The sequence below is a fragment of the Semicossyphus pulcher genome, unplaced genomic scaffold, assembly GCF_022749685.1.
Source record: "Semicossyphus pulcher isolate SPU_LCO1_2020_fin unplaced genomic scaffold, fSemPul1.0.p SCAF_17, whole genome shotgun sequence".
Taxonomy (NCBI): domain Eukaryota; kingdom Metazoa; phylum Chordata; class Actinopteri; order Labriformes; family Labridae; genus Semicossyphus; species Semicossyphus pulcher.
In genome coordinates this window covers 26,841,371-26,969,175 of record NW_027211681.1, presented here as the reverse complement: position 1 = coordinate 26,969,175, position 127,805 = coordinate 26,841,371, and the positions used below count along the sequence as shown (strand labels likewise).

Sequence of the window (127,805 nt, the reverse complement as noted above, 5' to 3'; positions counted from 1 at the left end):
TCCTCCTTCTTCTCTTCTTCCTCCCTCTTTCCTTCCCTGCACACACACACTCCCTACATTTTGGTATTTCTGGTTGTGGGAAGAATTTGATGCTTTGAATCGACTCAAAAGACTAAAGAAAACATTCCTTGGCAGAGCCGTGTGTGGTGAGGTAAACGAGTCGAGGGGCTGGACTCCTGCTTTTCCATTTCGGTCTCCCCTTCTTCTTCTCATTCTTCGAGCTGAGATTAAAAAAAGGAGAGAGAGAAAAAACGCGTGTGTGCATGTGTATAGATGTGAGTGTGTAAGGGGGGCGCGCGCGCACCGGAGTCGCTCGCGTGGCCAACATGAGGGGGAACTTTTGTTATTGTGTGTGTGGTGGAGGAATAAGTTTGCTCTCTCTCTCTCCTCTCCCCCCTCCTCAGCTGTATGGTAATTCGGCCAGCACCTGCTCTCCCCTCAATAACAGCGTGCGCGCGCTTCTCTTGGCTGAGCGCGCGCCCACACGTCCCATACACAATACTCTCTCCCCTCCCTCCACACACACTTTTCACTTCACATCAAACAAACATAACCGGACAAATATCGACTTTTTCTTTAAATAATGAAAAACAAGTCCTGCGCACGCGCTGGAAACACTTTGTTTTGTTGTGTCTCTGTGTGAAGGTGTTTTGTGCGCGTGCGCGCGCATAAGAACAAGGAGCACGAGGTGGGGGTTGTTTCTTAATTAGGTCGTTCATTAGAAGTGTGATTTTTCTGCTGTATAATGGGGGCCAGTAGCAAGCTGCACGCGCGGGCTACCGTAGTGAACCGCGCACGTGCATTGCCTCACTGTGCTCAGATATGCACATCATGGCTGCAGCGTTTTCTGACGTCTCTCCGGTGTCAGTTACCTGCTGCAGACAGAGGCTGAAGTCCTCCCCTCCTGCTCCCCCCGCCATGCTTTCCCTTTCTCTTCCAAATTACCTTCACTTTTACCGTCACGTGACATGGTAAATGTGTCCTTAGTTACTTATTACCTCTAATCAATAGCAGCAACAACCAAAGTCCTCCTCCATTAATAAACCTGTCCATCTCTCCTTTCTTTATCTCTCTATTTTTCACACCAAACGCCAGCTGAACTGTGACCGTCACAATTAACCTCCAATAGAGACAAACAATCAATTATAGTTTCTCTTGCAGGGAAAGTAGATCTTCACTGTTTGCTCTGAGATGTTTTACAGCTTCCATAAAGGCAGCGTGAGCTCGAGCAGCTCTAAACCTTTGAAACAACTGGACTTTTAGTTAAATGATCTCATGCCACATGAATGTATCCCTGCACGTCCTTCTACAGAAGTAACCTGCTTTATCTGGGAATGTATATATTTTAGTTTTAGCATCTTATTAACCATATTCACATGGCGGCCATTTTCCTCGTTGTTACTCCAAGTTTGCAGATTGTAAAGGGAATCTAAAAAGTCACGACAGTTTTATTCCTCTCATTGATCAGCAGCTGAAAACACAACTTGTGCCGTAAACAATGAACCATTCATGCTAAAATCAACAGATCTGAACCATTAGCATCTGTAAGATGACGCTCAGTAACATCAGGATAAGAATGTTGTAAGCTAGCTTATTTTGACGTTAGCTTGCTAACAGCCGAGGTGTCTAGGTTTGAAGCTGTCTTGATATCATGAATGTGGCGTGCAGTGATGTAAAAGCATTCTGAAACTGTAGCACGATAAAGTACAGATGTTTGTGTTGGAAACTACTCAAGGAAAGAAGTACAGATACCTGAGAACTTAAGTACAGTCACAATACTTCTGATTGTTGGCTAACAGCTATGTTAGCTCTTGGTTGGTTAGGACTTGGTTGGATGCTAACGTTAGCTTTGTGACGGAGCTCTAATAAATGATGTGTAATCACCTTTTTGTCGCTGATTTAGCAGAGAAATTATAACAATTAGTGATCTGACCTGGTTGTGTTGTTATGTTTATAAGATTAGCATGGATTAGAGCAGTACTACATTATAACAACAGAGTTTCATGTCAAAGGAAAATGGCCGCCATATGATTATGGTAAATTCATTTTACACTCATTTATCCATTTATATAGAATCTTTATAGATACATTTATGACTTGTTACCATGCAGAATGGTGATGATTGCCGTGTACAGTAGTAGATCATTGTTTATTTATTTGGTCTTTTGCATGTGGGGAATGTGATTGGTCTGAGGGAGAGCATGTTGTCTCGAAACGTCACTTTGTGCTGAATAAAACCCTTCACGGGAGCTTCCTGGTGTGAGCATCTTTAAATATTTTTTTGATATACTTGATTTTTTTGGGTCCAGCACCCACTGGAGGATGTACGTGTCTGTATTTGATTTTTTTTTCCATTTCACTGTCACAAACCATCTAACCTGACGGTTGAGCACCGAAAGGTTGCAAAGAATATATTTGAATGCAGCTTAGACACTGCTCAGGAAACTTTAATACCCAGAAAGTGATACATATTCTCGCTCTCCATGCTGCCACTTGTGACATCATTAAAGAGCGCGAGTGTATGCAGATGACTCTCAACTGTGCATTACAGTTAAAGCAAGTGATGCTGTAGTTAAATGAGTATAAAACGGAAATCTTAGTCCTTAAAAAACAAAAGAGAAATGCTTGAAAATTTTAGATTCAGATCTTCTTCTTTTCCACCTCAGAAATAAAGCATACGACTATTAAGTCAAGACAACATTTGATTAGTTACTTCATCTTCATCTGAAAACTCTTCTGAACCTTCTCTCCCCAAAAAAGACAACACTGAGACTTCTGCTCATTCAGAACTGCAGCTCTGCTTTAAACCAGAACCAAGAGGAGAGAGCGCATTAGTCCTGTGATACGTTCTTTGCACCGGCTTCCTGTTAGATTTAGAATTGATTTCAAGGTCCTGCCCAGTCTGAACAGAGTTGTTCCCCACAGAATATTTTCTGTCCTTTCATCCCCCCCTGGCCAAGATGCTGCTGGCTGAGCTCTGCCTGTTTAACTAAAGTGCTACTGTAGGGGGCTGCTGTAGTTTAACTCCTGCCCACCAGTAGCTGCGCCAAACAAAAAAGGGTGACTCGGGGTCTGACTATTCATCCATTCTGTGCGCTTTAATTTCCATTGATTGTGAATGCAGGAGGGAGGGAGGAAGGGGGTCTTCAGTGAAGGACCACGACACGCCTTCAGACGCGGACAGACCCTTACAAGCCATCTGCCACTAACTACCCCCCCTCTACATCCAGAAAACGACGTTTATTTCCCTGCTTCCCTCCCTCCCTCCTTCCCTCCTCCGGCCTGAAGCGCACGTCTCTATGCGCCTCTGTCCACCGGCTCCGTCTACTCTCAACTGGAAGCATGTTAAAGGACCTGTAACGGTATGGGCCCTCCGGGGCCATATGGCGAGGGGGAAGCCAGGAGGGTTTTTTTCTCCTTTTCTTGGTCCCAGAAGAGGAGACACCACATGGTCACTCGTGGGAACGTAAACACGGCACGCATCACACGATATCGATCATATGAAGCGGCGATTGGGGAAGAGGAGGGGGGGAGGAGGGAGGGGGGCTGCTGTGTGATCATCAATTGATTTTTGCACGCTGATACCTCATCATTGCAGCAAATATTGACGCATCTTCACCCGCAGTGAAAGCTTCCACTCCCGGGTGAGAGCGCAGTGAGAGGAGCCAGCGTGATGATGCCAGAGTTGTTGGTTCCAAACCATGAATGATGCGCAGGAGGGGCAAGGCACCAGACCAACAAAAGTGCAAGGGCTGGATGGAGAGGAGGAGGAGGAGGAGGAGGAGGGAGGGGGTCTCAGAGAGGGCACTCGTGCTAAAATGTAGGCTAGAACTGAAAGCCTCAAGAAAGGGGCAGGTTTTGAATCAGCACTTTCTCAGAACATGTTTTTACGCACGCCTTTTCCCCGAGTCATTCATGATGTTTACGCACAAAAAACGCCACCAACGTGATGAAAAATTACTGTAATAATCACACAGGATATTAAAACTATTACAAGCGACCCAGCAGTGAGTTTATGGCTGTTTTATTGTACTCTTTTAAAAGGTTAGTTTTGCGTCCTGAAGTTCTTTTATTGAAATCCATCATTTGGGACCAGATCAGGGCTCTGTTTCTCCGCCTGCTCCGCCTGTTTTACCTGCTGAAACGCAGAGATCAACAGGCTCCTTTGTATCCAGATCAGATTACTGTGGCCAGCTGCTGGAAGTGGGGGCCACAGAGGCCAGATCCGCGGATCCCCAGGGCTCCTCAGGGCTCCGCGAGGCTCCCCACGGCTTCCCACGGCTCTTCGAGGCTCCCGGTCCGGGCTGCTGCCTCATTTGCATACGTAGCTGTTACTGGAGACGTGCTGAGCTTAAGTTTATGGGAAGAGTGCCGCAGTAATTACGTGGGGGGCCCAGAGACGCGCCTGCAAGTGTGTGTGTGTGCATTATAAGTGTGTGTGAGAAGGGAGGGGTTTGGTGTGTGTGTGTGTGTGCGCGCAGAGACACTGGGGACCTTAGGGGGAGGTAAAGAGGGAGCTGTACGTGGCCAGTCGCGTGCCAATGTTTGTGAAAACACATCTGCCGCGCACCCCGGGGTGACGCACCACAACATATGCGGGTCCCTATGAATAAAATCGATATTTCAACAACTGATACTGTGCTCGACACGTTCACCCACAACAAATACTCGAGTTAGAGCTGCCGACAGATTAACAGGTTATAATGACGCGAGCTAAAGAGTTAAACAAACACGAGAAACAACTAGAAGTTTGATTACAGGAAGCTTATCTGATAGGAATAGAGAGGCAGCTTCTCACATGCCTTAAGACTGTGTTAACGATATCCTCTCAAATTATTATGTGAGTGAGATACACAAGAGCTCCTGTGAGAACAAAAGAAACACACTGAATAATTGTTCAAATGTTCAGAAAGCCCGTTTAAAAAGTTAAATATAACTATATCAGAGAAAAGAGAGAGAGAGAGAGCCAACGAGAAAGAGACTTTGTCATTCTGTTTGATGGTTATAAGATTCATTTACAGCCTCTTAAAGGCCAGGATAGAGAGAGAGAGAGAAAGAGAGAGAGAGCAGCAAAGGTCAGTGAATGTTGTTTACAGTACAGCTGTCAAACTTTGTCCATCATTGGTGAAACTCAGATTAGATAAACTTTATTAATCCGGAAGGAAATTCTCGTACAGCTCCTCAGTGACAAAGTACAAAATGAGAGAAACACAAAATAACTCAAATATAAAATCTGACGTTCGTATCTGCCCAGAAAATAAAAGGTAAATAAGATGAAGCCTGTAGAGACACTCTCATATGTCGTTGCACCACCTTTAGCTTTGGTTACGGCACTCATTCGCCGTGGCAACGTTTTGAGAAGCTTCTGCAACGTCACAACGTTCACTTCCGTCCAGAGTTGCATTCGTTTTTCAGAAAGATCTCGTATCGATGATGGGAGAGTCGGGCCGCTGCGGAAAGTCTTCCCCAGCACATCCCACAGACGCTCACTGGGGTGAAGGTCTGGACTCTGTGGTGCCTCGTGCTCCCTGAACAACTCGTTCACAATCGTGGCGTTGTCATCTTGGTATGTGCCCGTGCCATCAGGGAAGAAAAAATCCACTGATGGAAAAACCGGGTCATTAGTCAGCTGACCAACATTGCTGAACCTCAACGTGACCAACTGAAGCAACTCCAGATCATAACACTGCCCCCGGGCGTGGACGGCACTGTGACGGGTGTAACAACGAATTGATTTCACCAGTTTTCCGACCACATTTCTTCCTGGAAGATGGTTTGCCTCATCCTTCCAGGTTTTAATGATTTGTGGAGTTCTTAACGCAGTTTGAGTCGTTTCAGCATCTCTTTGGTTGTTCTCTCGCCTGATGCTGGCCAACACTTTCACCCGTCTGAAACAGAGTCACATCCTGTCCACGACCACAGGATACGTCTTCTGACATGGTTGTTTAAGAAATGACCAGCGACTCACTGCATCAGGGTTAAATAACTTAACAATAATAATATTAATAATGAAAAGAAACAGCTCCTCCATACTGAGTTTGAGTTGCTCCCGTTAACAGGACGCTACAAACAGAAAGATTTACCAGCGATCTTCTGTTTACTGTGTAATAAAGTCCTTAAACAAACTGCGTTTGCACAGAACAGGCTGAACACGGTGTGTCGGCTGCAGTAGCAGTTGTTGTGATGTGCTAAGATTTGTAAATGTAGTGCGATGTTTTTCTTGCATCAGGTGAAAACAAAGTTCTCCAGCCTTGGCTTTACAATGAAGTTCTCTTTTATGCGACATCTTTACGATGTTTTGATGCTCATTGTTGCCTTTGTTAGCGGACAGCTGAAAGACGATGAAGGGAAGAGAGAGGGGATGACAAAAAGCGAAGGACTGAAGCTGGAATCGAATCAAGTCGCAGTACGGACTCGGCCTCTGAACATCGGACCACTCTCGACCAGGTGAGCTACCAGATCGCTGCTTTTCTATTCCTCACAGTCCCCAGACGGTGAATCTCTCCAACTTTAGCAAACCGCTAACTTCCCTGGAGCCCCAACATGCAAGCAACTGTGGATGGATAGCATCACTGTGTCCCTCCACTGGATCAATAAGTGTGATCCCCTGGCCTGTCATGGAGTGCAAACATCATTGATTTAACACTTCAGTTTGTGCACATTTACCTGCAAACTAACCACGTTCCCATCACCCTCAGCTGCACCTTGCATTAACATTAAGATGTTAGCATGCTAACACACTAAACGTAGCATTTAGCTTGAAGCCTCTCAGAGTCTGTAAGGTGTGTAAGAACTCTCGTTCTTGGTTTCCTTCCCTTTGTCCGCTCTCTGATGTGATTTACAGGAAATGTTCACGAGTGGCTGCAGGTTGAAAATAATTATATGACCAAGATAACAATCGTTATGTCATCACGAATGTGAAAATAACAGTAGAGGAGACGGTGAGCACGCTAAGCTGTTTTAAAGTGATTTTATTGGACCGCAATGCAATAGAATCATATTACGATAAAATCCCTTATCTTGTCTTCTCCCGAGGCCAAAACAAGCAGGTAATTAAGACCCGCAGTGTCACCTGTTTCATAAACTGCACGTGGCCAAAGTATATGACACCAATAGGTAATTATTGAACACCTCATTTGACTTTAATCTGCTTTGATCACATCTGTCTTCTGGGTTCTGGTTTCCACCAGACGTTTGCAACGTAACCGGAAGAGGACAAACTGAATCACCTGAGACCAAACTGGACGCTCACTATCGTCAAAAATATTGTTCCGAATGTTCTAAATACATTCCTTTAGAGCCACCAAATATTACATGTAGTTGGCCCCCGTGGATACCAAGTTTTATCCACATATTGCAAGCTCCGGCCGCCACACCAGAGGCCCAAAAACAGCCCGACTGCATGCGTTAGCGTTCGCAAATCTGGCTCTTGAAGGGCTCCAGCAGTGAAGGAGCTTGATCAGGTGTAGCAGACAGGAACTGCACACAACTTCCTCGCTCTGTTTAGTTTGCTTTTCACCTTTAAGAAGTGAGGAAGTAAAATATTCTTTACAGTGCCATTGATGAGCTCCTGTGAGCGCTACAGCTGATTCATAGCAGCTTAATCTCCAGTACGGATGGTTGGGAAAGAAAACAGGTCGTCCAGCACCTTTAACCTCCAACAGCCCAACGTGACACTTTTTAAACTGCTTTTGTTTTACCAAAAGTCATAAAGCCAAACATTTCAATCCTTCGCACTCGTGAAGGCTGAGTCTCTTGAAGTGCTTCAGCAGCAGAAGAGCGTTCGCATTTGTAGCAGGCTTAATCACCAGTTTGACTGATGAGCGAGTAAATGGAGGTAGTCCACCTCCCCTTCCCCTCCCTCCCTCTCCCTCTAACTCTCCCTCTCTATCTCTACCACCATGAGCATCTGCCCAGAAATGAACAGATGTAGGCACCTGCGTTGTGGGCCCACATATGCGCACATGTCCCCCTCCCCAAACACCCCTTTCAACCTTCCCTGGGACCCGGAGCCGACCACAATGGGGAGAGATCAGGGATGCAGTAACCAAATACTGCCTATCCCCCCAGGACACTCGCTCTGTTAGAGGCATTGTCACCAGTTATATCAAGTGGCTGCACCAAACAATCTGCTGTATGACTGCTCATTTCAGACATAACATAATTCAGAGGGACAGAGGAGGGAGGAGCGGGGGAGGGGGGGTGCACAGAGGTGGCTGCCTGGATGATTTCTATGGCTCTGATATGAAGTGGTGGGCGTTTTAAACAAGTGGGCTCAGGTTTTCTTGCAGTTGGAGTTGGATTGAATTGAAGCCAGTCTTGGGATAAGTGGCCGTTGGGCGCGTTTGGAGGTTTGGAGGGCCCGGGGGTGGCAGGTGCTAGCTGGGGTAGGAGGATGAAAGAGGGGCTTGTCGGAGCAGGGTGGGTACAAGACCAGGTTACACATAAAAAGCCTTGTTTTTGTTCCAGAGAAGAGGGCCAACAGCCCACCGGTAGAGAAGTGGAGGATAATGGCGCCATAATAGCCCCCCGTCCCTATCTCTCAGCTGCCGCTGGACGACAGAGGATCCACACGCACCTGTTGTTGTCCCCCTATTGTGTCCAGCTAGCGTTAGCGTGCTACACCTCAGGAATGCTCCCCGTGCAGAGGCCTGGCTGCTCGTCCCAGGAGGGAGCTTAGCCACGGTGGGATGAGGGGAGGGTGTCAGGAGTGTGCAGGGGAGGGGGCACGGGAACCAGCAGGGAAGCTTTAGAGGACAAGACAAGGAGAAGGAGGGGAGGTGGAGGTGGGAGGGTGCGTTCCTCCAAAGCCAGTGTCCTCTCTCCTCCTCTCCAGGGGCCTGTCCAGAGAGCCCTGTCCTAAATCACTGGCCCCAGGGGGAAGGCTCTCCATTGTGAAGAGATGGCCCCTGCAAGCTGGGCCGCCAGCTGCCACTGCTGCAGCGTCATGCCCCCCCCTCCCCTCCTCCTCCTCCACACACACACACACACACACACCTCCTCCCCGTATCCCCTCCACCTTCAGCACCGTGACAATGCTCCCTGCGGCCGGGGCCACAGGCCAGCAGAGCATTAAAAAGGACTTGGAGGAGACTCTTGAGAAAGGCCGCAGCGGAGCAACATGTTTTTAGGCTGAACATTAATGATGACGGACTCGGAGCAGGGTGACGGTGCACGACACGCTAACCTGCACGCATCTGAATCACAGCTCTGAATGAGAGAAAGAGAGGTCATAATCTGAGTGTGATGGTGCCAAACTTACCGAGACTCAAAAGAAGAACTGGAGAGCAGATGCCGGACTCGGAGGTTCACTGTGGTCCCTTTTGTTTACGCCAAAGATGCACAATCCCCAGCTGCAGGTTTCCTCCTGATTCTTCAGTCAGAGGAGGCTTTAATCGTTCTCTTTCACTTTGACCGAACACTGTGAGCGCTCAGGAACGGGTTGCGTCGTATAAACTCAAATCCAGACTTCAACCTTCAGACTCGAACCATAAAAGTAGCAAAGTTCACCTCTCACTCTGCCGACACTGATCTTATCTCATCACATTGATTTCTTGCATCAGCAGTTAATCAGATTATTTTTAATGGCATTTATTTGGCAAATTCCCAGAATGACCAAAATAAAACCTAATCTCAGCGATTAGAGGAATAATCCAGATAACACACTGGAGCTCTACTAAGTCATGGAAACGTTTTGCTACATTCCTGATATGTGACAGTTTCTGTATTTACATTTTCAGAACATAAAACAGCGTTCAAAGCTGAATCCAAAGGCAGCTGGACTCGGTTGAAGTTCTTGAAGACGTTTCACGTCTCATCCGAAAGGCTTCTTCAGTTCTAAGTGACTGCTGGATGGAGCGACATCTGTCTTCTGGTTTCCACCAGAGGTTCGCAACGTAGGAAGAGGACAACTGAATCACCTGAGACCAAACTGGACGCTCACTATCGTCAGAAATATTGTTCCAAATCTTCTAAATACATTCCTTTAGAGCCACCAAATATTACATGTAGTTGGCCCCTGTGGATACCAAGTTTTATCCCCATATTGCAAGCTCCGGCTGCCACACCAGAGGCCCAAAAACAGTCCGACTGCATGCGTTAGCGTTAGCAAATCTGGCTCTTGAAGGGCTCCAGCAGTGAAGGAGCTTGATCAGGTGTAGCAGACGCACATGTACAGGAACTGCACACAACTTCCTCGCTTGGTGAGGAAGTAAAATATTCTTTTAAGTAGAGACATATAAGCCTCTGTAGGTCATTAGTATGCGAATAGAATTAGAATAACCATGACCTGGATCATGACTGAGAACCTTTACAGACATAAAACAGTGTTCGCACTTAACATCCAACTTGCATTTTTAACTTGGAATCCTTCACAGGAGCTCAGATGCATCCAATTTAAGCCGGAGATATAGTTGCTTTCAACTATGCATGCTCATGATGGCTGCCCCGCGTTCCCTGCGTCTGTTTGGAGCGTCGGCTGTGCACGTCCTCAAAAATTAAACGCTACACAAACGCGAGATGCAGTCTGCACATGAGCAGTAGGGGCAGTGTGGAGGCAGAGGGGATGTGACGGGGTCAACACAGCAGCAGGGACGGTGCAGACGGTTTGTTCAGCCACCAGGCCACTGAGAATTCAGCATGAACATAACACCTCCTCGAGTGTCTCCATGTCTGTTGTTTACAACCCACACATACGGTAGCTGCATTCGGCCTGAGCTCTCTGGTGCACCCTCTAGAGGTATCCTTTAGTAACACATGTAGTGCAGAGACAAGTATAAATTCCTGTGAACGCCCACTCAAGTTTGGACAATAATGCATAAACTTTTGGAGAAAGTTTGGGTTGATAGTAAGAATGTATTGATTCACAAAATGCATGAACAGTTTTTGCTGCTCGTTTAGTTTGAAATATTGTAAATGTTAGCTGCTGTCCGTGTAGAGTGGCTTCTTAGTGCCTCCATGAGGTTTCCACATGTTGGCTTTAAGCTCTTGAACACGTCAACGTCTGTAGAACACCTCCCCAACTTGGGAGGAGTCAGAAGTTGTTAGAAGAGGACGTAAAATACAAACATCTCTGCTCTCTGCATTTGAGTCGTGAGGGATGTCCCAGGGGCCACTAAACGCCTACATGCCTACAATGGCCAGAGTCTCATTTTTTTGGTGACAAACAGAAATCCCAGTTTTAAGCAACCTATCCTCACGTAAGTTTAAACTGTAAAGGTCAGGAGGTAATCTGTGGAACAGAAAGAAGAGGATTCTCTGACTTCTTAAAGCCCAAAAGCAACCAAACCCCAGGTGAATTAGACCCTTGATTCAGTTAATAAAAAGTCGGCCCAGTCAAAGAGAAACGTCTCAGGAGGAGCGACAGGAGATGGTTCCCACAGACTGACACCTGCTTTTTGAGCGCAGACTTGTGTTCACAGTGACAATCATGGTAAAATGCAGATCTCTATGAGAACCCTGGTGGTGAACAACTCGGAACAAGAGTGACCTAATGACCTTTTCGTCTCTTGTACTTTTCCTGGTAAGTCCATCCTAAGCACTCTAAGTTCAGTGAAGTATCCGGATTGAGACGCGGCAGCTGCTCCAGGAGTTTGTAGGTTTCCTGGCAGCATTTCCGCGGCTGCTTTTGTGTTTTAATTGATGCTGAAATCTTTCCGTTGCAGCGGCTGAGCCGTGCCTCCTCACCAGACGACACTGTTGCAGATTCACTAAATAGACACGTTCGCTCAGACTGTTTTTGTGCTCTTTTTTTAATTCATCCGCCGCAGCTCTGTAGGAGGATTTTCCCATCCATAGCTAAGGGAGGCGTGCTCCATTGTGCAGCGTCTAATGATGATTGTAATGATGGCTTGTCCATCTTTGATAAGAAACAGCACGCCCCTCATTAAAGGGCCCGGGGCCCCGGTTCTCATGGCCGCCGGTCCGTCCCCGCAGTCGGACAGCAGGCGAGGGAGGCGAGACGACACCCGCGGCACACGCCTGTTGACCGAGCCACAAAGCAAAAGCGTGTGACACTCGCCCCACCCCCGCCGCTCCCATTGTCCTCCCCGTGGGTCCCACAGACAAGACCAATCCTGTTACCTCCCCCCCAACCTCCCTTCCTCCCTCCCTCCCTCCCTCCCTCACCCACCCCCCCCCCTCCTCCTCACAAACCACAAAAACCACAACACACACTCGTACCGCTTCTCAACACACACACACTCCCTTTCTTCCTTTCCCTCTCTCTCTCCTTCACAATCAATTTTACCAATCAGCTGATCTCTCTCTTTCTCACACGTCCACCAGGGGTTGCCCCTCCTCCCCCCCACCTCCTCCATCACCTCCCCCCCGGCTCCATCAGCTGCTACGTAAGGTGGAAATCCATCATTGTGTGTAAAGAAGGTGCTTGTGCATGCTGCGTGGCCATTACCATACACACACACACACACACACACATGGTGGGGTAGGGGGGGTGATTGGTCCAGGTTTTTTTGGGGTGGGGGGGCTTTAATTCACTGATTCACATGCAGACAGTATTTCTTGGAGGAGGGTGTGGCAGGTGGGTGGGGTCTGGCTTTTTTATTTTAGGGATGCTGGATGGTGGCGGTGATGGTCGTGGGACGGAGGAGAGAAGAGGAGGGGGGAGGCACGGGGTGATGGGGAAGGGGGAGGAGGGGGGAGGGGGGCGCCACGGCTGCCGGGGTCAGGCCTGTGTGTCCTGGGAAAGTTGGGTTCTCCATTTAAATCTGCACATGTTGCGGCCTTCTGGTGGCTGCGTGAATGCGCACGGTGACAGATGGCCCCAGCCCATAACTATAGAGTCCGAGCACCCCGGTCCCCTGAGGGAGAGAGAGAGAGAGAGAGAGGGAGAGGGAGAGAGAGAGAGAGAGGGTGCAGGGGGAAGGAGGAAGAGGAGAATGTCAGCTGATCCCATCAAAAAGAGAGATGAGAGAAGGAGGAAAGGCAGAAGAAGAAGAGGAGGAGGAGGAGGGTTGATGATGTGTGTTTGTGTGTTTTTGTCTGCGTGTGTGTGTGTGTGTGTAATAAAGGGGGGAGGGGCGGGGGTCTTAATCCCAAACCTTAAATTGAGTTAATGTATTTGCCTGGTCTGCAAACTCCAATAGGAGGCCCGGGGTCCCCAAAGATTCTGATTAGGTGTCTAGTTTATCAGATGTTGGAGGAGGAGGAGGAGGGAGACTGTTTGTACATGAGGAGAATAGCAGCTTTGTATGTTCTGAGTGTGTGTGTGTGTGTGTGTGTGTGTGTGTGTGTGTGTGTGTGTGTGTGTGTATGAACAGGGTTTATGGGTTCCTGGGTTTTGTGCCAGCTCTCTGCCTCATGTCTCCATTGACAGAGCGGGAAGAAGTCTGTTGTTTTTCTCTGACTCTTCATTAATCCTGTTAGGCAGCGACGTCCGCTCTCTCTATGGAGAGTGAGGACGCTTCTTTAAACGGTGTTGTGAGTCGTTTACTTAAAGGAGCAGTTCACCCCTGGAAAAAGCCTCTGTCAGTCAAAGCTGGTGTTCTCTGGATAGAAGCAATAATATTTTAAACTGGAAAAAGTCGTGGTTTTGCCCATTCTACATTCCTACAACACCCAGTGTGCATTGCGCCCCTCCCTCTTAAAGGAACGGCCCAGCAAGAGACGCTAGAGTGAAATACTACCGCGTCGCTGCAGGTGATGGCTCAGAGCGGGACAGAATCTGAAATACAACGAGGATGGATCGTCTAAAAACTCTTCAGGTCTGCAGTCTACATTTCAAACCTGACGATTCTGAACGAGACACGACATCGGAGGCGGAGTAGTTTAGCGAGGTTTTCCAGGACTCATTGGAGAAGCGGATAGCGTCCTCCAAAGGCACAGAGCAAAACTGCATCCTATTTCCTACCATAATGGCATCAGCTCCCCATAACAGCATGATAGGACTGAGGTTGGAAATTGGCGAACTGGCCCTTTAACTTATCTGCTGCACTTCTGTTAGTCTCCTTCGATTTCCATAGAAGTCACTGAGAGCAGCACTCTTACCTGTAGTATCCGGTCTTTATAAAGAGAAAACACAAGGTGTGAGCAGCCCGTCTAATAATGATATTATTGGCCAGTTTATATAACCTGTTCAAAAAGTATGACAGTGAATTGTATCTGTGTTATCTTGGCACAGACGCAGTCATGATGATGGTCTGCTCTGAGACCGTGTTGAGGAGTAACGAGTACGACTGGTGAGGCTTCTCTTTGGGGGCTTTGATGTTGCGTGTTGCCATAGCGAGGAGTTTGACTGACAGTCAGTCATCCAATCATGAGAAATCACATACCGGGGAGCTTTTTGAGTCGTCCAATCATGACTCCCAGTTTGTGCTGTGTACGTACCTGATAGTTAGACAGAAACTTTTAACTATATCATTTCATATTTAACAGCTAACATTTACACTTATGCATCATGCCTCAAGTCGAGTCTCAAGTCATTTATTTTTTGTCAAGTCATCAAAACAGTGACTCCAGTCGACTCCAGTCCAAGTCTCAGGTCCACATCTCTGCTGACTGGCAGCTTAAAGAGTGAGGATGGACAAAACTGGACAATACTACTCGGACTACTTAGGGAAACCAGAACCGATCCAACACCAAAAATCCATCGATCAGTGACGGTACAAAGATAGAGTAATTCTTTTAGGGCCAAGTTTGTGTGCGATGGTTAAAATAATGCAGGACCTTCACCTATGAGACTAGGGATGAAATCCTGTGTGGAAAAACGCTGCCCAACGATGTATCACATTCCCATTTTCGTACACTGGGCGTGTATGTGCTCGTTAAAAAACAAGCACACAAAACAGCAGTGCTTCATGAAGGGCCGATAACAATGCCAGACAGGAGAATCGATTAAATATACAGCCTCCGTCCTGCACGTGTAATCAGAGGCAGCATTATAGAAAGAAGAATTTAACAGCAGCTAGCATAGCTAACAAAGTTAGCAATGCCTCATATTAGCTTTTTATGTTACCGATGCAAGTCGAGACATTTGTTTACCTCAGAAAATGATCATGTGATAGGTGTGTGACGAGTCAGGGGAGGAAGCGTGGTGACTGATGTTTGTGTCTGCGTCCTCGTCTCTTAAAGTCTCTGTTTCTGTCTGCACACACTAAATCTTCACTACAGTGTAGGAACCAAATATGTGTATTCAACAAGCATTAAAGTGTTATTTTCCTGTATGTACTGATGGTTATGCCGTGCCACTGCAGTTCAGGTATAAAGGTCGGAAGTTCGCTGTCTTGGTCAGGTGTTTTGATCCCTGAAGACCCTGGCTGAGGGTGGTGTGTTTTTGTTTGTTGTACGCTGAATATCTTCACATGCCTGCCCTGACGAAAAGTGTTTAAGCACAACTGAGTCTGGCTGCGAGGATGAAACGTAACAAAGGCTATCGATTTAAAAATCAAAAGCATTTCACGCTCTGCTGTCTGTCTGTTTGATGACTTTGTTTTGTCGATGCTGCAGCTCCTGCTGTGACTGACATCACCACAAATTATTCAAATTATTGTTTATTATGTTTGTTTATGAGGGCGAGACAAAAGGCAGAGAGGTTCATGGGAAGTGTGAAATCACAGAGACTCTCTCTGCACTGGAACAGGTGGAGAAGACTTCAGGTAGGCCTCGCTGTCCAATTCTGATCCACTGACAGTGGAGCTGCGGGGTGTGTGTGTGTGTGTGTGTGTGTGTGTGTGTGCGTGTGTGTGTGCGCACGCGTGTGTGAAGAGATGTCTTGTTCTTTGCTGGTGCGTATGCTCTCACTCCCACTCACTGGTGTTTTTTTGTGCCGTTCAATGCATGGCAACACATTCTGCCTCCCACACACTCACACACGCACGCACACACACGCACTCGATGTCGCTCTGTAGCTTCTTGGTGAAGTGAAAACACATGAAGATTCTGGCTGGTTTCTTGTCGTAGAGTCATGAATTATCTTGAGTGATTGCACCTGAGCAGGTGCCTGAGGACAGGCTGTGGCTCAGTAAACCTGGAGGATGTTTCTGAACCACATTTTAATTCTGTTCTTTGATTTTAGTGCTTTAGGATGCTGGTACTTTGGAATAACACGTCTGGTTTTGTGTCCCTTTTATGTCTCTGTCTCAGCCTCTCTCTCTCTCCGTCTCTCTCTCTCTGTCAGTCTGTTTCTGTCACTACCTCTGTCTGTCTCTCTGTCTGTCTGTCTCTCTTTCTCTCTCTCTCTCTCTCTCTCTGTCAGTCTGTTTCTGTCACTATCTCTGTCTATCTCACTGTTTCTCTCTCTCTCCCTCCCTCCCTCCCTCCCCCCTCTTTCTTTCTCTGTCTCTCCAACTCTGTGTCTCTGTCTCTCTCTCTGTCTCGCTGGTGACAGAGATGTGAGGCGATGATTCATCCTGCACCTCTCCTCCTTTACTCCCCACAGATGACGAGATCCTGCCACAAGGGGGCGTCAGTCCTTTACATCTCCACACAGTCTTTTCCTCTTTACTACTGAGGTGATTCCAAATGTTCTCATGTAAAGAACCCCTGAACTGAACCATGAGAGTGTTCAGAACCCAGGACCAGAACTGTCACACGTTCTGTCATTGTGTTCCTTTGAGATGGAAGAAATACTGAGAACCCGCTGGAGACTTTTCAGGGACCCCTGGGGGAGACCCCGGACCACACCTTGAGAAACACTGTACTATGGAATCATGTGTAAAAGAATAAGAAAGTAAATGTGGAAATATAAGGGAAATAAATGAAGGAATAAATAATAAATATTTCTGGGAATATAAAGAGAAATAAAATAATTTAGAAGGTAAATAAGAAACGGAGTAAATATAATGAGAAATAAATAGAATCATAACTAAACGTGGAAATATAAAGTGTTTTGTTATTTTTTCTATGTCTTTACTTTCTTGCTTCTTTTCCATATTGTTCTTTTTTTTTTCAAGTTTAACAGCCGTGTGGAGGTGAATGCTGTGATGTGATAAGACACCAAATAACCAAAAAAATAACAAAGAAAAATGTTAATTTGTGACGTATTGTCTTTTATTCACTCGTTCCATTCATCATTATTGTAATGTATTCTGCAGAGAGAGCAGGTTGTGTCCACAGGAGCTCCAATGGGAAGATCTTTATAGTAAGATATTAAAGCAGTGTTATCACACAGCTGCCATGTGTCATCTCTTTTTATGTATTTTTGGAATATTATTTAAAAAATGATCCTATTTATTTAATGTTTGGCTGCAGAAAGATACTCCGCAATAAAATATCAATCCGCTTTTAATATGAAAGGTTTCCATCTTTTAATAGGCTAAAGATGGAGACATACTGTACGTCTGACTGGACGGGATCAAGGCTTCCTGTAAGCTCAGTTGATTTCACTTGGAAAGCTGCGGAGCTTCATATGGTGCTCTGCGCGGTAAGCCTCTTAGGAATCACGACCACAGCAGATGTAGAGAGAATGCCAATCAGGAGCTCCTGCTGAGCGGAGAAACTGGACGGCTGCGCCACTGCGCGACTCAAATCTCTGCCACGGCTCATCAGAAACACAACTCAATATTGTTTGGCGCTTTTTGTTCGCTGTTCACAAATCTGAACCTTTCGGCAGATACACGTGAGCTGTCAGGAAGATGACGCAGCGCGCAGGGAGTCTCCAAACAATCTAAACCGGCTGACAACCAAAACAAATCCTTGTAAACGCGAAGCCATGCTGCCGCAGGATGTCGGGAAGCAGAAGCCCCGCCGTGTGTCAGAGCCTCTGTGCGGGGTAGACGGCCCCCCGGCCCCGTCTCGACTGTTAAAGAATCGGGACTTCCCCCTGTACGTGAAGCGCAGGCGGTCCGGCTCCGCACCTGAGCGCAAGGTGAACTGCGTCCTGGTTGGAGACGGAGCTGTGGGCAAAACGAGCCTGATCGTGAGCTACACCACCAACGGATACCCGACAGAATATGTCCCAACAGCGTTTGACAACTTCACCGGTAATCTTTGGCAACAATGGAGCGGATTTTTAGCGTTACGCACAAGTTTTACGCACACCTGTGTCTTTTATTCGCTTACATGCCATATTTTCCGTTTTAAAGATTGTGTGTTCCTCCGCTTCTCGAACCTTATAGAACATGACAGAACGTGTTACCTTTAAATCCTTTAACACACACTGTCGGTGCTTTCCTTCTCTTCTCAGTGATGGTTGTGGTTGACGGAAAACCGGTGAGACTGCAGCTCTGTGACATGGCGGGACAGGTGAGCTGCTTCTCTTTTCTCAAAGCTCAAATAGGATTCAATCTAACATTTAACACACCTGGACAGGTGGCAGCTGTATGATAAGTGCATGCATTTTAATTGTAAAACTCAGCTGTACTTCTTTCTGCTGTTTCACGGTAGAAATGGGGTCTTGTTGACGGATCAATCAATGTAAGTCATCAGCGATCAATCAGTAATAGTCAGTAATTGTTGTAACTCTTACATGTGTTTGTGTTTGTTGCCCCCTGCTGCTTGCTTTTAGTCCTCAGCTGAAATCCTTTAAGACCCCTTAAGATGAAGTTCCCCCCTCATGTAACTCTACAGTTCACAGCGCCCCCTGCAGGAACGAACGGAGCTTATGATTCATAAGTTCAGAAGCCCCCCTCTGTTACCCTGTGCTCCATCGCCCACTTCTGGTTGAGTGTTAAAATGTCTTCACCATATTTCAACCTGAAGCTGCTCCTCCTTTAAAAATAAGACACTGACTGAGATTTAGTTTAACTTTAATCATAAATCCACAACTTGTCTCGCTTTTGTATAATTTATTCATTTTTCTCTCATTTACTTAACATCTCGTCCCTGTTAGAAATAGCACTGTGAGAAGTTTTGATGCAGCCTGTTTCTTCAGAAGGAAGTAGTTTTACCAAAGACTTAGTATCCAGAAATCTCAGAATCCTTCACAGGTTTATAAATATCCTAAATTCTCTCTGAAATAAGTTAAAATGTCAGAAATTTTTGTCATTATTTTGCTTTATTCCAAGTCTGGCTCCTAATGAGACCTGCTCCACATCAAACCTCGACTAACTCTGCTAATAATCCAATCCAACTTTATTTGTAAAAAACTTTAAAACAACCACAGAGGACCAAAGTGCTGTACAGAAGAATAAAAGACATACAATACAGAGCTCACACAACTCACGCATAAGATACAAATAAATAAATAGAAATAGATCAAAATTAAAATAAAATAAAATAGACGTAAAATACAAATACAGTCAACATGTGCAGAGGAGCCGCAACAGCAGAGGCACGGCCCCCTCTGAGCTCACGCTCAGTTTTCATCTCAGAAGCAGCTGATCGGCTGACCCGAGAGCACGGGCGGGCGTGTAGGGGTGTAGCAGCTCAGAGAGGTAGGGCGGGGCAACACCACTGACGGATTTAAAAGCAAATAAAAGAATAATGTCAAAACTCTACTTAGGACTCTTTTCAGGTTTACTGAGAACCAAAGTGGGTTGCGTTGTTTTGTATTTTTCTAATTTGTACTGTATTTTTAGAGCTATCTGGCACTATAATTTCCCTCAGTATTAAAAAAGTTCCATCTTATCTTATCTCAAAGACATGGGGAAGTCAGAAGAGACACTATTCTAACCTGGCCTCTTTGTTTCTGGTTTCCTGAAGGACGAGCTGGAGCGCCTCCGCCCGCTCTGCTACAAGAACGCCGACGTCTTCCTCCTCTGCTACAGCGTGGTCCGCCCCTGCTCTTTCCGCAACCTGATCGACAGGTGGGTTCCTGAGATCCAGCAGCACTGTCCCGGAGTTCCCCTGGTCCTCGTGGGCACCCAGCTGGACCTGAGGGAGGACGTCCAGGTGCTGATCCACCTGGCACAGAACCAGGAGCGGCCGGTGAGCACCGAGGAAGGCCTGCAGCTAGCTCAGGAGCTCGGGGCGGTGAGCTTCGCAGAGTGCTCGGCGCTGACCCAGAAGAACCTGAAGGACACGTTTGATTCGGCCATCTTGGCCAGCATCGAGCAGACGGACACTTGCAGCGCCCAGCAGCAGAGGATGACTCTGAGGAAGAAGACGCCCGATAAGATCAAGAGCCTCTCGGAGACCTGGTGGAGGAAGATCAACTGTCTGATGGGAGAGCAGAGCTGTGACTTCAAGTGAACAGCTGCATAACGTCAAACCTGGGTCTGATCATGTGTGTGTAAAAAAATACTTTGAGTAGATTTGGTTTGTTTTGGCCTGTTGACAGAAAGTTCCAGATGGGTGGGGATTATTACCCCATGGGACAACAAAGAGCTCACCGGTGACGCACAAGTTTGCAGTTGAGTGTTCCAGTGTGGAGCCTCTGATTCACACTGCAAGATCAGTTTACTTGTAAAGAAGAGAATGACACAGTCTGCAGAAACAATGGTTTAATACGTTATGGGGTGCAGGTAGAAGCTTTTGAAAGACTGACAGCTGTGCACTTTTTTTAGGACTTTTGGGCCCTTCTCAAAAACCAAACTCACTAAAAGTCTCTCTCAAGTCTCCCAAGTTAACAGAAGTACATATAACAGCTGGTGTTGGCATGGCTGTTGATTTTTGTGCAAGAAAAAGGACAATTAATTCTGAAGAATCGCCTCTAAAATGAAGCCAAGATGGTTTGATATTTATCCAGGCAGGGTGCAAACGTCTGCTTTTAAAGTTAAACCTAGCAACGCACTTTCTACGTCATCGGGCGATAGGGAAGCCTGATCTTATGGCTACGTTCCTCTCCGACAGCTAGCTAATTGTCCTTTTTGGTTCTTTGTGGGAGTTAACATAAAGCTAAAGGGGTTCACACTGTCCTTCTGTAAATGTAAGCAAAGGGGAGTCGATTGCTTCTTGTGTTAACTGGGACACCAGCTTAGAGGTGAAACTGGCACAGCCAGTGAAAACAACAGCTCTCCGGCACAACTCAGTTTGACTTACTTGGACCAAAGAGCTGTTGGGAAGAATCTCATCCTTTGCAAACAAGAACTCTTGCTCTTTCTGTATTTGTCTCCATGTGGATGACCCCACCCATCTAAGGCTTGTAGGCGGTTAAAACAAACCCACAACATGTTCTCAGACCCAGGTCTGCTTTGGTTTGCTGAAAGGAATCTGACTGTCCAACAGGCTAACGGAGATTTAAATGTTTTTGACTCGATGTGTTTGTCACTTTACACCCCAACATTTCTGGTACTTTGTTTGACTGTTAGTCTGTATGTTATTTATTTATTTATTTAGACTTATTTTTATTGCCATTACTGATCATGGATCATGCTCAAAAGCCTTGATTAAAGTTTATAACAACTGAATACTGTACAAGCTTGTTTCTTTCAAGTGAAGAACACTGAAGGGAGATTTAAGGAACAAGCGATTTGTAAGAAATGTTCAAACACTTCAGTAGTGTTTGTTTCTTCAACAACTTCTGCTCCTGATCCGTCACTAGATTAAAAAAGGACATGTTGACAGGTTAATCGGGATCAAGTGTCGTTGATTGCCTCATCAGCTTCTTGATCCTCCTGACCCAGACCAGTTACACACAGACAAACTCGCGTGTGCACAAAAAAGCATCCTTTACTCTGATATAATTCAGGAGTTGGCATTCAGAGGCACAGCATGTCCTGGGTTATTTCCCTGTGATATAGAGGTGGGAAAAATACCACCACTTTGCTCAGCATTCCTATCTGATTCAGAGCCGGCCTGCTGGAGGCACGTCAGGTCGCAACCTCTTCTAATGGGAGCAGACAGGACCACCTGGGCTGGATTAGACCAGCATATGGAGCCTGATTTTCTCCCCACGGAGGCATTACACCTTGAGCAGACAGGAGGGGCAGATTCCCCCACATTAAGGGTTTATATAGTTCAATGGGTAACCTTTAAGTCAGGAAAAAAAGGTTATAGCAGCCTGTTGCAATTCAGGGGATGCACTAACTTACCTTACTTTCATGCCCTAGAGAATTACCCTAACCTTAACCATAACCACTTCATGTTTAACCCTAAATCCTACCCTGAATGTCACCTTTAACCAATTCTTAAGATCAAAATGTAATGATTAAATGTTAGGACCCCCAAGAGGGGACTGGTTTCTATATTGTGACTGTGTAAACAGAGTTCCCACGTGGACTGTTAAAAAATTTAGGGGATGCACTATCTTACTTTTTTTCCATGGAGACTTATGCCAGCTTCAACCGTAACCACTTCATGTCTTACCCAAAATCCTACCCTGAACTTACCCTTAAACCAATTCTTGACATTAGGATTTGATGATAAATTGTTTGGACCCCCAAAAAGAGACAAGTCCCCATAAGGTGTCTCTGTAAACAGAGTCCCCACATGGACTGTCAAACAAGTTCACCAAAAAAACCAAAGGAAAACTAATTAAGGTTACAAGTGTCTTTTCATACACAAATTAAGGGGGTGCACTCACTTACTTTCATTTCCTGCAGAGTTACACCAACCGTAACCATAACCACTGCCTGTCTAACCCCAAATCCTACCATTAATTAACCCATGAGTCCCCACATGGCTTGTTAAACAAGTTCACAAAAAAGAAAACAAAATAAGGTTACAAATGTATTTTTATACACAAATTCAGGGGATGCATTCATTTACTTTCATGCCCTAGAGACTTACCCCAACATTAAACATAATCGTTACCTGTCAAACCCCAATTTACCCCTTACCAAGTCGTAACTTCAAAATTGAATGATTTAATGTTCGGACCAAAAAGGGCACTGGTCCCTGTGATGTGACTGTGTGAACAGAGTCTCCACATGGATTGTTTACAAAAAAAATAAGATGAAAAACTTAATGAACCATCCATAAATAAATAAACTAGACTGTGGAATCTGATTGATTGGTCTAAAAATGATGTGTATACACATGTAACTTATAGGACATCTCATACAAAGTACTGTAGTTCCAAAATATTCATAAAAGGTGGTATGGACCTAAATCAACTGTTAAAATGACAAACAAAAAGCAACTGTAATATTGTATGTTACATAAGGCACAAGGCATATTGCTGCAATATCAGTGTGTCTAGAGCAGATGAATGACTCACCCACTACAATCAGGTCCACTTGAATTAATTGATAAAATCAATTTACTAAGCATGGAGAATACTACAGTGCAGGACACAACAGGTTAAGTTTAACAGGTGTCCTCACTTAACCTGACCCGGATTCCCTGAGAACCAAACAGCTCGGCAGATTTTACAGACAGGTGTGGTTGCCTCTCAGGCTAATGAGGCTGATCATCTCACGACTTCTGGTCACGGAAGGTTCATTGATATTTTACACAGAGGATCCCTTTGACTGCACAAACTGTCACAAACCTAACCAGCATAATATATACTGAACAGTGATATTACACTAGTTACTTCTCGATGCGCTCACGCTTCTATTTAAGAAAATAGCCAGGGAAGAGAGTTTGAGTGTTTTTTGAGGTAGAACAGGGAGACAGTCCTCGATATGTGAGGAAATGTTCTCCAAAGTTTATCCAAAGCTGGAATTACGCTTTCTGGGTTAGACAAATAAAGTTAATATCTACACGTCTTAATATTTTTTGGGGAAGTAAATTTGGGAGTGATTAAATATCAAATAATACAATCCCTAGTAAAACTGAAAGAAGGCGGTTAGTGTGTTGGCTTTCTTACTAGTCAATAACCCAGAGTACTATTAAATAATAAAAATAATAAATAATAATAAAAGTTGAATATACTGTCATACACTACCATGCTGACCCTGGATAAACATAAATCCGTCTACGATCAACATAGCGGTGATGCCATTAGGATTTATGGAAACCAACATTATTCTTGGTTTAAGAAGTTTTACTTTACTCAGTAGATTTTGAGAGTATTAGCCTACTTTGATATTAGTCCTGCCGTACTTTAAATATATTGGGACTTTGGACACATTTCTACCAACTCCTCTCAAGTACATATGAGAAGCAGACTGGACAATAAAGGGAAAAATACATTTAGAAATGTGTAAAGAAAAAAGAAAAAAGAAAAAAAGAAAAGCTAAAAATACTGCGATATTATGTCATTTTGCACGTTTTGCTGTTACATCTTTTTGTTGTATACTAGACTCCTTTTTCTGCATACAGATGTTGTTTTCCTCTTGACACAGCTAGTGAATTCAAACCGACCAATCACAGTGAGGGACATGCAAATCTCAGCCGGAAAGTCACGCCCACGTTCGACAAACTACCAATGGCTGATGAGGTGGGCGGAGCCTAAGGGGTAACAGCGGAGGATTCAAACTGAACATGGCTGCGGGTAAAAATGTCGATGAAAACACTGAAAATACAAGGTAAGAACGAATTTTGACTGAATTTAATAAGTTGTCTATGATATTATGATAAAAACAGAGTTAGTTCCACTCATGGCTTAGGCTAAACTCGACAGATTTTAAACTGATAAAAGTACGTTAACGAGACTGACAAGGACTGTCACTGACGCTTCAAGCCAAGTCCTCCATCTACCAAACGTTAGCTACCGTTAGCCTCGTAACGTTACCGTAACAAAGCTGGAAATTGTGTTATGGTTAGTTAGAAAGCTGCAACTTGGTTGCCCGACATATTTGTGACAATTAAAGTGTCTATTCGCCGCTATGTGAAGCAACCTTAGTGGGAATTCTCAGTTTTAAGCAGCTAACCGTTGCACTGTTAGCGGAGGGATCTTGATTCGCTGTATTTACTTATTAGCTTAATTGCTTATCTTAGCTAACGTAAATTTAGTTGTGCAGTAGGCTACTGTGAATTAAACGATAATGTTACTTTATCTCTTTTGTGGCTCTGAGAGAATAACCCCTGAAGAAGTCATCATCAGATCAATTTATTTAATGATGAAAAGCCTCATTGAGAATAAAAATCTCTTTTACAAGAGTGTCCTGGCCAAGACAACAGCAGCACACTTTATCAAAGCTTCAGACATACAACATGTAGCCTAACAATTACAAAAAAACAGGTCAGCATAATTTTCACATAGCGGAAAGTCAATGAAGTATCTTCAACTTGATGCATCTTCCTCCAACATCTTCAACATACTTTAAAAAGATATAATGAGATAAGCTCCCGCAGACCTGAACCCCCCTTTCCCCTTTTCAAGACGCACTTTGGGAAATCAAGCCTTGTGAGTGGGTCACAGAGCGAAGACTGTAGCTTCCAGCATTTTTCAGATTAATAAAATTACATAAAACGGAAGCAAGTTAAGAATTGCCTTTATAAATAAGGACATGCCAGTGATTTAGTCTACGGTTGGACAATGCAGGGCAGCCAACTCGAGCATAGCGGGAGCAACGATGAGCGAGGGCCTTAAGATTTGTAATAAATCTCGATGCTTCGTGGTATACAGTGTCCAGAGACCTACAAGTCTACTTTTTGCAAAGAAAAACACGATTTATTGAGATGAACAGGTTGGGCTTCTCAGCTTCTTCTTAGGGCATAGTATGTATATTTAATGTACCCTCTTGGCCTTCACTATATGGGTAAAATCTGCAGTTTGTGCTTACATTGCTCAATATATTGTGATGATGATGTGACGTGTGATAAATATACAAATAATGAAGCATGCATATTAGCTCCAATGTTTAATTTCCCATGTCTTTCTGAGCTCAAGATGTCTGACAAACTTCTTGTGTTTGTAATGATGTCTAGTCTGAGTTCAAAATATATCTAACTAGGGATGCACAGTATTGATGCCGATATTTCCAACCCTTTTTGCAGATTGCCGATTTCAATACCGATATATTAGTCACATGTTTTGCAGAGAAAACATTGCAGAGAACATCAAGTCTCCCCTGTAGTGGAATTGAAATCATGCCTACTCTTATTGTAGTGGCCAAAAATGTCGTATCGTTGCATCAGGCTTTTTTAGGGAATCATAGAGCATTTAGGCAGAATTAAAGCTTTTTTATCGGCGGAAAATATCGGCAGAAAAATGACATATCTGCCGATGCTGATGTCATTGTCAAGCCATAATCTGCCGATGCCGATAACGTGCCGATAATATCCTGCATCCCTACTTTCTGGAGTTCGAAATGTCTGACAAACTTCTTATGTTTGTCATGATGTCCCTCCTGAACTCAAAATATATCAAAATAACTGACAAAGTGTGGTTCTTTTTCACCACAAGGTGTTCCTCAACCGCATTTCCCTCCATCTTCTCTCCTTTCTTCCTCACTGTTTCCACCAAGTTCACCTTATAGGTCAAATCTTTGCATAATGAGTTTGAATGCAAGGCTAGTTTTTTCTTCTTCATAGAGCTTCAGGTCTTTTTTGATGTTTTTATTGCACAGGGTCAGATCATGATGACGACAGCCTTAGAGCCCGGTGTTTATTTTCAGCAGATCCAAACCAGCCAGAAAACAGTTGATTCAGTCTTCATGTGTCTCCCCCCGCAGAGGAACAGTGAGCAGTATGGTGACCAATCTTGAGGAATCACCTGGGGGCTCTCGTGCTGGCCGATCACCAGTCATCTTCAACCAGGACTTCTTTGTGGAGAAACTCCGCCATGAGAACCCCGACGTCTTCCTGGAGCTGGTGCTCAGTAACATCACTCGCCTCATCGACCTCCCTGGAACAGAGTTTGCACAGCTCCTTGGTGAGGAGAGCCCGAAGACGCCAACAGGTGGAAACGGAGGCTTCTTTCGCTCGTTCAACTTCCTCAAACGCAAAGGTCAGAGGTCATGTCTAACAATCATGATTTAGACAGACCAGGGAACCATAGCAGAGTAGCTGACTGATCCAGCTTCAGGGACACGTTGCAGAAAGGAAAGAGCTGTTTCTCTGATGGGTCTTTCACTAACTCTTTGATTATCATCACCTACGTTTGTCTGTCTTAATACATCCACAGATAAAGGCGTTGTGTTTGGAACCCTGCTGACGGAGAGCTGCATCGCCCAGATCTACCAGCTCATAGAGTACCTCAGCAAAAGTGAGTCATGTAAATGAAATCCAGTGTTCCTTTATAACAGGTGTTTTTAGTGTGGATGGCATTAGTTTGCTCTGATTAGCCATCTGCTGATGCCCGTCTGCTCCTCCGCTCTCAGATCTGCACGTGGAGGGTTTGTTCCGGGTGCCGGGGAACAGCGTTCGGCAGCAGGCCCTGAAGGAGCTCCTCAACAGCGGGACTGATGTCGACCTGGATTCTGGAGACTTTCACCCCAACGACGTGGCCACGCTGCTCAAGACTTTCCTGGGAGAGCTGCCCGAGCCCCTGCTCACACACAGACACTTCCACGCACACCTAAAGATAGCAGGTGAGAATACGCAAACACACAGTCCGAGCTGTATTGTCCAGTCGCGTGTGCAGGAAAATCAGTCATAAGGAGAGCAAAGGCTTTCTGCTTCTGTTGCCTCTATAGGCTTGTCGTCTGTAGCTAAGCAGAGGGGAAAAGGCGTTAGATATTTTGAAACGATTCTTCTAAATCTGTTCATGACTTTCTTCCCCTAATCTGTGTCCCCCGTCCAGATATGACTCTGTTTGACGAACACGGCAACAAGACTGCCATCCCCAACAAGGAGCGTCAGATAGAGGCCCTGCAGCTGCTCTTCCTGCTGCTACCTCAGGCCAACCGCTCTCTGCTCAAACTGCTGCTGGACCTGCTCTACCACACCGCCAAGCAGCAGGACAAGAACAAGATGTCCGCCTTCAACCTGGCGCTCATGTTTGCCCCGCACGTCCTCTGGCCCAGACACGTAAGAGTTGAAGTTTTTCCTTCATATTAAAGGTTCAACCAGCAGACAGAGGATGATCAAACACGTCATAAACCAGATGATCATTTGGTTCTTTAAAGCATAAACAGCAATTTGAATTTCATTTGAGGTTTAAGTCAGATCGTTTCTGTCTCATAGTGATAAAAAAGTTTCTGACTAACCTTTCAGAACTTTTCTGACCTCTGCTTTGACCTCTCCAGATGACAGCCGGTGACCTCAAAGACAATCTGAAGAAGCTGAACAACAGCATGGCCTTCCTCATCAAACACTCGCAGAAACTCTTCAGGGTGATTATCGACCACACACAAACTGAGCGATAACACACTCTCAGAATTGCAACAAACATAATATGTGACTTGTGTAATAGATCAGGATGAATGCCGTGTGTGTGCTGTGTTGTTCAGGCTCCAGGCTACCTGCGGGATTACGCCAAAGTTCACTTCACTGGGACCAAGGCTCTGCAGACCAAGGTTAGTGGAGGGTTTGATTTGATAAAGAACGTCAACAGAAACCTGAAACACCTGATGTTACAGGTAGAAAACGCCCTGACTCATTCATGACTTATTGACCTGATCAGTTATCATCAGCTCGTTATGTAGAAACACTTTAATCAAATAATCAATAACCTGACAGACTACAGCCTGGTAAACACACAGGGAGGATTTAAGTCCTCTTCATCGTGAGGAAGCGGTGATGAAGATGATGTTCGGTTGGTTAAACTGTGTTGATGAACAAACTCATTGTGCCTGTTCAAATCATTCAAATCACAGCCTGACTCTCTCTCTCTCTCTCTCTCTCTCTCTCTCTGTCTGTCTCTCTCTCTCTCTCTCTCTCTCTCTCTGTCTCTCTCTCTCTCTCTCTCTCTCTGTCTCTCTCTCTCTCTCTCTCTCTCTCTCTCTGTCTGTCTGTCTCTCTCTCTCTCTCTCTCTCTCTCTCTCTCTCTCTCTCTCTCTCTCTCTCTCTCTCTCTCCTCTCTCAGGATGATCTGGAGCTGCTGGCGGCGAGCAGCTCTCCGGCTCAGCGGAGAGTGTTGCCCCTGAAGAGGACGGCTGTTCTGCGCCCGGGCTCTCAGGAGCAGTGCCAATCACCGGCTCAACAGTACACGGAGGAGGCTCTGAAGGAGCTCTTCAGACACGTCAACCACAACATGCCCGACTCGGCCAAGAAGAAGAAGCTCGTCAGACAGGTTAATATCAGTCTTCAGCTGATGTAGAAACTGAGATTGAACTTTCTGAATATGAAATTAGAGTATTTCTCTTTTGCTCTTTTGCTATGAGCAGTTAGTCAAACAGACGACCTCAGGGACGCCCACGAAGGACCAACAGCAGGGCCCCCCAGCGGCCAGCAAGAAACATCCACGTTCCCGCTCCTTTGGCGGCCTCATCAAGGTACTGAACCATCCTGGAAAGTCAAGACGAGAAGTAGAACCAGATTTAAGTTGAAGAAAAGACCCTCATAGTTTCCGCCCTTCAGTTGCACAGACATGAAGAACAAGAAAGCTGTCAATTTTGTGTTCCTAAAGTCATTTCTCATACTTGGTCAGGATTGTGACAGAGTTTTCTTAAGCGACGTAGTAAAGCGGCCTCTCCCGATGTCCTTCTTATTGCATCATTAAACACTGACCAAGTATAAAGTTCTGAAGGGACTTTGTGGAAGTTGATAGACTGTTGGGAACGTGATTGTCGTAGCAACATTTATTTTTGGCTTCTAATTAGTCCCAAATTCCAGGATGTCAAAGCAGAATCAAACATGATTATATTTCAGTCAGACGACTCACGTTTGTGATGGTGTGAAATGTTTATCGCAGCAGCAGGTCGTGTTTGGCGTCTCCGCTCCGACCTCAGCACTCCTCACAGATTTATTTTACATGCAGACATTTAAGGAGTGATGAGATAATATCTTAAACCCCCCTAGCCGGAGCCTGGGGGTGGATGCTGGGGCTGATAGTATGAGCGCAGAGCTGGTGCAGGGCAGCGGTGGCAATGACAGAGCAGAGAGAGAGAGCGGAGATCTAGCAGCTTAAATAGACGCCACATTGGGAGGAAGTGTTTGTCAGGTGATTCGAGTGTTTCATAGTGATGATCTCTGTGTGTTTCAATCAGCTCGCTCTGATGCCTTATCTGTAAACTCTTCCAGTGCACGCTCTTTTCCACAAACCTGCTCAACCTGTGATGTCCGTTAAAGCTGAAATAATGTGTTCACTGAGCTAAAGCAGCCATTCATAACATTCCCACCTGATGCCTTTCAAACAGCGCAAAGCTCGCGGTGATCAGCTGACGGGAGACAGGCGCGTCAGACACATCTCGCCTGACGCCATCACAAGGACGGGCAGGAAACATGGCAAAGAGAACGTCATCCTGCAAGCGGTGAGCCTTTATTTCTCCTCCAATATCTGATGTTATAATTGAATGCACTTTATGTTGTTTATGTTCTTTGTGTTTCTCTTGATTACACACGTTTGTTCCCTTTTTATACGTTGGGTTTAAACACTGTGACCTGGGCGCTGGGTTAGCTCAGTGGGTAGAGCAGGATGCAGTCCGCGATGCAGCGGCTGCATGCTCTTTGCTGCATGACATTCCCCTCTCTCTTCTCCCCATACTTCCTGTCTCTCTTCAACTGTCCTTTCTAATAAAAATAAAATGGCCATAAAAATAATCCAGAAAAACAAATCAAAGCCGAACAATAAAAGATGACCTCTCTTCTATCCCGCTATCAAAAATAACTTGTTGTGCATGTGTGTACAGGTGAACAGTCCGCTCAGTGGCCCTGTGATGGGGAAGGCGGGGCTGGTAGTGAAGAACCCAGACTTTACCTTCCACAAACACAAAGCTCTGAAGATTTCCAAGGTATGAGGTACTTCTCTTCTGTTCTTCTTTTTTATGTAACTCCAGAAAAGTCAGTGAGCAGAAATACTCGTTATAGGGAAACGTTTATTTTTTACCAACTGTTGTGTAAACGTGCCTGTTGCCTTGCAGTATCTTCGATCTGTAAACAAGAATCCACAGTGACACACTGTCTGCTTTTTATTTATTTAAGAGCTCTAGAAATTGTGTTTTGATTAAATTCACGTAAAGAAAACAAATAAAACCTATCAAGACTTAAACACTGTGTTTAAATGCCACACACTTGTCATAAACTTATTTTGGGAAAACCTTGTGTTTTTATTCAAGTTTCTTTCGGCACATTTTTGGAAATAGACATTTTGCTCCGTTTTTTTCTTAACAAAAAACAAACAAAAACAAAAATGTATTTATTGTACTTGATTGTACATTTTTCCTTCAGTTTTTCCCAACATTTATGTTTGAATATCTTGTTAAACTTTTATTTATAAGCCCCTCCCCCTGTCCATCCACCCTTCCACCCCTCTTCCCTCCCTCCACCCGTCTCTCAGCAGGACTCGCCCCCCGTCACCAGGACGTGTTTCTCTCCGGTTTAAGAGAGTAAAACCCGACACCTCCTCCTCGCCTCGGGCAGGACTTGGGCAGTATTAATATTATTATTCCTCCTGTTCGTCATCGTAGTGAGTCTGTTTTTAACTGTGACTAATATTCAGCAGCTTCAGTGTCGGCCAGAGCAGCCAAACCAAAGCCAGGAGCTCTTCTTCTCTTCTTTTAACTGCTGGACATGATGGTTTCATTAAGTCCCACATTCCCAATATATAAAATGGTGTATGGAAATTCTTTTAGCCTGATTCTGTTAGTAAACAACATATAAAAAGATTATTGATCAGCCCCATTTGGCCCTGTTTTAACTGAACAGGGCCATAAGACATTTATGTTATGTTTCTAAGTCCCAGCCGCAGCTGTGAGGAATCTGAATCAGATCTTCTGATAACCTTTTAATATTGTTTTAATAGTTTTTATACCACGTTAAAGTCGGGGGTTAAAAGTATTTTAAAATCTTTTTTTCTGTTTTCATTCTTCGTTTTGTTTTTTGTGAATGAATGTGAGAGGACTTGACTTCTCCGGCTTCCTCCCGCAGGCCAAACACCTGCTCGTTAGGTTCACTGGTGACTCTAAATAGGTGTGAGCATGAAAGGTTGTCTGTCTCTGTGTGTCAGCACAGGATGAGCGGTATAGATAATGGATGGATATTTATCAGGGCGGATAAACAATTGGCTCATGTCAGCCTCACAGTTATATTAACGTAAATCTGTTGTGGCTTACATGATGTCCAAAAGGCACTTAAATGATTTTACAAACAGAAGAAAATGCGTATTTAAATATGAAACGTCACCTGTAGATAATTTCTCCTGCAGAGGGCGCTCTGACTTCATTGTTCACAGCACTGTGAGAAGAGAGATGGTGTATCAGGGCCATTGGAAGTCGAACATTTGGCAGAAAAAAAACACAACCTTTGTACTCGTTTTGTTCCTCGCACGTTTGTGACTTTATAATCTCATAAATGTGCCTTTTTTTCTGGCAAATTTACAACTTTAATCTCGGAATTTATTTCTCTTTTTTTTTTTGTTACAATGGCCCGAATACACCGTCATAAATAAATATGGAATTAGCTTAAAAATGTTTTTTACAGTAACAGGAAGACATTTTAAATTTGCATTACCTGTTCTGTAAGGTTCCCAGAGCTATGACAAGTTAAATCATCCATCTTTGATCACTACATCTTAGGTAACTTATTTTCAGCTTAAGAAACGTAAAGGTGTGGGTGACCTTTGTCTCACTGTGAATAATATACTCTGGTTCTTGGCTCTGGTTTGTCTCCGCTGCCCTCAGACCTGCTTGTGCCAGTAATCACTTTAAATGTGTGTTTTTTTTTAGCTACTGTAACAGAATCTATGACCACTAGCGAGCTGAGCTTACAGGCTGCCGTAGGATTTGTATACATGTTGTACAGTATGTGTGTCTGAGTTTATAGACGTGTTGGGAGCTGTGGTGTTTGGTACGATAACTGTTTTTATTTCCTGTGTGTACAGAAGCAGCGAGCAGGCCACTTTATTTTTTCATGTTTCGTCCTGTTTGAAAACAGGATTTAATGATTAATCTCTTTTTCTGCTTGTGAAACTTTGTCTGGGATCCCTGTTTGTGAATCTATCTAATGCGAAATGTTACATTCTCAGACTTTCTGATCAAACTTGGGGCATTTTTTTTTTAACCGTTTTATTTGTTTGATTTGTTTTAAGGTGGATGGTGAAAGGTCATTTGTTCGTTATGTGGATGGTTTAAGTTAAGTTTGGTTTAAGGTTGAATTTAGCAGAACTCTGTTACAGTCAGGTCCTCCTTCTTCTTGATATAGGGCGAATGTTTTCTAGTGTCTGAGGGGGAACAGATTAAAGTCTGAGTAAAGCGAGAGAGGAAACATGAGCCTGCTACACTTATTATTGTGGAATCTTTAGTGGACATTTACAGGATGAAGTAACAACTTTGACAGGTTCTTACAGAGTGCCAAAATAAAAGCAGAGTAAAGAGACAATATTTACTTTGATCTGAGCTCATTATAAACATTTCTCTTTACTAAACACTTTAAAGAAGCAGATATCACAAATGCAGAAATGTTTTTAGTGCATCAAGAATCTTTGCTTAACACAAGCAGCTGTGCAATCTGTTTCAAATACAGTTTTACTTTATAACATTGTGATTCAAATCATTAAAGATCTTACACTAAGGATGAGCCGCTTTAGTACTTGAAAGTGTTGTGTATTTGCAGGTACGTAAACATTTACATGTGCTCAGTCAGGTCACAGATAACTTGTAGGTTTTATGTTTTCAGGAAGTGAAAATGTGGCTAAATATTTGTGCAGCTTTACTCTTCATGGCTTGACTTAACTAAGTTCTGCTCAATTTGTTGTATAGCGAGAACGGATGCACCAGCACCAACTCCAAAGCACAGAGAACACAGAGAATCCCAGAAAAGGTCAGAGGTCAGACGCAGAGCTGGTTTTGATCTGATGCTTTGCAACATGAGCCAGGACCCAAACTGGCGAAGTGAATACGAATGAATGACGGAGAAATCTTCACGTTTTTCATTAATTAAACTTCTCGCTCTCATGTTAGGAGTCGGCTTCTGGTGCATCCGGACTTTGTGTCGAAGGTGCTGTGGATGTTGTAACGAGGGGATTTATGCAGGTGATGATGTTGACTGAAATCTCAGCTGGAGGGAGACATTGAAACCTCACCTCATTTTGTGGTTTTTAAGTTTTATTTTTAAATGAATCCGACTGAATGAATCTCAGGAGACGAACACGCTTTAAAAACTAAACTGGGATCTTTTCAAGTCGTCTTTTCCTCCTTCACAAAGTCTTCTCAGCTCCTCCTTGATGGAGAGAATATTTCTGTTGATGGGAAACAAATCTGTCTTTCATGCGGGTGGAGTTTACGAGCCACACATAAGGTACTTTATATTTTTTCCCCAGACGACAGCAGTGTTTCTGTTTGTTGTGAATCTTTATATTTAAACACAAAACGCTCCTCGTAGCCGTGTTGTTTACGTCTGTCAGTGTTTCATGTACGTTTTTTTTCCTCTTTACATAAATGTGAAACATTTTGTTACTGATATCGTCTTAACACCGTCACTGATGAGTTCTTCTGACCACTGAGAGATCAGCAGGTTAACAGATGAAAGTGGGAGGAGTTTGCACCTTTTGATGTCGTCAGTGACGCCTGGAGAAACAAGACTTTTACACTGAATTTGCATTAATTCAAAGGGGATGAACTTCTATCCTCTCATTTTTAAGCACAGCTGCTTCAGAGTCGAGATGAACTCATCTGTGAATGTTGTAGCACCTGGTTTTAAACTGTGGTAACCTGTTTGTTTTTGTATTTTAGTGTAAAATAAGTTAACCCTGTACAGGTGATTCATTCCTCGGCGAAACGTCCGCTTTGGATTAAAACTTTTTTATGTTTCCTACTGAACGTCTGTCGTCAAGTCTGGATTTCTTTCTTTTTATTCACTTTTTTAAAGTGTTTGCATTTAGGGAAGAGTTTTCAGGACAGGCATAAGAGACAGAAGAGAGGAGGTGGATTTTTGGGGTTATTTTTTGGATTTCTTGAAGTTGAAAAGTCAAAAGATGTTAAGAAAAAGGCAAACTTTTAGTATTAGTACCTTTTGTAAGACAAAATAGATTAAAGGAAGTTGACTAAAAGAAGATACAATAAAACATCCTCTTTTAAAGTATTTTTTCTTATATTTGGCCTCCGTACAGTTTGACTTAATTCTCCTCATTTCAGCCTTATTCTGAAAAAGAAAAAGAAAAAATCCTCCTTTAATCCTTTTTTCTATATATGTTTGGCCCTGACAGTCTTCCATATACACAACAGAAAATAGTATGTGGAATAAATAGCCTTTAAGATCCACCTAAAACAAGGTCGGCCACCAATGCAGTGCTTCTGTTGCCCACTAGAGGGCGGCAGAGCACAGCATTTGTTCAGAATTTACTTGTACTGTTATTGTTAAATCAGGACTTACATAGTGATATCATATTATGTTGATACTTATTGAGTAACTCTCTCCCTCCCCCCCTTTAGGAAGGTCAGAGAGGTTCAGCCAGTGAGGTGTCTCAGGAGCGGGTAGGGATTCAGCAGTGCAGGCAGTGATTCCTCTGGTATAGACAGGTTTTCTTCTCCACTTTATTGACAGGTAGCCTTAAAGCCCTTTCCCTTTTAGACTGGAGGACAGCTAATGTTAGACGTAGATATAACTGAGAGGTCAGTTTAATAGACGTGCAAATAAAGTGAATTTGCACAAACCTACTTCCTCATGTAACAAATTAAAATTGTCTATATATTTGATCAGGTGGAGATGCAACGTTTAACCTACCTTTATCTTACTATTACAATATCTATACACTTTAAAGGATATCTTATTTGTCATGTTGACATTTCAGGCTTCTCTTCAGGGCATGTGTATTGCCTAATAAATCATATCAATGAATGATTAGAGATTAACTTATCGGTGAAGCTTGTTTCATGGTATAATGCACAGCCATGGGAACATGCTGTTTATTCTGGAAGAACCGAGACTTTGATGTACAGCAGTTATTAACTTGAAGCACACTGAGGGACATGTTGATGTCATGTTAACTTTGCACAACATCTTTTTTTTGTTTTGCCTTTTATTTATAAGTTTAAGCAGGCAGGACTCTAAACATGGCACCACAATATGATGGAGGAGCGTGTTTGAAAAGAGCGTCGACCATTAATTTAATTAAGGAAAAGTTTGGGTGCAACTTAAAAATCAAAGGTTTCCACCTTAATTAGGAAAGAAACGACCTCATCTTAACTTTTTTGTTGTTATTGGTCAAAAGATTTTGAAGTGTGGAAGTGCAGAATCGATCTTTGTGAGACATGAGACATATTTTTCCTTTACAAGTGGTGATTAAACAGTTAGTGGTGCATCTTATCGGACTTTTGCAAACGGCTGATTTTCTTCACCGATACAGATGCAGATAAATGCATCTTTCCTTCCACCGCTTGCAGACCAACACGTCTCTCATGTAGTAAAATAAATACATTGTTATTCATACGCTTACTAAAACAGCCCAAAATCAGATGCAGACTAACTTTTTAAACTTAAAACAGGTTAGGTCAGGTGTAAAACATGCCCTACTTTCTTTATGTAACATTTTAATAGATGTGCTCTGTCACCTTCTGTCACTGAGCGTGTAATGAATGGAATGAGATCGTCTGAAAAGTCAGTGATGCTTTAGCAAAATAAAGCTCCATCTTAAAACGTCGGTTGAACGTGCCGATGACGACATTCACGTTTAAGCCTTAATTAGCCGTTAGCGATAATATGACTTTATTATCCTGCATCCGTCATAATTATCAAAATGATAAATGTCCTGTGCAAAGACAAATCGATAACAGCTGAATGCATTAGGCTTACAAGCCGGAACACAAAGCAGTGTCTTCTCTCGCACCTGCACTCAACAGTTTGATGTGCAAATATTCATGTATACTGATCATAGACTGTATAAAAAATGGCCGACATGACAGCTCCCTAAAACTGAAGCCAAACCCTCTCTGTCGCCCCCTGCTGACTGGCTGCAGTATAGGTCATAAAGCCCGCCTCCTCCATGTTAACAGATGGGACATGAGTCAAACTATAAAATCAAAATACACGTCAAATAAGCGTGAATAAGAAGCTGTTCTGCTGGTGAACACGGTGACATGAGGGATCCTTGCTGTTTTTTTCGGTGAGATAAGTGTGTGTTTTTGTTAGCGGAAGTGGCTACAGCGGCTCCACCCTCCGATCTCTACTGCTCAGTCTCATGATGCAGCGCATGATGTTATTTCGGCTTCAAATAAGTACAATGAGAGTAGGTGGAGACGAGTCGGCCATCTTTTTATACAGTATATGGTGCTAATATTGTATCTTAAAAATGACAGTTGGCCCTCATCTAATCGGGTGGTTTAATTGATCAAATTGATCAAAGTATATTTATCCGCTAATTGTCTCAACCGTCGTCTCGTGTCAGATATTTACATGACATCAAACGCAGGGACTTTTTTCCAACCCTGACTGTCTTGTGAATTGAAGCGTTTGGGACAAAAGCATCTGCTGTGTCCTCCCAGAAATCAATTCAGACGCGTCTCCCCGCCTCCCCTCCCTCCCCCTGCCTCAGAAAGCTATTATGGCCCCCAGAAATAAGGGGTCCAACCCCCCCCCCCGGAGATGTCAACATCTCGTCCCTCCCTTTGTTGCAGATTATCGCCCGAATGAGTCATTCAATTGAGCCGCAGACGGGCTCTGCCTGTGGCCAATTTGTTTTCCATCACTTGTGAAGAGCGGCTGGTTAAATTAACCCGTCATCTGCAGGGAGGAGACAAAGTGAGGCCACGAGCAATAATCACTCATGTATGGTGGTAAATAAAAAGCCGGGTAAACTGTGCCCTCCAGCTGCTGGTGCTCACACTGCAAACAAACGTTACATCAAACCTGAAACTCTAATTATTCTCTACAAACCCTGTGATATCGTGTACAGAACATGTATGTGGTGGTGACTTTCCTTCTAGCAAAGAACGCCTCCTATGACAGATCCTATTGAAGGAACTTGATCCATCTCGGGCTCAAACGTACCATTTTGTCATTACTATTAAATTCCTGATTATTTTCACGATTTTCACGATTAATCTTTTAGTCTATAAAATGTCAAAAATAGTTTAAAATAAAAAAGCTTGTCACAATTCCAGAGAGCTCAAAGTGACGTCTTCAAATAACTTCCAAAATCCCCGAGAAACATTTCATCTGCTGTCATAAAAAAGCAGAAAATCTTCACATTAAAGAACCTGGAACAAGCAAATGTTTGACATTTCTGCTTGAAAAAATTGTTAAATGATTAATTAATGTTTATTTCTGTGTGGGTATGTGTTTGATTGCTCTTTTAAAGAGCAGCTCCAGTCATGTTTTGAGACATAAAATGTTCAGCTTGAAATAATAAATTCTGTCTGATATGTTTTTTCTGCGAAATACGGTTAATTAAGGCGTCTTCTCCTCCTCCCTCATTACAAATTCCTGAATCTGCATAGGCCACGCCCACTAAGCACATTTCCAAACACCCCTCTGTCGCAAAAACAAACACGTCTCTGCCATCGTTCAGTGGCAACTTGTTGAAACTTAGCTAGCTTGAAATGTAGTAGCATTAATAGTCAGTAGTGAGTTTGCAGAAATGACGATGACGGTTACAGCTGGCTCGCGCATCGCCGAAGTGCTTGCCATAGGTTGCACATAATGATCTGCATTAGGGATGCACAATATTATCGCCATTTTTTTTGGCAGATAATGGCTTGAAAATTACATCATCATCGGCAGATATGTCATTTTTCTGCTGATATTTTCCGCTGATAAAACAATGCTTTAATTCTGCCTAAATGGTCAATGATTCCCTAAAAAAGCTTGACATAATGCTACGACATTAACTCGGCGTAAGTGTGCACGCACACTGCCTGCGCAGTCCTCAACAATATACAAATACAGACTTAAATAGTCACAGAAACTCCAGCCAATGAAAAGATTAGCTAACAGTTTACCGGATCATACACGTCGAAAAATACACTCACGGCCAAAGCCGACGCTAACAGAGAGTAACATAAACATCAGTGCAAAACTAACTCACATATTCATGGACGCACACTCGATAAAAAGAGTCCGTCTGCGATCACTGATGTCTCCGTAGTAGCTGCAGTAAACAAGTCCGGGCATGTCTCCCTCACTGCCGTGCTTCGGAGGATGCTGCATTCAGGTGCGCTCAGAAATGTGAGTGACCTTTTGTACAACGCCTCTTCCATCAAGCGTAAAGAAGGGTGCAAGATGTCTGCGGTGTGGCAGCTTTTGGCCACGACAATAAGAGCAGGCATGATATCAACTCCACTACAGGGGAGACCTGATGTTCTCTGCAGTTAGGTGGAAAAAAACATGTGACGAATATACCGGTATTGAAATCAGCAATCGGCAAAGAGGGTTGGAAAATATCGGCAAAAGAAACAGTATCGTGCATCCCTCATATGCATAGCATCACCACGTCCATTAACGGGGTTGGCTCAAACCTGCCGATCTGAAAGCGTGTTGTTCAGCCTGTCCTTGGTACACTGCAGTTTAAAAGCAGACAGGCCCAGCCATGGAGATGATGCTGATGTTGTCCCTGATATGTCCTGTAGCACATGAAGAACACCACATGGAGATGTTTACACTTGATGTTCACTGGAGGGGGTCTTTAATGTCTTTGTTTGTGTAATCTCGTGTGTTACTTATTTATTATTTCACTAACCAGCTCCGGGATTACGGGCTGAAAATCTCTCTAGATCTATCGAGGTTAGTCGGTGACTTAAAAGTATAAAAACAAAACAGTACAAAAGCAAATATATCAAGAGCCTTTGCAGCATCTCTATGTTTAGCTTTTTGGAGGAATCACTTTGTGGTCGAACATTTCATTACTTTCTAAAATGTTTTTCTTGCTCGTCTGCAATTTTTAGTTTTTATCCCCAAAAAGCAGATTTGGTGGTGAGTGGTCGGTTGCTTTCTCCTCCACCACATCCCCGATGATTCACACTTTCTTCCTCGGTAATATGGCAATCACAAAAGCCGAAACCGGCGTTTCAGCGGAGATTAAAAAACTCAGCCGGGCTCCATTTGAATTTCAGAGCTTTGCCAGTGAATTCATAAAAGACTTCTGAGTAAGCTCTCTGGCAGCTTATGGCATTCCAGTTATGCCAGTCTCACAAGGGCCCCCCTCCCCTTCCTCCCCTCCTTAACCAAACCAAGTTCCTGCAGCCCCGGTGTGCTGTCTTGGCACTGATCCGTGCCAAAATAATATTATCATATTTCACACACAGCCGAACTCCCTCAAAGCTTCTTTTCTTCCACATTTCTCCACAAATCTTCCTCCCTTTCTGGCCTCACATTTTTCGCCGGAGCTTCCCGGTCGGATGCTTCAGCGTGATCACGATTTCCTCTCCTTCCTCCCCCCCTCTGTCTCTCTCTCTTTTCTTTTTCTCATCATGTCCATGCAGCCTCGGGCTCTTTTCTCCCCCCCAAGGGAGGAGAGGAGAGCGCATGTGGGCGAGAGAGATAGACAGAAACAGGGAGAGGGGGAAGAGAGGGAGAAAAAGGCTGCCGTCACTTGAGGTGGCGGCTCCCGCTTCTGCTGTCACTGAATAGATGTGAGTTCACTCCGGGTGCTGCTGCTGCTACTGTGTGTGTGTGTGTGTGTGTGTGTGTGTGTGTGTGTGTGTGTGTGTACATGTGTGTGTGTAACTGGGGGGTGTGGGGGTGTGGGAGGAGTCTCTGTGCTGTTATTTGTAAAGGCTTTTGATGGATGATTGCTCAGTGTGTGTGTGAGATAGAGGCAGTGAGGGAGTCCCCCCCTTTCTTTTTTTTTCTAGTGGCTCACTGTTCAGTGCACAATGACTCAATGAAAAGTGGAGGGGAGAGGCAAACACACTGTACGGCTGCAGGAGAGAGAGAGGGAGACACACACACAGGAGAGTAGAAGAAGAGAAGGCAATTGGAGGGAGCACTGGAGCCGGGGACCAGAAGAAGAGGAGGATATACTTGTCTTTTTTGCTCCTCTCTCTCTCTGAAAGGCCGCTTTGGGATCAAGTGGCAGCCGTTCAGTCCGGAGTGAACTTCACCTGGCTGTGCTGCTGTCTCTCTCAGCCTTATAAACATTTTACTCGTTACACTTGAAGCATTTGGAGCACTTTTTGAAGAGGTTGTAGTGGTGGTGTTGGCGGTCAGCGATTCCAGGGAGGAGGAAGTTGATAGGATCTGTCAGCTGGGTTCTGCAGTGCCGCAGGAGAGCAGGATGCCCGCTGGGAGACGCAGGGATGGAGCCGGGTCAGGAGGCTGCAGGATGGCGGCGCCCCCAGGTCGGGCTTCTCGCTCTGGGCCGCGGATGCTGCTGGCGTGGGGCGTCCTGGTGCTGGTGGCAGCGCGGGGAGGCGTGGAGGCGTGCCCCTCTCCCTGCAGCTGCCTGGGGAACACGGTGGACTGTCACGGCCTGGGGATCCACGCCGTACCCAAAAACATCCCCAGAGGGACCGAGAGGCTGTGAGTAATTATACACTCACCACGTGTGTGATCATATTCTCCTACACTTGTGAGGACCATAGAATGAGAGCAGATAGATGAGGGGAATCCTTGAGAGTGACGGCACACTGCTGCTTCTCACTTAAAGGAGAAGGGAGTTATTTAAATCTGGGTTTATGCATCAAGTGCAGCTTTTAGGTCCTCACAAGTGTATCATAACATGCATATATCTGTGTCTGTCTGCATGCACTGGATGTGTGTCAAAGTTAAGAGGAAGCACGAGGGGTTCATGTCTGTTTGGACGTGAAAACTGCTCCGTAGTGCTCCATTTGATTATTCGTGACTCGTGATTTCATTCTGTAGCATCTCTGTGCGTGTGCGTGTGCGTGTGCGTGTGTGTGTGTGTGTGTGTGTGTGTGTGTGTGTGTGTGTGTGCACGCTTATGTTTAACTCCTGGTTTGTTGCAGTGTTTCTTCTCTGCGACTCCTTCCAGTTCTCGTCTGTTTTACTTCACATCACACACACTTTAACTGTCCTCTTGACTCCTAGCAGTCAGAGTGCTCGCCTGCGGCAGCGCTGCAAATCTTTCCTCATGATTTGAGCTCTTTTATGATGCTTTTATCCGTATCTTGTTTCGGCGTATACAAAATAACACAAGGTTCAATAAGATGTCACATAATCACATTTTATGTGTTTTTTCCTCCTAAGTTGCTTTTTTACCAAATGAAGAAAGACACGTGAGACCGAGGCCATCACGTCCAAATTCAGACGGCTGATTTGTCTTTACACTGTTGTCTAACACTTAAAAAGTTGTCTGATGGCATCACTTAAAAGTCAAACTATAAAAGCTTACAATTAAAAAACTGTATCGTCAGACATTATAAATCATTCGCAGTGAGTCGCTGTAACTCATCGTACACTTTTCGAGCTTTGAAAGACTGTCGTCGCTGCCCTACTGATCTACTTTTGACGAAACTTCCCGGAATCCTCCGTCGTGTCCCTGACAGGCAGAACCGATCACATTAGCACATGTACCAGCTCTTGTTTCCAACCTACTTCGTCTATTTTTGGTTTCGTTGGTGGTTTCCAACGGTGCCTTTACGGGCGCCAAAAGAATCAGCATACATTTTCCAGAAAAGAAGAGAAAAAGCCGATGGTCGTTCCTCTCCCTCAAAAAGGCTAATGTACTGATGCTGCACGGCGTCCTGGTGTGGTGCACTGCACTCCTGAAGATGTCCCCACATTGGGTCGCATGTGTGACAAAAAAACGGCTGACTTTTTCCTGTCAGCCTCGTAGTAAAATGTCAGTTAGTTGGTGTGAGCCGATGTGTGAACGCAGCAGGTAATAGACAGGAACATTCATTGTGAGCGAGTGGGCAGGGTGAGGATGTTTGGATCACGCGAGCAGTGTGAAACCAGAAGAGCGACACACAACAGGACGATTAAAAACATGCGAGGTTTAAGAAGAAGGATCGTTTACAAGACGACAGCATCAAAGATGTCTGCAGACTGGAGAGAGGAAGAGATTCAGGAGCTTCTGGCTGTGAGGGCGGACACCGATACTGTTCGCACTTTGACCTCTAGATGGCCTGTTTCACTTGTTGCAGAGAATCTTTCCTTGCGTGATTTTTCTAACTGCTGTGACACACTAACACTGACTGTGACACTGCTGAGAGGGTTGTAAACATAGACTGTATAAAAAGATGGCCGACATGACAGCTCCCTAAAAGTGAGTCCAAACCCTCTCTGTCGCCCCCTGCTGACTGGCTGCAGTATAGGTCATAATGCCCGCCTCCTCCATGTTAACAGATGGGACATGAGTCAAACAATAAAATCAAAATACACGTCAAATACTTTTTTCTCAAACATGGTTTCTGTCAAGTTTATTTTTAATTAGTTATTTGATGCTGTCAAAATGATGATTGACAGCTCTGTTGACGAATCCGGCTCCTGCAGCCGATCAGTTCCGGATTCGCAGAGCGGAGGACGAACGGCGAGAGGAGACGTAACTAAAACAATCACTACAGTCATTGAAGTTTCCGTACCTGTGAACATTAACCTCAGACCAACACAAGAAGCTGTTCTGCTATTAAACACGCAGACGTGCGGGATCCTTGCTGTGTTTTCATTAAGTTAAGTGTGTGGTTGGGGTTAGCGGAAGTGGCTACAGCCGCTCCACCCACTGATCTCTACTGCGCAGACTCTGGCTCCAAAAGACGTCACCATCACAAGATGGCAGCGCCTATCACGGGGCTGTTTTGGCATCAGTTTCGTACAATGGGAGCAGATGGAGACGCGTCATCGGTTGTAAACTCTGAAGCAGACAGAATGATTTGCTGATGATGTGTTTTTAAATCATTCCAAGTATTGTTTTCTGCTTTAAATAGTTTGACACAAAGTTGTCATATTGCCATGTTGAAAGACAAACAAATACAGGGCGGCTGTGGCTCAGTGGTAGAGTGGTAGAGTCGTTGTTTCTCAATCGGAAGGTTGGGGGTTCGATCCCTGACTGCTACAGTCACATGTCGAAGTGTCCTTGGGCAAGACACTGAACCCCAAATTGCTCCCGGTAGGCTTAGCCATCGGGTGTGAATGCATAGATCACTAACTCTCAGACGTATGTCGCTTTGGACAAAAGCCTCTTAGTAACATTGTAACATTGTGAAGCGATACAGGTATATCTGTGACAGACCGATATCTTCCAACTAATATATCAGCTCTAAACTACTGCAGCTACTGTCGCTTCTATTTTCCACCAAATGCAGCATTTGATCCCATAAATAAAAGTGAAATATCTTTTAAACTCTGACCTGAAGAAGAACACCTACAGCACGTTTCAGTGTGGACTGTGTGGTATAAGGAAACTCTTTATCTGCTCCGTCCTGTCTAAGCGTATATATTTTGTACTGTTTGTAGTGTATGCGGCTCTCACTGCAGGGTGAACATGTATGTGTTTGTACATTGTAAGTGTGTGTGTGTGTTTATTTCAGGTTCTAGAGTGCCTGCGTGTGAATAATTGATGATTGTCAGGGGTGCCAGCAGAGATACATTACCCCTCCTGCTCTCTGGTTTACTGTAGCGTGGACGATGCTTTTTCTCCCTCCGAGCCTGATAGCTTTATGATCGGGGACGAGGGCTCGGGCCCCCCGGTCAAAGAGAAATGGCCTGGAAAAAACAGTGAGCCTGCAGACCCACTTGCTCGTTTGTCTTTTTAGATCGCAGAGATGGTAGCTGTTCCTCTGCTATGGATTTTCTTGCTGTACAAAGTAATAATAACTGACAGAGAGGGAGAACTGAAGAGTAATTGAGCATCTATCGTGTCACCTGCAGAGCCTGTGGGAACAGTTTCATTTAGTGACACAGAAAGGCGTCTGACACTTAATGAGACGATCTGTCTGCATCAGGGCTGCACGATGGTGGAAAAAACATTCTGCGATTTTAAAAAATACAGGAAATTATATCAGATAAATGCAGCGTGTTTTCATGTGCGCTGCGGATGTAGGCGCTACAGTTAAACACTTCACGGTTTCTCCGCTCACGGTCCGATTATGTCGCCATGACGTTAATGACGGTCCACTGACAGTGGGAATGCACACACTTATAGCCACCGCGCGTAACTGAGCCTCTGCGTTGATCGACAAGTTCAGTGATGGCAGCAGCTTTGCACACGTTTACAGGCAGATAATACACCGACTGTGCTGCACAGCGGTCAGTTCACTTGTTCTGTAGATGAGTCGTTAAAACCAGAAAATGCCAAGTTTCATTTTGTACCAGCCAACAATCAGCCTGACGTGTTTTAGTTAATTTGCCTGACTGTCACACGTCCTGTGATGTGACTGTTGCACGCCATGTATCCTGGTCACTACTTCTTCTTTACTTTTTACTCGGGCCGTCAATCGGTGAAAATATTTAATCGTGATTAGTCGCAAACTAATGGCACATTTTTCACCTGTTGTAAATGTACCTTAAAGAGATATTTAAGTCTTTAATCCTCTTATCAACATGGGAATGGACAAATATGCTTCCTTTATGCAAATGTATGTTTATTATTACTGCAACATTCTAAAACAATGACGAAAACTGTCCAGAATATTCTGCAGAATAACCTCAAAGGTACTGCACGCTCAGAAGATCTGCTGAAAGCATCACATGGCAAACTGAAGCCCAACAGGCAACAACAGACGGCACATTGACCTGAATGTTACATTCCTGAGTGACAAGTCAGTGAGTCTGCAGCAGGAGATAAAATAACATCATGTTAGTCAAAGTTTAATCACTTAAAGACATTTGTCACAACCTGGGGCTCTCTGCATCAGCTGTGTGCTCGGCTAGCAGGTGGTCTTTAAGGCCGGACGTACTCCGGTGGTAACTCCGCTCACATCGACAGTAAAAACAAATCACTTTTGTCTTGTCCAGAGAACCAGAGAATTTAAAAGACCCTTTTCTTTTTCCATTTCTGCAGTTTGTTTCTGCTTTGTACCCACAAAACTATCGCTGCATCGCTTCCTGATTTCCCAAACTACGGGGCGGGCGGAGGGTCATAATAATAGAACGTGTGTGCGTTAATCGCGCGTCCAAATAATCCGTGGCGTTAAAGAGAATGTGCATTAACTCGTTATCGCGTTAACTTTGACAGCCCGACTTCTTACCTTTCCTCAAACAGTTCTCCACATTCATCTTAAACTTAACCACAACGTGAAGCACATTTTCCCCTCCGTTCATAAACTACATTTCGTTATTGATCACTGGTACCACAATAGAATTCTTTTTCTTCTGTCGTATTTGGATAATGACAGATATTGTATTGTCACCTATCTTGGTGAATATATTTTGTGATAAGTGTAAATGAGCCTTTAAAACCTACAAACCCGACTCCAGAGACCAGCGACGGGTAACTGTGCACATGTAAACATAGCCGGTGTGACCTTTTGACCTCTGGATTGTTTCCTCCTCTCAGAGCCGCAGCAGCGAGCCGTCCTGCAGACTCAGACCGCCTCTGCCCTGTGGTGGAGAGGGAGAACTCATTAAACAGCTATTTGTTAAAGGGCTTGTCGCCCAATTAGCATGTAAAGTGATCTGAGTGTGTGTGTGTGTGTGTGTGTGTGTGTGTCAGCTGGACAGCTAGCCACTGGGGGAGAGCGAGTCAATGTGTGTGTGTGTACAGTATTCCCTGGGAGACAGGCGGCAATAAGAGGGTCATTTATCAAGGTGACTCCACCAGTCAGACCAAGCACCCCCTCCTCTGTTGGATTGTCATGGTAACGCTGAAAAATGGATGCCCCTCTGGGCCCTGATGAGCCTGGTTATCTGAGCCGAGGAGAGAGGAGCGTGTGTGAGAAAGAGGGAGAGGAAGTCTGAGAGGATTCCTTCATGAGAGCATGCACCATGTGTCAGACATAAAGCTGGACGCATCTCCATCCTGAGTGTAAACCTTGTACGTAGTTAGGGATACTCTCTTACTGTATGTAGTCATCAGCAGACAATTACTACGTTTACAAGACTGCAGGGATTTCAAAAACTACCAAGACCAAATCTACAGAAAGGCAGCGACATCTACAGTTCAGAAATGTTCCCATCGAGCACCGTTCAAAGTTTCTGATGTGTGAGCGTTCCCCAGGTTTTGACTCTCATTGCCTGACCCTAAAAGAACCCAGTGACCTCTGTCAACGCGTCTGTACGTTCAGGAGGGCATGTCAGACGGTTCATGATGCTTTACCTTTAAGTATCTGATGTAGAGAGCGAGACCTTCTGTGCTTGTGTGTGTGTGTGTGTAGTGTGGCATCAGCGCTTCCTGGATACCCACAACACAAACACAAACAGCTGAACCGGCGAGACGACACACAGCAGTCAGCTGATTGAAAAAACACACTCTCAGACTGCCTGTCTGTTTGTTTCTGTTCCTGGATGCATCATTATATAAATTGGGCATGATTCATTGAGAAAAATATTCATCCAGCTATGCATGCATGGGTGTGTTCCAAAGAGTGTGTGTGTGTGTGTGTGTGTGTGTGTGTGTGTGTGTGTGTGTGTGCCAGTATGTGTAGCTGCCAGTGAGGCAGCTAATTGAGTGTGAGGGGGATTAGCGTTAGCGCAGACACAGCGGGCAGAGAGCGGGAAACTGACGTGCCACACGAGCTTTTGGACGGCAAATATGCACACACAGCAAACTTGTTTTAGCCACTTATGAGGACATTGGTTTACCAGTAGTAACAAACCCCCTGAAACAGTGTTACTCAGGATGAGATGAAGCTGTGAAGCTCTTTCTTTGGAAACACTACAGCCTTTTTCTGACGACGATTTGGCCTCTGATGGACGATATGTGAATAACAGACGTCCAGGCCGAGACGTCCTTTTTCCAGGTTCTGAATGTGTATGGTTCGACGAGCCACTTGAGATGTGAGAAGTAAAGTACAGTTAATCTCTACAAACAGATATCTGCAGGTTGATGCGAATGAAGAGGGTAATGAAAAGCAGCATCGTCTTTAGAGAACAGCCGATTGGTTTGTGGTTTGTATTCCGCTGATGCTCCTTTGCTCTCCACCCGGACGGTTCTCCTGCATACAATCAAAGCCTGGTCAAACATGTCTGGTCAATAACACTCTGACTGCAAACAAAAAGCCTTCCAACACCAACACTTTCTTCCTCGCCTGCACATTCTGCATTCATATGAAGGTTACCTACAAGCTTGTTGTTCTCCTCTGAAGTGCAGGTTTGTTTCTGTGTGTGCACACGAGCGGAGTAAAAGTCAAATTCCTTGTATGTGTGCACACACCTGTTGTTTGAAATGTTATAGTGCTTAGAGCAACAAAACTAACACCTCATTCACATCCACGTGTAGAGACTGTCGCTGTATCTTAAAAAAATGAAGCAAAACTTTTAGGTACGTGTAAAAACAGCATTTCAGTTAATTAGCAGAAGTATTTTTCATATGAGAAACATGAGTAACTTTTGTCTTCTGTTTCATCGGGCTGCACAATTAATCGAAGATTAATCCCGGTCATGATTTTGTCTTCCCACGATTATACAAACATGATTGATGCCAATATTGACGTTTCAAATGCGTGCTTCACCTGTGGAAAACTCTGCTGCATATCAAATCATGTGCTTCCTTGAGGTTTGGGCTTCACTTTTGGGGGAGCTGGCGTGTCATGTGATGAGCGCCGACCTCGCAGCGGCAGTTTAGAGTGGAAGAGTAAACAACAGAGACGATCGGAGAAACTAAAGTCAAACGTCTGAAACAGAAGATGAAGAGCTGGTCCCCTGAAGCGGCTCGTCAGCGCTTGTTTGGAGGTGTTTCAGGTTTAAGTGATGTTCAGAAGAAACAATGATCAGCAAAGAGGTCATGAAACCTGCGTCTGCGCCGCAAAGCAACACGACTAACTTGAAGCAGCTGAAAGAACAAAGTGCAGCATGATGAGTGTGTGAAGGCCGAGAGGAAGAACGAGCTGCTCCCCGTCCTCCAGCGTCACATCAGACATCCAGAACAGAGACGCTGCACAGAGACACCCTATCCACCCAGCTCCCAAAGACACACTGAAATTACCCATGATGCACCATTTTGGCCATTATCGTGCAGCCCTACTGTTTCATTTTCACTCCTCAGTCCTTCCCGCCCTCCTTGTCTCTCTGTCTCACCCACACACACACACACAGACACACACACACACACACACACACACACACACACAGACACACACAGACACACACACACACAGACACACACACACACACACACACACACACACACACACACACACACACACACACACACAGACACACACAGACACACACACACCTTGTCTCTCAGTTTCATTGCCAATGACCATCTCAGCTTTCTCTCTCTCTCTCTCTCTCTCTGTCCATCTCTTATAATCATCTTACCATTTCCCCCGCAGCCCCTCGTTGGGAATGATTCTAATGAATTGCTAATGAGGTATCATTAGTCCCAAATCTGTGTGTGTGTGTGTGTGTGTGGTCGCTAATAGAAGTCACATCCACTGTGCTGCATCTTGGGAGGTGATGGGATGAGGAGAGGGAGCAGGAGGAAGGAGGAGGAGGAAGAAAAGGGGGAGAGATGTTTAAGATTTTCAGGGACGGAGGAGAACTGGTGACAGCAAAGATTTTAAGCCAGATTTAATTCATCAATAAAGCTCCTTGGAAACGGTCGTTGTCTCTCTCGGTCTGGAAACGACTGCATCGTGCAGCAGAATATTTGCTGCCACGTTTTGGTTCGTTGACCAAAAGTCTGGGTGGGAATCTGGTCATGGACAGGTCCTGGTCTCTAGAAGCATTCCAGAGGCTGTTGGAAAGAGAAACCTCCAGCTCAGTAACATCTTGTTCTGATTGCTCTGTTCCCCTATAACCAAACAAAGAGAGAAACCTCCCCTGGGTTGCACAGAATTGCTTTGTAAAGGCATTAAAAGGGGTTTCCTTGGTGTGTGTTTGGAGTGGTTACCATGGTAATTGTAGATGCCTTTCCCTCTGTTTGTTTGACTTGGTGAAAAATAACTCTCGTTTTAGTGCTGTTTTCACTAAATATTGACACCAGGATCCTGGCAATGTGATTAGAAACATGTATCACTGTGGTTTTTCTGGCCTGACAATAAACCACACAGGGTTTTTAATGTGATGCATTACAAAGGACTTGGTTCAGCCCACAAGCTCACTCAGTCACTTTAAGCAAGCTGCAGTCTTCTGTCATCGTCAGATCAGCGCTTCACCTGCCAAATGCACAACCTAGAGCAAGGCAAGCAGCAGTGTAGGCCTGCAGATGTAGACATGTAAGCCAATGAGCAATGTTGTGCAAAGAGGTAGCTCAAAGTTCAGTTCACACAGATTAAAACGAACGAGTTAAAGTTCATTTATTCGTTGTTTTTTAGCCCGCAAGCTTTGTTGATGATTTGTTGTTGTCATCATTTACTTGAGCTATTTCCCAAAAGCAGCTGGACGCCTCAGCATGAAGTGTTGTTTCAAATTTGTTGCTCCTATGATGTCGGAGCTGTTTTTTCAGACCCTGCGGGCATATATTTGCATAAGAATGAGATTTTGTCAGTTGGAATTTTAAGTGATTTGTTCATAAAACTCCTTCAAATGTTAATAAAAAACTGCCGTTAGCAGCAACGGTAGCTGCGTTGTCTGAATTGCTAGCAGTATTTGCCATGCCGGGTGCCATAAACACAGTGCCCGGCAACTCTCAGTACCTCTTGGAACATGAGCGGTTGTTCACCGTCTCCAGAGTGAACACACTAAATAATCTGAGCATGTTTGCATTCAGACACAACACTGCCAATTGGCAATGATTGGCTGTAGGCCACCTTCAGACCCTAAATGAACCACGATGACTTCTCAGTCATAAAATGCACCTGTGAATATTTCAACCCACTGTGGAGGGTTTTGGTATCTGATAAGGCTTTATCCCATCAATGTGCTTCTCCACTGGTACCATTAACAATGAAATCCCACTCACGCAGCTCCCTGGGTTGTTTCATCACAGGGCTAGTTACAGTGTGAATCCTCCCAAACAGCTTCAATGTCTTTTTTTTGTTTAAAAAACTCTAGTTTGTTTTATGCACTTGTACTTGATCCCCAGACAGTAAGAATAACTGTTAATATACGGACATGCTGAATAGTTAAATCCCAACTTAAAGTGTCGTAGTAAGGTTCAGGGCCTACACGTGCCACCACAACAGCTTTCTTTGCTCTTTGGCTGTGATTGTGAAGTCTCTGAACTCTTCTAAAGGGGCGACCACCATTCTCCCAAAACATGTAGCCTCGTTTGGTGTTGTGACTATTTAAGCGCTGTCTAACATGTCAGTCATGAAATCCCCCATTGGTGTCTGCGGCCAAAGGATATGACTTGCATTGTTTTTGTCCTCATAAAACCCAGTGAACCCTCGTGCTCCTTTGGATGGGAGCATTGACTTCCTGGAGACATCGCTGCCATCTGGATAGAAATGTTTCAAAGGATGATCGCTCTGAGAACTCATTTTCCCTGACCCTTCCTTCTAAGAGGAACCAGTGGATCCAAACTGTGCTGGTAAAATGCCCTCCACAGCATCCCTGTTAGAATCAAGCTTCAGGTTTTCCATTGAGAATGGCAGCAGGTCATTATAAAATAAAAGAGGTGTTGTTGGTGTGTAGCTCTGTATTTACATTATTCTAGCTGAGCTGCCTCAGTCAGGATTGTTATTGACATCTGGTACCCTGTGGTTAAAATTTGATGCCAACAGAAAGTCCATCATGTGGATTTACAACCAAACTCGCTCCAGTGAACAAGACGGTTCCTTTGTTGAGGTTCTTGCGCTGGAACCGGGCTGCTTGGACTCCAACTAATCAAACAAACTATTTCACAGAATGGGATGAAAGTTTCAGACAGAACTTGATTGCAGTGTAGTAAATAGATGATGGAGCAGAGGCGTGTTGGGTTTCTTTGTTATTGATTCAGACCAGTTGGGACTCTATCATTGCTCTGTTTTTCTCTGTCTGTGTGGTTCTATGAGCAGGAGGCTTCTGTTGCTTTGTGTATGTATCCTGATACTTGCTGGTCCCTGCATCCTGCACAGATGCTCCATTGATCTGCAGATTAAAATACTTTTTCATTGATTGGATCTTTGTGTCCTCAGATGTATCCTCCTGCACCGTGTTTATGTTTGAATGTTTCAAACGACTTTTAAAGGCAGCTGTGGATGAATTATTGTGCTGATATTTGTGTATATATCCATATCTGTTACTGTCCTTTAATAGAGTGGACAGGGTTTAGATTTAGTTGACCTATTGATTGATTGGATTTTTAAAATAAATGTGGAACCCATGATATTACCTAGATGACTTAATCTGTTTGAATGTTTGCACATGTGGAGACAAGTGCTGATATTAAATGGCGAAACAATGTCTCATAAAACATCAAAACATGTATTTCAACTATGTGATAAACTGCCAACACCAAGGCATTTTCACAGTACGCCCACCCGAACCCTAAGCTAAACCGCTGCCCTGCAACTGTTCTAAACATATTCTTTATATCATTTCAACCATCCACCACAAGAACCAAGAAGACCTGCCTGGCACATCCCAAATATTTGCCAAAACCATCATCAGTTATTTTCAGCGTGTAGGTTGCTAGCTTGAAGGCTGACATTCCTGGTTGGACACAGGTCCTCAGGAGGGACTGCTAGCTGAGCTGCCGCTAACTTAGAGCTAACTCAGCTTGTTCCTGGTTCGAGAGGTCATGACAGAAAGAACATTGAATAAAACAGTTTCATGTTAAAAATCAGCGTCTCTCAGAAGTTCAGAGTCTGTGAGCCAAGCTGCAGCTAACTTTAGCTTCGATTTCTTCTTACATAACTGAAGATACAGAAGTTGAATTTAACAACATCAAAAGTTGACCAAAGCGTTGTACAATCAAACAAAACTCATAACAAGACGAGGTCAGAACCTAGTATGTGGCTAACCGCATCAGGTCAAGGACTGTCCTTATGACGCCGATGACAACGTGTTTGAAAGCAGGTGCACGCTGCGGACGCAGGTGAGGACAGCGGAGGAGCAGCGGAGGAGCAGCCATGCCTACTCCCCAAACAAAGTATCCAGAGCCGTATAGACGGAGAGTCGCATCAGTGGAGGTCCAATATGCTCCGTTAGCCGCCATTGCGATGTCGCAACTCTCTCTCTCTACGGCTCTGAAAGTACCGTCACTCAGTCAGTCAGTCACATACAGACCCGTGTGTAGGGCTGTCCCCGGCGGTCAGCCAAATACAACACAATAAAACACTAAGACCGACGTCGATGAGACTCACGAAGGCTGATAGGAGATGAGGTTGAATTGTCTCATCTTCGTATTGAACAGCCAAATCCACTTTCAAAGTTCTGGTTCGGGTACAGCCTTAAACACGTACCCAGTCATTAGTGTTGGCTCACAAGTAAACAAGGATGGGATTTGACCCACTGGCATTTTCTGTTGGTACTCAATAGTGTCGAGGTTTGACACTGGATCAGGATCATGCCTCTTCTTCTTCACTGTACGTCTTGTACTTCTTCTTCTTTCACCCACACCACGTATATCTCATCATCTCCCCCGTCTCCCCCGCTCCTGCTCTCCCTGCATGTCAGATCTAACAGTGGAGAGCCGAGCTGAGCGGATCAACTGCCTCACTGCCCACTGAGGCTGCGATTGTGTGTGTGTGTGTGTGTGTGTGTGTGTGTGTGTGTGTGTGTGTGTGTGTGTGTGTGTGTGTGTGTGTGTGTGTGTGTGTGTGTGTGTGTGTGTGTGTGTGTGTGTGTGTGTGTGAGACGCGTTCTGCTTTAATGAGCTATTGTTTGGCAGAGTCGCCACTCAAGGGGAGTCTGTCGCTCCGCTGACCCCTGACCCCGCCATGCGGCACAAAACTCAATTAAGCACGCCTCATCAGGGCTGTATCTGCGCTCCCTCGTGCCTCTCTCCTCCTCCTCACACAACAAAGACAAATCTGTGGAGTGTTTTGCAATTAGCTACTGATTTTTTCAGACTGTGTGTGTGTGTGTGTGTGTGTGTGTGTGTGTGTGTGTGTGTGTGTGTGTGTATGTGTGTTTTAGCATCCGTACTTGCTACTATAGCAGTGGTCATTGCTCAATATACACCTCTCTCCCTGCTGATGCTTGTTTAGCCCGTGCAGTCTAACTGTCAGGGTGATTTCACACACATCCAGGGAGTGATTCTGGACCCCCCGCCACGACCCGTCTCCATCCGCCCTCCATCCCTCCCTCCATCCCAGCCAATCCCCTGCTTCTGTTCTTCCCCCAGTCCATCACAACTACCTCCTCCTCCGTCTTCAGACTGTAAGACCTCCAAAAGTCTTCAATCCTTCAATTATTGTTTCACCATCAAACATTTTCCCCAAAGACAAGCCAGACAATGGCTTAATGCATCAATGTGGCCTTCTTGACGAGCTGCCAAAGCAACACAAGCTAACATGATATACCACCAGGTATTTTGACCAGTTGACGTTACGCTAATTAAAAACTTTTGCTTACCAGATAAGATGGCCTCTATTATGTGCATCCATTGACAATCCTATTCTTAATACTCTGCTATCCTGATGGATCCTCTGTAAGACGGAGAAAACTAATGTGGGTGTAGATCTTCAAACAATACTTGAATAGTCAGTGAGTATTGAAATGCTCTTCCTAAGTTGGGTACCGCTAATCAGGATCGTTCAACAGCAGTCCTCTCTAACTGTGCGTTCACACGAGTGCGAGTTTGACCGCCGGATCGAAATTCGCATTTAAATAACAGGCGAATATTCGCCCTTCGCTTCCGGAATGGAGGAGAGGAAGCAGGGCTTATCTCCATGGTTACCAACGGCGTCAGGAGAATCTCGATGTTGACAGGCTTTTGCTACACCACGTGACGTGAATTCGCCGAGGATTTTTTTCAACTCAAGCGAATTCGCGTTGGATCATTCGCGTCATTTGTGCCGCCCGACGCAAATTTGTGTCTACTCGCTTCGTTGCATTGACTTTGTAAGTTATCTCACAGCAGATTCACTTCTATTCGCGTTTGGTGTGAACGCACACTAATACTTAGCCTGCTGTTGCCTTTCCAGCTTCAGTCCTCTGAACCATTGTTGGGAGACCTGTGGTTTCTTCAGCCTGAGCTTTAGCCTGGCTCGTAGCTGATAACTATCTATATAAATGACCACTAGAATAGAAATGATGCTTGTAATGTTGCATAAATCAGGCGCTTTGCTCTCTGAATGTTACCGAGTTACCAACAGAGCATAGCATCACGCCGGACAGGGGGCGGAGATTAGCGTGTCGACACAGGTTTGTGTTCCCAACAATGCCAATCGGAGCCGAGACGATAATTACCCGGTTCTATTTGACCCGGGTCTGAATGCCGATTGTAACCTTTCCCATTAAGCAAAAAAGCCGGGTGTCAGCTGGTTTTTGACCAGTGGGAAAGCGGCTATACTCCACAGTACATCGTCATACCCTGTGATCACTAACACACAGGAGAGACTAACTTCCCATGACAAACCCTAAGTCACACTAACACAGGACCACCTTCCTTTGAGGGGGAGGCTTTGACAGCAACACTCGGATGGGTGTTATAGACTCAACGTTGGAGTAAGAGGGACAAACGACCAATGACAACTTGGTCGACTGAGACGTTTTACACGTTAGGAAGGGGAATGTTTTCGTGGCCACAATAAGGAAAGCAAACATAAACTCTGTCATGGTACATAAGGGTGCACAGGTGTGTATCAGAATAGAAGTAGAAGAAGGGAACAGCCTTGAGTTTATCGCCTCTGTCAGGTCTCATTTTCCGTCATAGACGTGTATTTCTGTCTCTTTCTTCTTTGCCAGGTGTTCTCTTTGCATTTCTATGAGCGAGGTGTAGACCCAGTTCACTCACCCAAACCACAACATCCACGCTCTCTCTCTCTTTGCCTTTCTCTCTCTCTTTCTTTCCCTCTGTTGCACAGGACAGGACAAGGTCACTCTCTGCTCCACCCTTTACAGTAGTCCAGGAACATGACACTCCACACACACACACACACACAGGTATGCACACAGGGTTCAGCTTACCTCTCCTTCCACAAAGCCTCGTGGGAAGAGTGACATCATCCCCTCTCTTTCTTCGCAGCTGTCCATCAAGGTAGACAATGAGGTCATAGGGTTAAACCCCTCCCGACTGTGCCGGATAGATCGCCTGCCCGAGTATCACGTAACACACACTAACTAAATGCACGGACAGAAGAGTGAACACATACGGGGAGCATTTATATAAACGTAAGGAAAACGAAACATGACGCTTGTGTCAAAGAGAATCGGTTTCATCTCAGCAGGACTCTCGTTCTGAACGTCTGACCAAACGTCGCAGAGAAACCGTTTACATGTTGTTGTTTTTTTTGCACCTTAAGCACACGATCACAGATTTACAGTAAAGGAAAAACAGATTGTCCTCAGAGTGACCTCCCACTGAAAAGACTTTCACAGTGGGAAATGTGGGAAAATAACCCCAGAGAGAGGAACAAAGTGCCGTATTGTTCGGAGACATTTCTCCAGTGAAGTCATGTAAAGTGTCCTCGAGGAAAGAGCGAACCTTCTGTGCAGTAAAACAGGACGAGCTTGACTTTAAAGAGAGCTCTAGAGGAGAGTCACTATTATTGTTTAATTTTGTACTATTGTACTCTGAAGTGTTTTTTACCCACATATAGACACATTTTCAAACAACCTGAAAACGTCTGCTGTCATAAACCACTTATTAGCGCACGCTCAGTTCCCCTTCACGGACAAGCTGAATGTCTGCATCCTGATTACATCCTGTCGTCTTCTGCTTAACTCCTGCTGCTGAGCTTTTTAAAGCTGGTCATGTCGGCTTGTTTACCGACCTTGCGACAGACTAACCTTACAGCCTGATACCTCAAAGTTGCTGTTTCTGAACACAATGGACATGCTGGGCTCCCAGCATGGGTCAGATAATATTTTTATAACTTAAAAACATCAGACTGAACTTGAAGTGTTGGCTTGCAAACAAAGGGTGAAATTGTCGGGCTTTTGAAATCGTGGCAGTTTAAGATGTAACGTGTTGCAAACGAGCGGTTGGTCTCCCCCGTGCTTTGACGCTCTTTACAGACCACACGCATGACATGTAAGAACAATACTACAGATTAAAAGATACATGCAGACTTCCCTGACAGTATTATCTGTTCAGCAAACACAGAACAAAACACAAATATGAACTTTACCTGTTAGCAGCCACTATTCCCACCACAAAGGACAAAATGTACAGTAATACGTTTGATGTACTGATGCTGACCGCTGTCCTCAGTTCTCTAATCTGCTGTCGTCTCTTTTTGTTTTTCAGCGATCTGAACGGAAACAACCTGACTGTGATCAGCAAGACGAACTTCTCTGGTCTCAAACACCTCAGAGTCCTGTAAGTAACACACCTTTGTTCCTGCTCTCGCAGCAGGCTATGAAATAGTCCCCAAAATAATAAAGATGGAAAACTTGAAGACTTATTCCCCTTTTTTCTTTTGTCTTGGACAGCATGAATAAAAATAATGTATTTAAAACAGAAGCATGTTATATGCCAGCAATACTAAAGCCTTCAGGAAGGCTGGTTACCTGGTGTATAAAGGGAGAAGGTTGGGAGAGATGGAGGGGTCCAACAAACACGGGACTTACTCTAACATAGACAGTTTGAGTCACCTGTGACACCAAAACTGACACAAGGTAATTAAAGGGCCAGTTCGCTGATTTTCAGCCTCAGTCCTATCATGCTATTATGGTGAGCTGATGCCATTATGGTAGGAAAAAATGCAATTTGGCTCTGTGCCTGTGGAGGACGCTTTCCGCTTCTCCAATGGGCCCTGGGAAACCTCCGCTAGACTACGTAAAACGCGCCAGCTGGCGGAGACCAGGGAGCTCGCTAAACTACACTTCCTTAATCCAGGACGCCCGCCTCTCCTCCTTTTAATGTATGTAATGTGTGTAGTTTATAGTTTCCTTTATGCCCTGTATTTTAGGAGAACCAGAATCAATTTAAACCAAGTAGTGTCTAAATCTACGGCCAGAGTATACTTGCTTTTTAACCTTAGGTTCACATACACAACTGGCTGTCTCGTGAACGTAATAGTTCACATACTTGTCTCTGGACTACGCGTGTTACTGGAGGACATCTCTAGAGGGCGCACCAGAGAGCTCAGGCTGTTACAGCTACCTTATGTGTGGGATGTAAACAACAAACATGGAGACCCTCGAGGATGTTACTGTTATTACTGCCTGGTGACAGAACACACCGTCTGCACCGTCCCCGCTCCGTCTCTCCAACATGTTCCTCCGTGCACGGACGTAACACTCCCGGACTTGTTTCCATTTAGTTTTGCAGGTTTCCACGTCGACTTCTAAAACAGAACTTATCTGTCTGCAGCTGTTTGAAAGGCATGTTTGTCTCTGTGCAGTGGCAACGACATATCGTACAGATGTGGATAATTGTGGACTTGGTCTATCAGCTCGTCTTCAGAACTTTCTGTTGTCCCTGCTGCTGTGTCGACCCTGTCACATCCCCTCTGCCTCTACACTGCCCCTACTGCTCATGTGCAGACTGCAGCTTGCATTAATTTTTGCGGATGTGCACAGCCGATGTGGCAGCCATCATGCACATGAACGAGTAGCTAAAAGCAAGAATATCTCCGGCTTTACTGCGATCATTATTTTTAGTGGGGGTTTTTTTGTTTGGACATCTTAATGTCGGTCAGGTTAAGGCACCAAAGCTGCTTCATAAGTTTAGGAAAAGAAGTACTTTAACAGTGACTTCTGGTTAATAACAGGACACAAACAACTGTCTCCTGGGTGACAGTGTGGTCATTCTGACTGACACAAAAAAAGGAAATATGAGTCCTTGTGCACGAATCTCATGACTGCCAGGAGCCTGTTTTTCAGCTACATGTACCTCTTGGCAAAGTTTTATTCTACAAGCCACTAAAATCGAGAACAACTTAGAATGAGTGCGATGTTTTAATGAACTCATTTACAGGTTTATGTGTTGTTGTTGTTTTTTAGTTAAGACTATAAACAGGAGCATTTCGGGTAGTAGAGAGCCCACAACATGTCCTACAGCTGTCAGGCTCTTTGTTTACAGGACAACAGCTTGTTGTGTGTTCACATTCTCTCCCACATTTTATAACTGGTTTCCAGTCTGGTAGGAATGTGGGAATCATTCCTGTGGTGCCACCAAAAGCCAGAGGGAACAGACGGATGCTTTAGCTCAGCAGCGACACATGAGCCACCCAGAGGTGCTCGTTGGGTGTCAGTGTCAGTCACATTTACAACAGGGAGGGGGTTTATGTGTGACCTTTTGACCTGGAAACACAGTGCCCGGTGGGAGAGGCTCACTGATGGTGGTTTCCTGTGTTAACCTGAGGTCCGGGACTGTGTGAGAGTCACTGATGGGACATGAGGTGTGAAAAGGATGACGTGCCAGGAGACTAATGACATCTCCGGAGGCCCGCTGAAAACAGATTAGCAGCCTGCTGGGAGCCCGGGGCTCGTTTCTGTCAGGAGGGGATTGAGTGTTACACCAGTGGTTTACGACGGGGAAGTCTGCAGAGAGTATTAATCAAACAGCAGCAGTGACTGTGTGAGCGGAGGCTTTGTTTTTCCAAAGTGATTAATGACAGGCTGAAAGATGTTGTCTGTTGTTTTGGTCTGTGCAGCGCCTCACTCTAATTATTTTGGGTGCAGAGGGTCGAAGTTCGTGCAAATTGCCTCAAATGTCTCCACAAAAAATAATGAAGTGCTCTCGCTCGTAGTTTTCTAATTATCTAAATTACACATTCAAGCCACCCTCAATTACTTTGATTCACTCAATGCACTGATGTTTGTTGCTGATAAATCCTGATGTCTATCGAGAGATAAACAGTGCATGCTTAAGTAATGTTTTTTGAGCAGGTCTAACGGACAAATATTTACTAAACAGACTTTTAATTCAAGGACAATAAAGCTATTAGGACATATTTATAACTGTGTGTTTACTACAAAGCCTACAGTGAGTCAGGATATTAAAACATTTCCTGACTACAACTTTTTCAGTGTTTCAAATCACATAACCGTCGATGTACTAGCTCTGCTCCAGGGCATCAGTTTGCACGGCTCACTGACAGCATGTAAGATAACTATAAATATGTTGTTTTAAAAATCCATCTAACGCATGAGCCTCTGCCAACACAAGTCACGCAGAAGCTGGGTGGTGCTAGTTTGGAAAGAGTTGCTGTGATGGGCTAGTTACAAGCAAGCCCACCCTGACTGGTCGTTTTATTCAGCCCGGATGAGAAAAAAACTAAATTCAAATCGGTGGCTGGCTGCTCTCAGACAGATCATTTCGATTTAGTATCGTTAGTCACACAAATTGATCATAATTTGTTATTTTAACCAAATTCTAAAAACATAATGCTGCCTACTGTAGCATTAAGCTATCAGAGAAACAAGCCAAGCTAAAGTACGCAGCAGCTCGGCTCGTAGCTGCAAGTGCCCTGCCAGAGAGCTTTGAAAAAACACTGATTTTTAACGTGAAACTGTTTTTTTCAGTGTTTTATTGGTTTTAATTTCCAAGTCTGTCTGTTTTGGGGAGGAGGAGACCATTAGAGATAATCCGGCTCCTGGTAAAAACCTCATGAACAATGAACACATACAGAATCCTAAACGGGAAACAAGCTGAGCACGGAGAAAAAGCTACCTTGTGAAGGTTCAGCTGCAGCCTCTCCTGAGGTCATGTGTCATAAAAAACATCAGAGAAACACTGATTTCTAATCTGTGTCTTTACTTGTAATAACTGGGTCAGCATGTTATAGAGAGGAGGATGATTTCTACCTCTAATTTTCTTATTTATTTCTTTTGCAGCCATCTGATGGAGAACCAGATCAGCATCGTTGAGAGAGGAGCCTTTGATGAGCTGAAGGAGCTGGAGAGACTGTGAGAGCGCACACAGACACATTCTCATGAGTAATCACCAACATCTTCACGTGAGGTTTTTTAATGCAGCGTGTTCTTGTTTCTGTGCCTCCAGTCGCCTCAACAAGAACCGGCTCAGCCAACTTCCAGAGCTGCTGTTTCAGAAGAACGAGGCCCTGTCTCGGCTGTGAGTACATTTCCTACTTTCACTCTCTCTTCGTACCCTGTCCTCCTCACGCCTCTCCGTCTGTCGTACCTGCAGTGTTTATTAAAGTGCAGACACACCGATGATTGTTGGACCAGCTACACGGATATTTGGGCGTCAACAGTCCAAAATCTGGGTCAGCTGCGTTGATAGCGGACACGTAAAATCCTGCACTGTGTGGTATTTAGGGATGCTGATTATTTCCCTCCTGATCAGGTCGCTGCATGCTGGTGTCATTAAAATAATTAAAATGCTTTTACACCTTAAATAAGGACCAAAAATAATAATGATTAGAAATCAGCGTGTTGTGACAAAGACTGTTATAACTCATGTTTCAGTGGAGAACCACAGCTCAGCTGAAGTTCATGCAGAGTTCACGTGTCGTTCCTTTCCAACATTTTACCAACACTTCGTGTGTTTTTGAGCTTTTTTCTGGGCAAACTGCAGCATCAAATTCTAACTATTGGATTTATAAGTTCTGTATGAAGACCCTCGAATCTTTAACTGGACTGGACTTTAACTGGTTCTCTCTTTGTGATGAATTATAAGTGTGTGGCTGTAGTTTGTGTTGAGGACAGGTTGCATACAAATGCACAGATGTTGTAGGCAGACGCCACTGCAGTTATGGCAGCTTGTCAACTTCTGGTAATCTCACAGATTCGTGTGGATCTCATGGTCCCAACAAATGTTCACAGATCTGTTTAACCCAATAATTAAAAATTAAATGCACATATAACTGATTGTTTTTGCCAGAGATATGAACGACCTGAGAATCAACCTTCAGTGCAGCAAACCTGGAATTCAAACTGCTACACAAGATGCAGCTGTACAGCTTACGGATGCTATTCTATAATGATTCTATACATACTTTAAATTACTAGTATTTTAGTGTAAAGAAGTAAACCATCTGTTATGCAGAGGAACAGCAGAGAGAACTTTTCCTGCTGCTTCGGGCTGAGTGGCTGCTAGACTTCGGATCAAAAATTGACCCATTTTTCTCACCTAGAAAACACTGCAAATAGTCTCCCTTTGGACAGCAGGAGCTCCACCAATCACTTTCAGAGTCCCAGCGGAGCCGTGGGCACAGCCGAGCTTTAATTTGACACACACACACACGCACACACACACACACACACACAGCTTTTTTTCTTGTTTAATAACTGAAACTTGGATGCAGTCTGTTACTATGCGGCTAAATGTGTCAAACACACACACACACACACACACACACACGCGGCTCTGAAGTCTTTGTTATCGATGTGTGTTTGCAGTGTAGGATAGGGGAAGGTATCTGCTACTGCCTGGAGACGCCTGGATACACACACACAAACACTGCTGCAGCGGGAGAAAGCAAAGCAAACACATCGGAGCTCTTTAATTAACTCTTCCCACTGATGGATTTATGACGTTAATGACATAAATGTGTTTCTGTACGTGTGTGAGAGCGTTTACGTGTGTGAGAGAGACACTCTTACTTTTCCTCTGAGCACAGAGGGCGATGAAAAATACAGCTTATTACAGAGAGTGTGTGTGTGTGTGTGTGTGTCTGTGAATGTGTGTGTGTGTGTGTGTGTGTGTGCGAAGGGATACACAGAAAGTATGAGAGGGGATACAGAGTGAAAGAAAGTGTGTGTGTGTCGGTCACATTGTGGATGTTTGTGTGTCTGTCCTGATTATTTGCTGTTTGCCTTTTTGGCAATTTCACACTCTGGCTCCCATCAGGGAATGCCGAGATGGACTTGGCGTGTTCGATCAATCAGCGCGCACACACACACACACACACACACACACACACACACAGTGCAAAGCCATTAGCACTTCCTCCAGCAGGAGTGATTTCTTTTCCTCCCGCTGTGTTGATGGACTCTCTAAAGCCCGATATTCCTCGAGAACACACACACACACACACACACACACACACACACACACACACACACACACACTGGGCTGCTTTTTGTTTGTGTGAATTTTCCTTTCTTTGGCCAAATTACCTTCCACACATCAGTCACCTTTTGTCGACCTGTCTTTCTCCACACGTCCGTCTCTCCTCCTCCACTTCTTTCTTTTGTTCCTCTTCGGTGTTCGAGGCTCGTGGTTTTGGACATTTACAGTGTTTTTAACATCCTTTCATCTTCTACTGCTTTAAGTAGGGTGTACTCAGGCCATCCCAAACCTGAGGAGAAAATCATACACTGTGTAAGTAATATACGTAGCTACCATGGCGTCACCCATTGGTTTCCTTGACGGCTTAAATGAAGCCAAAATATGGCGGCCGCCATGTTAGTTTACTGGAGCCTGTAGGGACCGACTTTGGGTGAGAGGGTGGAGCTGCAGAGGAGCGAGTGGTTGGCAACACCAAGTTATCAAAGCTAAACAGTCTGTGTCTGTGGTTGATGCATTAGCTGGTGAATGAGCTAGTTTAACTCTGTGTTTCCCTCAGAGGAGATTCTGTCTGTGCTGGTGACTGACTGCAGGTGTTCTCGCTCGCCCGGTGAGAGAGCGGCAGGTGAACGACACGTACTGGGAAATGTAAAATGTCACTTCTGTCTTGAGCGCATTCGCCGTGGTGGTTCTGCTTAGCGGAGGACATTGTTGAAACAAAGTCCAAAACGAAGTGTGCCGAACTGATAAATGAAGAAAAAAAGAGAGTCACATTGTGTCCAAAAAAGTTGCTAGGAGACTGTTTATAAGTTAAATTTGTCACATAACGACAGAGCGTCGGAGAAGCACGTCTCACATGCTTGGAGTCCGGCTCCGCCCCTCTGGGAAATGTAAAATAACCGATCTCATCACTACGGTCCGCTGTAATCTCTCGAACCAGGAAAAGCCAACAACTCCTGACTCCTATTTACTGGCCGACGATTAAATAAATGTTTGATAAACACAGAGCGTAACAAGCAGCAATAGCTCGCTATTCACAGTATTCCTGCTACTTAGTGTTAAAAATATATCAATACAATAACACTAGCAACTCACTGAAAAGCTGGAGCTCAGACTTGCTGCAAGACCAGATGGTTCCATAAGTCACACAGAGACAGGTTGTGCCCCCCCAGTTATCTTTAACAGTAAAATTAGCTATTGATAACAAAACCATTTTTTGTACCGGGCTGTAAACATGTTTATTTCTGCATTTTCCCATCTGCTGTAATGTTATTTCTTGGTGTCTGGAGCCTCAAGTGGACAATCAAAGAATTGCAGTTGTTTGCCGCTTGGAGAATCTCTTCAGAGTGTTCTTATTCGACTGGCTGTCCACATCCAGGAAGGTCCATGTTGACTGTACATGGCTGTCTACTGGAGCAATTTTGAACGCATTCGTTTTTTACACCTTAAATTTAGTTAAAAAAAAACCGAGCCCAGTTTTAAAATACTGGAATTCCTCTGAAACAACAAAGATGCAAACATCAACTTAAATAAACTCAAGACTGAACAGAGCGTGGATGAAATGCAGCCTGAAGAGATTTAGGTCGAGTAAAACATCATGCTTGTCTTGTTTATTTAGAGACCATTCGGAGCTAATGCATCTGTTACCTGATCCACGTCTCCAAACCTCTGATTGAAACATATTGATTATGAACTCGCACATTCAACACACAGTCCACGTCAGCGCTGAAGGAGTCTGTTTGCTGCATTGCTTTTACCCTGACCTGCAGAGTGTGGTCATATTTTAAAGCTACAGCATTACAAAGCTTCGTGTTGTTGTCTGTTTTCAAACCGTTTTGGATTAAAATGATTCAGCTCCCTGACTGCTTAACTTCCATTCATAACTCAGGTGTTGTTACACTTCCCTGCAGGTTGTCGTATGAACACCTGCTCGATGTTAGGAAGCCTCCTGCTGTTGTGTCTGTCAGGATAATCAACATGATCGCAGCTTTCTCTTCTGTCTTTGCTCGTCTTCCTCTCTTATGCGCTCTCCTTCCTCTCTTCCTCCGTCTTGTTGTCCTCTTCCTGATTTTCTCCTCTCTCTCTCGCTCCCCCGTCTTTTGTTGGCTGTGAGCGGTTGTGAGAAGAGTTCGCTCCACACCCAGTAACAGTGCTTTGTGTGTTTTGATGATACCCAGAGGCTGCCGGAATGTGTGTGTGTGTGTGTGTGTGTGTGTGTGTGTGTGTGTGTGTGTGTGTGTGTGTGTGTGTGTCAGGGTGCCCCCTCCTTGCACCTCCCTTTAGCCCAGGGGAACCCAAGAATTATGGGAGTGTAGTCTGTCTCTCTCACACACACATACTCACCTTGACCTGGAGGTGAACTGTGTGGTTAGCCAGTGGAAACGGAGCTTCAGCAGGTGCACCGCAGATTTATGGGATTCACACCTTCAGGACTATAGTGCTACTTCCTGTCAACTCTGGGCGTCAATTGGAGTACAACTGTGTACGACCTTTTGCAACTGAATTAGGTCTGAAAAGTGACAGCAAGCAACGGGATTTTTATTCCTCAGTGAACATTTTCTAATGAGTTTATGGTTTCAGTCTCTAGTTTAAAGTCTTCTTTAATACAGCACGATGTTCATGTAGTAAAAGATGCTCCCATTTAGGGTAAAAAAGACGATAAAGCAGGGTAGTATTGACCAATCACATATCAGCAGGCTGCGCTGTATGCAGGAAAAACACGGAGAACAAAAGCAGGCGGAGCTTAATCGGAAACAACATCCCGGCTCCCATCAGCCTCATCTGACGATGATCTAGCTTCTTGTTAATCTCTATGAACAGACATCTGCAGCAAGTTCAGCTAACAGTCTGTTCTAGATCAAAAATTCAACTTAACATAAATTCGCTTGTCACAAAAGCCGTACAGCGTTTAGATTTCCCGTCTTCCTCGAATGCATCATAAATGATGGCTCCGCCCTCCGTCTCATGTTAAAGTCGTTTCCTTCTCCTCTTGAGGACAGACCTGACAAAGCTTCATGTTGTTCCTAATCTGCATCATGATGTTGTTCTTTCAGCAAACTGAAGAGCCGTTAATTAAAGTCGATCACAAGAGAATCTGTTTCTGTTTGGGCTTCATCCCGCTGCAGTAAGCCAGAGTGCAGCCTCTGTGTAACTTCCTGTTTACAGTGAGACTGAGACTCAGCACAGACAGATGAACGGGCGCTCCTCCGGGGGATGGGACGAACCGAGAGATGACAGCGTTTATTTAGCAGACACATCTGGAGGTTTGATCTGAACACACGGTCACTCCTCAAGCTGCTGACCGGACTGTAAACAATGCAGCGCACGGAGGAGGAAGGCTGGGCTGGAAGTCTTTTATCGCTAAACGCAGAGAAGTTAGTCATCGTTCCCAGAGACAAACATCACAGTTATCATGAATTTTCATTCATGCATTATTGTCTGAAAATAATCACGTTTACCCTCATTTTTAAACGACATCGTTTCTCCTGACAGCCGGCTTTTCACCCTGCTCTCCAGGGTTTGTAACAGGTATAAACACTTCTGATTGCAGTCGTGGTCAAACAACACCTTCTACCACCTATGATAGAGCCAGCTAGTTATGATAGAGTGTCCCCTGCCTCTTACAGGGCATTAAAAAGATGTTCGCCCCTATGTGTGTGCGTGCCCTTCAGTTACAGTAACTTTCCCCTCACACACTCGGAGAGTTCCTCTCATTAGGCAGAATGTCAGAGCCGTCCTCATTAGCACTCTTGATTGACATTTGAGCGTGGCTAATTAGCGGTGTGAGGCTAGCAGAGGTGGTGATGGCAGCCGTGTAGAAGCTAACCGGAATGTGACCCCGCCGTTTAGCCGACTAATTTACTGAGAGAGAGGAAGAGCGCTCCGGAGTGATACGTCTGAGTGTGTGATAATTGCTTGTATTTGCATTTGTACTGTATAATTGTCTGCGTGTGTCTGTGTGTGTGTCTGTGTGCAAGCACTCATACATGTGCTAATTACACAGATTTGCATGCAACAGCAAGCGTGTGTGTGTGTGTTGTGTTTTTGCATGACATTATTATTTATTGGTGTGTTCAGCATGACAGACACTGAGAGAGAGAGTGTGTAGGTGTGTGTACATGTATTAACTAATGTTCTATTGTGTGTAAATGATGCAGTTTTTATGCGTCTGCTGTCTCGTGAGAGAGCTGCATGTTTGTGGATCTTCTCTCCCTCCTGTGGTTAAACCTGATGATGTTTAAATTCCTTTATGTGATTAAAATTAAATACAAAAATGTAGTTTTGATGGACTCGTAGTATAAAGATACGTCCAAACTTAATGTCCAAAATTCAACGTACTAAGAGCATTGGGCTCCCTCTCAAACCCGTCCATCCAACCTCCACCCTTTCAAAGTCTGTTTCCTGGGTGTAGGATGAGAATGCTGACGAGCTTTGCATTACAAATACTGCAATTGAAATGTCTGCATCAAGGTGCAGTGGTTAGCGCTGTCGCCTCACAGCTAGAAGGTTCCTGGTTCGAATCCCGGTTCAGACGTAGTGGGCCTTTCTGTGTGGAGTCTTCATGTTCTCCCCGTGCATGCGTGGGTTCCCTCCGGCTTCCTCCCACAGTCCAAAGACATGCTCTTTGGGTTCGTTGGTGACTCTAAATTGCCCGTAGGTGTGAGCCTGAAAGGATGTCTGTCTGTCACAGCTTCAGACTCACCAGCTTGTGGTCTGCCACGTAGACACAATGGGCCTCATTTACGAACAGTGCGTACGCACGAATCTGTGCTTGAACTGTGCATACGCACGTTTGACGCACAAATCTGGGATTCATCAATTTGTTCTTACCTAAATTTCTCCGTACTCTGCGAACAAATTTAGAACTCCCTCAGACCATGCGTACGCACAAATGATGAAAGAAATGTCCTAGGAAATGTTAACACATCCTTTTAACTAAATGCACACTATATTAAAACTTCATTTATTGAAAAAGAAAAAGGCTTTAATAGACAACAATAATTGAATTTACTAATGTATGGACCAAACGTAACCTCATAACTTATTGTCATATAATTAAAATCTTCAATTATAGCAGTTGAGTTAGTTTATTAAGTTTACATTAGAGTAGACCATATGAAAATGTTCATATTGAAATGTAACACTTTTGTCACAATTGTTTCTATTTCTGCTGATGTGAAATTTTTCTCTTTACCTTTTGAGGCCATCTCTCACGTTCTTTCAGCTTCTCCGTAACACCGCTCTCTTCATGCGGCACCAAACAGATGTCCTTATATAGAGAAATAGAGGCGTGGCAGTATGCTGATTGCAGATCGCGGACACGCGCCTGTCAATTTACAATGGTTCTGATTTACTAACATACGCACGGTGGTGAGAACAAAATTGGCCGGTACGCACGTGTCATAAATCTGACGGTGATTTTGCGCAAGTACTTATTTTTTGCGGAGAGTAAGAACATTTCTGCGTAGATATTAGTGAATGAGGCCCATTGTGTAAACCCTTTGACGGTTGCGCTAGCTTTCAGAACACCAGATCTGCCATGTTGGCCGTGATTATACAATTTGTTTTGATGACAGAGTAAATTCCATTAGCGCAGCTTTCCTGGTCCTCGCTGTTACGTCCTAAGCTTTGCACCAGTGCATTTAAATGGAGAGGTATCACTGCGACTCCGACTCGAACAAGCTGCAGCAGAGACAGACCTGGCATCCATTGTTTGGTACCTTTAAGAGTTTTGAGTTTGGTACATAAGCCGAGTAGTATAAATATATTTTCATCACTTCCTAAAAGCTCAAACCTAACATTCGAAACACACTCGTACAAGCAGCTTTGGGTTTAAAGAGTCCAGCCGACAGCAGATATGCCTGCATGTGTTCACTCCATTTGCACATGCATACATTTCTATATTTACATTATCTGCAGGGCTCAAATCCGTCATCGCAGAACACACAGGAGCAGGATTTTCCCAGAATTTAAGTTTCCTCAAAGCTGGGACGCGGAGACGCTCCCTGCTGTGTGTGGTAACAGCTTCTCTCTGGAAAACAGGATCTGTGGTAGAAGACGGACAACATCACTCCCTCTATGAAAACCTCCTCAGCTGTTATTCTTCAGCACAGTGTGTGTGTGTGTGTGTGTGTGTGTGTGTGTGTGTGTTTGCAGAAACTGTGTGTGTGTCTGCATACAGCGTGTGTTTGTGGGAGGTCAGGTCAGGAGCATGTCTGTCATGTCTGTCCAAAGTAAAGACAACGCAGTGAGGGCAGACAGAAAAGCATGATGGGAAAAACAACACACGACTGTTCAAACAGGCCATCGCTGAACTTAGTTTGGCTCTGAGACAAATATCAGTGAGAGACGGCCACATTCAACTCTCACATCTCTGTGTCCATGGTTACAGTTTCATCGTCTCTCTCTCCCACTTTCTTTCCCTTCTTTACTCCTCCTACTCGTTGTTTCCTTTCATTCATCACCTGCTCTTTTTTTATATGAAGTCCTCTGCTCCCCTGCGAATGGATGCAGTGAGGAAGAGAAAAAAAGCACATTGGAAAGAGGCAAGATGTGAAGGAAGGCAAAGATGGTGCGAGGAGAGATATGGGAAGGGAGGGAAGAAGAAGAGGGAGAGGTGAAGGGAAGGAATGAACACACTCATACTGCAGTTTGTGGTGTTTTAGTTGCGTTGCTTTGCGGCGCAGACACAGGCTTCATGACCTCTTAACGTGTTATTTTTCACTCACCCAAAATCTGAAATACCTCCAAACAACTGATGACGAGCCGCTTCAGGGGGCCGGTGTTTCGGTTTAACGAGTGGTTCGTTCTCTTCCTGTTGAAGCAGAACAACGAGCAGTGTTCACTATGCGACTGAGCGTCAGTAACCTTTGCACAAACAACACCTCAAAGACGCGACAGAGGAGTATTTTGAGATCGTAGCCATTCAGGAGGACAGCTACATATTCTCTTCCGACAGCTGCTGTAACCACGACAACCACAAATTCAGCTGAAAGTCTCCAGTTAACATGGTCGCTCGTGAAACTGAAACCTCTCCGTCGCCCCCTGGAGGAGCGGCTGTTAGTTTAGGGAGCGCTTCATTTGATATGCAGCGGGCGGAGCATTTAAAATGTCACAGTCAGTCATGTTTATTTAATCGTGGGAAGAAAAATATCATGATCAGGATTAATATTCCATTCATTGTGCAGCCCTAATTTGACTCATGTCCCATCTGTTAACATGGAGGAGGCAGGCTTTATGAGCTATACTGCAGCCAGTCAGCAGGGGGCGACAGAGAGGGTTTGGCTTCACTTTTAGGGAGCTGTCACGTCGTCCAGCCTTTTATACAGTGTGGATGAAACTGGTAGTGTTCAGGGTCATTTTTCATTCTTTCTCAGGTTGAAAAAAAAGACAAAAAAAAGAATGAACATGAATTGAGCGCTTTAAAGGATTTTAATGCATCCTCAGAACATAGTTTTTCTCTGCGTTTTGTTCTTTTGTCCACACAAACGCTGCTTTCGGTCACTGAAAACGGATCTTTTGTAAAACTCCGGCCAGGGTGAAGACTTTTAGAAACTCTGTTTCCGCGGAGACGTGTAGACGGAGTGCACTGCGTGACGTCAGGCTGTGAGCCATTATCTCCTTTGTGAGGCGTCACAAATGAGGCGACATTCCTTGCAAAATGAAGGACGTGACATAAACAGTGATGCTTAACAGGAGTTTTTCCATGTTTACACATACATGTACAGTTACGCGTCCACTATATTGAGGAACAGAGGCGTCGGGAAAGATTTTTTCAGACTTTTACTGGCCGTGTTTCTTCTTCTTCTTCTTGTTACGGCCGCCACCGCTCACCTCCCCGTGTGTGTGTGAGTAGTTATGTTGGAGTGTGTTGGATTGTGTGTGTTGCTGCCTGGGGAGTCGTATCCTAAGGTTGATCTTCTTCACCTGCGCTGATGGCTGGAGGATAACGGACTGGTGTGTCGGCCCAGAGAGACGGCCAATCAGAGGAGAGCAGAACTGAGAACTGGCTCCACCTACGAGCTGGGTCGTAACATTCTGCTCTGCATGACCGGGTTATATCGCCGCCTGTTGGTGTGGTGTTCTCATGACAGCGTGTCTGTTGTGTTTTTGTCTTTTCATTTGGACAGATTTTTTATAACCGTGCTTGTGTGGACGGGGTTTTTGTAAATGAAGGAGGCAAAAACTCAGTTTTCAGTAAAACCTGTGTACAGGTAGACATGGCCTTAGAATCACGTTATCTGAGATAAAGCAAGAATGAAAGTTAGGCAAGAGAGGTCATGAACCTGTTGAGCTCAGTGTGTGCGTGGGTCATCCAATAATAGGAACATGTAAGTTTGTCACGCATCCGTTACAGTGTGTGTGTTTGTTGTAGCGTGTTTGTGGTGTAACATGCTCGGGTTGTGATGAATTACGGGGGCAGCCATGTTCCCTCTGCGTGTTGTGTGTGAGGCTAATACTTAGCATGTGTGTGTGGTGTGTTTGCGTGTCGGTTCGGAGAGTGTGAGTGTGTGTTTTTGTCCCTCCATGCCGTGTTGTGTGTGTGTGAGCTCTCTGCCTGCAGCTCTGCGGTTTCAGAAGTAAAAACGATTTTCTCTCACTCCATCCGTCTTTTTTTGTGCCGAAATATTTGTTTTTTATCTGAGTTTAAAAGTTAATTAAAAGTACGTTGAAGGAGAAATGTTTAAAGAACAGCAGACGTATTTGTTCTCGTGTGTAATCTTGTGGATCCGTCTGATTTCTTGTCTGACATATTTTGAAATCTGGGTTCATTTCTCATTATTTGTGTGCAAACGTGTGTGTTCGTAAGAGTGTGTGTGTGTGTGTGTGTGTGTGTGTGTGTGTGTGGCAGGTCTTTCTCGGGTCATCCTCTCTAACTGTGGTTTCCTGGTTGACCACAGCTGTCTGCTCTCTGAGGCTGCATCTGTTTTGTTCTTCACATCTGCTTCTACCTTCAGCTCCTCTCCTCTCTCTCTTATTACCTCTCTTTCCTCCTCTGGCGGCCTCGTCGTGCAGGTGATGACTTATTTAACTTGTTTGTTCTGGGTGTGTGTTTGTGTGTGTGAGGCTGAGGAGGGGGCCAGACTATAACAATGAAATATTAACCGTGTTGTTCCTCAGAATCTGTCTGCTGACCCGCCTGGAGGAGGGGTCAAACATGACAGTGTGTGTGTTTGTTTTGAGTGTGTGTGTAATCTCATTAGATGCAGTGGAGTCTCCTCAGTGGACCCATGTTTATAATGTTCATAAGTCCTTTAAAAAACTACTGCAGTAACTTCGTCTACTTTCTTCATGTGTTAGATTTTAGTGCTCTTGTATCCATATTTAAATCCACATTCAGTCATATTGTGTGCTTCTCTGTGAGCATTACATCACAAACTGACTGTCTTGTTATCTTCCTGTGGGTTGTGCAGAAATCAGCAATGGCTCTGATCTGGTCCTGAAAATGTTGTTAAAGCACCCGATGCTGTTTGGTTCTGCACACGCTGCTTGGAGAGTTGTAACTTTAATGACTCTCTGATACTCTGCTGAGAGTCTGATCTGTTACAGGGGCTCATTTCCCCCTCACACTTGAAATCTGTAAGCCACACTTTGTGGAACATGATGAATGAATGCTCGTCATGTTGCATTTGGAACTTGTTTTGACTGAATGAATGAGACTGCGGGCTGCACGGTGGTGCAGTGGTTAGCGCTGTCGCCTCACAGCTAGAAGGTTCAGAGTTCGAGTCCAGAAATGTAAATGTAGTTGTGAAAGATATGTCCAAACTTAATGTGCAAACTTAACGTTATTTACTGCGAGCATTGGGCTCCCTCTCAAACCCGTCCATCCAACCTCCACCCTGTCAAAGTCTGTTTCCAGGTTGTAGCACGAGAATGCTGACGAGCTTTGCATTACAGATACTGCAGTTGAATTGTCTGCATCAAGGTGCAGTAGTTAGCGCTGTCGCTAGAAGGTTCCTGGTTCGATTCCCTGTTCAGACGTAGTGGGCCTTTCTGTATAGAGTTTGCATGTTCTCCCTGTGCATGCGAGGAAGCGTTCCAGCATCCTCCCACTGTCCACAGACATGCTCGCTAAATTGCTCGTAGGTGTGGCTAAAGGGCTAAAGGTGTAAATGGTAAATGGACTGTACTTATATAGCGCTTTTCTAGTCTTTGCGACCACTCAAAGCTGCTTGTACACTACATGTCACATTCACACGTCACATTCACACACATTCATACACTGATGGCAGAGGCTGCTACCTAAAGTCAATCAGTCATCACATTCATATCCGTTGCAATTTGGGGTTCAGTGTCTTGTCCAAAGACACTTGGACATGTAGCCTGAGGGAGCTGGGGATCGAACCTCCAACCTTACGACTGAAAGACGACCGATTCTACCACTGAGCCACGGCCCTGTGATTGACAGGTGATCAGTCCAGGTGTAACCCCGCCTCTCGCCCGATGACAGCTGGGATAAGCTCCAGCAGGATAGATAATGGATGAATGGATGGACGTGCGCTCCACTCACTCATTCATTCACTCATTCGCCCTCTACGACCCAAAACAAGATCTCATTCTGACAGACAGATAATGGATGGGCTGTGACTGATGCTTTGATATCTCGAGATAACGAGATAAACGCATGTCCGCTTAGGGCTTCTGTAATAAAATGATCTATTATTCTAAAGGTGGTTTGTGGAAGAAGCCGCAGCATATTTCTAAACTTTTTTTGCCTCATAGATTTGAATATAAAAGCCAGCGAAGTGTGCAGACTTACAATCTGTCCAGTTAAAAATATAATCACGATATTTTCCAAACTGATCGACAGTGAAAATGTATTTTTTGCACTTATTTTGTTGCTTGTTGAATAAAAACATATTTGGAAATACTTCGTCTTAGTTTCGTTGGCCTCTCTTAAGTGAGTGAATGTTTGCTTTAGAATAAAGTTTAGTAACAAGTGCTAAAAATAAACTTATTTAAGAACAAAACAGAATTGAAATTAGAAATAGAGACAGACGTTTAAACCAGCAGTCACATATTTACACAGAAACTAACCCCTGTTTGACCCTTACGTTGGAAAGATGGATGGATCGAGAGGTGAAGAGTAGAAGACGATCAGGAAACGAAACGAGTGGGAAAGTTTACCTTTCTCACCCTCAGCTGTGAGCAGGGAGCGAGGGATGGAGGGAGGAGGAGGGAGGAGGAGGATATTGGATCGACAGGAGAGACGGAGGAACAATGAGACGATGAAGAGGAGCGAGAGAGGGGAGAGGGGAGAGGGAGGACACGGACACAACGGATGACTGAGCGGATCAGAAAATGAATGGAGGAGATAGCAGGAGAGAGAGAGTCAATATTGTGAGACCTACTGTCCGCACACACGCACACACACACACACACACACACGCACACACACACACACACACACACTCGTCCAGCTGTGACCAGTCTGTGTTTCCCTGCAGTAAACATCATATCCAGCCTGCTGGTGTCCGAGCAACACATATCCTGACAACCTGATGGGAAAGCATCTTTAATATTGGTGTGTGTGTGTGCCTGTGTGTGTGTGTGTGTGTGTGTGTGTGTGTGTGTGTGTGTGTGTGTGTGTGTGTGTGTGTCTGTGTGTGTGTGTGTGTGCCTGGACAGGAAAGAGAGAGAGCTGTCTTATGATGTCCCTAATATGTGTGGAAAGTAATTATAGAAATAACTATGCATAGAAGTATACGTAGAAGTAACACGTTGCTTCTCACACACACAGACACGAGGAGGCCTGTTTTTGGCGTCTGTGTTAGGGTCACCTGCAGCTGCTGTTTCCAGGTCGGCTTTCTTCCTGTCTCACACGAGGCTAACGTGAAACAGTCTTTATGGTTGAGTAAAAAGAAAATAGACTATTTCTTTTGGCTGTTCAGTTTGTAGCTTTGACTTTTTTCTTCCTTCATTTCTGTCTTTTCACACGCACACACCAGCTGTCAGCCAGACATGATATCCTCATCAGCCCGCTGTTTTCTTTGTGTTTCAAATGGCACCGTCTTTTCCAACTATATCATCAAGCCAGTTATCAGAGAAGCAAGTGTAGCTGAAGTTAGTGGCAGCTTGAAGGCCCACTGTAGAGCATTGGAGAAACACTAGCCCCTTTTTACACTGCCAGTTCAAGGCAGGATTATTACGCCTCTGTTATGCCTCATCTTCTGCGGAAGATGCGCCGTGTGTGTGTATTTGAAGTACGCGCTGTTTGTTTACACCTCGCGCATGTTTTGCTTCCGCAACGCCGGAACGCTGTTTGAAAACACACACTGGGGCAGCTTCATGTCGGCGTTGCTTGGTTCAAAGTTAACTGACAGGCTGCATGACGGCGGAGGTTTTAGTTACTGGGCCCATTTGTTTTGGAAGCGAGGAGGAGAATTGTGAGCAATGAACACTGAAGGAGTCCTAACCTATAAAAACATCTGGCCACTCAGAAACGAGCTACAGCAGCTTTGCTTGCAGCCCCTCCTGACCTCCTCAGTTGGCAGAAAAGTGTCTGAGAATGACTAAAAAAGGAGAGCAGCAGCAAAGGGTCATTTGGCAAGGCATGCTGTTGCTCCTATAACGCTCTATGAAGTCAATGATTATTTGAACTGTCAGTGTTTCATGGGGCATCCCTCATAAATATCTCGGTGTAGCTGATTACATTGGCTGCATCTCCCTTGTTTTTCTGGGCTTTTTACAAACAATAAGGTCAGACCTCAACAGTGCACACGGTCATGCAAAACAATGTGACTGCTATCAGTGAAGCCTCAGAGCAGTCGGAATCTAAAGAGGACTGTCTGGACACCAAGGAAGTGTGATATGTGCTTGCACAACTATCCTGATATATCCAGCTGACATGTTTGATTTTCCTGTGGGTGCTCAACATCCCCCCAGGGGTGCCCGACCTCCTGACCACCCTAAGAATCATCATCTATGTACTTTATCATGTATTATGTTATCACCTCTAAAATGTCACCTCCACACAGGGTTAACCATTTGCAAAGCTTCCAGCTGTGTTTCCTGATTCCTTATTTGCTGCTTATATTCCCGTGTGGATGTAAAGCTTACTGGACGTGAGCAGAGAGGGACACACAGTCAATAATAAGCAGTCACTTGAGCTCTCTCTGAAACCAAGCAGAAAAACTGGATGTGCATCTGGACTTTCCCTTTCTCCTCCGTCTCTTCCTATCAGGCCTCCAATTCTCTCCCTGTCTCCATCACCATAACTGCCCCTCTCTTCTGCTCCACCTTCTTCCCAACCATTCTTATATCTCTTTATTTGCTCTTTCTTCCTCAGTCGACTTGTCCTCCTTTCTTACACCCTGTATATCCCTCATCACCTCCTCCAGCGGTTGCTTCTTGTCTCAGACACCGCAGAGCTTTACGCTCCACCAACACAGTGATACCTCTGGTTTTAACGCAGACCTCAGACTGTGTCACGTTAAGTTGAAGTTAGTTTGCTCTTGTTTTGCCCTCCTGCTGTATTTTATTTCAAGCTGTCTCTCTGCTTCTAACCGCTGACCTCTCTGTAATACTTCCTCTGGTTTGGCCACACAGAGGAGAGCGCTGGTTTACCACCGAAATGTTGACAGCAACAGAGCTGTAAGAGACAGAGTGCACAGACTGATGGGAGACAGATTGGAGATGCAGACTGTCTGTAGTCACGGGAGCCACCTTTACAGAATGTGATGCTCAATGCAAAGGGTGAATAAGAGTGTTGGGTGGATGGTACTAAGGGTAGCACAAAAGAAGGCCACAACCAGACCTAAATCTAAGGGTTATAGTCTTTGTACGGTGGCCATTTAAGGACAAATCAAAGTCGTCTTGTTCATTTAAGATCTACACTGACAGTCTTGAATCAATCTTGGATCCCATTGGCTAATGTCCGTCTCCGTGTGCTGCATTGTTTACAGTCCGACCAGCAACTTAACAATTAATTTTATGGAAGCAAATGTGACCATATTTGCACGAGAGGGTGGAGCTGAAAGCCCATATAAGTTAACCCAAGTACTATAGCTAGCTAGCTTGGTTAGAAGGTACATCTTCAGGTTACAGTGATACTAATTGGAATGCTTTTCTTTTGCCAGCAGAAAACAGGCTTGAATAGAAAATGGGTCCACTGGAAAAAATGAGCAGCCAAATGTCCTTCAACCAAACGCTGAATAAGAGAATTTTAGCAGGCAAATTGTTAAAACTAACATAACTTTAAAAGAGTCAAAGTTCTTAGATTAAAACACGAACAACACCAAAACAAGTTAACAGCTTTCAAAAATGTACACATGTCCATGAATGCACATTGCGACGCCTACATTCTGATTGACAGATTGCAGATGTAGCAACTTGTCCACCACAAGATAGCTAAACACTAAAGTATACCCTGCTCTGTTGCCTGTTGAGCTGACTACATGGACATCATGCTGTAAAGAAGAAGACTTGACACTAGAGATTGAGAGCATAAGATTGTGAAGTCGCACCCTGCTGGCCATTGGAGAGACTGCATGTTTAAGACCCCGATGCTATAACCTTGTTGTATGCAGACTATGGTTGGACTTGGAAAACTACAGCTGTTTTTAGGCTCATTGTTGCTTCTTAATGCTAACACTACCAAGCTAATATACTGTACCTACATTTAGCATGCTAATATCCAAGTTAACAACACAAGGATGCTAACAAGCCGTGTTTTTTAGCATCTTAGCACCATCCTCTGGCCAAACTTGGTATTCAGGTAGGAAAATAAGCCGTTAAAAATATCTAGACGGTTGGTGTTGTGCCCAAAAGCTTTTTATTTGCCTCTAAAGTCATCGCCACCCAAGCACCTTCAGGTTCAGCTCACTAAGAGCTAAGGTCCAGTGTTACATCCTGCTGTGTGAATTAAATCATTGTGTTGTTGGTTGTGAAGCAGCAGCGGAGGTCTCAGACGGTAAGTGGGTGTTTCCTCCTCTGTCAGCCTCTCTGCTCTGACCCTGACGTTAATGGAGTGTGTCTGAGGTCCTGCAGGGCAGCCAGTGATGATGTACATCCTCCTCTGTGGTCTGTCTCACACACACACACACACACACACACACACCTAACTTTATCCCTACAGCTTTCCTTTTATCAGTCAGGTTCTTGTTGTTGTGCATCAATTCCTTCTTTCACCTTTACACCTCTTTTTGTTGGATGTGTCTCTCTCTACTCTTCCTCCTTTTCATCAGTGTTGTCGGGCTGTTGTAGCTTTGACCTCTCGGCTCTCAGTCTGTTTGTCCCTGTGGGATGGAGGGAGGAACTGCATTAAGATAAGGAGGAAGTGTTTAGATTGTTACGATGGTAATGGTGCAGATCAGCCTGAGAGTAACTGGACTTATAGTGGATGAAAGCTGCAGGATGAGCCAGAGTTCACCAGCTTTATATGCAGAAACAAACCTGGATATGAAACTGAAGTATACAAGGTAAAGGTGTGTTTAGAGGAAGAGGCGGGACGTCAATACTGCGGCTCCACCAGCCGATCTCTACTGCACACGCTCTGGATACAAATATGAACGAACAATATCTTGGCTTTACTTTGGTTCAACGAGAGGAGGTGGAGATGTCATCCATCTTTATACAGTCAGTGGTAGTGACCAAGTCATATTGCCATCATTCGTAGTGTTTCCATAAATATATTTTTTATATTATTTTTTATTTTATATTTTCATGATAATTCATGTAGCCTGGGCCTGATACAAACATTAGTATTAACGCAGAAGTAGTGGGGTATGTCAGTGCGTCGTTGCTATGGAGACGGTCAGCTGTGTCTCTGTGCGTTCCGTTGCTTTGATGTGAACGGCCCAGTTTTAGAACGTTTACGATCAGATGTCGGGGGACTCTTTTTGGCAGATGCATCCAGTCTCGTTGCGAATCGTTGATGTGAACTGACCTTTAGACAATGTTATGTGAACGTTCCCTGCTAGCTGGGAGGACTTGACTTTGGCAATATGCTTGAGTGCAATATAAAGGGATTGTGCAACAGATCAAATGTCCTGTGTGTGTCTTCAGTGTTATATTTCAGATATTTTTTACTGCTTTACTTTGTATTATTTCATGCTATAGTCCTATTGTTTTTATAAGCTCTTTTTATCTTTGCACTGGGAAAGGTTGCATTCAATTTCGTTGTGCATGTACAATGACAATAAAGAATATTCTGTTCTAAAAAGAAGGACTGTATGGAAACGCCTTCGCCTGTTACTTCTTATGTAACAAACATTTAACCCAAAATGACTGATCAGCTGACGTTTCATTAACTTGCCTTTGTCTTTGGGCAGCACCATCTGCCATGAAAGAACAATTTAAGCTTGAACATTAAAAGCCTGAGGATAACTGTTTTTCTACTGTGCTCTAAATTGGTATTTCTCAACAGGAAGTCTCTCTCTCTGTTTTTTTGTTTTTCAGGGACGTGAGTGAAAATTTCATCCAGGCGATCCCGAGGAGGGCCTTCAGAGGGGCCACGGACCTCAAAAACCTGTGTGTGGAAGTATAAGCACACACACACACACACACACACACACAACGCACAAAACAAAGGTATATAAAGGTACAAATAGTGGATAAAACAGAAACCTAACCTTAGATTCACAAAGATGCTCCGACACGCTGCGGCTTGGATGGAAGCGATTTCCAGCGAGCATGTTGTTCAGCTTTTCTCTGACAGAGTTTCAGTTGTAGGTCAGACAGTTAAAGGGAGGCAGGAGGAGGTTTCTCTTATGAGAACGCTACACACATGTTCAGGAGCACAAAGAGATATTACATACACATTTTGTCCACAGGGGGCGCTAAAATCAACACAAAAAATGGATTAACTGATTGTAAATAATGGTGGCGTTGTGTTCTTTTCATTTTCAGTCAGCTGGATAAAAACCACATCAGCTGTATAGAGGAGGGGGCGTTCAGAGCTCTGCGATCTCTGGAAGTCCTGTGAGTATCCTGAATCTATCTCTGTTAGAATATACTGCATTCACGTATATATCCATCTATAAAGTACATCTCTGTTTTAACCTGGTGTCTTCAAGACTTTGAATTGTTTGTTTTTAACGTCACAACAAAATAATACTGCCATAAAAACTGTCTTTTCCTCTTCTTTCTTCCTTCTGCCATCCATTCTTCATGTTTTCCTTTAATTCCTCTCAACATTAAATATTTTAAATGTCTGTTCTTCTCATACTCCCATCATTTCTGTAAAAACTATCATTATTCCTGTCTTCTTTTTATCTTCTTCTCTCACCCTTCTTCCTCCAAATGAATCCTCCTTCACTCTTTCTTTCCCCCTCTCTTTTCTCTCTTGTTACTTTTCTTCTCCTCCTCTCTCCCTCTCATTGTTTACTACTTTTCCTCCATCACTCTCTCTCTTTATCTTCTCCCTCTGTCTCCCTCTCTTCCAGCACGCTGAACAACAACAACATCAGCAGTATTCCCGTCTCCAGTTTCAACCACATGCCGAAGCTTCGTACATTGTGAGTCCTGCACCTCAGTGCACTACATTACCCAGAATGCTGCAGTCAGATACTACTTTCTTATTTTTATGTGCTACTTTTCCCCTCTCTTTCTTCCTTTCTTATATCTTCCTTTATTTCTCCTTTCATCTTATATTCTGGTTAAATTCCTTTCTGCTGCACTACTTCCTTACCTCCTTCCCTTTCACTTCTCCCTTATGTCCTTCCACCTATCCACTCCTTCTCATTTGGCCCATTTTCCACCCTCCGTCCTAACATTGCTTTCCTTTTGCTGTCCTCTACTTCCTCTTCTCTGTCATCCAACTCTTCCCTCATTCCCTGCACACTTCCTTTTTCTACCCTCCTTATTTTCACTTCACCCCCCCATCCCTCCTTCACCTCTTCCACCGTCTTTTCTCATTTGCTCCTTCACCTTCTTCCTCTCTTTTGTCCCCCTCTCCCCCTCCTTCCCTCTATACCTACGTTTACTTCCCTCCATCTTTTCACTTTACTCCCCCATCCTTTCTTCACTTTTTCCTCCCTCATTTCTCATTTGCTCCTTGCTTCCTTCCTTCACGCCTTCCTCTTTCCTCCAACTCTTTTCTCCTTCCCTATACAACTCAATTTTCTGCCTGTCATTTTATCCCCGTCTTTGCCTTTTTGTCCCTCTTCCTTCCTTCTCCCTTTCCTCCATTTCTCCTTCTCTTTCTCCCCTCCCCTTCTCTACCTCTCCTTTCTCCCCCCCCCTCTCTCCTCCTCTCCTCTCCCAGTCGTCTCCACTCTAACTCTCTGCGCTGTGACTGTCACCTGGCCTGGCTGTCTCCATGGTTGAGGCAGCGGGCGGCGTTAGGCCTCTACACTCAGTGCAGCTCTCCCCCGACGCTGAGGGGCCTCAACCTCGCCGAGCTGCGCAAGAGCGACTTCGCCTGCACAGGTAGGGAAACAGCAAAGTGACAGAACAAGCTCGGCTCCAGGTGTGGGCGATGGAGATGAAGTTTTTGTGTCGTGTGTTTGCAGGTCACGGCGGTAGCGCCTTCGTCCAGCCGTGCAGCCTTGCGTCCGGCTCCTGTCCTCCCATGTGCTCCTGCAGCAACAACATCGTGGACTGTCGGGGGCGGGGCCTCACTGCTATCCCCGCCCACCTGCCAGAAGCTATGACTGAGATGTGAGTGTCCCCGAAGAAACATTGCGATTCGTGCATGTGTGTTTCTGTCAAATTGCAGACATTATTCCCCAAAATGTTGGAGACTTAACTTTTAATTTATACCGTTTCTAAACCCTGCTTCACTTCAGCAGGGAGACAGGACAGTTTATAACAGCAGGTAGTAAGTAGGACAAATCTGATCACTAGAAGATACAGACTGTAACACGTTCTTTATATTTCAGCCAGCATGTAAACGCTCTGATGTTTGATCCACTATCAAAGGTTCTTTCTGCAGCATTTAGACACAAACATAATGAACTCATGTCGGCTGGCAGAGATGGAGACCGTTGTGAGGCTGAGTGGTGTCAGCAGCCCTGTAAAGACAAACCAGAGCACACAGCAGAGGGGATTTAGCTTGATTGTTAAAAGCTACATGCGTAGAACCAGTTACACACCTGATGGTTCACAAAAAGATACACACACTGACTCAGTGTCCACCAAAGATTTTATTATTTTATTTGATTTTATATCTGTAGTTTTATTACTTTCATTATAATGCTTCTTGTTCTTTATTAGCTTATAATCAGTCTTACTATGAAGCACTTGGAACCGCACAAACCTGTATTAAAGGTGGTAAACAAACATTATTACAAATTATTGATTTAACGCAAACATTTCGCGTAACTAAAATTTTTAGGCCTTTATTGTGTTTTTTTGTCCCAATTTCCCCGAGAGAAAAACTTTGGGTTAGCTGTTCAATCTCACTTCATAAGTACGGTGGACAACAACAGTTTCCATTAGAAGAAACAGGCTGCAAATTCAACAACACGTGCAAAAGTGGAAAAACAAATGCATCGAGGGAAACGCGCTGCAAATGAAAAAACATGCTGCAAAAAGCCAAAACAAATGCATTAACATCAAACGTGCTGCAAATACAGACGTGATGCAACACAAACACAGAAAACACATGCAAACAAAAAAGGCTGCAACACTACGGAAGTGCTCCAGGCCTGTAGGGGGCGCTCTCCCGTCTATAATAAACCTGTTACCCTGAGCGTTTTCACATTTGCAGCATGTTTCTGTCGTTGCATTTGTTTTAGTCTTTTGCACGTGTTTCTGAATTTGCAGCCTGTTATGTTATGTTATGTTATGTCATGTTATGTTATGTTACCAACGGTGGCCATGTTGACCTCCGTACACAAGCTGCTAAAAACATAAGCCACAAAGAAAAAGCAACACATATTTTTTTGATCTAAACTTTTACGTCCTGCCTTTCCTATAAAACATGAAGCAGTTTTAGTTTCACTTTGAATCAGAATCATGTGAAATGGGTCGACAGGAGGCCAGAGCTTTGAATCCATGTTGCATGTGGACATAAGTTTGAAGAGTCTGAATGGAAAGCCTGTGAGTGGAAGTGACATCCAGCTGGCAGCCGTGCTGTGTTGTGAAACAGGCTGCAGAAGGCAAATTATTAATGTCTGTCTGTCTCTGTCTGTCTGTCTGTCTGTCTGTCTGTGTCTCTCTCTCCTCAGTCGTTTGGAGCAGAACGGCATCAAGTCGGTCCCCCCGGGCGCCTTCACCTCCTACAAGAAGCTCCGTCGAATGTGAGTGCTCAAAACTTTACCTACACAGTGTAAAAGAGTGACAGAGATAAAGGCTAATAAATAAGGTCACTTGAGGAGGAGGATATGTTGGCTACCTTGCATAGTGGACTTCAGCCAAAGAGGCACAAAATTAATGACTGAATGAATGAATGAATACATGGAGAAACAATTTATTAGAAGACATTCATTTAGAAAAAGAAACAGGTTTTGATTCTGTAGTCTCAATCCTGGTTTCTCTACACTGTCTTCCTGTTACTTTTAGAATTGATTTTAAGATTGTACTGATCACTTTCAAAGCACAGATGGGTCTGGCTCAAAGCTACATCGCAGCCTTAGATACTCATGTGGGGCTCTTCTGCTCGCTCCTAAGTCGAGGCTTGAGTCTAAAGGAGATCGTGCTTTTGCTGTCAACGCCCCGAGACTTTGGAACGACCTGCCTGAGGAGATAAGGCTGCAAAATCAACTCACTTTTGCGTGATGTCGTCTTCTTATTGACTTTAACCATTTATTCTTATTTTATCTTCTTGTTGCTTTTATCTCTTTTAGTTCTTTTATGTCTTTTATTTCTATTTAATGTTTCTACTTCTTCCTGCTTAATTTTTTCTCTTTGACTGCTTTTTATTTTTTATTTACCCCTTCTTCTCTGTTTCCTCTCGGCTGCGTTCTAACCTTTTTCACATCTTCTGCCTGTGTTGTGTGGGTCCTTCTGTTGCTTAGTTAGTTTTGTGATTTGCTTTGCTTGGTCAAAACTAGAGCTTTGTAAACTCTTGTTTTTAAAGGTGCTATATAAACAAAGTTATTAATATATTATTCAGAAGGTTTTAGCAGCAGGTTTCTGTAGACTGTTAAATAAATCAAACAGCTGAGCTCTACTTACAGTTTAAATTTAACCTGCATTAGTGTACCTGGGTTAAGATACTTGAAAAAGGTTAATGTCAATCATTGATGAGCTCTTCTTGAAAAGAAGCAAATACTCATGAATTACAATTCAAATTTCAATTAATGAATATTTATTGAACTCTTGAAGCTTTTTGTTGTATTATTGAGACAGACATAATAATATAATCAAATATATGTGTATTTTTTTAGACAAACATGGAGTTTCACATCAGCAGTGAAGCTACTAGAATTTTCTTAGATAATCTGTATTCTTTAGGCTCCACCCCTTGAGTTTCATCTCAACCAATGAGATTGCAGGATATCTGCCTCCAGAGGGGCAAACTCTGATCTGCCAACTGGATCCCTCTCCTCTCCCTCCGTCTCCACTGCTCAGCGAGCTGTGGTTTCTCTGCTCGACATAACAAACAGCCCCTGTGGATTTCAGCATGGAGGAGCGCGTGATTTGTGTCAGACGGCACAAAAGTGCAGTCCCCATCAGAGGCCTTTCAGGGGTCCTGCATGATAAATCAAGCGCGTATCGCTGTGATCTGGGGAGTTCGACCACAATAATGGCTTCATGTACTTTTATTTCTCTCTGTCTTTGTGGGTTTTTGTTCTCTGTCCACTCTCACTGCGTCTGTCTTTCTCTTCTCTTTCCATCCTCAGGCATTCTCTCTCCGTCTTTGTCCCTCTGTGGTTTTCCTTTTCCTCTCCGTCTTGTCCCCCCCCTCTGGTCGTCTTACATCATCACTGTGAGACTGTCCCGAGCTTTAAGGGTAGGCCTGATTACATTACCAGGCTGGTTTAAGTGGTTTCCTCTTAAGATTTATTGTGACAGTGGAGCGACGGACGTGTGGCAGCAGAACAAGGATTTTATAATCGGACATGTTGCGGTCTGGCCCGAACAGACCAAATCAGAGATGTAAGAACGTAGAGTTGGCCAGCAGAGCGGCTGAGAGTCTGCATACGAGTCTGTCAAGCTCACTTACAGTCGAGTCATCTCATTGAGAGGGGTTTCATCTCGTTATACACGTCTTTTATTTAATTCAGTTTGATTCGGGGGTTAGAAATGAACAATAAAACCATTCATGTGCGCTTGACCCCAGAAGAACATAAGAATGTTGCACAAAGAGGAAACTAAACAGCTTTCAGTTCTAATAAAAACATACAGCGACAGATTGAACAGGGTTTCTGCAGCTCCTTTAAAAAATCTTAAAAGGTCTTAAATTAAAATCAGGGAAATTAATGTCTTAAATTTAGCATAAATTTGCAAAAGGGTTTACATTTGTGGACGGTGCGCTTAAGGCTGATGGGAAGATTGTCATGCAATGGTCATTACCGTAACAATAATCTCTATTACAGATTCTACATTGTAGAATTGTCTACATAGTAGAATCTGTAAGCAGGGACGTGGATTTCCGGGAAGGCAAGTGTTCTGGTTTCTATTTGAACTACATTTGTAGTCCGAGTGATATTGACCAATCACGTATCAGAAGGCTCCGGCGTTTGAAGGAAAAACAGGAGAGCAAAAGAAGGCAGAACGTAATCCGCCGTAGTGACATCGCGGCTCCCATCAGTGTCATCTGATGATGATTTAGCTTCTTATTAATCTCTATAAACAGATATCTGCAGTAAGTTAAGCTAACAATCTGTTCTAAATCTAAAATTTAACTTGAGATGAATTCCCTTGATGCTGTGTCACGAAAGCTGTTCAGCGTCCAGATTTCCCGACTTCCTCGAATGCATCAGATCGATCCGACCTCCGTTCAACAGACAACGATTTTAAAAGTTTTCTTCTCCTCTTGAGGACAGACCTGACAACGCTTGCATTTTTACGTCTTACAAATCTGCATCATGATGTTGAAATTTCGCCAACGGTAAGACCCGCTAATAACAAGTAAGGTGCAATTAATGCCGAAAGACATTCACGTCAGGGGGTGAAAGCTGTCAAGATCTCGAAAGCATCAGCGCTACACAGCAGCTAGTGGTAGTGAGGCTATGCCTTAAATTGTTGAGGTCTTAAAAAGTTCTTAAAAAGCTAGAATTTGGTTTTAAATATGGTCCAAGGACCCTGTTTAAAGAAAGCCTTTTAAACAGTAAGATTGTAATTGTAAAATAAGAAAGAATCACAAACACAGAAATAAAAACAACCAGTCAAAGGTTAAGCTAGCCAAATAACTGATGGTAACAGATGTAAAAGAGAGTTTTTAAAGCAGTTGAAGTTGCCCTGATGTCAGGCATTTTCAGACTGTAGAAGCTGTAGAAACAAAGTCTTCATTCCTGTCGTGTCTGAATCCAGACAAAAGATAAACTAAAGTCAAACAATACCACAAACTTACTGATCGAGGCAGAGGTAGAGCAGCAACTCCTGTGTGCTGTGGGGTTAAATTGCTGTTTTTTTCAACGGAGTTTGGTGGCTTTGAAGGGGGCGATATCACGGCTGTTTCTGGTTTAAAGAATTACAAATGGTTCTATATCTGTAGGGATGTTTTCTCTTACATTATCAGACACTAAGAATAACAGTCTGAGCCTGTTTAGTGGACGTACCTTTATCAGGTTTTTCACATTTACATCCAAACAAAGATAATGCATTCACTAGTTTAAATTCAGCAAAACGATCTTTATAGCTGCTGTGAATAAAGTCTGTATATGTGTGTGTATGTGTGTGTGTGTGTGTTTCATTCCCAGAGACCTGAGCAACAACCAGATCTCTGAGATCGCTCCTGATGCTTTCCACGGCCTCCGAGCTCTGAACTCCCTGTGAGTACCAACACAAACAGTGTCTGCGTGTGTGTGTGTGTGTGTAAATGAACTGTTGGAGTGTTAAGAGAGTGCCACTATCAATATGTGTTCACATATGTTTATATTAAGCCTGTTTATAACTCCTTATGTCTGAACAGCAGGGTTTAGTGCCTCTGCATAATTCAAAAGCGGAGCCTGCTTTCTATAAACAGAGAAATGAAATGAAATAGTAGGACGTATAAATAAACACTGTGGATGGTCTGCGGGTCTGTGATGTGTCAGAACTGAGCCTATGTTGTGTTTGGTTTTGGTTTTATTGTGTTTATGTTTTAAAATATATACATGATTGTAGTTTTACCCATAGACTGTATATAAGAAGTGGATGAAGCCTCCAGGTCTGAAAAGAGAAGCCAGTGCAGAAGAACCTGCATTTTCTCTACTGGCCAGCAGGGGGCGAAAAAGAAGTCTGATTGTATCGAAGTCTATGAAGTACCATTAAAACATATTGTGTAAACGTTCGGTTGCACCACAGACTGTATGAAAAGATGGCTGACATGACAGCTCACTCAAAGTGAAGCCAAACCCTCTCTATCGCCCCCTGCTGACTGGCTGCAGTATAGGTTCTTAAAGCCCGCCTCCTCCATGTTAACAGATGGGACATGAGTTAAACACATTTTTCTCAAACATGGTTTCTGTCATTATAGTTAGTTCTTATCATGCTGATTTATGCCCTAGTGTTCATTTTTCTGACAAGTTTACTTTTAATTAGTTATTTAACGCTATAAAAAGGGGGCGTGACCTCATGATTGACAGCTCTGTTGACAAATGGGGCTCCTGCAGCGTTCTGTTCCCGAGGAGCGGCGAGAGTAGATGTTACTAACACTAACACTACAGTCAGTGAACTTTCCATATCTGCTTCAGACCAACACAAGAAGCTGCTCTGCTGTTAAATACGACCACGTGCGGGATCTTAAAGTTAAATGTGCGTTTTGGTTAGCGGAAGGGGCGGGACATCGCCAATCTCCACTGCACAGTTTCTGGCTCTAAAAGACGACACCAGGGCAAGATGGCAGCGCCCGCCTCAGGGGGTATTTTGGCTTTAAATAAGTACAATGAGATTAGATGGAGATGCATGTACTCGAATGCATATACGTACTATAAGACACTGTGAGGAGTCGGCTGTAAGTACATTTTAATTTAAGACTTGTATTTGCTCGTCAAGATTAGCTTACCAATAGTGGATTTACCTTGCTGAACAAGCTAGTTGTAGCATTAGGCAACGTAGCATTAGCCATCCCTTAGCTCCTCTGCTGCTCTTGTCAAAATATAATCACTTCTGGTTCTAAAAAACAAGATGGCGACAGCAGAAATGCCAAACATGAGTCCCAAACGAACAGTGATTTTGTCCACTTCTTATATACAGTCTGTGCTTTTACCAATGCAATAGCAGTATTTATAGAAAACTAATAATGCCAAAATCATCGTAACTAATCATTGATCAATGTGAATATCTCTGTGCAGGGTCCTCTATGGCAATAAGATCACTGAGCTGCCCAGCGGAGTGTTTGACGGCCTGGCCTCTCTGGAGCTGCTGTGAGTCCAAACCACAACATCCATGTGTTTGTCTGAACCGACTGTGTTCAACACAAATGATTTCTGGTGTCAAAGAGCTGGACCGTGCCCACGTGTTACTGGAAAGTCTTTTTCCAAGTGGAGCTGATGTGAATCTGTTTCTCATAATGTGCTGGACACCTTACCTCCTTATGTTCCACACAGTGCATTATGTTAAACCGTGCTGGAGACATGGACGGGACCGTGGTCGAATAAAGACTGACTGTGTTTTACAGAGATTCAATCACCTTTATTTTTACGTTTGATAAAACAGAACGGTAGCTTTAAAAAACAACAGATCTACAGTCGGAGAGAGAGAGCAGCTGTGGTGGAGCGACACAGACAGGAAGTGAAGAGAGCGAGCCCCGTTAATGTAAAAAAAGCAGTGAAACAGAGACCGTACGACCCGCAGGAAGGGACAGGGTTTAGTTTTTATAGGCCGAAGTCGACTGTGTTGGCTGAGCTCCTGTCCAGCGATGGACGGTCAGAAACGTCCCAAACAGCAGAGTGATGGTAAGAACCACAGCAGACGGGCAGATCCTCTGCAGACACAGACAGCAGCTCACTCTCCTGATGAGTGATGATGAAGAGGGAACATTTGAATATAAAATCCTGCTCGTTGAGCCTTTCATTGATATTAACAGTCTGTCAGATGTGTTTAGGGACTTGTTTCCGTAGCAGCTCTGTGTGAAGGTGTGAAATTAAAAACAAGAAAATTACCTCATTTTTTGGTCCGAGGACTTCTAGTTTTGTTGCCGTGGTAACGAAACAGGTATCTTGTTTTTTACTACTATCATATTGCAGTTTAAATTCTGGTATCGCGACTTTATCGTAACACTATAAAGACTCACTTTGTCTTATTTTATGATATTTATTTTTCTTTTCTTTGCAGTCTTCTTCTTTTGTTGTTGGTTTTCTTTCTGTTCTTTTTTTTTATCTCATCCTTCTTTTCCTCCATCTTTTCTAACCTTTGAGTCTAATCTTCACTTTTATTTTAATTTATTTTCTAACTTCATCTCATCGTTTCCTGTTTTATTTTTATCTTTCACTTCCCTTAATTTACCTTTCCTTTATTTTGTGTTCTTTTCTCGTCCTTTCATTATTTAGAACCGAGCATTTAAATTTAAACACCCCATCAGACATGCAGGAAGCTGTTCAAGAGTTTGTGAGTTTTGTGACAGGAGTGACTCATATTATTAAACGAACTCTCTCTGGACGGAGCCCAACAGCTCTTGTGCTTTTTACTTTAACCACATCTTCGCCTCACATCAGCATTATTGTTTTTGCCTGTTAACCTCGCTGTCTTCTGTCTGTAAAGCACTTTGGTCATGTTGTTCTGAAAGTGCTCTGGACTTGTCTCGATGTTCTCTTGTCAGGTTGCTGAACGCCAATAAGATCCACTGCATCCGAGCGTCTGTGTTCAAGGATCTGGAGAACTTGGCTCTGCTGTCGCTTTATGACAACAAGATCCAGAGTCTGGCTAAAGGCACCTTCAGCTCTCTGCACAGCATCCAGACACTGTAAGGAAAACCACGGTGCTATTTTAAGTTGCCTTCTGCTCCGTTCCCCTCCATCCAGTCTGATCTGACTGATGTGCTGCCCCCTGTGATTTCCCATCAGCCACCTGGCCCAGAACCCCTTCGTGTGTGACTGTAATGTGAAGTGGCTGGCCGACTTCCTGCGTTCGAACCCCATAGAGACCAGTGGGGCTCGCTGCGCCAGCCCGCGCCGCCTCGCCAACAAACGCATCGCGCAGATCAAGAGCAACAAGTTCCGCTGCTCTGGTCAGTGTGTGTGTGTGTGTGTGTGTGTGTGTGTGTGTGTGTAAGGGAGAAAGAAGCTGTCAACTACAGTTGAAAGCATAAGATGTTGAACTGCAGCAAAGCTTCCCTCAAGAGAAATATACAACGTGTGGAAGGAATGCAAAACCATCCTTTTGGTACACACGTTCCCTATTAGCATATATATTGAAAATACATATGTATTTATATTCTGTCAAACACATACATGTCTTTTTTTTTACTGTAGCAAAGACTGTTGCATGATGCAGGGTTTGTACAAAGTCTTGTAAGCTATTCTAACATTGGTGTCAGACGCTTGAATACAAATATACAGCTTAAAAAATGCTTAATTATCAACATCATCAGGGTTTCATCTACACAAGCACTCACTTACACCAGATTTCTTTTGACAGCCAAACTGTCGTCACTTTTGTAAGCTGTCTCCTGGCTTCTTAAGTCACACAGATTAAGATTGACGCAGGCAGAAATGTAGCTTTAAGAGTCTGGACGTGAAAGTTCCTTTTTTTACTTTGAAAAGCTCTCCATGATCCAGATCCAACAAGAACTCTGCCGCCTCTTTCCTTTGAAATAAACCGGGTCGAGTCAGATAAGGCCCCGTGTCCACATAGCGCCTTTTACTGGCAGAAGAGCGCTGGGATGACGTGCTTGTGCGGTGAGAGAAAAACGCTTCACATGGGTTTTGTTTCTATGACAACAATAAGTTGAACTTACCACAGAGCTAACAACAAGCTTACACATGTAGGGTGATAAAAGCACAACACTTAGTGTCCGGCCGATGTGCTGCCTCAAACGGGCTTTTTGGTCTCCTGTTTGTCAAGTACAGCTCCAGTAGACGGAAACGGCCACAACGAGGAGTGGCGCCACATTTGATTGTTGCCTAAAAAAAACGTCGGTGACAACACCAACACCTTTCTGATAAGTTCAGAGTTTTTTTTAACTCGTGTGCTCGGAGCAGCCGCACAAAAAAGGCGGCTCTCTCGGCGGTCGCATACGCTCTGTCCTCACTGTAACCAGGTGAAAAAACGCTCAGAAAATGTGGACACGGGGCCTACGGTGTAACTCACACCACATTATTTAAGCTTAAGAGAGCTGTGATTAGATTCTGTTAATCCCGTCTATCCCACGATGCTCCAACTACAGCGTCACCAACCGCTGTTTGTCTTCGGCTGTGCTGTAAAAAACTACAACTAACTGTTTGAAAAAGAGGGATACCAGGTGCTCACGGTAGCAAGTTGTTGAACTCCAGGTAAATGCCAGGTGCTCTTGAAGGCTAAAAAACTGTTTGATTTTATTTCTTTCTTTCTTGTTAAATTTTCGTCTTCCAAGAGCCTGAAACGTCTTTTTCCCTGACTGCTACGGTCCAAATGTTGAAGTGTCCTTGGGCAGGACACTAAACCCCAAATTGCTCCTGAAGGCATAAACATCAATGTGTGAATGTCCATAGATCCTGATGGGAGATTGGCATAGCCGCCTCTGCCATCAGTGTGAGAATGTGAGTGTGAAAGGTTAAATGTGACACGTAGTGTAAAAGTGCTTTGAGTGGTTTGAGGGTAAGGAGCTCAGACATCCGGAGGGAGCTCGGAGTAGAGCCGATACTCCTTCCCATCGAAAGGAGCCAGTTGAGGTGGCCCGGGCATCTGATAAGGATGCCTCCTGGGCGCCTCTGTGTGGAGGTTTTCCAGGCAGGTCCAACTGGGAGGAGACCCCGGGGCTGACCCAGAGCTCACTGGAGGGATTTTATATCCCACCTGGCCTGGGAACGCCTTGGGATCCCCCAGGAGGAGCTGGAAAATGTTGCTGGGGAGAGGGACGCCTAGTCTAACTTGCTCAGCCTGCTGCCACCTTGACCTGACCTCAGATAAGTGGAATAAACTGGATAATAAAATAAAGTGTAGTGTAATACAGTATAAAGAAAGAAGAAATGGAAAAACGTTGAGATTGAAAGAGAGAAACAGTTTGGGAGGTAATGAGTGAAAGTGTGACCGAGTACTGAACACTTCATCTCACCAACAGTAAACCAGTAACCAAAAGCTCCAGGCTGTTTGTCCTCAGCCACACCGTCCCAGTGTGAGCAGCCAGCCGCTGGCCGCTGAAAACATGTCCCACTCTCTGATCAGCACATGAAGTGCTCCTCGCTGCTTCAGTCGCCTGCCAGGCCTGGAGAGAGAGCTGCTCACAGGCCGACACATCGCTCCCATAAAACAGCCAAACATGGAGACAGATTGTTTCACGCCTGCTTCCATGTTTAACAGTGTTAAAGAGGACTGATGCTGCCAGACCGCCAGGAATGTGTGTGTGTGTGTGTGTGTGTGTGTGTGTGTGTGTGTGTGTGTGTGTGTGTGTGTGTGTGTGGCCTTTAAAGCTTTCAAACCTTTACACTGACTTGGTTTTCTTTCTCTTTCCTTTCATTGCAGCCAAGGAGCAGTACCACATCCCAGGTGTGTATGTTTGTGTGTGTCTCCTGGACTGACAAGGCTCTTAGAAGTGTAAATGAATTTAACCCAAACAGTGTCACTGGATTTAATGCCAACAACAGGCACTGGGTCAGAACCAGAATAAGACATGACTGCTTTAAATGAAATAAGTGATCTCCTCAGGCCTGTTGGATAAAGATAAATCTGGTTAAACGTTAACAGTTCAGTCAAAGAAAATCTCGTTGTAGTGCCTCTCTTTAAACAAAACTCATGTTTATCTTAAAGCCCCCCCTCCAGTGAACATCAAGTGTTTAACCTTGTAAACATCTCCATGTGGTGTTCTTCAGTTGACATATCAGGGACAATCAGCATCATCTGCTTTTAACCTGCAGTGTACCAAGGACAGGCTGAACAACATGTTTTCAGATTGGCAGGTTCGTGATGTCACAAACCTAAGGAGCCAATCCCGCTAATGGACGGGGCGACGCTATGCATATCATTATGTGTAACCTATGGCAACCACTTCGGCGATGCGCGAGCCAGCTGTAACCATCATCGTAATGTTTGCAGACTCACTACTGACTGCTAACGTTAACGTTACTACTACTGATTACTATATTTCAAGCGAGCTAAGTTTCAACAAGTCGCCACTAAACGATGGCAGAGACGTGTTTTGTTTTTGCGATGGAGGGGGCGGTTGGAATTCTGCATAGTGGGCGGGGCCTATGCAGATTCATGAATTTTTAATGAGGCAGAAGGAGGAGATGCTTTGGGAGGATTTTTACAAGGTAATTTGATGTATTTTGTAGAAAAAAACATATCAGACACAATTTATTATTTCAAGCAGAGCACTTTATATGTCTTAAAACATGAGTGGAGCTGCTCTATAAGAAGACACGGAGGGGCGAATGGGGGAACAAGTTCTGGACACGTGTTCTGGCCACATGTGTATTTCTGTTTTGATGCAGCGATCCAGTTAGTCATACTTTTTAAGTTCATAATATCCTATATTTTCTTTGATTCATACAAAAACAATGTTTCTATTATTGACCAAAAACAGAAACACAAAACGGATACCCTCAACTGAAACAATCCAGCTGCACGCTGACAGGGTCAAACTGTTTGCTTCTAATGGCACACCTGGCTGCCATCACCTGCAGCGTTGGCTTCATGCACATAAACCTCCGCCCAGTGTGCGGTGTCCGAATTATAAACTTGTACAAAACAATCTGGTACAAAGTACCTCATGCAAAGATAAAATAAAGACAAATAAAAACCACATTTAGGCTCCGACACTAGTTTGCTTCATTTTGTTAGTTCGTTCACGATAATTCAACAACTAAACTCAAAACACACTTTGGTTTGGAAGCTGTTCTGAATTTACAATCTGCTTGACTTTAAACTGAGAACCACGAAATCTGACTTCTTGTTTCTGCTGCTGCTTCACTTCATCTACCAGAAACACTCCCCTACTATTTAATGCACACGCATGTTCTAAACATGACAATGTTATGAGTTTGAAGAGGGTCAGGTGACCTGCGTGTGACATTTGGATATGCTAAACTAGGCCTTAACACAAATTTAGTTTAACAGGTGAAGATGTGGGATCTATTATTTTAATGTTTTTAGGAGGATTCCTTAAGATAAGATCAAACTTTATTAATCCTAAAGGAAATTATAGCGGCAGATAGCTCCAAAAAACACTGTGCAATACAAATAATACAAAATACAAATAACTCAAATATAAGTGAAAGTATAAAATATTAAGTGTTTGGGTTAATGCAAAAGAGACGGGGCCTAAAAGAAAAAACAATATTACAATAATCATCTATAAAGGTAGGCAGGAAGTAATGGTGGCAGTCAAACTGACAGCAGTATTGACAGTCCTTGCACATGTTTGCAGCAGCATCTGGAGTATGCCTCTCAGTCTCTTCCTGTTTACAGTGAGCTCTGTGTGATGTAACAGCTTTATGTAAACTGGAATATTGATTATCATTAGCCATGTAAACAGCTTAGGATGCTGCCTTTTACAGAATAAGGAAATTTTTTAGACATAAAGAAAACATAGTTTCACATATATTTCTTTATTTTTAAGCTTTAAAAATAATCTGGAGACGTGTTTGAGTAGATGGTTTAGGAGAGGATTTGATCTCTGTAGCCACGAGAGAGATTACATCTGCTGTGTAAATCTGTTAAACTACATGTTTACAGACTTCCTGAAACGATGCACTCTTAATCTGATGCATCCGTGACCCACATGAGTCCTTTCCTCCGTGTGTGTGTAGGAACTGAAGACAGGCGTCTGAGCTACGAGTGTAACAGTAAGCCCGTGTGCCCCGCTAAGTGTCGCTGTGAGGCTAACGTGGTCGACTGCTCCAACCTGAGACTCACCAAGTTCCCCGAACACCTGCCGTCCTCCACCGAAGAGCTGTGAGACTAAAACACACTCACCTGCACACAGAACACACGCACAGCCTTTCTATGTGTTTCTGCCCTAACACAAATATACTGTAACTTGTCTTTATCGATCAATAATATCGGCCTTGTTGAGGTATCGGTCTGACTCCTTTACAGACAGTTTCTGTTTGCAGGATGCTTTTATCCAAAGTGCATTCTGACATCTGCAGTCCCTGTGCGGTCCTCACTGTTTGTTACGTTCATACTTCACGACTGCACGCATGCACACACTCAGACATATGAATCCACACATGCTGCACACAGAGGAACATTATGGAGATCCATGTTGACGTGTGTGTATGGACTCATCCTGCATGGATGCACACTCAGCGGACACACACACACACACATTCCAAACTAACGATGTTTGTGCTCCGTCCTCCTCCTCGTGCCCGCTCCCTGTGACCGTCCCAGGCGTCTCAACAACAACGACCTCTCCGTGCTGGAGGCCACCGGAGCCTTCAAGGGCCTGACGCAGCTCAAGAAAATGTAGGTCACTCAGAGAGACTTCAACAATGACATCAAAAGAAGTCATCCAAAGACACCAAGCTAACTCATTGTCTAGTTTTACAATGCAAAGGGAATGCTTTTAAAGTGTTTTAACTGACCAGCCATGTGGGTTATAGTTATATAAGTGAAACTGCACTAATGGGACATGTTTTTATGAGGTACGTTTTATGCCCAAACAACCATGAAGGCTGTTTGACCCTTGACCTAGAGATTGTAGTTACTGCACTCTGTCTCTGCAGAAACTTAAATAAAGTTAACAGCAATTTAAAAGTATAATTTTGTTTCTTTTAGGCTTTTATAATGTGTTTTCTACGACGATGTATGAGGGCATTTGTTAAAACAAGGCCGGAGGAGAAGAGATATAGTGCGAGAAAAAACTCAAAAGTGATTTGAGTCGTAAATGAGCCATAATTAAAGCCATACTGTTTTAAAGTAGTTTTGTAATGCAGGTTTGTTTCCTTCCGGTATCCGTCATGAGGTCATAGGGTAACTGTCATGTGTGATGGTAACCCCCAGGGAGCGTAGAAACGTGTGTTTCTGCAGCAGAGGCTCGCTCAGTCTTTCTCCTCTATGAAGTCTGCTTCTTGTGCGCAGAGAAAATATTTGTGTAGCACCTTTTAAAACACACAGTTACAAGGAGCTTCACATACACGAGAGAGTGCACATGTAAAATCCTGCACAGACAGACAGGCAGAAATACAACATGTCTGAAACAAGCATACTAGCATACATTCAAACACATAAACAAGTATGACAGACAGACAGGCAGGATATAATAAAACGCTAGAAAACTGACCACAGATTCGGCAGACCTGATGTTACACTAAACAGGCTGAATCTGATCGGAGCTCCGTGCCATGCACGCCTGTGTGAGCAGCAGAGCCAAAAGGACAGAGGAGACACAGGTGAATCAGAGGGAGGGGGCCGTGAACCACAGCCTGCTTTTGGGGGGTCGCAGATGTTCCTATAAACACGATTTCTGTTTTGTTTCTTTAAGTTTATAACTTTATAATTTCATAAATTTGCTTTTTTTTTCTGGCTAATTAACGACTTTAATCTCTTTTTGAGTTTTTTCTCGGAATATAGGTTTTTTTTGTTGTTGTGTTTTACAGTGGCCCTAATACGCTGTCGTAGTTTTCAGTGTAAGAGATGTTTACGTTTTGACATTAGTTATAACTGTATTTAACAGTATTTAAAACTCTACTACATGTGATGCCATATTTTATTTTTTATTTACGTTCATTTCCTTTTTTACTTAATCAATCATCATTTTTCCATCAATTAAACTTTGCATCCTTTAATTATCATTAACTGTGTAACCACAGTGATCGCCCTAGAAATGATCAGGTAGATTCTGTCATCTAAAGGTTTCAAGGCTTTTACTTTGACAGGTACATTGTTATTTCCTGTTTCATCTCTTGACAGGGATGAAATATTTGCCATTACATGTCAGTGTAAGCTTTGAGGTCTTATTCCAAAGCTATTCATATGAACCTTTTATTTTAACGATTCAGCAATTTTTTATAGAATATTTTTCTCTAAAACTGAGCAAAGTTAAAGTCAGAAACTTTGTCACAAGATACAACACGTCAAGAAGTTTATTTTCAGGTATAACTCTATTTTGACCATAAATGTAGCTTGTGCGGTTAGTTTGGACCAACTGAAGAAAATGTCTCCTAACTCCTGGTTCCTTCTCTTTCTTCCTTCCTTCTAGTAACTTGAGCAACAACAAGATCTCCGAGATCGAGGACGGGGCGTTCGAAGGGGCCTCCTCTGTGATGGAGCTCCACCTGACAGCCAATCACCTGGAGTCTGTGAGAGGCAGCATGTTCAGAGGGATGGAGGGGCTACGCATGCTGTGAGTTAGCTTCTCGATACTCCTGTCATTTTAATCATCACAGAGATTCGCTCAGTTAGACCCAAGACAAACCAAAGGAGGAGGATGGGAGGAGTGAACGTAGCCGCTGGGTCTGAACAGAGTATCATCTAAATGTAGGCAAATTATTGTTTGTTTTTCTGTGTGTGTGTGTGTGTGTGTGTGTGTGTGTGTGTGCGTGTGTATGTGCGTGTGTGTGTGTGTGTGTGTGTAGGATGCTGAGGAACAACAAGATCAGCTGCATCCATAACGGCAGCTTCACAGGTCTGGCCAACGTCCGGCTGCTCTCCCTCTACGACAACCAGCTGAGCACCATCCTGCCGGGAGCCTTTGACACCCTGCCCAACCTGTCCACGCTGTAAGTCTCACACACACACACACACACACACACACGCTTGTTTACTTCTTATTCTCTTTGCTTCGTACTCTACATCTCTTCTGCTCCGTCAGGAATCTTCTGGCGAATCCATTTAACTGTGACTGCCGGCTGTCCTGGTTTGGGGCGTGGCTTCGGAGCCGACGAATCGTGACGGGGAATCCTCGCTGCCAGGGCCCCGCCTTCCTCCGGGAGATCCCGCTGCAGGACGTGGCCGTGCCCGACTTCCGCTGCGAGGACGGTGCGATGAACACACTCAGAAATAAACGCACAAACACTGTCACTGTAACCGCCTCCACCTACAAAGCAGCTTTTATAGCTAAGCTCATTCCCCCCTGACATCAATACACTTTTATTGATCCTGGTTTGATGTAGACAAAGGTGAAAAAGCAGGTGGATTTTAGCTACAATATGAGTGACGTCTGAGGGCCAAGTATCGTCTCTAGACAGTGAGCTGAGCCCTACCTTCCTGTCTTCTCTGTTCAGGCTCTGTTGTGGACGACAGCAGCTGTGCTCCGGGGCCGCAGTGTCCCAGTCAGTGTGCCTGCATGGACACGGTGGTCCGCTGCAGCAACAAACACCTGCAGGCTCTGCCCAGAGGACTCCCCCGCAACGTCACCGAACTGTGAGTCTCAAAGGAGCAACTTTTTGACCTCAGTTGCATCTTTTTTTAATCACATGACTGAGGAAAAGGAAAGGTATCCAGTAATCAAGTCTTCTGTTTGTTCAGACTTAATTTCATCAAGGCAGGAAATCCAGCCCTAAGAACAACACAGCAGGTTTATTACGGATACAGTCGACATCTTATCTCAAAGCAGGGTGCAACATTAGGCTATTTATTTATGTTGTTTACCGTGTTCGTGTGCACTAGCTTCATTTCAGCTCCATGTAAGAGGCTCTGTCATCTTCGGTGCAAGTGCAGCAAAAGGCTGAAATGCACAAAAGATGTAGGGACAGAAAAACACTCAAACTGTTCATTCAGGAAACTCAAGCAATGGTTGAAACAGGAGAGAGAAATCCTCTCGACACAGCAACGAGGTCTAAAAGATTACAGAGAGCGTGTTCAACACTTTCTAAATTTGAAAGGAATAAAAATAAATGTCTAAATTTAATGTCTCAGATCTCGGGCAAAACCACGACAAGATACTTCTTGAAATCCTCTCACAAGGTCTACAGAGAAGGTTCGTTATTCAATACTTTCTAAATTTGAAAGGAATAACACTTTAAACAAAGTATCTTTAAAATAATTGGTTAACTTACGTGGCGCTAATTATGCTAGCTAATGAGCCCGCTAGCTACCTGTTGCTAGGCGACAGGAGCGGCGTAATGGTAGACCAGACCGTCTCATTTCAGTTCGGCTTTAACGTCTGCGCAGGCTGTGAATGGAGCATCCTCCGTGGACCGCCTCCTTCGAAGGCTGCAGCCCGTGGATTGGGACACAGCTTCTGAGATGAACACTGACTCACGTTTGTAACAGAGCCTCTGATTGGTGGAAAGGCAGCCGGAAGTGGCTGAGTGGACGACTAATAGTTTTCAACATGGATAAATAATCAGAAGAAGATGTGTTGGATTTATTATCATGGATACACTGTGCAGAGTCTCCATACGGACTCTGTAGTTTAAAGATCATGACAGAGAGACGATCGCACCGGAGCCTCGTTAGAGTTTCTAGCGTGCAGCGATCTGGAGGTATTAAAGGAACAGTGAACATTTAATTTAATTCATCAGCAAGAAGAAAAAACAGGAACCTCTTGACTTTGTGGCGACATAATTTCGTATTATTCAGAGATGACCTTGGAGTGTCTTCATGGAGGATGTGAATTATTCTGCAGATGCACAATAAATATCTGCCTTTGTCCTCTCAGGTATCTGGATGGAAACCAGTTCACCAGCGTTCCTAAGGAGTTGGCCACGTTCAAATACCTGCAGCTGGTGTAAGAGGCACTCGACTGAACACTCACACTGATCCTCACACTCCAGCAGCCCTCAGCCGCGTCTGCAGACACTCCATCACAACCACTGACACTCACTGTGATTACACTTCCCTGCTCTGCTGACTGCATGAACACATCTGCATTCAGTGAGGGACTTATTTATTAATACACAGAGCAGCCATGATGACAGACTGTGATTGTTTCGTCTCTCATCTGTCACATTAGATTTAAAGCAAAGACTAAGAGATTGAACTGCTGTCAGAATGAGATCTTGTTTTGGGTCGTAGAAGGGCGAATGAGTGAAATGCACGTCCATCCGTTAATCCATTATCTATACCGCTTATCCTGCTGGAGCCTATCCCAGCTGTCATTGGGTGAGAGGCGGGGTTACACCTGGACTGATCGTCTGTCAATCACAGGGCTGACAGATAGTGACAGACAACCTTTCACGCTCACACGGGCAATTTTAGAGTCACCAATGAGCCTAACGAGCATGTCTCTGGACTGTGGGAATCAGCACATGCACGGGAGAACTCCACACAGAAAGGCCCACTAGGTCCGAACTGGGGTTAGAGCTAGGTGGCTTCTAACCGTGAGGCAACAGCGCTAACCGCTGCAGCACTGTGCAGACCTGGAGTGCACGTGAATGTACAAAATAGATACATAAAAGTTTGATGCATGCACGTCAGCCTGAGATATGTGCATCCAAAGTGTTCAAAATGACTTTTTGCTCAATATGAAAAACTAAAGCAACATTTTACACATATTTTTATACATTTTAAAATCCATCATTTGGGCAGAAAGCTTTTTTGGGAGAGGTCGTTCATGCTGCCTAACGTTACACACCTTACTTTACTTCTACAGCATCATTTACAATCAAACTTCACTGCCTTGCTATGCTCCTATAAGTACTGACTTTACTTTGACCTCAGTTTAGCTGATCTTATGTATCACTGCTACAGACCTGGGGTCCGTTTCAGAAAGCGGGTTTAGTGAAAACCCCGGGTTTGTTAACCCTGAAATGAGGGAAACCTCGGGTTTGCCGTTTCAGAAAGAGAGGTAACTTTAACTCTGAGTTGGTTACTATGGTAACTGTGTCTGTGAACCTAACCTGGTCGCGAGCAGGTTTTCTTCAGGAAACTCTTCGCTCTGTCTCCTCCCTCTAGAATATAAAACCCTCGTTCGACTTCCTCATTCATTCAGCCCGTCTCACGCGTGTGTTTGAGCGGTTACCGAATTAAAAGAAGAAACGTTGCGTCTCTGTGCTGCTCTGACCGCTTTGCAAACGTCTTTTATAATTATGATAAAAAAATCAAAAGACAAATCTGTGTCAAAGTCATCTTTTTGAGATTTTCCACCACCACTGCCGAGAGCGCTCAGATAAGACACCGTAAGTTATTGGATTTTTTTTATTTAAACTAACACATTCAGTTTAATCAACATGAATTATAATGTATGTGAAGTCAGCATCATGTTAGGGATAAAGCTAATGCACATTAAAACAGCCACTGAATGATATTTCATTAGTTTAATATTCAAAATCTGACTGAAGTGAGGTTCAGCCATGAGCCTGTTCTGCCTGAGCCGCACCTTTCAATGATGTTCTGGTTTTTTATTTTTAACTGCTTCCATGTACGTTTCTCTCCCGCTGCATTGTTCCTAAATTAATATACATTTTAGCTTCCGGTCGTGTTTAAGTATTAAATAAAAAGACCAGTTCAAACTTGCAAATTTACTCAAGCAGCAGTTTCTTCCCACGCCGCTTCTCTCTCTTTTGCAGCTGCAGCCGTGTTACTTTATGTTTCTAAAAACATGCTCGTATTCGCTGAACGTCCGCGTGAGGATTTCGAGCTCCGCTGGTGTGACATAGGAGGACCTCTTTTTGTGTACCGTTGCCATGGTGAATCGTGGTATCGGGGCTCCATTAATGCTGGCTTTTTACAGTCAGCGTGCACGCACTTAACTCCGGCTGAACCTACTCAGAGTTGATTGAACTAACTCTGATCAGCTGTTCTGAAACCAAAAAGCCAGCGACTTTTAACTCAGAGTAAGTCAAACCACAGTCCGGGGTTAGACTGAGGGTTTGTTGAACCTCCTTTCTGAAACAGACCCCAGATTAAAGGCAGGAAGCCCTCAAAACAACACGATATCATTGACCTACTGATCTCTGTGGGTCTGAGACTTCGGTCAATGAAACCAAATATTAAATAAAGTTTCTTTCTTTTATTGCCTAAAAATGTTGTTTTCAGAAAACCGCAGGATTTTATATAAATGATCCTTACACTGCGTGTCTGATGTTGATGTAAACACGCTAGATTCAGAGGAATTATTTGCTTATTTACAACCTGATACCTTTCTATTTGGTTTCTAATAGTGAGTGTAAATAGTGACCACTCGCTCATCTATGCTGCAAAATCTGTTATTCTTCCGGCACCAGCGCTGTCCTTTGATGTAGTTGTTTGCCATGAAAGACTACAGGAGATTTCAGCCTGGATTTTTAGTCCAAGTCTGCAAACTAGCTGCAGAAGTGCGCTTTTTTTTGTTTCTTTTTCACGAGTTGTTTCTCCTACAAGTTCTGCATGTCGGAAGTATTCTGCATGTATAAGAGCTGCATGTGCAGACACACCTCTAAATCAGTGTAGTTATAAAGACGTCCAGCAGGGGGAGCTGTGGACTGTGTAATTGACTGTGTTCAGCTCTTTCCAAAAAGCTTCATGTGCTCATAAAGAATCACAATCACACATGAACTTTTTCATTTCATCGACTTATTAATTAATCTGCAGCATTTTAACTGTTCTGATGGGAGGATGTGTGTGTGTGTGTGTGTGTGTGTGTGTGTGTGTGTGTGTGTTATAGAGAGAGAGAGAGACTGCAGTGTGTGCGTATGTGTGGGTACAGTATGTGTTTGTGTGTGTAATGGGGCTCCTGCAGTATATCGGTTGTATTGATCTGATTGACCTTTGTCTCTGCAGAGATCTGAGCAACAATAAAATCAGCTCCCTGTCTGACGACTCCTTCTACAACATGAGCCAGCTCACCACACTGTGAGTCCACACACACACACACACACACATGAACAAGCACACACACACCTAAAAATGTCCTTTGATTAAAGATTAAAAATAGAGATTCAAACTAAATAATGTTTTGCATTTTAGATAAAGACGAATGAAGGATTGTTTTCAGCAAGCCAAAGACAGCTGCGGGTACATTTCACCTGTTGGCGGTTCAAGTGTTAAATCAACATCATTATTACCTCTTTCAAAGAGTCTAGACTGTGCAAATAAGTCTGACATTTCCAACCAGAAACTTTTTCCCCAATGTAGAATAATGTTAAATATGTAGAATAATGTTAAATATGTAGAATAATGTTGAATATTCTTTATTAAAGACGTATTTTAAAGTAGACAGACTTGTCAGTCATATTGGTGTAAAATCCACAGAAAAGGAACAAACAGATTTCCAGCTCCGGTGGAGTTTTCCTCTCTGGCATCAGTATCACCACATCAGTCAGGCTCTAATTCAAATGTTGACTTAGTGCTGGCTGAGACAAATGTGATGGATTTATGAAGCTTTACACGACCTTGCCTCTCCGTACATCAGAGATCTTCTTTCTTTTTATGTTCCAGTCAGATCACTGAGGGCTGCCTCTCTTGTCCCTCATGTGTCCGTCAAAAGCAGCAGCGAGAGAGACTTTTGTTTTTGTGCCCTAAACTGTAGAACTCACCGCCTCTGGATATCAAACAGCAAACTTTAAAGACTTCTCTTTTTAATGTGGCTTTTAATTTAGAGTAAAAAGTTTATTTACTGAGTCCAAAACAAAAAATACTCTTAGATTTCCCTTAAAAACATAAGCTAATTCTTTCATTTACAATATGGATGGTGAAAGGAGAACTGCACTTTGTGTATGCTTTGTTTATCTGCGGCTGAAACAAGAAACAACAAAAACAACAAACGCACATGTGCTCATAAAGTTCGGGGAGCCTCTCGTTGTCAGTATTGCTCCTGTTTTCTTGTTGTGTTAGGGACGTACGTCACATCCGGTTGTAAATTCTGTCGCGGAGGACGACTAAAAGTTAGAGCAACTTTAACTTTGGACGGCGACGTCGACCTCTGCCTGCCTCACCACATTTTACCGTCCTGCTCTCGTCCACTAAAATGACATCCGGTTTGCCGTCTGCCTGAATCCATGTGAACGCAGCACAAGATAAAAAAGCAATATGATACTAAATATGTACACCAGGTGTTTTTAAAGAGCTGTACAGATGTGCAGGTTTGTGCGAGATGATGGTAGTCCAAATGTTTAACAGTATAAAATGAAAAGCAGTGTGACGTAAACAGACAGTATGGAAGTTTACAAACATGAAGACAGCTGAGCTGAGTTTAAAAGATATCTCGGTATCTGGAGATTCTTTATTCTGTATTTGGATCCCCGTTAGCTTGCACAGTGGTCGCTAGTCTTCCTGGGGTCCACACAAAAACATTAACATGAAACACTTTAAAATCAAACAGACACAACAAACAGAATCAAACCTGAGATCAGAAAATAAGTGAAAGTGTCTCCGCACAGAAACAATAAACAACAGTGGCCTGTAAACAAAGCAAAACAAAATATTCTCAAACAACAATAAACAAAGAAATCTTTATCAGACTCATCAGTTTTTATTTAGAGAGATAACGCCGCTGCAGCAGCACAACATCAGATGATCATAACTCATATCCTCAGAGCTGCAAAAGCACCAAACAAACAGAAACAGGCTTAACTCACCTCATCAGTGATGGCAGCATGGCGTGTCCTGCTCTGTGATATCACAGCGAGCAGCCTGTTGTTCTGTTCTCTACGTCGACAGAAAATCATCCCGTTATCACGAGAAAACCAGCGCAGTTACCTCGAGATAACGAGATAAATAAGATCTCGAGAAAACAACCAGAAATTACTCGTTATCAGGGGAAAACGGAGTACATAAAATGCACGGATCCATGTCCGCTCAGGGCTTCCGTAGTTTTTGATGGTAAGAGTATGATGGGTTCAGTCAGGCCTTTTTCCAGCTTAAACACAGTGTGGAGATCTGTCTGGCTACGTGCAAGAATCAAAGGACGACATGACGTCTGAAAGTTGCATGTTTTCACTAAGTTGTGTATCTGTGAAGTCGTGTTGAAGTCGGTGCCTCCTGCTGGCGAAGCTTCAGCTGTAACACGTGCATGGAAGAGGTCAGTGCTTCTTTATGTTTGCATTGACATTGTGTTGTTTCTCCTGCGGCAGGATTCTCAGCTACAACTCTCTACGCTGCATCCCTCCTCTGGCACTGGGCGGCCTGCGCTCTCTGAGGCTGCTGTGAGCACACACAGACACACACACACACACACACACACACACGATTCTGTCTCTGGCCAAACCACATCACTGTCTCTCCCTGTTTTATTCCAACAAGCGCTCATCTGTTTCTGAGCTCTGAGTGTTCTTATCTTGTTCAGCTCTCATTGTGGTCTCTTGAGTTTTTCCAGTTTGACTGTTTTTGACCCTCCTCTGTGTCCGTCTTTCAGCTCTCTCCATGGCAACGACATCTCGGAGCTGCAGCAGGGCATCTTCAGCGACGTGGCCTCCCTGTCTCACCTGTAAGCACTCAAATATACATGTGGAAGCACGCACACGTACACGCGTAATGACAGTAACAGACAGCAGGGTCAGTGCCCGCTGACAGAATGAGGTCTGTGTGTGTGTGTGTATGTGCGTGTGTGTGTGTGTGTGTGTGTGTGTGTGTGTGTGTGTGTGTGTGTGTGTGTGTGATGCAGTCCCCTGCCTCCATGGCTCCAGTCAGATAAAGTCCAGTTCTCAGAGAGTGAGTGGTTTCAAGTGGCTGCCTGGCGGATTGAATTAGCTGCAGAGATCCATGGGTCTATTGATCTGATGTGTGCGTGCGTGCGTGTTTGTGTGTGTGTGTGTGTTTGTGTGTTTGTGTGTGTGCGTATACAGTACAATCATCTTCAGTCAAGCGTGACCCATGTGAGTCAATGTTAGGATCTACAGTAAGTGTGGAAGGAGGAGAGGAGAGCTGGATGGTGGAGTGGAGGCTGAATGAAGAGGAATAAGGAAGGGAGGAGACGAGGAGGTGATGGAGGGCAGGAGGAGGGAGGAGATGATGTAGGGCAGGAGGAGGGAGGAGACGAGGGAGGAGATGATGTAGGGCAGGAGGAGGGAGGAGAGGGAGTATTTTATTTGTCCTCTGAAGCGTGGCATCAACTTGAAATAAGACCCTGCACACTTTCAGTCAGGATAATGAACCAGGCTGTCAAACGATCTCATGTAAATAATTCTGTGGACTTTTGAGGTTCCTCCTCGGTGCTGTTTGATGATTTGTGGAGTCGGAGTTTGATGCTGAAGCTCCACATTTAGCACAGACATATAACCCATGTGGGCTCTGGGAGGCCGTTACAGTACAAAGTCTGTATCTGGTATCAGATGAAGAAACATCCACATGTTATCAAATCAAATCAAACATGGATTTTAAATGACCAGAAAGGACAATCACAACTTTCTACTTCTTCTTCTTCTCCTTGTTGTTCTTCTTCTTCCTCTTCTTGTTGTTGTTGTTGTTGTTGTTGTTCTCTTTCTTTTGCAACTTGTTCTTGTTCCTCTCCATGTCCTTCTTCTTCTTCTTCTCCTTGTTCTCCTGCTTCTCATTGTTCTTGTTCTTCTTGTTTTTGTTCTTGTTCTTCTCCTTGTTGTTTTTCTTCTACTCCTCTTTGTTCTTCTCCTTGTTGTTCTTCTTCTACTCCTCTTTGTTCTTCTCATTGTTCTTGTTCTTGTTCTTCTACTCCTCTTTGTTCTTCTCCTTGTTGTTCTTCTTCTACTCCTCTTTGTTCTTCTCATTGTTCTTGTTCTTGTTCTTCTTGTTTTTGTTCTTGTTCTTCTACTCCTCTTTGTTCTTCTCCTTGTCCTGCATCTTCTTCCTCTCCTTGTTGTTCTTGTTCTACCCCTTGTCTTTGTTCTTCTCCTTGTTCTTGTTGTTCTTGTTCTTGTTCTTTTTCTTTGATTGAGGGCAAACTGCAGCCAGGTGGAGCAAGATAGTGAAGCTCTGACTGCTAAGCTATCTGTCGGCCTGTTCTATAGCTTGACTTCAGTTCCTTGTAATCAAAATGAACAACAACACAATGTTGTAATTATGGCACTATTTGCACCAACGCTGTGTCCTGCCCTTCCACTCCACGGCCAAGATGGCCACCGGTGAGGGAGAGAAGTGTCCGGCATTTCTTACCCAACTGTTTGCCTTTAGTCCTCATCACGTCCTCACAGGGCGCTGCATACTGACCTAAATGTCAGTTTGAACACATTAAAAATAGCACCTGTTAGTATGAAAAACATGAACTGATGGTTTCTAGGTGTGCCTAAATGTTTCTTATGATCCCCCATAGTAACAGGACAAACTGCGTGCACACAAATACAGCACATTAGGTCAACATGTAACAGGAAGTCGGTCTAAGAAAGCACCGGCGTAAATTATCCTTAAAAGTCGGACACTCGGCAGGAATGTGCTTTAACTCGTCTTTGTTGACCTCATGGAAGCATCAGTGATGAACTGGAGCTGGTCACGTGATGCTGTGTGTTTGTCCTCCTCATCACTTCATCCTGATGGAGTTTAATCGACTGAGGAGAATCGAAAAACTCCTCCACATGAGCTGCTGGTACCCTGACCTTGTTCTGTGTGTGTGTGTGTGTGTGTGTGTGTGTGTGCGTGTGTGCGTGTGTGCGTGTGTGCGTGTGCGCGTGTGCGCGTGTGCGCGTGTGCGCGTGTGCGCGTGCGCGTGTGCGTGTGTGCGTTACATGAGTGATATTTGATCCCACGCTGGTCTCTGATAATCTTATCAAGTGAGTCAATGGACCTGATCTAAAGGCACATTATCAGCTCCATGATTGTGTGTGTGTGTGTGTGTGTGTGTGTGTGTGTGTGTGTGTGTGTGTGTGTGTGTGTTTGTGTGTGTGTGTGAGCAGAGCTGTGAGGACTGTGAGCTCCACCGTGTGGCTCTGACGATTAGTGCAAAAATATGGATGCAGATTCTTCCCCTCTTTCCTACCTTCCTTACTTCTTTCCTTCTTTCTTTCTTTCTTTGTATCAGTATATTTTTCCTCTCTTTTTTTCCCTTCTTTTTTTCTTCTGTTGTCTTCTTTTCTTTTTGCTTTAGTGTGTCTTTTTTCTCTCTCTCTTTGTAATTTGTTTTTTTTCTATTTGTTTTATTTCTGTCTTTTATTCTCTCTTTCTATCTCTCTTTTTCTCAATTTGTTCAACTTTTTTTCCGTCTTGCTCCCTTCATCTTTTTTCTTTCTTCATTTCTGTCCTTAGTTTTTTCTTTCTCTCTGTATTTTTTTCTTTCATTCTCATCTTATTTTTTTGTCTTTACCTTTATCAGTTTGCCCTACTTCCTTTCTTTTTCTCTTTCTTTCCTTCTTTTATTCTCTATTTGATTTCCATACTTCCTTTTTTGTCTTTGTCGTTTCTTTTTTGCCTCCTTTCCTCCTGTCCATTCTTCCCTTTCCGCTATTCATCTACACTGTTTTTCCCATCACCTCCTCTCCACCTTTCCTTATCCCTTTTCCTTTTCATCCCTTATTTTAATGTGCATTCTTCTCTTTCCTGCTTTGATCTTTTCGTTTTATTATTTTTTCCTCCTTTCTTTCTTTTTTTTCCTTCGTTCGTTTAACTTTTATTTTTTAACTATCTACCTTCTTTTGTTTTTCCCCACCTCCATGATTAAGTCTCTCCATCAGTCCTTTCCACCTTCTTTCCTTTCTCTCTTTCTCAGAACCTTGCTGCGGTTTCCTCTCAGTCTCTAACTGTTGTGTCTCCCTCAGAGCGATCGGAGCCAACCCTCTGTACTGCGACTGTCGGCTGCTCTGGCTCTCAGACTGGGTGAAGAGCGGCTACAAGGAGCCCGGGATCGCCCGCTGCGCCGGGCCCCGCGGCATGGAGGGAAAACTGCTGCTCACCACTCCCGCCGACAAGTTCCAGTGTGTGGGTAAGCTGCTGAGAAGTCTCCCTTATATAAACACACACACACACACACACACACACACCTACAGACTGCACATGAAGTATAAACTCCACAGTGTCGTGTTCTCTCTCTCTTCTGATCATTTCTCCACTTTCTTTCTCTCACTTAGTTTCTAAAAGTCAAAAAGACCTTTGTCGGCTTTTTAAAACATTTTTTATTCTGTTATTTCATCTGTAAAATGATCTAAGAGAACAAGCAGTCACATCTTGTCGCTTTGTATTAGATGATATTTGATCAAAAAGCTTCTTCATCGTCGGGGCCTTCATGAGGAGTCGTCTGCTTTCACTCCTACACACCTGCTGCAGCACAAACTGTCTTTATCTGTGAAGTCAAAATCTGCAGGAAACAACCTTCAGACACACTTGTACAGTTTGAACTCCGAGGACTGTTGTGTGATGCTTTGGGCAATGTTCTGCTGGGCAGGGGCGGATCTAGAGGGTGGCCTTGGCCCCCCTTGAAATCTGATTGGCCACCCCAAAATCCTAAACTATGATTGGCTATTTGCCTTGTCAGAGGTGGGACTTATGTTAAAATCAACTATTCTGTCTGTGTTCATTGTGGCGCATTTCCTTTTGAACTTTAAATTGTCACTCTGGACATGCGTCTTCTTTTTGTGTCCTTGAAAAAATGAGCTTAGAGGATTTATTTGTTGCCGCTCTGTTGTGTTAATAAAACATTTTCAGATATTTAAATGTTAGTGATCTTTATGCCACCCCTGCATAAGTCAGTGCCCCAGTTGGGCCACCCCTGTCAAAAAAGTCTGCATCCGCTCCTGCTGCTGGGAAACCTTGGGTCCTGCCATTCATGCGGACGTTACTCTGACATGTACCACCTATCTGAACATTGCTGCAGACCAAGTTCATGGAAACAGTATACCCTGATGGCAGTGGCCTCCTTCAGCAGGATGATGCACCCTGCCACACTGCAGACATGGTTTGAGGAATGAGTTCAAGGTTGTCGACTCGGCCTGCAGATTCCCCAGATCTCAAAAAATGTGCTGGACAAACAAGTCCGGTCCATAGAGGCCCCACCTCGCAACTTACAGGACTTAAAGGATCTGCTGCTCACGTCTTGGTGCCGGATACCTCAGCACACCTTCAGAGGTTGAGTGGTGCCTCGACGGGTCAGGGCTGTTTTGGCGGTCACAGGGGGGCCGACACAATCATTAGGCAGGTGGTCATAATGTTGTGGCTGATCGGTATATTTCTGAGTTGCCGCTGAAAGTAGCTCTTGAGAAAGACAGAATGTCAAACAGATGTTCCCACTGTGTTCGAGCACAACCATGGTTGTAGTTATAATTTCAAACATGTAACCAGTTGACCCCGAAGCGTTCGATGGGAAATATTTCAGTCAGAATTTTAAAACAGTGTCCGTGCAGCTTCTTTGCATCTTCTTGGGTCAGATGCTCGAGTAGTTATCCTGCTGAGATTATACGGATCTTAACGTCTTCTTAAAACATTCTTTTTTGCATACTTAATGTTTTTCTTGGAGTTTTAAGTCTCACTGGTTGAATTTTCCTGCTTGTATTGTTGTTGTTTTTTAGCCTTTTTCCTTTTAATAATTTGTTAAAGAAACTTTATAAGACAGGCTCTAATCTTACTTCTAATTTCTGTGACTTCTGACGCTGCAGCAGTGAGATTTCCTCTGTGTGAAACACGGAGCTGATCTTTTATTCAGTGTTTCATATTTGTGCTCAGGGATTTCTTTCTCCTGTCTTCTCGTGTTGATGGAAACCTTAATTAATCCGTATTGAATTAAAGTTGTGATGATGCTAAAAACACGTCGTTAAATCTCGGAGGTTTGATCCCTCCCTCCTGTTAGTGTGAACTCTTTAGTGACGGTTTATCAGACCCCGTGTGTATCATGATCGCATCCTCACAGGCGCTAAGTGTTGAATATTTAAACATGACAATACTGTAGCGCTGTAAAATTCATTGTGAAAACCTCGCTGTAATTAATTCTTGCCCTCATTTCACATGAAGTCTTTAAACCAGGATGGAGCTTCTTTTCTCATCAATATCTCTGTCTTTGTTTTAGGACGATCAAAAACAGAGACGTATCTCATTTGATCAATGACTGTATTTAAAGATGGCCGACGTGTCTCCACCTCCACCACGCTATTGGAAAGTTCACTGACTGTAGTGTTAGTGTTAGTAACGTCTCCTCTCGCCGCTCCTCGGGAACAGAAAGCTGCAGGAGCCCCATTTGTCATCAGAGCTGTCAATCATGAGGCCACGCCCCCTTTTTACAGCATCAAATAACTAATTAAAAGTAAACGTGTCAGAAAAATGAACTCTTGGACATAAATCAGCAGGATAAGAACTAACTATAATGACAGAAACCATGTTTGAGAAAAATGTATTTGACGTGTGTTTTGATTTTATAGTTTGACTCATGTCCCATCTGTTAACGTGGAGGAGGCGGGGCTTATGAGCTACACAGCAGCCAGTCAGCAGGGGGCGACAGAGAGGGCTTGGCTTCACTTTTAGGGAGCTGTCATGTCGGCCATCTTTTTATACAGTCAGTAGTTTTACATTTCATGCTGCTGCACATTCAACTACAACTAGTGTGAGTATAATACAAAATAAAATCCCTGATTCTTTAAATTACACAACTATTGATATGATAAGTTTTATTAATATTACGGTAATGATACATTTTATTTATGTCACTGGAACAATTGCACAAATATAAAGTGTTGTGAAACATTACATTTTACTGAACCCTTAACTGTACCACATGTTAAAGGATAACTAAACACTAACCCATGTGTTTGTGTGTAAGTGACAAGTGGAGACAACAATTACTGAAACTGATCCAGTATTCAGGGAGGGAGCACCGGCCGGCAGCCGCGACATGAGATACAATGTTACTAAACGGGGCACCGCGCATACGCCAATATACAGCCACTAAAAGCTCAGACCGTTATGATAAGTGTCTGACAACACGGTGGCAGCCATGCTACTTTACCTTATGCTCTCTGCTGTTGTTGCAGGAAGAAGGAGAGAGGAGTGAGAGAAGACGAAGACGAAGAGGGAGAGAGGATCTTCAGCCATGACAATCTTTTAGACAGCACTGAGCAACGCTTTCTGTACTCCAACACGACAAACGGCACTTCTCCCTCTTCGTCTTCTCTCACTCCTCTCTCCTTCTTCCTGCAACAACTATGGTCTCACGCAAGATTTCAGCGCGAGACATGTCTGTGAGCGAGACTTGGTTACAGACGACAACAAGCTTGAGACACTAAGGCAGCATCGTGCAAAGTAGAACATAAATACAACAATAAATACAAGCAAATGTTAAGCAGACAATCAGCACAAGCAGTTAAAGCATGACAACTTCTTTCTGATGACATGCATCCATACATGTGACATTTTATTTACACTCGACTTATTTATCTTGAGAAAACAGCAGAAGTCGCTCGTTATCACGGCAAAACTGAGGAAATATTGTGAGGCTGCATGTCCGCTTAGGGCTTCCGTACTTTCTCGCACCAGGATCTGCTGATTTGACATTTCAGCTGATTATTTTTCATTTTTAATTCATTCAACAGTTCTTTATTTTCCTCTGTGTACTTGGTGCCTCCGCTACTTCCTCCTTAGTGCCTCCACTGACGTCAGATAAAAGCTGTTTGGCAGCACTGTCAGCCACTTTCAGGTCCTTCACAATCAAGCGAATCTTTGTAACCAGAGCAGCAGTAGCAGCAGAGCAATACAAAAGGAAGACAAATATTGTGAACGCACAAACAAGTAAAAAAATGTATGTTTTTAAGACAAATTGTTGCTCCTGTAAAGATAGAACTAGTAGTTATTAACAGCGATCATATTAATAATGACCTTTATGAAGATGAATCCTCTAACTGGCCTGATTGTGTTTGTGTGTGTTTTCAGGTCCTGTCGAGGCGTCTGTTCAGGCCAAATGCAGCCCGTGTGTGGTCTCTCCCTGCCAGAACCAGGGTCTCTGTCAAGTCCACCACACACAACAATACACCTGTACCTGCAAGTCTGGCTTCACGGTATGCGACTGCGTCTGTGTGTGTTACTGTGTCAGAAGCTGCGGAGAGGCTCGCGTGATCCAGTCAGTCTGTTTTTGCCTGCACCTTGTTACATGTAATCAAAAAACATCCCCCTGCAGATGCACAGCAATCCATTTAAACCCTCAGCTGAATGTGTGTGCGTGTCAGTTATTATTTTTGCCCACATCTGTCTCCGATAATCTCATCAAATTACTCTGCTGTTGACCCGATCTAATGTCGAATGCCTCTCAAAAATATGCTCTGTCTTTAATGTGTGTGCGTGATATTTCAGGGTAAACACTGCGAGACTCCTGTGGATGCTTGTGTCAGTAATCCCTGCACCAACGGAGGGTTCTGCCTCAGTGACGAACAGACCAGAGGGTTCAGGTAACGAGTCCTACAGCGTACTAAATCTGATGACCCTTAAACTAACCTTCAGCTCTAGGAAACACATTTAATACAGCCATTTTTTGTTGCATCAGCAGGTCGTTTAAATGATTAAATCTTCCTGCCAGACTTCTCTCTGTTTCTGCAGCTTTGTTATTCTTTCTAGAAGCCTTTTAGCTCGTTAGCAGAGCGGTAGCTTCGGAGCGAGACACTTCTGCAAGCTTGTTAGTGCAGATAGTTTTAGTCGACGACAACTCAAAACATTTTAGTCCAGTTGTAGTCAATAAAAAGTCGTCACAGTTTACATTTAGTCAAAACTAGGGATGTAACGATACCTCGCAATGCAGTTAAAAATCGATACCTATAAGTGGTGAGTCAAATCGATACTATTTTTTAAACAGCAGAGGGCGCTGTCTGCTTTTGGCTTCTCTTGTTTGACGTCATCACGTCCTTTGCGCCTGTCGCTGAATAGAGGAGTAAATAAATAGTTTAACCGTCGCAATTGTGATGTGCACCTGTGCAACTGGTTTTCTGCGACTTACCACCAGGAAAAATCTGATATCACTTTTGTGCAGCCGTGCATCTGTAGCTGTGTCCCAATCCAGGGGCTGCATCCTGTTTTGTCTCCTTCATGTAAACTTTTAGCACGCGATGCTGCTGCTGTCACACACTGTCGGCTACGTTACGCTTTCAGGGCTTTTCAGTTACGCCAGGCAGCTTTTCAGAGAATGTATTCCCGTTATCAGCGACACCTCGCCTGGTGTTGGTTAACGCTGTGGCCGCAGAGTGTCCCCTTGTGGTGGCTGCAGCACACACGCTATGAGGCTGTGTGTGTCGACAGGAAGTAGGAGACTTAAGCCTTTGTTTCCAAAAGTCACCAGCTCCTCACGCTGATTAAACATACATTTGAACGCCGTTAGAAACAGCAGACGAAATGCCGTATAAATAACACGACTGCAGCCCACAGGTCTGTTTGTATTTATAAAGAAACGAGTCGCTCCACCTGAGCTCTCTCTACTTTTATGCGGGTGTCTGAGCTGGTGGCCCAAGAGTGGTAAACGTAGGGAGGGGGATTTATTTTGTTTGAAGATAACAGATAAAATCTGTACAGCACCATTTCTCTCTCTTTACTCTTCTTCTTGTGTAATATCTGGTTTCCTTACCTTGGATAATCTAGCCTCGACTCTTTCCAGCCAGCTGACACGTTTGCATATTAACATGTTCTTTCTGTTATAGTTTAGTTATTATTGTCTTATCAACCTCGTAGCTCTAAACGAGTCTGTTTGTGTCCCTTTGTCTGTTTAGTTGTGCGTGTGCGTTTGGTTTCCACGGCACATTCTGCGAGGTGAACGTGGACGACTGTCAGGATCACGGCTGTGAGAACGGCGCCACCTGTGTGGACGGAGTGGGCAACTACACCTGCTTGTGTCCTCCAAACTACACAGGTACATTATGAGTCCGGTTACAGCTTGGAATTGTCTCACTTTACTTTCTCCTTTACCTTAAAATTCCATTATTTTTAAACCTGAAACATATTTTGTTTTTGATAACTATGTGTGAAGAACTGTTTTGAAATCGCTCCAGTAGATCACTTAAGTGGACAGCTGTGGAACAGGCTGGAGTGGCTGTAGCGTAATCCCTGAAAGCAAAAGCCCGAGATCAGAATACGTCCACTAAAAGTTCTCGTTTTTGCCACTGAGCCCCGAGACTGTTATTTGAAGTGTCTGACAACGTTACAACAAACTGCCCTTTGCTCCGCTCCTGCTTAAGTCTGCACATGACTCATCTTGAACATTTGGTGCCACTTCATCAGTGTATTTGTACATTAACTTCTCTGTACACTGTAATGGCACATTAACACCTTGAATCACTGTATCTGCACGTTAACAACCTAAACACTGTAATTGCACATTTACAACAGTGAAGACTGCATGTTACTTTAACTCCTCCACCTCTCTGTAATGTTTGTTTACATTTAAGTGATGTTAGTTTTATATTTAGATTTACTTGAGCTGGTTTACTTTTCAGATATATTTAGATACATGTTTATATGTTAGAGTCATATAGTTGAGGTTATTATTTATTATTACTGGAAGTATATATTCCTACGTCTCGTGTTCGGGTTATTTTTACTGTGTATTTATTTTCTATCTTATACTATACTATTCTTATTATCTATCTATCTATCTATCTATCTATCTATCCCCATCCATCCATCCATCCACATCCATCTACCCACCCATCCATCCCCCCAACCCACCCACCCATCCACCTATCCATCCATCGGTCCACACACCCATCCATCCATCCATCCATCCATCCTAGAAAGGATCCCTACAGAGATAGATCTTTTTGTGATAGAGTAAAATGTTATTTTCACACTACAAACAGCCGTTACATGGCTTTATTCAAAGCCACCAGCCTCCATTGACAAAAACGTTAATTTCTCCTTGCAGGACTCGGCCTACTGCTGCCTCCCATCGGTTAGTTAGTTTGTGTTGTTGTGTTTCTTTGCTGTTTCAAATGCTTAGTTTGGATCAAACTCAATATTTGCTTCACACACAAGAACACAAAAAGACGATACGTTTGAGGGAGCAGCAGACCAGCACCTCCTGTGTTCTGCAAGGTAAAAATGCAGTTTTTGTCAATGGAGTCTGGTGGATTCGAAGAGAGTGATGTCACATCTGTTTCTGGTTTGAAAATAGCATTTTACTCTGTCACAAAAAGGTCTCTCTCTGTGTTGTCAATTACTAAGAAGAACAATCTGAGCCTGTCAGTGGCAGAAACAAGAACTTTTACTTTTACTGGATATAATTTGGCTGGACGAACGATCTGGTCTAAAAGTAGTTTGCTGCGACTTGACCCATCCCTCTCTCCCCTTGTTGTCAGGTCTGTTATGTGAGGAAGAAGAGGACGTGTGTGCTCCAGGTAGAAACCCCTGTCAGCATCAGTCCACCTGCATCAGCACTACTACAGGCCCCAGGTGACAACAAACACACACACACACACACACATACACACACTTTATCACTGCCGGGCTCAGCAAAGTTTCAGATCCCTCATGAGATTAAAAACACAAACACACGTAGACAAACACATACAAAGGTAAAATGTTGCTGACGTGTGTGTTGACTCCCCAAAATCCTTCACCATGTGTCATGTAGAAAATGTGTGTGTGTGTGTGTGTGTGTGTGTGTGTGTGTGTGTTTCAGGTGTGTGTGTATTCCCGGCTGGGTGGGGCCAGACTGCGGCATAGATTATAATGAATGTGTGGACCATCGCTGTCAGAGCGGAGCTCAGTGTGTCGACCATCTGGACGGCTACAGCTGCGTCTGTCCGCAGGGATACAGGTACAGAGAACACTGGGAAAACTGGGAATACTGGGAACACAGGGGATACTGGAGATACAAGGGAAACTGAAGACTGTGGGGAGTCAGGGAACATGAACAGAAGACTTGTACTTATTTGGACTTTTGTCTTGTAAATCCCCAAAATATTAACGAGTAATCAAGTATTTTGAACCTCGGCCCTGTTCTGACGTATTCTTGGGTCTAAGTGACTAAACTATGTCCACTAAACGTTTTGGTTTTTGCCAGTAACAAGTTCAGATTGTTGTAGGACAACATCTCAGAAAGGATCCCTGCAGAGATAAGCCTTTATTTGGAAGTTCGATCCTTCTTTCGAACCAGAATCTGCTACTAAATCGCTCTTTTTAAAGCCACCAGACTCCATTTAATCATTTAGTCATTTTACCTTGCAGGACACAGGAAGTTGCGTAGACTGTATAAGTAGTGGACGTAGCCATCGTGACGTCACCCATTGGTTTCTTGACTGTGTAAATAAAGCTGAAATATGGCCGCCGATGCCGCCGCCTGAAGGGACCACATCTGGATGAGATTCCTCCTGCAGAGGAGCTAGTGGTTAAAAAATGCCAAGTTATCAAAGCTAGCAAAGATGCAGTAACTCGCGAATGAGCTAGTTTAACTTCCCCAGGAGGAGATTCTGCATGTGGTGACTGATTGCAGGTGTTTATTTATCAGACTACAGAAGAAGCAGACTCGCCACTCGCTTGCCCGGTGAGATAGCGGCGAGCCGACACGTAACGGGGAACGTAAAATAACCGGTCTCTTCATCACTACGGGCCGCTGTAATCTCTCCAGGGAAAAGCCAACAACTCCTGACTCCTATTTACTGGCTGACGATAAATAAATGTTTGCTAAAGACTTAACAGGTATACAGTATACCTGCTACTTAGTGCTAAAAATATACATATAAAAAAATTAAATTAAACTCCCATTTAACTCACTGAAAGCTAGAGCTCAGACTTTATGCATGGCCATAAAGGTTCCATAAATCCCACAGAGAGAGAGACAGATTATTTACAACACAAACAGGTGAAGTTAAGTTCAGTGTCTGTGTGTCTGTGTTGACGTCTAGTAGACAGCCAGCAGCATCCACCTGTCACTCAAGTGACCATGCCCCTATAATTTAAGGCTTAATATAATTAAAACAGGTTATCTTGAACAATAATACACAACACTGTTTATTGTACCAGGCTGTTAACATTTATTTGAAATGCACATTTTCCCACCTGCTGCAATATTATTTCTTGTTTTCTGAAGCCTCCAGTGGCCACTCGAGGAACTGCAGTTTTTTGCACTTTTTCATCACCAGAGGTTGCAGCTTGGACGTTGCATGTTAACCACTGCATCTTTCAGTTCCTTAGTTAGTGCTAATCAGTAACGTTGGCCTTTTAAGTGGTTAGCCTGGATCCAGTATAATATAAGTGTAACACACCATGACACAATAATCTAGACCAGTAAATCCCTTGTTCTGCCAGGTGAAATTGACGTTTTTTTCAATGGAGTCTGGTGGCTTTTTAAGTGAGATTTGAAGCTCCCTCTGGGGTTCAGAAAAGCATCTTCCTCTGTCTCTGCAGGGATCCTTTCTGTGATGTTGTCACACACTTACAATCTGAGCCTGTCAGGGACAAAACAAGAACTTTTATGATCGTACTTTAATCGGGCGCATTTGCCCCAAAGGATTACATCACAGCTGGTTGTCCCTGTTTTTTGCGGTACATACGAAGCTCTCTCTGTTTTTCCCCTTCAGCGGTGAGTTTTGTGAGGCGGCCCTTCCTCCCCTGTCACCCTGCCAGCTGGCTCAGTGTCAGAACGGCGCCCCCTGCGTGGAGAAGACCGGGGTTGCGGTCTGTCAGTGTCTGCCAGGCTTCGAGGGTCAGAGCTGTGAGAAGCTGCTCAGTGTCAACTTCGTGGACAGAGACTCTTATGTTCAGCTGCAGGACGTGAAGAACTGGCCTCAAGCCAACATCACGCTGCAGGTGAGGACACGCCTTTAGATACATCACGATGTGGGTGACACGTTTAAGATTGATATTAATCAATGGTCATGTGTGTTTCAGGTGTCGACAGCAGAGGATAACGGTATCCTGCTCTATAATGGAGACAACGAGCCAATCGCTGTGGAGCTCCATCAGGGTCACGTCAGGGTCACATACGACCCTGGAAACCAGCCTGCCACTGCTATCTACAGGTATACACACACACACACACATTGGATAAAATATGTCTTTGCAGGGTAAATTTTATGCCAAAGCGCTGACTCTCCTTCTTCTTCACACTGATACTAATGACTGCTATCATGTGTTAGCCTACAATCAAAGCAGGTTTCGAAATATCTATTACTGTAAAATTTGGGACTTTCCTTAAAAATCCTTAAAAATGTGAAAGATCACAACCTTCAGGTCCCTCCCCCTCTCTCTCTCCGCGGCGCTCAGTCCTGCCTCCAAAGCCCTCCCCGCAGAGGAGGCTATAATGCGTGCGCAGGCTTGTAACCACGGCAACTGAAGGAGCCAGATATACAATATGTCAAAACGTGAAATGACAACAACCACAGCCGTTGTATTACACCACCAACACGATCGAAGCAGATACACATCAAACCAGTGGAAATCAGTGTTTTTGCTGTGTACGGTAATCTACAGCTAGTTCTATTTAGCAAAAACAGCAGCGCTTAGTTTGCTAACAGAGACTGTGGAAAAAACAGAGCCGACTAAGCAGTAACACACTGATGTTGAGAACTTTAGCCGTGAGAGCACAGGCACACACAACTATCAGGAGAAAGTCAGAAATGGTAACACTGTCTGGGCACGTCACAGAGATATTTTCAGCCACACCGCCATGAAACAAGCAGCAGCAACGGGAACAAGCTAACATTAGCCCGACTGCAACACCAACGTAACACAGCGTCACAGTAACCGCAGACATCTTAGCAATGTGAAACAAATAGAGCAGAAATGAAGCTGGGGTAATTACCTGTCGAGCAGAACTGTCTAACTCAGCGTGGCTTTTTAATCCTCTCAGGTCCCGCAGCTCTTTCCTCCTCATAAATGCCGCTCCAACGTTTACTCTCATTTAATTTCTGTCTTAGTCCAACTCTTTCTTTTTAGTTTGTTTTTCCTCATTTCCCTTCTTCGGTTTAACGGTCATTGTAGTCTAAACCGTAGTTGGCAGTGGAGGGACGGGCAGTTTATCGTTCCTGGTGGTTGTTTTTAAGCCTTTGTGGACACAAACTGCACACACTGCAGAAATTGAGCTCAACTGTGTGAGCATGCGCGGATGAGTGGTGCTGCGCAGCGTGTGACTGACAGCAGCCTGAGAGACTGCTCGGCTCTGACTGGTTGTTGAGTTTCGGGAGCGTTGGATTCTTACAAATGCCATTAGAAGCAGTAGGAGGAGCCAGAGGAACAGTTTATCTCTCTCATGTGCTACTGCATGTTTAAAGTGACATAAAGTTAGTTTTAATAATGTTAGCTACGACAGCTTTAAGTGTTTGTTGATTTTATCTGAACACCAAGACGAGAAACTGAAGACAACTCGTGCTGAGCCTTGTGATAAGAACTTCACAAAAGTTCAAACTAAGTATGAAGTTAATTATTTTTCTGTCTGAGTGTTCCGCGTGCCGTCTGCTGAACTTGACCATCTCCCCATATTTAACACTACCCACTACACCGCGACTCCAGCCTGCAGCTCCAGGTTTGATTAGAGAGTTCTCATCATCACATATTGAAAGCTGAGTGTTCGTCGAGCTCAGCGATCCACCGGGCTCCCGTCAGGCCCTCAGCAGCCTCTCAGCTCTCTGTAGCCCAGCAACAAAGCTGTGTGTGTGTGTGTGATCTGTGTGGTCGCTCAGAGAGAGTCCTGCAGGGTTTGGGAATGTGGACGGATTAAACAGAGACACGACCAGAGGACACTTGAGGCAGAGAGACCACTTGATCAGGCGTCGAGTGCTTAAATGTTTGGAGGGTTCACTGTTGAGGAGGAGGAGGCTCCAACCAGCCGCCACACACACACGCACACAGTTTGAGGTTATTTTTGTGAGAAGCAGCTGCAGAGAGGCGACTGAGAGCAAATCACCTGGAAAAAAGGAAAAGATGAAGAGATCGGAGGAAGAGACAAGTAGTCCGAAAACTTGAGATGCCCAAAAGAGGAATTCTTCAGTTTAAAAAGGTGTTATAATATGTTATATAACCTTTGTTCCCTGGATTTAACATTCAGTGAGCTCATCAACTCATGCTTGTTGTTTGCTAAAATGTAGAAGACTGAAGGCTGAAGGCAAAGATTACAGAGGGGGAAGAAAAGTAGTTCTATATGTCTGTTAAGGATTGATTCAGCTCTCCATGAAGGACAAAGTATCCAGAATACTGATGTGTGAGGTCCTACGTTGTTCAGTGAATTTGTGTGTCATAATCTCAAATCACAGCACGGAGACGGTGAACGACGGGCAGTTTCACACGGTGGAGCTGGTCACCTTTAATCGGATGGTGAACCTGTCTGTGGACGGAGGAGAGCCGACCACTCTGGACAGTCAGGGCTGGAGCCAAACGGTGACGGGGGACACGCCTCTTTATGTCGGAGGTAAGAGCAGAGAAGCTGAGGGTAAACGCCAACTGCAAATAAACTCCTGCGCACCTGTCCAACTGGCAGAAAATACATTTATTGGCTTCAACATTTCGGTGCTTGACCTCTGTCAGAAATCCGAAACGTTGAAGCAAATAAATGCATTTTCTGCACGTTGGACGGCGTGCGGGAGCTTATTTATGAAACAGAGGTTTGAAACACCAAACTGCAACATCTGAGGATAAAAGTGAAGCCGACACAAAAGTCCCAAAAACTGCAGTTCATCGAATGACCACCTGAGGCTGCCTACAAAAGCGAGTCAGCGCCCACAGAGCCTCATGTCAAAATACATGACTTTAAAGCAGAAAGCAACATGTTGGTCAGCGTCGGCCGACGTCGTCTTGTTGGTATCTGACGCGTCAGCTGTTTTTGTTTTCGCCCCTGTAATATATTTGTCCATTGGCAATGCTGGACTTTTTCTCTCTGTGTGTCTGAATGTGAAATCTGTCATGGAAATCACCAGGGCAACGCGTTTGTGTACTGTGCCACCCGAAATGGAGTCCGGGTTTTCTGACGTCAAAACATACAGTTTCCACCTGCTACATTTTCAGACCGAATAAACCCCCACAGGAGCGGTGACGCCATTTTGAAGGTCTCAAAGTGGTAGTTGTCATCTCGTCTCCCATGTCTACTTCTTATATGCAATGAATAAATAAGAACAGCCCAAAAAGAAACAACAGCCTTTCTGTTCAGAGTGCTAACGTTCTCAAACTGAGCTGAAGCGTTTGACCGTCTGTCTCTGCAGGTATGCCTGAGGAGGTGATGCCCTCCTCTCTGGGTCTCTCCTCTCAGTCGCTCAACACGTCCAGCTTCCACGGCTGCATCAAGAACCTGTACATCAACCACGAGCTGCAGGACTTCACCCGCAGCCACATGAACCCGGGGGTGGTGCCGGGCTGCCAGGCCTGCCGCAAACTCTACTGTCTGCACGGCGTCTGCCAGCCCAACGCTGCAGAGGTGGGAGACAGACAGCAACAGCCTGTCTATGTAACAGTAACAGAACTTAATTGTGAAGCATAAAGAATAAAGCATTATTTGTTTTTATTCTTTGGGTTCATTTCTTCATTGGTTTGTCCGTGAACCTATGAAGACGTAAATATCTGCACTTTCATTGCCGTCCTGTTTATCCTGCCTTAGATGTGAAGAACACTTCAGTGTTATAATATTTTATATGGCACAGCCTCACAAACACATGTGGCACTGAATTTTTCAGAACACTCTCTATTATCTCCATAAATTGTTGCAAATGTAAGAAAACTCTGAGGGACGCAGAATAAAGGAGGCAGAGGAGGAGAAGGTTGAGGATGTGCAACGCATTTTTGCACACAAGTGTTCAGATAGTTTTCTTTTCACAGATGATAGATGAAGTGAAGTAATAAGCATGTTCTTTTCCTCAGGGTCCTCAGTGTCACTGCCAGCCAGGGTGGACCGGACAACACTGTGACCAGCCAATGACAGGCAGCCTTACCGGAGTGGATGCTGTCACCTCGGCAGCCGGTGTCAGCCCGTGTGAAGGCAGCAAGTGAGCGCAGCGTTTAAAAACCTTCCAGACAAATCGAGCTCTTATTTTGAAACTACTTCTTTTCACATAAATACTTTGTGTGTTTATTTGTCCTTCATGTTGAGTGTCTTATCCTCATCCTCGTCTTTGTGTGTGTGAATCCAGGTGTGTGAAGGGTGTGTGTGCGGAGTTGGACGCGCAGACGTACCGCTGCGACTGTGAGGAGGGGTACAGCGGTGCGTTGTGTCACCTGAAGGAGGAGCCGGCGAGGCTCTGTCGGGGTCTGCAGTGTTTGCACGGCGACTGTAAGGAGACAGAGGACGGAGAGCGCTGCGTCTGTGAGGACGGGTTCACCGGAGAGAGCTGTGATATCGGTGAGGAGGGACGACGGATGTTTTAATCTCTAATTTACATATTGAAACCCCACCAGTCATACAATTACAGTCTTTAACTCACAGATCAAAATAGTTTCTTATCCTTGTTTTAGTGAGGAACTTGGCAATATGTGCTAAAAATAAAATCTTATAGGATAAAATCATTTGCGACACCTTGGGATGCACGATATTATCGGCACATTATCCGTATCCACAGGCTGTGGCTTGAAAATATCGGCGATATGTCATCTTTCTGCCGATATTTTTCAACAATAAAACATCGCTTTAAATCTGCCTAAATGCTGATGATTCCCTTAAAAAAGCTTGACGTAATGCCAAGACATTAACTCAGCGCAAGTGTGCGTGCAATGCCTGCACAAAATTATTAACAATACGCAAATGAAGACTAAAAAGACTTAACAACATCAAACACGCCGATGCTAATGTCTGGATCCCACAGGATCCGTGTCCGAAGCGTTCCGTCTGCTCCGCGGTTCTGGACTGTCAGACGGCGCGAGCCCTCGCCCACAGGAAGCGTGTCTGATCCGCAGCGCAGCGGAGCGCTGGCCCAAGCAGCTGGATTCGCGAGATCACAAGATCGCGCAAGAATTGCTAAATCAGGCGATAACATCAACGTTAAACACAGCAACACAAACAACAGTTCCATGGCTGAGTACACTTCTCAATTAAAAGTGTTCTTTTTTCAACATTTCATTGTGCTGTTGTTATGAAAACGGAAAAAAACGGGAGTTCGTACCGGTCTGTTCATGGTGTTTTATTTTGAAATGACCAGATGCTGTATGCTGTATTCGTGTGTGACTTCCTGTTTGGAACGATCAGTTCTACGCGTGCTTGAAGCGGCCTCCGTCAAAAATAGACTGAGACGGAGACTGACCGCGGCGCGTGCTGTGGAATCACGATCATTGATTTGAATGGGCGCGATCGACTCTGGATACGAATACGAAAATGCGCCGGAGACGGATCCTGTGGAATTTGAGGGTAACAGAGAGTAACATAAACATCAGTGCACAACTACCTCACATATTCATGGACGCACACTCGATAAAAAGAGTCCGTCGGCGATCACTGATGTCTCCGTAGTAGGTGCAGTAAACAAGTCCGGGCATGTCTCCCTCACTGCCGTGTTTCGGGGGGATGCATTCAGGTGCGCTCAGAAACGTGAGTGATCAGACACGTGACTTTGTGTACAACGCCTCTTCTGTCAAACGTGCAGAAGGGTGCAAGATGTCTGCGGTATGGCAGTTTTTGGCCGCTCCAATAAGAGCAGGCATGATATCAACTCCTCTACAGGGAGACTCGATGTTCTCTGCTATTAGGTGGAAAAAAAACAAGTGGCGAATATATCGGCATCAAAATCTGCAAAAAGGGTTGGAAAATATCCGCAGAAAATCCGATACCGTGCGTACCGTGACACCACTTCTTATTTTTATCGAGTAGAAAATGTTGACTTGCTCCTGTAACTGCTGAGGCCGGTGCTCTCTTAATCCTTCGTCCCACAGAGTCCCCGTGTCGAGGCGAGCCGGTGAGAGATTACCACCGGCTGCAGCAGGGCACCGTCCTCTGCCAGACGTCCAAGCCGTTCTCCTGGGTGGAATGTCGGGGTCGGTGCCAGGCGGGAACCGAGCCGGGTGTCACCGCCGCTTCCTGCTGCGCCCCTCTGAGGGTCCGACGCCGGAGGCTCACCTTCGAGTGCGACGACGGGACCTCGTTTACGCAGGACGTGGAGAAGCCTGTGGAATGTGGCTGCAAGGAGTGTGTGTAGTGCTGTGGATGAACGGTGCGCACATACACACATGCAGACACACACACATACACACATTAAAACATCACACACACCAAGCTGAAGAGGTACACACACTGTAGGGATTCTTTCACTGATAAACATTTTGATGTTTGTTTCGTGTGTTTCTGCGCACAGACGCAGTTTGTAACATAAGACAGTTCCTCCCTCTCCAAACATGAAATCAACGAGTCAACCTCATCGTCATCTTCCTCCTCCTCTTCACCTGCAGCAGGGGAACCTGCGCACTTACTACCTACCGCCAGCTCCTTTTTATTCCCTGTGTGTTGGAAAGCCTCCGTATGCCTTCTCGTATGTGTTTCTAATGTGTGGCTGGTTAAGTGCTGCTCGTCTTTCACTCACAGCTGCGACAGCGAGCGGCCATTCGTGGCAAGAAATAAAGGTACTAATTTAAACGGACTTAAATGGTTTATGAGTCAAATTTGACATGTAAAAAAAAAAAAACACTCTTTATTCACATTGTAAAGACCTCATACTTCTGAACCGCAGCACCGCGGTCTGTCAGTTTGATGGAGGAGTGAACTGCTGGTGAAATAATAAAAGTATGTTGAAGTATTGTTTGCTGCTGAGGCGACTGCTGTTTCTCTGATAGGCTGAGGGTTAAAGCTGGAAGCAGCGACAGCAGGTGTGAGGTGTACAGATTTGGTGAAGCAGGCTTTAGATTAGCACAACGTGTTGTGGACACGAGGAAACATGCTGATGAGAGGAATTTGTGAATACAGCTTTCAGGCCGGAGATATACTTGTGTGCTTTTGTGTGCGCATGATGGCTGCCCCGCGTTTCCTGCGTCTGTTTGGAGCGTCGCCTGTCCTCAAAAATGAACGCTACGCAGGCCGAAGATGCAGTCTGCACATGAGCAGTAGGGGCAGTGTAGAGGCAGAGGGGATGTGACGGGGTCAGCACAGCAGCAGGTACAACAGAACGTTCTGGAGACAAGCTGATAGAACAGGTCCTCAGTTACCCACATCTGTACGATGTGTCGTTGTCGCTGCACAGAGACAAACATGCCTGTCAAACAGCTGCAGACAGACAAGTCCAGGAGCGTTACGTCCGTGCACGGAGGAACATGTTGGAGAGACGGAGCGGGGACGGAGCGGGGACGGTGCAGACGGTGCGTTCTGTCCACCGAACACAAAAGCTGCCGTGATCTCAGAATGATCATCACAGTAACCTCCTCGAGTGTCTCCATGTCTCATGTTTACGTCCCACACATGAGGTAGCTGCATTCGGCCTGAGCTCTCTGCTGTGCCCTCTAGATGTTTTCTCCAGTAGCACGCGTTGTGCAGAGACAAGTATGTGAGCAATTACATTCATGACGCAGCCGGTTGTGTACATGAACACAAGGTTAAATAGCGAGTATGTCTCCGGCCTAACAGTCTTCCTTCTGTCAGTCGTCTTTCTGCAGGAATAGTTTCTCCTCAAAGCCGCTGGAAGCTGTAGAACATATTAATGACAACCTGCAGAACAGACACATGAATACAGACATCTTACTTAAGAGTGTGAATGCTTCTCAGATTTAAACAGTGCAGGTCCCACACTGCATGCAAAGGTTTTATTCCCTTCATCTCTTTGGGTGAGGAGGGGAGAGTTTTATAAAGAGCAGAATGCTAATGTTAGCTGGTTAGCTTTGCCAGCGTCAATAACAATTAGCTGCCCTTTCGTTATGCTTCCATTTAAATGGAGAATATAAGTCTCAGTGCGTGTTACATCGCAGAATTGACTTCCTGTTTTCCAGATGAACTCTTTGTGGTTTAGTTAGCAGAAGATCTGACTGACTCCTTCTTCTTCTGCTGTCTTTCACATCCACTTTATTGAAATGTGTGGCAGCAGGAAGCAGGAAGTCTCACATCCAAATACTTGTCTGGTGTTGAGAGAAGTCTTCTTTGTCTGAGACCGAGACAAGATGGAGTCAAACAGCAGCTGAATCAGAGATGAGACCGAGACCTTCATGAGTACGACGACACCAGTAAATGCGTGTAAAGTGCAGTAAATGGAGCCACAGTTTACTGATTGCTTACTAGGGTTCTAATTTTCCACTCATTAGAACGACAGCGTAAATCTGACATTATATTTAGTGAAATAAACGTACACCTAAATCCAAAGTAAAGCCTCTGCCCCCAAAAGAAACGACTACATCTTTAAAACAAAGCCGGGTTGTTGAGTTCAAGTTGTAATCCGGATGTAAATAAAAGGGTCATTCACCACCATACTCAGCCTGAAGGTCAGAGGTGAGGGAGTTCACAGGGGACAGCAGAGGGGTCATGAAATGTTCCCATCGCTGCTCACAAGACGCCGCTTCTCCCAGGGTGCACTGGTGGGGGTTTGGGAGTGTGTGTGTGTGTGTGTGTGTGTGTGTGTGTGTGTGTTTGTCTTGTACTTCTATGTTTGTGAGGACCATATTTTGCAGACCTTGAGGAAGAGGATATTGTGCTTGTGTCTCAGCTGCTGCAGGGTCGGTTTTAATTGGTTCAAACCACTTCTACACTTTTATAGCATTGGCCAAAATGTGTCCAGCAGCAGGTTTTAAAGGCTGTAAAAAGTTTTACTTAATCTTGTTTATTTAGAATTTTAGGGTGCTTTAAGTAGTCGTGGTTCATTCATTGAAAATCCTTTTTCTTATTGGAAGAATGAATTTTTCTTTGGCCATTAGGGGGCAACACAATGATCTCAAGACAAATTACAGACACAAGTACAAGTAAAAGTGTCTACAGAAGCCCGAAGTGGACATCCATCCATACATTTTATTTACTCCATTACCCCAGATAACAACGCTGCACCAGCGTCACGTCACATGATCATAACTCGTATCCCCAGAGCTGCAAAAGCACCAAACAAACACAGAAACAGGCTGAACTGACCTCATCAGTGTGGGCGATGGCAGCATGGCGTGTCCTGCTCTGTGACACCGCAGTGAGCAGCCTGTTGTTCTGTTTCTAGATCGACAGAAAATTATCCTACAAGCTTTGTTATCTCGATATAACAAGATAAATAAGTCGAGATCTCGAGAAAACAACCACAAATGACTCGTTATCACGGGAAAATAAAGTTAATATAAAATGTATGGATGAATGTCCACTTAGGGCTTCCGTAGCTGTAGCACAAACGTGCCGACTTAAAGATATAATCTCAAGGTTTTTTATGTAAATAAATGTCTGTTGAGTCTCTATCTATCGCCGAATGAGGTAACACAATGGTGACTGAGCCTGTGGCCCCCCATTTGCAGTATACAGGATTCTTATGGG

General features: G+C 44.3%; 3 protein-coding genes across 3 annotated transcripts; all 3 read left to right on the top strand.

Moving 5' to 3' along the window:
* Positions 1-17,665: 17,665 nt before the first annotated feature.
* On the top strand, positions 17,666-20,085 carry LOC138594298 (rho-related GTP-binding protein RhoU). The gene is made up of 4 exons (XM_069665360.1): positions 17,666-17,936; positions 18,140-18,198; positions 18,340-18,369; positions 19,597-20,085. The coding sequence occupies exons 1-4, from the start codon at positions 17,666-17,668 to the stop codon at positions 20,083-20,085; spliced, it is 849 nt and encodes a 282-aa protein (XP_069521461.1).
* Positions 20,086-24,180: 4,095 nt separating this feature from the next.
* On the top strand, positions 24,181-31,175 carry arhgap19 (Rho GTPase activating protein 19). The gene is made up of 12 exons (XM_069666504.1): positions 24,181-24,248; positions 26,340-26,614; positions 26,792-26,872; positions 26,988-27,197; positions 27,410-27,636; positions 27,855-27,941; positions 28,059-28,124; positions 28,634-28,840; positions 28,935-29,042; positions 29,907-30,020; positions 30,399-30,500; positions 31,046-31,175. Exons 1-12 carry the CDS (start codon positions 24,205-24,207, stop codon positions 31,088-31,090), a joined length of 1,566 nt encoding a protein of 521 aa, XP_069522605.1. The 5' UTR covers positions 24,181-24,204; the 3' UTR covers positions 31,091-31,175.
* A 9,737-nt stretch (positions 31,176-40,912) lies between these two features.
* On the top strand, positions 40,913-124,950 carry LOC138594311 (slit homolog 1 protein-like). The gene is made up of 38 exons (XM_069665371.1): positions 40,913-41,157; positions 56,981-57,052; positions 60,517-60,588; positions 60,683-60,754; positions 79,052-79,123; positions 79,502-79,573; positions 80,038-80,109; positions 80,859-81,022; positions 81,106-81,253; positions 82,765-82,836; positions 86,404-86,475; positions 87,979-88,050; positions 89,445-89,588; positions 89,689-89,852; positions 92,285-92,308; positions 94,570-94,714; positions 95,156-95,230; positions 96,966-97,109; positions 97,342-97,485; positions 97,578-97,744; positions 97,990-98,128; positions 99,369-99,437; positions 102,410-102,481; positions 104,701-104,772; positions 104,982-105,053; positions 108,286-108,449; positions 112,376-112,500; positions 112,793-112,887; positions 114,193-114,332; positions 115,777-115,870; positions 116,100-116,237; positions 118,000-118,228; positions 118,310-118,440; positions 120,670-120,824; positions 121,612-121,823; positions 122,264-122,388; positions 122,533-122,741; positions 124,262-124,950. The coding sequence occupies exons 1-38, from the start codon at positions 40,913-40,915 to the stop codon at positions 124,522-124,524; spliced, it is 4,716 nt and encodes a 1,571-aa protein (XP_069521472.1). The 3' UTR covers positions 124,525-124,950.
* The last annotated feature ends 2,855 nt before the right edge of the window (positions 124,951-127,805 follow it).

Bases quoted from the DNA above. Each gene is read 5' to 3' on its own strand.
- arhgap19 (XM_069666504.1), top strand. From the start codon at position 24,205: ATGGCTGCGGGTAAAAATGTCGATGAAAACACTGAAAATACAAG. The intron at 27,198-27,409 runs GTGAGAATACGC...TCCCCCGTCCAG, and splicing joins CGCACACCTAAAGATAGCAG to ATATGACTCTGTTTGACGAA. The intron at 30,501-31,045 runs GTATGAGGTACT...CCCGTCTCTCAG, and splicing joins AAGCTCTGAAGATTTCCAAG to CAGGACTCGCCCCCCGTCAC.
- LOC138594298 (XM_069665360.1), top strand. From the start codon at position 17,666: ATGCTGCCGCAGGATGTCGGGAAGCAGAAGCCCCGCCGTGTGTCAGAG. The intron at 17,937-18,139 runs GTAATCTTTGGC...TTCTCTTCTCAG, and splicing joins AGCGTTTGACAACTTCACCG to TGATGGTTGTGGTTGACGGA. The intron at 18,370-19,596 runs GTAAGTCATCAG...GGTTTCCTGAAG, and splicing joins TTGTTGACGGATCAATCAAT to GACGAGCTGGAGCGCCTCCG.
- LOC138594311 (XM_069665371.1), top strand. From the start codon at position 40,913: ATGCCCGCTGGGAGACGCAGGGATGGAGCCGGGTCAGGAGGCTGCAGG. The intron at 102,482-104,700 runs GTGAGTCCACAC...CTCCTGCGGCAG, and splicing joins ATGAGCCAGCTCACCACACT to GATTCTCAGCTACAACTCTC. The intron at 112,888-114,192 runs GTAACGAGTCCT...TTGTCTGTTTAG, and splicing joins GAACAGACCAGAGGGTTCAG to TTGTGCGTGTGCGTTTGGTT.